Source organism: Sinohyriopsis cumingii, chromosome 8, assembly GCF_028554795.1.
Source record: "Sinohyriopsis cumingii isolate HCF-2022 chromosome 8, ASM2855479v2, whole genome shotgun sequence".
Lineage (NCBI taxonomy): Eukaryota > Metazoa > Mollusca > Bivalvia > Unionida > Unionidae > Sinohyriopsis > Sinohyriopsis cumingii.
In genome coordinates, this window is record NC_142968.1 from 68,468,759 (window position 1) to 68,612,937 (window position 144,179).

Sequence of the window (144,179 nt, forward strand, 5' to 3'; positions counted from 1 at the left end):
TGTGGGGTTTTGATTTCACTCCAGACCAAGGCAGCGACGAGGGGCATTTCCACCCTATAAAATCGGGTCAGAGTCGTGTGGAACTTCAGTTTGCAAATCCACCTCCAGATTACACAGTGAACGTCCTCCTGTATGCAGAATTTGACAATACCATAGAAATCAACAGTTTGAGAGAAGTCATTCTAGACTATTAGAAGCCATGGAAGACTGTTATCCCTCTTTGCCCAGTGGAGAAACTTTGAAGATGGAATGTGAGGAGACCGGGGAAGAAGAATCTCAAGACAAAGACGAAGAAGTTATCATGATGAAGTCAAGATGGCCAGAACAAGAAGCCCATTTAGTCTCCTGTTTTGTCAAACACTTGGTCGAAAAAATGACGGAATTGATCAAGAAAGATTGCTATGGATGTCAAAACGATCATCCCAGTCAAATTCAACACGATAAATGCCTAATGCTGAGTCAAGAAGAAAAATTGAATGAATATCTGGATGAAGCTTTGAGTCTCATCTCGGACGAAGTCGTGTTGCATCAGTGGTATAAAGACTTGCGTGAACATTCTTGTCCACCCTTAACCACTCAAGAGATCCATCGTATCGAAGCTGTCCTGAATCAGAGTGGGGAGACGAAGTGAAGAAACGGTTATTTGTCAGACATTTTCAAGCAAAAAGTCAGGATCGAATTGATGACTTATTATTACCTGTGAAGAAGAAAAAAAAAACAAACACACAAAACATGGATACCTGGGAACTTTATTACCTTTTGAACCACAGTTCGTACACTGCTTCTTGGAATCCTGTCGTCTGTGCTAAAGATGAACCCCCTCATCGCAAACCTCAAGACCATCTAGCTTATGTGATCAACACGGACGACAGTCATCTCTCAGGAACCCACTGGGTAGCCGTCTACTTTCCTCAAGAAGGATGTGTGGAATATTTCGATTCGTATGGATTGCCCCCTTTAGAAGACGATATCATTGACTTTATGAGAAGAAATGCTCAAACCACCCGATTCAATAATGTGAAATTACAAGGCACAGATTCCTTGGTGTGTGGACAATATTGTGTGTATTTTCTGCATCATCGCAGCCTGGGCTATTCCTTAGAACATTTAGTGACTCATTTTGATCCTCGTTCTTCTTTTAGAAACGATGTGAAAGTAGATCAATGGTTTTGTGACCATTATGCTTATCTTTTGTCTCAAGCTAGGAAACGTAGTGTCCATCAATGGCCTAATGACTTCCAACAGTGGAAATCACAATTTCATTCACAACGTTGTCAGCCTTGTCCAAAATAAAATGTGAGTTGGAAAAAAAAAGTTTGTCATTTGAAACAAAATATTTGATGTTATATTGTTGGATTATTGTTAAAAATGTTAGAGTTGTTTGTTAGTGTTAAGTGATTTTGAATAAAAATGTTGTGTTTTGAAAAAATGCCTTTGTGGTTTGTTTGACTATAGAAATCTTGATTCATGCTCTTTGACTTCTTACTATCCCTCTCATGGCACTCATTGAACGTTCCGGCTCGAAAACCGTGGAGGGATGTTTTCCTTCACGTCCGCGCTTTGACTTTAAAGCCGGGGTAGCCTCTAGTCTAACCATACAAACTATAAAAGATAGTCTAAATAACATAGGAAAATGGGCTGACAAATGGGGGTTCAAACTGTCACAGGATAAAACAGAAGTCATAATATTTTCACCCACACGTAAACTAAATAAACCACAACCGACTTTTACAATAAACAATCAAGTAATTAAATATGTTAAATTTAAGAAGTTAATGGGTATGTACTTCGACGAACACCTAAATTGGGGAAAACACATACAGGAAGTAGTACAAAGATGCGATAAGGACATCAGTCTAATAAGAAGCCTTAAAGGATCGAACTGGGGATCCAATCAGGAAACACTGTTAGCAATATATCCTGCACTAATAAGATCCAAACTTGATTATGGGTGCCAAGTTTACAACCTAGCACCAGCAAAACAACTAAAAAAATTAGAGCAAGTACAACGAAAAGCCCTAGTTACAATAACTGGAGCATTACCATCAACTTCACTAGCAGAACTCCAAGTACTAACAGGTGAGCTACCGCTCTATCTCAGAAGACAGGAATTAATACTGAGATATGCAGCCCGATTACGAACACAATCAAACACTCACCCCACCTTATTAGCAATAGAGAAATGCAACATCTCCTTTAGCAAGACCCAAAAGCACCACGTACCAACAGGAAAAATAGTGCACGAATTAGCAAAACTACTTCCCATAGACATAAACCAGAAAGAAAAATACAATAACTTCGACCCTGAACCTTGGTATAACGAAGATCCAAACATCAATACCTCTATCACCAAACATGGTAATAAATTAAATCAAGAACTGCAGCTGCACACTATAACATCAGAAATTTTAGAAACTAAATATGCAAACCATCTACAAATATACACAGATGGTTCAAAAACCACTAAACCCGCAAAACAGCAGCTGCATACGTAATCCCCAAACTTAAAATACAAGTTGGTCACCGACTACCGGACCACTGTTCAATCTACACAGCAGAATTCTGGGCAATACTACAAGCACTAGAATGGGTGGAGAAAAACAACCCACCCCAAACAGTAATAATAAGCGACTCGCTAAGCGTCCTAATACTATTCTAACTAACAGCACCAACAGCAGAGAAAATTTCCTAAATAAAACCAATTTAATACTAAAGAAACTAAAAAGCAATAAACAACAAGTAGAATTCCTATGGGTCCCATCCCACATAAACATACTAGGAAACAATCTAGCAGATGACTTAGCTAAACTAAAACTAAGCGAGCTAAACCATGTACCACTGGCTTACAGTGTTAGTGAAATCTACAGCCTAATCACAGTCATGATAAATCAGAAATGGCAGGAATATTGGGACAATATCAAGACAGGCAAAAAACTACATACCACACTCAAAGAAACCACTAGAAATAGGAAACCGCCTTTACTTAAAGGGAAAGATCAAAAAGTAATAAATAGAATTTATACAGGAAAAACAAAGTTGGCCAACAGCTACGGAAAACACATAGGACCAAAACCTCACAACCCAAATTGTTACTACTGTCGGGAGCCTGAAGACCTGCACCATATCTTTAACATACGTTACAAATTACGGAAAGAAAGGGAAATTTTCAAAACGGAACAGAATAAAATAGGATCGACGAGTACATATCCAGAATTCCTCAATAGCACAAACCCCAACTTAAACACCACATACAACAATATCATTACTTTCCTTAAAAAAACTGGAATTTATACAAAAATTTAAATACAATTAATTAGGAACTGGGACGGCCGGATAGGTCCTGTGGGTTCATGGACTAAAACGACCGTTCAGGGACCTGATTAACTAAAACAAACTAAGGAATTACTTTCCTTAAAAAACTGAAATTTATACAAAATTTAAATACAATTAATTAGGAACTGGGACGGCCGGATAGGTCTTGTGGGTTCACGGACCAACACGACCGTGCAGGGACCTGATTAACTAAAACAAACTAAGGCATTACTTTACTTAAACAAACAGAAGTTTATGCAAAAATTTAAATATAATTAATTAGGAATTGGGACGGCCGGATAGGTCTTGTGGGTTCACAGACTAACACGACCGTTCAGGGACCTGATAAACTAAAACAAACTAAGGAATTACTTTCATTAAAAAACCGAACTTTATACAAAAATTTAAATACAATTAAGTAGGAACTGGGACGGCTGGATAGGTCTTGTGGGTTCACAGACTAACACGACCATTCAGGGACCTGATAAACTAAAATAAACTAAGGAATTACTTTCATTAAAAAACCGAACTTTATACAAAAATTTAAATACAATTAATTAGGAACTGGGACGGCCGGATAGGTCTTGTGGGTTCACGGACTAACACGACCGTTCAGGGACCTGATAAACTAAAACAAACTAAGGATAAATCCAAACAATTATAAGCAAAACAAATCCACTGGCTGATAAAACTTTACAAATAACAAGAATAAAATAAAAAACACCAACCATAAAAAAACAACTCGTACAAAAACCAGGAAGGAATATACAGGGGGGTAGGTGGTGAAAATAAAAATCCTACTCCACTCCTCCTTACCTATCCTTCTCCTAACATCCTAACCAACAGCTACAAAAACTCTTTTCTCTATACATAGGTGACAGCTAAGATAAACCTAGATATAACTATGTAATCCCAAAAATAGAACGCATAAGGTGGTCACAAGAATAGACCATCAGGGATACCCTTATTAAGACCCCAAAACTTACACATATGAGGTAGTCGAAAAACCCAACGACTATCAGGGCCGGCGGCACAATGCTGCAAATATAACAGTAACATAGAACAATACCCCAAAACATTACAAGCATAAGGTAGTCAAAAAAACCAATGACTATCAGGGCCAGCAGCACAAGGCTGCAACCAAAACTTATAACTAGAAAAATAGGACCCTAAATAATTACTCAATAAGATGGAAAAAACACCAGTTCCATCCAGGGCCAGCAGCACAATGCTGTAAAACAAACCAATCAAATTGCTGTCACCTATTAGCTAACATCTACCTCAATAAACTCTACCTCTCTTAAAAAAAGCACAGAGTTTTTTATTCAAATTCCAAAAGACGGAAATTTAGAACAAATATCCTGGATTGGAAAAACCCTGCTAACCTGTGGCAAGACAACTCCGCCCAAGCCCGACCACTTTCACCCCTTACCACGGACAGACATCAAAACCCATACGTGCAGTGCACGCATCATAAATTAAAACGCGAACTAGATCGGGTCCAATCCCACTGGTCGCTCATCGATGCAAATGAATGACAGAGTGCGTGCTGGGTCCAATCCCACTCATACAAACAAAAATATAGGCCTTACAATCAGGTCGATATGTACACAAAAGTACTTCGACCTGACGGCCCAATCAATAAGTGTTCTGTGAACACATAAATGCCTGGAGGAAGTGGCACCATTCCTTCCCCCAGGAGCAATCAAAAAGGTGCCTGTGGCACCACAAACCAGTGGTACATGCTCATTGCGAGCGCACACCACTATAATCCAACTCAACAACAACAACAACAACAACAACAACAAAAGTCTAACCATCCATTGTCGACTCATCCTCCTACGAAGATGTGCTCCAAACTAGCTAAGCTAAACGAAGCCTACGTGAATTTGCACAGGGTCAGACACAGTCTGATACCGAAGCCAGAAGAGATAGAGAATATGAGAATGCTAAAAGTCACTGAAGACCTGATAGAAGAGCTCTTCAGAGAAGAAGTGAACAGGGAGAAAGAAGAATGGACAGAGAAGTACAGACTTCAGAAACAGCAGAGACAGCAGCAACAGCAGCAGCAACCTGAACCTGACGGAGGCTTTGTCGATTGTCGTATCGACACCAAAGAGTTCTTCTTCTCTTTCCGAAGAAGCAGACCTATTGTCAGAAAGTCTATCGTCAGAGGACATCGCATTCTTAGAAACTAAAAGATTGCCATAGCAAACAAAAAAACAGCCCTTTTCAGGGCTACCCAATACTCTAGAAAAGAAATAGTAATCCATTTGCCAATGTGTGTATGTAGAGTAGTGTGAATATAAACACTGACTCTTTTTTTATAGTGTGAGTGTATGTGTTTGTGTATATGATTGTGTGTTTGTAAGTGCTCACGTACGTTTGTGTGGATAGTAGATTATGATGATGTTTTTTTTGCTGTTTCACGTGTGGGGAGAGTAGATTTGGGGTTTGATTGGATTGCTTTGCGAATGTGGATAGTATATTATTTGTTTAATAAAATGTTTTAGATTAGTGATGGGTAGTATAAAAAGTGAGTGAGTGTTTCTTTTAGGTCCGCGCGTTGTTTGGTTATGATCTAGGTAAGATCAATTTTGTTTTAGGGGGATGTTTTCCATCACGTCCGCGCTTTCAGTATAAATTAAAAATCGTTCGGCAGTCTAGCTACCCTTGTTGATTGATCAACACCACCAGAATGAACACCAGACTAGCTAAATTGCTTGAACTTCATGTACACCTGGAATATGCCAGGCGTATAGTGAATGAGCTGGCTGCAGAGGCCATCGTAGAAGAGGGAAGGATGAAAAAGGAGGAGAGAAGAAACAAAGAAGAGGAGGAGAGAAGAAACAAAGAAGAGAAAGAAAAGGCGAGAGGAAATTTCAGAATCCCAGAGACAGAAGATTGGGGTTCTGAAGCCACTTATCCCGCCTCTGCTCTCCCCCAAAAAAGAGTGAAAAGAGACCGGGGAAGAAGATGTGTGTGTGGTGCCAGGCCTGGAAGGTGCCATCATTAACCAGGTGCCATGGAGTTCAAAAACAAACAGCCCTTTTCAGGGCTACCCAATACTCTAGAAAAGAAATAGTAATCGATTTGCCAATGTGTATATGTAGAGTAGTGTGAATATAAACACTGACTCTTTTCTTTCTTTTGCGTACGTGTGTGTGTGTGTGTGTGTGTGTGTGTTTGTTTGTAAGCGCTCACGTACGTTTGTGTGGATAGTAGATTTGGGTTTAATTTTAATGCTTTGCGTGTGTAAATAGTAGATTAGGGGTTTGTTTATTGATGCTTCACGTATGTGGATAGTAGATCATATAAAATGAGAAAAGTAGGGGATGTTTTCCTTCACGTCCGCGCTTTAACTATAAAACTAACAGTGTTTGCCATTGGAGCCCATTCCACGGAATAAGCAAACAAGAAGATGCCAGCAGCTTCAGCTTTGTATAACAACCTTATGGGAAGTTGGTACTGGATGGTGGATGGATTGAATGTAGCAGAAAGGCTTGAACAGGAATGGAGGCATGCAGTGACAAAAGACTTCGTCTCAAGACAAGTAACCAGCCTCCACTTAGCAATCGATATTGTGAAAGAAATGATAGAGGATGAGGAGAAGAGAATCAGAGGTTTCATTAACCCACCGTATGTGAAAGTGGGCAAGTTGAAAGAAGCCATAGTTTATGTGACGAGTGTAAGGTGTTTTTTTAGAAGACATTGTAGAATGGACAGATTGATCTTTTGTGAAGTGGGGCTTAGACAAGCTTAAGAAAGCGGAAGAAGTAATGAGGAAAGTGCTGACCGAAGAGGTCAAGAACATCAAAGAAAAGTGGTCAAAGGAAAGAAAAGAAGAAGAAAATAGAAAGAAAAAGGAAGAACTAGAGAAACTAAATGCTAACTGGATGAAAATCCAACAGAAGTTCCGAGCCATGGGTCACCCGGACTGGATACAGGAAACAGAAAAGAAGAAGAAGAAAGGAATGATGGAAAAAATAAGGGGATGGATAAAGAAGTTAAGGAGTTAGAAGAAGAAGAAGAAGAAACCCAAAGGCCCTTTTCAGGGCCACTCCAATTTCTCGAAAAGAGATCGACTTTTAATTGCCAACCCCCGTTTTTTATTTTATTTTTTTATATTTTTTTAAAAATCCCATGTTAATTTCCCCTTGTCCCTATACAGGCCCACGATTTATTTCCATGTTAATTTCCCATTGTCCCTATACAGTCCTGCGATTTATGTCCATGTTAATTTCCCATTGTCCCTATACAGTCCCACGATTTATTCCCCATGTTAAATTCCCCTTGTCCCCAGACAGTCCCACGAACTATTCCCCCATGTTAATTCCCATTGTCCCTATACAGTCCCACGATTTTTCTCCATGTTAAATTTACATAGTCCCTATATCGTCCCAGGGGTGTTTTTAATGATAAGTCCCATTGTCCCTGAATCGTCCCCATTCACTACTTACATCCCCCAATCATATTGCACTAAGAGAATCAGTAATAGGAGGAGGGGATGCTGAACATTCGGCCTAACCTCGGGTATTCTTGCGGAGATGAGTGGCTGGATTCCCAACATGAAAGATAACTCGTTCTTCTAATGACCTAAGCAACACAGCCCGAGATCCTTTGATCTGGGACTCTTGTGTGTATATATATATATATATATATATATATATATATATATATATATATATATATATATATATATATATATATATATATATATATATATATGGCTGAGGAGATGAAGCTGAGATGTTCTCACCAACCAAAATTTTCACTAGCTGTGTTGATTGGTCTAGCTGGGTCTTGTTGCCAACTGTGCTGTGCCACCAACTCTACCAGATCCAACGTTTGTCTCTGCGACGCTAAATCTCTGAGGTAAAAACTCGAGAAGGTTGCCTCTGCATGCCAGCCATTAATGTCTCACATTCAAAAACTGCGTTCGAAAGCGAGAATCGCAGAAATGAATCTAATCTTGCGAGCTGTAGTCGTCATGGGGCGACTCTGATCTTCATAGATCTCAGAGTACGGCGGTCTATATGACTTATATACTCACTTCTATATGAGTTATATACTCACTTCTATATGACTTATATACTCACTTCTATATGAGTTATATACTCACTTCTATATGACTTATATACTCACTTCTATATGAGTTATATACTCACTTCAACCTCGAAGCAAGGGATTGAGGGGTGGTGCCTTGTTTTCTGACATTGACCGGAAGGAAGTGATATTTGTGCATGTCAAGACTTGTCTCTGTGTGTCTCAAGTAGTGCTTGGGGGCTCAGTGGTGAGGCTACTCTGACCTGGTGAGATCTCAGAGTACACTAAGCATACGAGTCCCTTCAGCCAGGAATAAAGGGCGTGAAGCGTGATATCCCGTGTTCTTTCTTACAGAGATTGCTCGAAACTTCGGAGCAGTAAGCCATTTAAGAAGAGGCGTTGATCGTGCCACGAACTGTCTCTGTGCATCTAAAGTAGTGCTCGATAGTGCAGACATGATCTTGCATGGCTGCCTCTTTAAACTTTTCTATGGAAAAGTGGGGACGAATGACGACTACGGACAGCAACTCGTTCTGGGCAACTAGGTCTGGTTGTGCAAGGAGGACTACCGAACGATCCGAACTGAACATAAGATAGTTCGGGTCGACTGAAAGTGCATGTAGCGCACTGATCCTGTACGTGAAAGCTTAAGCTATCAGGAGACATGTCTTGTATGTGTGTGTGTGTGTGTGTGTGTGTGTGTGTGTGTGTGTGTGTGAGAGAGAGAGAGAGAGAGAGAGAGAGAGAGAGAGAGAGAGAGAGAGAGAAAAAATATTCCTGGGTGTATTATCGATGGGAAAAATAGATCGGTGAAACCGGGCATATACCCTCAAAGGGCTATCGGAGTCATCTTGCCATTCTGACTCCGTAATTATATCACCGTATGAGGGGTGACACAGGCCAACAACCCTCCCAGATGGCTGACAGTGCATCTCATGGTCCAAGCAGCTGTGTTTGAAACTGGAGGGGGGGACGAAGGTGGGTAGCTATTGATTCCACCTCGTCGCCAAGCGTTCGATCATCGAATGCCCTTGATGTGTGAATCTTTGACGACCGACTGTTACAAGGGGCATTCCGAATGAAGGATAGACCCCTTCTTGGCTGATTCTTGGAGAAGCCACTGGTGTAACCAGAAGGTGTCTGAATTTTATTTTGATATGGAGATTGTTCCACCCACTTAGAAAATGCCAAATCAGAACACCGGACAAGTGGCCTGGTACGTCCGTGTTTGAGGATATAGGTCACGACCACAGTGTTGTCTGTTCGAAATAGGAATATTTCGCCCTCATGATCAATCTTTGCAAAAATGAAATGTACTGATGGCAGCCTTCCTTTCTAGGATATTGATGCGTTGAGGCTGTTCCCCCTATGTCGCTAGGAATAGCGGAATGACATCGTCTTCTCAATCTTGAAAATGGCGAGGAGACTCCAGTTGATGATGGGCCTCCATCTTCTGTTTGCATGCTTGTCACGTTTGCCTGCCCGCGATTACGTAAGTCAGGAACAAAGGAATGGGTTAGCAGCCATGGGTATAATTAGACCTTGCGGCTATCGAAGCGATTTGTGTTTGTACAAGAGTTCTCTTCGTTAGGTGTCAAAACTAACATGTAGACGTTAGAAACTTTGTTCTAGAACAAAGGACCCTCGATGTAATTGTAAATCTCCCCGCTTTGACAGATGGCCTGAGGCTCGTCTGTTAATCTGGATCGACTGGGGTAGAATTGATATCCAATCGGAACTAAGGAAGGGTGGTGCCATCAATTCGGACCAGAATTTAACAGTCATTTGGGCTGGGAACGAATTAGTCATTGTGAAGCATCGTGCTGAGAAGTTGTAGCAATAGCTCCGAGGAAGCCACTCGTGAAATGGCGGGAAAAACCTTGGTACATTCAAGGACAGAAAGCTTCATAAAGGTCAGTGAGTTATTTGCACGATTGTTGCAGAATGTTACGGCATTGTAATTGTAATTATGTGCAGTATGTATATTTACTTACTAGAATTGTTAGTACGTAGAATTACCTTTGTATTGTTTAATTTACATGCATACTTGAGAAATGAGCTATGATTATGTAGATTGCTAGTTCGTAGTCAGAATTAATGTTGTAATTCGCTATCTGGTATCTGGTTACTTCGTGGTAAACTAGTGTATTTATTTATGTGATGTTCTAGATTTTGCAATTGTTGAATTAAATTGTAACTTTGGAAATGGTTGCAGTGTGTAAATTTAAATAATATGGATATTTGAATATTTGTGTACACTTGTGGGAGTGTAATGTACAGAAATGCATCTGATTGTTGTGATATTGTTCAGAATAATGAGATTAAGAATATATTGATGTGACGCAATTTAGTGATGTCTGTATGCTAAGTGGGATACCGCTCATTATTGCAACGTTGTTTTCTACAAGAACGTGTGTGTTTTTCGATGTGCACGAATGCGTGACCAAAGATGTAGATAGCCTTTATCTGATGATTGATTGTTGATTTAGTGTGAGCGAGATGGCTAACAAAACATGCTAACATCCTTGTGTTTTTCGCAGGAAGCTTTTGGGGACAGAACTACCCGGTAGTAAGTCCCGAGTCTCAGAGAGGGGGACAGGATACAACAAGGCAGTAGGCAGAGAACAAGCCTACTGCCTGGAGAAATAGAGAGAGAGAGAAGGAGGAGAAGAAAAGGAGACAAGAAGGGGAAGAGGATAGGAAGAATTGCACTATGGAGAACGCTGGAAGGAGGAAAGGAATTAGCAGAGTAGAGCACAGATGAGCAGAAACCAAGTACTGGGGAAAGCCATCTCTCACTATAATCACGTGATGAAATAGGTTGTTACATGGTCGAGAGGAAGAAGATTGGTTGAGAAATTAATATCGTTTAAATTGTATTAAATTGTTATTTTTTTAATTTCACCTTTGTGTTCTCAATAATTTAATTGTCGGCATTGCTGACTGGGAGCTTGGAGCATTGCCTCTCTCTATCACTAATTTCACTTCCTACAAATGAGCCAGGGTGGGAATTCCATAGAAATTCAAATAAATATTGGGAGCACCCCACCCCAACTCATAATAGTACGTTCATAGAATGCCACAATGCTAAAAGCAAGTCTTGGGTAATTGGTTGGGGAATGTGTCCTTAGCACAAGCTCCCATACCCTTGATGAGCCACCATATCCTCGGTTATTGAAAGGCATTCATCTCCTGATCTGAGAGTATATTGTGTGGAAGGGATTGTTGATGAATGAATCCCAAAGCCCCTCCAACTGAACTGGGTCAGCCCCCCCCCTTCCTAGGGAATAGGGAGGTACAGCGAGCTCAAATAGGTTTCATGCAGCAACTGTAATAGTGCATGATAGGGGTCGATGTGGGTGCACATGTTACTGTCAATAACTCATGACCCTTACTGTGCACCGGGTTCTCATTCGACAAGCTTCAAGCTCAGCATAGTTCATGCTGGATGGCCTTGACCACTTTGCTCGACCATGAGCTCCCCCTTGAGTGTAATCTATGAGTAAATACTCTAATATCTGGCATCACCGGTAGAGACAGCAGTGTCGGCAAGGCCACACTGCTGACCTTTGCAATATAGCCTGCATCTCAGTCCTTTCCTGCATTGTGGGCATCACTGCATTGGCAGCCTTTCCAGCACTGCCAGTATCTCCAGCCTTTCTCGTACTGTTGGCATTTCCACACTACTGGCCTTTCCAAAACTGTCGCTGCATATATATCAGTCCATCACACACCTCTGCTGGCTGCTCCAAAGCCATGGCTGAACAGGCAGATTTCTCATCAAAATCGCCGGTGAAATAATATGTTGCTGACTGCCTAGCTAGACGGATGGATCTATCACTAAGATCCCCATAAAAAGTGTACAGTTGGTCATTACGGCCAAGAGGACACCATGCTGTGATGGCTGGACTGCTAGTAATGTCAGGGTGACTGCTGGAGTCCGCTGGACAGCTGGTGTCGGGATGCCAGTATTATTACTATTATTATTTGGGTCCAGCTGATCAATCATAAATCTCATGTACCCCAACTTACTGGCCCATAGTCCAAGCTCTGACATGTGGACCTTACTCCATCTGGGTTGCCTAAAAATGGGGAATATTTGCCTAATGTTTTGCTCAGACTGATGAGAATGCAGATTCGACTGACTGACACATCTTATTCAACGATGGATGAACCCCTCCTTTATCCTCTCCATCCCCTGACATTGCAGTATGTGTTGGTTCAGTGTGAAGAACTTTAGTTGGGATGGATTTCAGCAGTCCCCACAAGGCTTGCCACTGAGGCTGATTTGGGGTGGAGACTATGCATGTAAGAGGTATCCTGCTGTGACCTCGACCATCTCTCTTTCTCCTTTGACACTTTCTGAAGCACAGCAGTGCATGTGTTTCCTGACCGAACACTGCATACTTAGCTCCTTTTCTTCAATGCTGAACAGGGCAATCTTTGTGCATGTGCATGTCATGCATGTAGTAAACATTCTGCTGGAAATGATATACAAGATGAGAGAAAACAAAGCATAGATTACCAAATCAGTATGTGACTAACAAGCTACTAGCATCTAACTCGGTAGCCTATACTACAACATTTAGATGTTGTATATCAGAAACTATGTATATATAACATACCAAAGCAGGAGTCCATGCAGACTTCCATGCTTTGAAATTGCATATAGATAGATTACAAAAATATTCTGAAACAATGTATACGTAACATACTAAAGCTGAAGTCATGGCAGACTTCCATGCTTTGAAATTGCATCTAGACAGATTAAATAAATAATGTGCAAAAGTGATACAAATGACACTCCCGTAACAAACAGACCCGAAAACATGTCGTATCATAAGCTAAAGCACAATGCATAGTTAATAGAGAAGGGACAATTTGGACATACTATAAAGCAAACCAGTCATGGTAGGCTACCATGCTCTGATACAAGAAACACACCTAAGTAGAAACAAAACACTTTTGTAACCACATGTTATAGGCACTGCCATGTATACATAACATAAATAAACAAGAATCATGGCAAAGTTCCATGCTCTGAAGTGGCCTGTAGAATGTTTAATTGATATATGCTAAAACGATACAGAACAAACAAACTAAAGCAGAAATTAGTAATGTGTGAAATTTTACCTGGTCGCTAAAACACTGTTGTTAACTAACAGATTGGTGAAGTGTCATATCAGAAAATGATGGCCCTGTTTAAAACTTATGCTGCATGTTTATTTAATAGTTCTTTCAAAACAGCATGAAATACAAATAAATTAAGGATAATTATAAAGTAGCACTTCAGAATTCACTACTAAGAGCTCCATAGCGAAGTTAAGTGAATAAAGTCAAATGTATGCTAACCCATAATGACCATGTGTAAGGTCAATGATAGCATGATGGGACGGTGGTCCTACAAGATGAAGTCCCCACAAGTGACAAATCTCTCAAAATACTGGCAGAAATTGTACAATAAAGCATACAACCTGCAGTTGATCCATAAATCCGATTATAAATGCACAACGAATGTCAGATGGGTCCATAGGAACACATAAATGTGCTGGATTGTCAGAGGCTTTTGCAATGCGTGCATCTCAGGACACAGTGAATCTAAATACTGGTGACACATGGTGGTATCAAGGGGAGGTAATGTGCAAGAGTTATTGTCCATTGTCTATCAAAAAATAGCTAATAAAATGATTTTCATCTTATAGTAGAGCTGGATTTGCAAGGCAGCAGGCAAAGATTCCAAATGTAAACTGATTGGTGAACATATCTGAAGGACAAACTGCAGAGCACTACCAAAGGTAAAAATGTTTTAATACAGAAAAGGAAGTTTTTGGACTTAATATTGTTGGAGAGATCTTATTAACCTAAGTTTTATTTGTACCGTATACTTTACATTGGTTTATATATATATATATATATATATATATATATATATATATATATATATATATATATATATATATATATATATATATAAACACACTCACCAATGAATTAAATCAAAAGTCATAATGAACATATTGAGAAACAGAATAAATTTATTTTGAGATCACAGCCACAGGAGAATTATATTACTGTTTATATTTATTGTATAAATAATCACAAAACTTAGCAAAACACAAATGGTAAAAAAAACTGACATAATCCAGTAATAAATCTACTCAATCGACACTGCAACAGATTCATTGACAACATTATTGGATTACCTCTATAAACTAGTGGTACAATTGAGTGCACTAAGGTGAACGGATGACAGTTTCGTGTGTGGTTTAAGTAAATGTAACATAAAAATTCACCCCAGGCATTATGGATTAGTTCTCCAAAGACAATGTACTCCTTTAAAAAGATTTTTCATAATGACATTATCAGCATTGCTCTTATTTTTACAAAACAATAAAGGTACAAATCTTTGAAATGACAATGCTTTTCCAATGACTTCCCTTTCAAGAAAAAATGGTTAATCTCATTGGGTATTCACATAACTCTGGCATTACATTTAGAGTGACATGTACTTTAGTCTGGTTTACAATCTTTAACAACTGACACTACCTACCATGAATTGCTAAATTTAGAAAACTGGTAACCAGCCTTGTTTTGTTCATTGAAGAGTATTTTTTGTGTGTGGATTTTGTCAATGTTGATGTGAATATCTTTTTCAGGTGTTTGTGTGGAATCACTTTGAATCATCATTCATTGCATCTTTTACTATTTAAGATTTTTTCTTGCATATCAATTCACATTTCATTTAAATCGCAATACATTCAATTTATCAGGTTTGTGCATATTTTTGTTAAAAATCCAATATTTGGATTTTGTTGGTGTACAAAACAGAAAATGAATAATTCATAAATAACGTTTTTTTTTAACCATCATTAGTGTTCTTCGTTATAATCCAACCCCAACCTAGTTATCTTGTTACAATATTTTTTTTTTAGCAGTTGTGGTTACAAAGGTTATAATAAATGTAAGTGATGTTTTACTGTTTTTATGAATAATCAGCACTTTGTCTGAAACCCTAAAAAGCAGTCATGTTTAAATCAAGGTCAAAGGTGTTTACATATATTTTTGCAATGCAGTCATTCACAGCAGTGTCAATGAACATATTTTGCTTAAAATCAGTGTTGCTGGTTGCATTCAGCAGGTGGTTGTTCATGACAGTGCATTAATATAACAAAATTGGTCCATATACTATGATTGTAGCAGAGGTCACTCAAGGTTATACAGTACTGTATTAACAATACTTGTTCCATAACCATTATGAGAAATGACAGTCTAACATGACCAGGCTGTTTTGGGATTTTTTGCTGTGTTAAATTTCTGATCTCTGCCATAATCAAATACTGAGATCAGTTTTTGATGGAGGACATAATTTTTCATGATTAAAATTTTTTTTAACAGTTTATCAAATATATTCACAATGAAAGATAATAAGGATACAAATATCAAAATCATGGTTCTGTGTAAGGATTCACACCATGCTATTATAAAGAATATCCTATTTTTTCACAAGACATTATTCCCAAAAACTGTTATAACTATTAAAACACACAACAATTATTATTATTTTGACTTACTTCTCTTAAACCTAAGAGAAACCTGAAAACTTAGTCTTTTTCCATCATTCTTACCATCTATACTTGCTTAAAAGTTGAGTCCAACTGCAAACTGCACAGACCCAGATCTGCTGTTGCATTATGCAAAGGCAGATTTGGGTCCGCAGTTTGCTAGGAGTTATTGGTAAAACAAACAAAACAGACCCTAATCCACCAGTGTATTATGCAACAGCAGATCAGGGTCAATGTTGTATGCCGTTGGAGTTGACTTCTAATCAAGTATGATAAAGTACATGATCCTGTTGCTCTCAGCTGTTTTCATGTGTAATTCTGTAATGTGAATTGTATTCAAATATCTAAATTGGATGAATGTTGACTGAATACATTATTCTGTTTGCTTTTACACAAATTTCTGTGAGTAATTCAACATTTAGATAAAAAATTTGGTAACTGAGCATGCAAGAATAATGGTCATAGACAGTTTTCCAAGTTTTAGCCGATTGTGAGACTGTTCAATAATGACTTTAATACATAAAAATACTTAACTATTCATCCACTGATTATAATCTCATAATCTTTCAGCTAATAATATCAAGCGAAATGAATGAAAAAAATGACCGAAATACAAGATTGCAATACTTTTTGGAATCACAGACTTGCTTTGACATTCAATACAAATTTTATCCCAGTAATACTGTACGGTACTTGGATGAATAGCATTTTTAAACCAGATGATTGAATAATTCATAAAAGCCTTGATTATTTCACAACGAGTTGTACAACTAAGGCTTCTGATGAGAACAAATGTTTTCTCACATGGTAAGCCCAGTGGGATCTGCCTGAAAATATTTTGAAAAGTTGGAGGTGGACTAATAATTGGGAATTTTTTCTGTGATAAGAAGAATTTGGCAATGTACTTCATGTTGAGCTACTCCCACCTACATTCCAAATACTGAGCAGGAGGAATAAAAAGGTACTAAAATAAAAGTAAATAGATTTGAGACTGAGGTTAATCTAGTGTGTGGATGGACAGACAAACCTACAGACATATGGACACACACACTGACGCCTAGGTGATTGCTCTGTCAATCAAATGTTACTGAGGTACAGGGGAGTTTGTTTTGACACAGTTTGGGACTTAACATCAGACATTTGATTAGTGAAGTAATGTATTAAAATTTTTTTAAGCAAATGTTGAAATGAGACAATAAACACAATTCTTATTGATATTACACAGGTAATTTGAAAAGGGTGAGTTTTATCTATGGATGACATCCTCAGCCTCCCCATTCAAATTGGTGTCCCTTAAATTATACTTCTTCATTATCTGGATCATTTAACAAAGGACATTTTGCTAGTTATTGTCTTGTCAGAAAATGTAAAATGTAAAACTATAATAAAACTATTATCTGTTCCTCATTAATCTGGTAAATTAATCCAGGTTATAATAAATCAAATGAGACTAAACTTGGAATTTACAAAAATGAGTCCAAAAATGTAATTTGGACTCCAAAATAAAACAGTTATCAACATTTTAAATTGGAATTAAGGATTAAAATTTTGTCCTCCATACATTTTGTGACTACAAAGCTTCTTCTTTTGATCCAACTCTTATGCAGATTTGGACTTGAGAAGGATTTGGATTGTGGTGGCACTCCGTGACAGCCATAACAGAGCTGACAGGAAATACACGATGAAGACGGTGTTTCCAATTGATATTCCTATGGTCCAGTCAAATTTCTTAGCAGCTGCGATCAGGTATAGGCAACACCGAACTGCTTCCATTAATGGAGCAGACCTCCTGTGAAGAACAATCATACATTAGTGTCTTGCATAAGTATATATGTGGTATAAAATTGTGAATTTCTTGAAATGAGTTCTTCACACACCTTAGCGAGGATGCAATGAAATAATTGCTAACAGTTTATAAATAAAATGCACAAAGCATTTTGCAAAAAAATGACTGCAAAGACTATTTTTTCCCCCAAGATAGAATACCAAAACAAATGCAGGTCATCATATAAGGAAGCGTGCAGTGTAATTGCATAATCTATCATAGGTCCCCAACTGGCCAAACTATAAAACCAAATGAAAGGCTCAAGTTGCAGTGAGCAAACCAAGTCAAACAAATTTAGGACCATGGTATAAAAAGCACTATTATATATATGGCCATGATATATTTAGGGGAATTATTTGTAGGACTAAGGTATATTGAGTGTCATTATAAGTAGGGCCATGGTATATTGAGCATTATTATATGCAGGGCCATAATATAGTGAGGGGCATTATTTGTAGTGCCATGGTATACTAAGGGACATTATAGGTAGGACAATTTTATATTCTGGGGCATTATGGTATACTGAGGGGCATTATCTGTAAGGCCATGGTATACTGAGGGGCATGTAGGACCATGGCATATTGTGGGGTGTTATATGTAGAACCATGGTATAATAAGGGGCATTATGTGTAAGACCATGTTATACTAAGGGGCATTATACGTAGGACAATGTTAATGTTAGGGGTATTATATAAAGATCCATGGTATATTGAGTGTCATTATATGAAGGACCATGGTATACTGAGCATCATTATATGTAGGGCATTGGTATACTGGGGGCAAAGGCTATGATATACTGAGGGGCATTATTTGCAGATCCATGGTAAACTGAAGGGCATTATTTGTAGGACCATGGTATACTAAGGGACATTATATGCAGGACCATGGTATACTAAGGGGCATTATATCTAGGACAATTTTATAGTGAGGGGCAATATATATAGGGCCATGGTATATTGAGTGTCATTATATCTAGGGACATACTGTAATAAGTGTCATTATATGCAGTGCCATGTTATACTGAGGGGCATTATATGTAGGACCATGGTATACTAAAGTGTGTTATATGTATGACCATGATATACTAAAAGAAATTATATGTAGGACCATGTTATACTAAGGGGCATTATATATAAGACAATGTTATAGAGAAGGGCATTATATCAAGGTCCATGTTATATTGAGTGTCATTATACATAGTGCCATGGTATATTGAGTGTCATTATATGTAGGACCATGGTATACTGAGTGTCATGATACGTATTACCATGATATACTTGGGGAGGGGGCATTATCTGCAGGGCCAATGTATACTGAGGGACAAGGGCCATGGTATACTAAGGGCCATTTATTTGTAGGACCATTGTATACTAAGGAGCAAAATATGTAGGACCATGATATACTAAGCAACATTGTATGCAGGACCATGATATTGTAATGACCATGGCTAGAGTCACAATGATTTGGATACTATTTTCAGTCTTTGCTTCTATTAAGTTTGTTTTTATAAATATGGTGAATATAAATATGAATTAGAATGTTCACTTACAAAGCATAGCAATTATATTTATCTCTAATGTCTATGGACTGTCAAACTAGCAGCCAATCCTGGCAACCGATCAATATATGTAACCTATTTTCGAGGTAGAGTTTCCTGCGGTAAAACGTCTTTGAAAGTCTGTCATAAAGTTTTCAGAGCGTACTGTTTAGCTTATCTGGTACACATATTATGCTCTTATGCTATTACTATGTGTAACTTATATAAAATACCTACAAAATCATGACGAGAAAAGTCCATTTATATCCTTGTATCACGATGTCCGCCATTTTGGATTAGCATGAGTGTTTCATATTGAGAGATTCTATAATTTTGCATTCACAATTATTCTCTCTAATGATAGTAGGGTACTGTAAGAAGGTAATGTGCATGATTTTGTAATAACATCATTGCAATAGTGTTGTATCGATGTATGCAATTTATGTTTTGATGTGAATCAAGTGCAGAACCCATGGCTACATGAATCGATTCATTTATTCAAGACTTAAGTTATCATCATAAAGTTTCATAAAGTTTAATTTCACATAAACTTGATCTCTTAAAATGTTCCTATTCATTTCATAGACGAGTCATACAGTATTCAAATACTTATTGTTATGTAATTTATGTATTTGTAATGTTGACATGGTATACAATGCAAAAACTGTATTGTTTACAATGCAATACACAGCACACCATAAAAGACAATGATTGGTTACATGGGTTGCCATGCATTCAGCAATTGGTTGACTTGTGTCATATGGTGTCTGGGGAAGGTTATAAATAGAGGAGCGCTGTCAATGTTGGTCAGACAACTAACGAGTACAGTTGACGCCAAAATCCAAAGTGACAAAAAGAAAAAGCAAAGTGTCAAGTTAGTACATTTTGGACTTTTAAAAATAGCACATTTTACAATATCAAATAAACAAGAATAATATATTTATTCCAACAAAAATAGATTGTAACAGTTATCTCCCACCACACCTGACAGCCCCCCCCCCTTCCAGTTTGTTATATTAGAATTACATAATCTGGTTGTACACAATAACTATAGCTCTTATTTATTATTTATTTATTTATTTATTCATTTTCACAATCCATTAAACATTGTCAAATTGTTCTCGATTTTATGTTGATGATATAACCCCAAGCTTTTGATCTTTTCTTACATAACACTATCAGTTCCTATGTACAAAAATATGTAGCACCCTTAAGGACCAAAAAGGGCTATACAATATACTCAGGGGTATTATATGTAGGACCATTGTATACAAAGGGGCTTATATGTAGGGCCATGGTATACTGTTTTTTTTTTTATAAGTATGGTCATGTTAACCTGAGGAATTATATGTAAGACCATGGTATAAAGACAGGCATTATATATTGGGCCATGGTATAGTGAAAGACATTATATTTAGAACCATGTTATTCTAAGGGGCATTATACATAGGACCATGGTATATGAAGGGTATTATATTTAGGATCATGGTATAGGGGCATTACTGCACTTAATGCTCATATTTATTTGAAAGGGTTTATGTTGCAAAATGTTTGTGCAATTTATATTTAATTTTTTTTAAGTTTACCTTAAGTTGACAACAAATGTGAACTATTGTGCTGAGGTGCTGTAAAATCACACACGTGATTCTAACAGCAGTAATGCAAAAGCACTGCTTTAAACAGCATCTCCTACATGTCTTATATTATGTTAAATTCTACTGCTTTTGAAGAGAAAAAGAGTTACTGGTACAAAAGATTATATTAAAAACATAATTTTTACATGTTTTGTCCCAACATTACAGAGAATGGTTGGAGCCAGTCCACTGAAGATCAGAAATGTTATACTGGTGCAATGATGTGTGGCTGAGTAGTTGGCATAAAAAGACAAACACTGTATTCACAACCAGCTGTTAATTGATGTAATCAGGAGAGTTTTATGGCCAGATGCAAAATGTTTTATGAGGTGTTATAAGTAACAAAGGAATCCAATCTTTACAGAAAATTATGAAATATAATCGACTTTTTTTAATTTATTGAGTAATAAGACACAACACTGACTGATATTCATTGATTATTATTGTAACACTTACCTTTAGAATCTAATTCATGTTCAAAACTTGCTGTTTTATTACATAATAAAAGAATACATATTATATAAAAAATTCTACTCTTTTTATTTTCAGCCTCTTTAAAATGCATAAGGTTTATATCAATAGAAAATCTACTGGTTTAGAAGCCAATTTACTGATCAATTTGTTTCATATCAACTGATCTGGTGTCCTGGTTCTGTCACTTGTATATCAAATACTACATCCTACATTTTTATATTTTTAGTAGCCCTGCGTACCACTATATAAAATAAATTCCAACCTATATAAGTGTATCTATGCATTGTAAGTCACCTTACCAGTGGTCATAGAGAGCTCCAAATGTTGTCAGGGAGTATATTATATAAAGTATGCAGGCAGCCATAAATAACACTGGAAATCCCTGCAAATATATAAACAGATAGAACTGGGTTTTTTTTGTCAGAGCCACCTTTGATATAGCTAAGCAAACAACTCTGTATTGAGGCTAACTAAGGGTGTGGACAGGAATGCATGAACACGCACATGGCTTCTAAAGTGATCACTAGGTCCAGCTTCCAACAAGGAAAGCTTGAAAATTAATGGAAATATTATATTTGCTCAGTACAAATTTGTAAACAGTACAGACCCAGACATCCAGTTCTATATAGTGCCATTTACAGCTCAGAGTCAAGACTTTAAACAGTATAGACATGATGCATCGATTTGATAACATGTCAGTTAAGCCTATTGTCCACTATAACAAATATAGACATAACCTATCAATTTCATAGCATGTCCGTTAAGCTTATCGTCCACTATAAAAAGTATAGACACAACCTATCAATTTTATAGCATGTCAGTTAAGCTTATTGTCCACTATAAAAAATATAGACATAACCTATCAATTTCATAGCATGCCAGTTAAGCTTATCATCCACTATAAAAAGTATAGACACAACCTATCAATTTTATAGCATGTCAGTTAAGCTTATCATCCACTATAAAAAATATAGACATAACCTATCAATTTCATAGCATGCCAGTTAAGCTTATCATCCACTATAAATAGTATAGACACAACCTATTTCATAACATGCCAGTTACAGCTCATAGTTCACTATAAAAAATATAGACACAATCTATCAATTTCATGGTATGACAGTTAAGCTTATCGTCCACTATAAAAAGTATAGACACAACCTATCAATTTTATAGCATGTCAGTCAAGCTTATCGTCCACTATAAAAAATATAGACACAAACTATCAATTTCATAACATGACAGTTACAGCTTATGGTCCACTATAAAAAGTATAGACAGAACCTATCAATTTCATAGCATGCCTTCAAAGGACAATTTCAGCTCTGAGTCTATCCTATAAACAGATAGGCCCTGCCTTCTTATCACATAGAATGCCAGTTACACCTCAGGGTCTACACTGCACACAGCATAGACCAAGCCTTCTTATCACATAGAATGCCAGTTACACTTCAGGGTCTACACTGCACACAGCATAGACCAAGCCTTTGCATCACATAGAATGCCAGTTACACCTAGACCAAGCCTTTGCATCACATAGAATGCCAGTTACACCTCAGGGTCTACACTGCACACAGCATAGACCAAGCCTTTGCATCACATAGAATGCCAGTTACGCCTCAGTGTCTACACTGCACACAGCATAGACCAAGCCTTTGCATCACATAAAATGCCAGTTACACCTCAGGGTCTACACTGCACACAGCATAGACCAAGCCTTTGCATCACATAGAATGCCAGTTACACCTCAGGGTCTACACTGCACACAGCATAGACCAAGCCTTTGCATCACATAGAATGCCAGTTACACCTCAGGGTCTATTCTGCAAACAGCAGAAATGTAGCCATCCAATCATATAGCATGTCATTTGTAGCTCAGTATCTATAATGTCTTCAATGCCAGTTAGATCCTGAAGTCAACACTGTATACAGACAGAGCCAGTATGAACAGTTCAGGCTTTACACTGTTCAAAGCTGTTTGTGTTGTGTACACTGTATATACAGCTGATTATTTTACAAAATGAACAACTGACACGTCCAGAAGATCCAAGAAACTTTCTGCTGATTCTAGATGATAAATGTTATAAAACAACTTTTGCAAATTAATTTCATCAAATATCTTACATGAATGTCACTGTAGTGAAAGCACAACAATCTATACATATCCAAATGTATGGAACTGGATGACACCATTCTCACCATCAGCCAAAATAAAATGTGTTAAAAAAACAAGAGATAATACAATAGCCTTGTAATAATGAATCATATATGTATCAAAGCACTGGAAAGGTTTTTTCATTTCTTGGATGACTAGCAAAATATAATTCATTTTGGCACTCATGAAATAAACAGCTGTATTGTGATAGTAAGTGTAAATTATTGACAAAATAATTTTCAATTATTTTATGTTCCTTATGTTTTCACATGGCTTTGTCTCTCATTAAAATATTGCAAGTACCACATGATGAAATGTAACCAGTATTAACTTAGGGAAAGAAAATATCCTCTAACTATTTTTAGAGTTGTACATTCACATTAAGGAACATGAACACTGGATTGGCTTCCACAAAGATTTATGAGACTACCTGTGTGTTCTTGGCAAGTTCCTGATAGCCAACAACAAGAACTGAAAAGTGTGTCCATACATAGATATTGGCCCATAAAGGTAGTTTTCTATCATATTTCTCCACTGGAAGATTTACCTGAAATTGAAAGAAGAAAAAAAAATTCTGTAGAGAGAGTACCAAAGTATATACATTCACTTTATTTAAATGCATACACTTGGCACATCCTCCACACAAACACTCTGTACTATTGACCATTTACACAAGCTGACAGGGGAAACAGGGCAAGAAAGCAATGATCACAAAATGATTCAAACTCAGAACCCAATTATACTGTATCAGGCATTCACAATTCTGCTTGATGTTAGAATAAGCAGTAAAGATACAATAGTGGCTTTCATCTGACACTACAATCCCTTCTGAATCTGACCTCTGACCTGAGATCATCTACCTCACAAAGACCATCTTAAATTTCAAGTCTTTGTTTATCTGAGTTCCAACAACACTGATATTTTGTTGCTGAGCCCCTCTGTCTTCCAGGAATCTCATGCAAATGTAGAGCTTTGATGTTCAAATGTAGATCCTGAATTCGAAAATGCTAAACTCAAGTAGCCCATTTGAGTCATCAAAGGAACATATATATCTGTTTATTGTGCCTCTCTACTTTCCAGACTGTCTTAAAGTCTGCCCAAATTTTTGACGGAATCATGAAAAGATAGTAGCTTGACCCTTGACCTTTAACTTAAATCCATTAATTTGGTCCATAAGGCACATTCAACTGACCTATGACCTTAAATAAATTACCTAAGGATGATCTTCTTTATTAAACAATCTGGATCTACCTTGGGATCACTCTAGCCATTGAAAGCATGTTGCTAAGTTACTTCTAGTACTAAATATGAGACCTGGAGACATTGATTTTGAACATCTGGGTACTTACCTCAGGTAAATCCTCCGTAAGCCCCAATCTGGGTTTCCCTGGAGTCCATCCAGGCCCCTTGATGAACACTGATATCTTGTTGGTCCATCCCTCTATTTTCCAAGCTGTTTTCAAAATGTAGATCAAATGATGGAACTGGAAAAAGGTATAACATAAATTTTAAGCAATGTTCAGAATAAACCCTAAAAAGAGGTCACAATGACTTACTTTTAGTGAGTGACAGACAAGTCCTTCATCCAAATTAAGATGCACCCAGACTACAGATATGATCTCAAAAAATAGTATTTAAATAAATGTAAAAAAAATTAATTCTTCATACTACTAACTTCAAATGTAGGAAAAGTATGCATGCCATTAAATTACTGTGCCAGATGTGCATAAAGTAGTTTCCAGGACTGTAATGGATGAACCAGTCCATACATTATATTACTGTATCTATGCATAAAATGGTTTCCAGGATTGTAATGGAGGAACCAGTCCATACATTATATTACTGTCCCAGTGCATAAAGTAGTTTCCTGAATGTAAAGGATGAACCAGTCCATACATTATATTACTGTACCTGTGCATAAAATGGTTCCCAGGATTGTAATAGAGGAACCAGTCCATACATTATATTACTGTACCTGTGCATAAAAGTGGTTCCCTGGAATTTAATGGATGAACCAGTCAACACATTAAATTAGTGTACCTGTGTATAAAGTATTCTCCATGACTGTAACAGAGGAACCAATCCATAGATTATATTACTGTACCTGTGCATAAAGTGGTTCCCAGGACTGTAATGGATGAACAAGTCCATACACCACCTGTTTTTCTTCTGCCTGGAAAGTTCCTGGATAATAAAAAATAAATTATAATGTAAAACCTTCTAATAATAAGTGAAACAGATGCTGCTTGGTTTTAAAAGGCAATTGTTGAAAGGATTATCTATTTTAGTAGTGTGTCAATAACTCAAGATAGATTTGTGCCATTTGTGAAAATATTGAGAGGTTTCTTGTCAAGTTTGGTCAAAATCTACCCAGCCGTTTTGCTGAAGCTGTGTCTTATTTAGAGGTCTTACTATTTTTTAGCAACAGTGGCTTCTCTAATTAAGTAACAGTAGCCAGGGGTCCACGAGTGGCCAAGTGGTCTAAAGTGCTCACTGTTACAGATCACTGCCATCTCACCTGTTTGTGTTGGTTAAAGTCTCAAGCTTGGCCAATGTGGGTACGTAAGAAAGATTGCCAGTAGCTTATCATGAGTAGGTAATTCTTTCTGGGGTTTCTCGGGTTCATCCTCCATCATGTATAGCCTGTTGTGTGCTGAAAAATGGCATTAAACAACAACAACAGTAGCCATATCTGAAGGCAGATCAGCATAATTTGTATAAATTTTAAAGATTTATTTGAGCCAGGTTACTTTTCCTCAAATGTTATTAAAACCTGTTCAGATTTTTTTCTTAATAGTCTTTTAAAGGGTTTCCACCATATTTTAGTAATGGTGGCTTTATCTGATGATGGATGGGCATAAGTTGTAATAATCGGAAAGTGCTTTACATTGCCAGGTGGCTCGTTGCCAAATCAGGTCTAAATTCATCTGGTGCTTTGTTGTTTGGACGCAAAATGCATGATGCATGACACACGAGAGATATAGGGCCTTGTCATAAGCTTATTTGTCCTTTAGCCAGGTAAGCTAAATCCACCAAATGTGTAATCATTCTGAGGGTCTAATACAATTCATTAAAGTAAATCTGTGAAGGTATAAATAAATAAATAATATACAAATAAATAAATAAATGACACATTATATCCTTTTACCAAATATTCTGTCAAATATAATGAGGGTTCCACCATAGTTTTTGTCGATGCAGTATGGGTTGCGTCCATGATGGACTCGATGATGACTAGGCGTATTCAAAATCCACTCTAGCGGTCCAAGGTTTCGCACAATCTGAAACAAAATTTTAATAAGGTTAAGCATATCAATATGCTAAGTTATGGACATCCTTGACATTTTCCTTGTTGCTCTCTGACTGATTACAATTACTGCAATTGACATTCTTTCTATTTTTATTGCATATACCCAGGATGAAAAATTGTGCATCTTGTTTAAAATCATGCAACAGGCCAACCTAACTGCCACTACTAAAGCTTCTCAATCAAGGGACAGTAAAAATAATGTTTTTAATGTAGCCTTGTGTATACAATCATGGGGTCAATATTGAAATACTGTTGTGAATGTAACGGGTAAAAAGAACCATTTTACAGCAGGTTTTACAGCTTCAATAAAATGTACCATTTTACAGTAGGTTTTAAAGCTTTAATAAAATGTACCAATTTACAGTAGGTTTTAAAGCTTCAATGAAATGTACCATTTAACAGCAAGTTTTACAGCTTCAATAAAATGTACCATTTTACAGCAGGTTTTTACAGCTTTAATAAAATGTACCATTTTACAGCAGGTTTACAGCTTTAAGAAAATGTACTATTTTACAGCAGGTTTACAGTTTTAATAGAATGTACCATTCAACATCATATTTTACATCTTCAATAAAATATATCATTTTACAGCTTCAATAAAATGTACCATTTTACAGCAGGTTGTACAGCTTCAACAAAATGTACCATTTTAAAGCAGGTTGTACAGCTTCAATAAAATGTACCATTTTACAACAGGTTTTATGACTTTAAAAAAAAACAACCATTTGACAGCAGCTTTTACGGGTTCAATAAATTATACCAATTTACAGTGGGGCTTAAGGCTTCAATAAAATGGGTGACTTTACAGTAGATATTATGGCTTCAATGAAATGAACAAGTTAACATGTTTTACTGCTTTAAATAAAATGAACCATTTTACAGAAGGTTTATGTCTTCAATAAAAGAAGTTCAAGTTGTTGACAGTAAGTAATTAAATGAGGAAAAACACATGAATATTAAGTAGCCTCTTTCAAATTAAGTTTCTGACAAACTCTCAAGTGGTCAAAGGTTGGTACAGCTTCCAGACTTGTGTCATTTTGTTACAAAACACATCTGTCACAATACAATCAAACAGGAAATTTGTAAACAAGACTTATTCACTTTCAGGACACCTTTTCTAGGCAAAATTAATTTTTTTTTACTCTGTCCTGAATTTTTATATTTCCATTACATGAGTCGGCAAATTTTTTGTACAAGATCTTGACAACACTATATATGCCCATAAACTGTACAAACAGTAAAAGGTCATGGTAAATGGTCATGGAACACTATCAATACATGGCAGTTTATAAAGCTGATTGCCATGGAGGTAATTCAAATGTAAGTTGGTCACAAATAAACAACCATCCTTGCACAGAGTACTTGACTGAGCAAGAATAGTTAGGGTCATGTTGAGTTATGAATCCATTAAGAGATCTTGACATAAAAATATATGTCATAACCTGTACAAACAGTAAACAGTCATGGAACAATATCACTACATGACAATTTATAAATCTGATTGTCATGGATGTGATCAAAATGTGTGTGTGTGTGCATGTGTGTGTGTATGTGTATGATTTATTTTTGAAATGTAGCTTTAACAATTTTTTAGTCATATTGCTACAATGTCTGCAGTGTGACAGTTTATAGTGATGTCTAGCACTGGCGCATCATGCTGCAGACATGTAGCATGATGTCCCACCAAGTCACATTATCCTGACACCAGGCTGACCAGTCCTAACACTAACCTCTTAATGCTGAACGCCAAGTGAGGCAGCTGTTAGTACCATTTTTGTAAGTCTTGATATGACTCGGCCAGAGATCGAACCCATGACCTCCCACATTTGAGGCAGACGCTCTAACCACTAGGCCACCAGGGCAGTAAAAAAAATGTAAGCAGGTCAGAAATAAACAACTATCCTTGCACAGAGAACTTAACTGAGCAACAATAGTTAGGGTCGTGTTGAGTTATGAATCCATTAAGCTCATTTGCATAGACAAAGTACACAAACCAATTCAAGTAAGAGATGTGTGTTAAAGAAACAAAATTTCTATTTTTTATTGCCTTGAATGATAAGTCATTTTTATTACAGATGTTTCGGTAGTTCCTGATCAGTGGCAATATTTTCTTGAAGCCAGAAATTACCACAGTTGGAAAGTGTGGAAGCGCAATTCATTTTTTCAAAGCAAAATGTCAAAATGCAGCTGCTATACAGAGAGGGATAAGCCATTGACAAAGCAAGCAGACCCCAGCAAAACAAAATTTTAGAACAACTGGTTGATGTAACTTGACTTTATGAAGTGTAGCAGCAAGGGAGAGTATTTTATTCTTTGCACATACCACAAACACTGTATCATGATTATCGTAGTCATTCTAGAGAGTATCTTGAGTATATGACAACAGAAACACCACCCAGCACCAGGACAATGCACTAAAGCCAAGCTTGATCCCAAAAGCAATGAACATGTTTTAACATTCGAACTCATCTGGCCATTGCATGTTTCACTTTTCCTCACAACAATGCTGATACTAATAGAATCTATGGTGGGGTTCGCACTGAGACAAGGAAATCCCAATCATGGGGTTACATTATTTGTCTCTATCATTCACTTTTATTTCTTCATATTTATCTCCAGGTCATTTGGTCTTATAATATTTTATAAAATCAGAATAATCATCTCAGTAGAATCCAATTATATTTACCGCTTATACGCCATCACCCACAAACAGCAACAACTTAATAGGTATAATTGTTAAGTATTATAAGTAATGCATGATGAGGTCAAAAGCTACATGCAAGTGTTATTTACATATGGTGCATTAATATGAATATGTTAATGAGAGCTGTGGCGTGACCTGTCGATTCGAAGTACACAAGTTTTACTCATCAGAAAAATAAGAACATATGTTTGATAGTCTTGAGGTATTATGACATTTAATACATGGATGTTATCAAATTAACAATAAACAATGAATATTTATTACAAGGAAACAATCCCATTGAGCCAAGCAGAAGGCAACAATGGTTGCATCCCTTGATAAAGTAGTTCCTAATGCGTGGACACCAATGATGACCTGATTGCAATGACTTAACTGAGCAAAGAAAAGTAAGGTTAGCAGAAATGTTAGATTTCTCTTTTGCATGGTTGCGAAAAAGATCACAATTTATGCTGAGAAAAATTCAACAAGGTCTTTGTGTAAGTATCAACAACAGTTTGTTTTCATTTTTCAACAACTGATATCATTCTAAATATCTCTGTAATGTCATTTAAAAATCTGAATGTAATAAGTTTATAAAATACCATCTCATTCAGGCAAACTCACATTGATACCTAAGTAAATAAAATCTTGTCAAGAAGATCACATTACCCATAATGCTTTTTAAGACACTGCCATTTTTAAAACCTTCAAAATAGTTAATACTACCCAATCTTCAACGTATTTCAATGTAAACAATTTCTGAATGTAAACAAGTTTGAGTAACCTTATACATTAAAGGGCTAAGTTTGGTGTACAATGATTTAAAATACAAGAATATACCTTGGTCATTAATAATTTCAAGAAGATTTAGTTGAATAGAAGATATTTAATTTAAAAGTACAAAACACAGGACCACCGGGAAAGGAAATCTGAAAACATATCATACAAACCAACACACGCAAGACATGTATGGATTAATATGGATTTCTGTGTGTCACAGATCATATGTGAGAAAGCCCTGTTGGACGTATCTATTTTATATGAGTGTAAATGATAAGTTAGATGCTAATGCATAATAAGTGTGCATCATTTCAGCCAATTTTAATGTTAAACAGACAAATGTAACCACTATACAAGCAACCTACTGTCAAGTTAAAACTATTTTTTGAAAATGTATCCAACAAGAACATTATATACTGACACACACACACACACACACACACACACATACAGACACTTTAAAATAAAACAAAAATAACTGATCATGTACTCTACTATGGGATATGGAAGTACAACATGCATATAATGGACTTTTTATGCTGGAGGACTGGGTGGAGAGATTTTGATATCAATACTCCGTCACTTTTGGAAACTGACACATAAGTCAGAATATTAGATGAACTTTGGGATTGATTGGTTGAAAATACATACTTCAGTGTGGATCCAAAATTGGTAGAGAAGGTTGAATTGCTGGTGGACCAGAAAAACCGAGGGTGGAAGCACAAGGGCCAGAGGAAGATAAAACATCTGAAAGAAAAGAAAAAAATCAGTGTAATCACTTTTGAGAATTTGATAAATTCTGTAAAATTAAATTTACATCATATGAAATGTTAGTTATGCACAGTGAAATGCTAAAAGAACTGAAATTAAATACATTCTTAATAACAGACAATTATCAATTTTTGTTTCACTCATTTTTGTGGATGGCATATGTTTGAGGTTGCTATATTTTCCAGTAGAAATACTGGTAGATGCGTCATAAAAAAGGTTTTCTATAATGTAACTAAAATTATGGTGATATATCCAATCTCTAGGATAAAAATTGACAGTAAAATACACACTTTTCAATGTAACATCTCACTAAAGAATACACTTGTTTTATTTTAATTAATCCACACTTTTACAAATAGTTTTCACATATAGATCAGTATCGCCCTGTTTCTGTTATGAAAATAAAAGTCTGTCCATCTTCACATGTATAAATATATGTAAACATGTAATTATATGATGCTTAGGCACCCTATTTTTGCATCTGGCTTAAATTCAAGACTGCAATGCTAAAGTAAATAGATATAGATACACTCTGCTCAACTTAGCATGGTCTTGATTTAAAAGTGTCTGTCATGTTTATAGGATTGTAGGATGGAAGATTGTTCATTGTTTTCTTTACTAGCTTAATTGCCTGTCCTAGGAAGGGAGTCATAAAAGAAAGTTTCAACATATAAATAAAAAAAGTAAAAAATAAATAAATAAATTGGGATGCCTGAGTTAAAAAGAAAGCTTCGACATAAAAATTACAAAAAAGTATTTTTTAAGATGAGAAATTCATAACCTCTTGTTTGGCAGCCAGAGTCATAAAACAAAGTTTCAACATTAAAGTTTTTAAAAAGTATTACAAAATTATTTAAAAATTAAGATGCATGAGTTTAAAAGAAAGTTCAAAATAAAATAAGAAAAAATGAAAAAACATTGGGATGTCTCAAGTTTCAAATGTGTGACCTCATGTTTGGCAGATGAGAGTCATAAAAGAAAGTTTCAACATAAAAATAAACAAAATTAAAAACAAATATTAAAAAAATAATTGGTATGTAGGAGTTTAAAAGACAGTTTCAACACAAAAATAAAAACAAGTATTATTTAAAAAAAAAAAAAAATCAAACTCATGATCTCTTGTTTGGTAGCCAGAAGTCAGGAAAGAAAGTTTCAACAAACAAGTTTTAAAAAATATTTTAAAAAAATACAAAATTGAGAGTCATCTGTGTGTGTGATTTGGAATTTTAATGTAGCTTTAACATTTTTTTCAGTCATATCGCTACGATGTCTACAGTGTGACAGTTTATAGTGATGTCTAGCACTGGGGCATCATGCCGCAGACATGTAGCATGATGTCCCCCCCAGTCACATTATCCTGACACCAGGCCAACTAGTCCTAACACTAACCTCTTAATGCTGAGCGCCAAATGAGGCAGCTGTAAGTACCATTTTTGTAAGTCTTTGTTATGACTCGACCGGGGATAGAACCCATGACTTCCCACATCTGAGGTGGTCGGTCTAACCAATAGGCCACTGGAGCGGTATTTGAGAGTCATGAGTTTAAAATAAGTTCAACTTAAAAAAGTGAAAAAATCCCCACTGCAATGCCCTGACTTTCAAACTCATAATCTCTTGTTTGGCAAGCATGACAAATAGAATGACAAATGGGTGTGTTTTATGTTTAACAGTCATTCATGTTTTTTCTGACACTATCATCTTCATTTTGATACAAAAAACTTGGAGTATTCATTTGATTCATTCATTTTATTTGTTTGTTATCATATCTTCTGGATACTGGACGAGATGACATGTTATGCCTAGTGATCTTATAAGGATATGATATAATCGCCAATGACAATGTTCAACACGAGCTGAGGCAGTAGTAGCAATGCCCCTCACCCATTTTATCCTCCCTGGGGGATATAGTTAAAGTTATCTGAATAATTACTTTTTGGTGAAGACATGGTGTTATGCATTAATATCATAAAACATACATTCTTGGAAAGAATGAAAATTATTTGACATCAGACTATTTTTAGCGGAAGTTTTTGCTCATAATAAATAGGCAGGATATTTAAGGATTTCTACAAACACAAAAAAAGAAAATATGAAACAAATTTGACCAAACCCAAAGAAAAAGTGGATATGAGCAACAATTGCCAAAAAGTCTGAAGAAGATACATGCCTAATAGTATTTGTAATAAGAATAGATTAAAACAACAAATTTTCCAAGAAATTTTCAACTGAACTATGATATTATCACTTTAATGATGGAACTACTGAGTTTCTCAATAAAAAATGCATGGCACCAAGACCTACATAAATATGTAAAATTTTTGTATGTCCAACTCCTATAGGTAAAAAGAACGTTTACAATTTCTACAATTGGCCAGCCTTCTTACCCTAAGGGAGGTTACATAGAGAATAGAGTAAATAATGGGAAGGAAGTCAGGCATAGAGGGTTGAAAAAGATATAAAGAAAAGCCATTAATTGATTGAATATGCAAATGTAGCTGTTGATCGGAGGTAAGTGCAATGGGAGGCTGGGCTGTATATGCACTGTAGATTCATTTTCCTGGGTACCATTTTTGTGTATTTAAAGAACTTTATATTAAATCTTTACTTGAATCTGTGGCCATGTCTCTAATAGGAGACAGAAGAGATCCTACTTGTATCCATGTCTCTGATAGCAGAAGGAAGATATTCTATTTAAATATGTGACCATGTCTCTGATAGGGGAAAGAAGGGATTCTATTTAAATATGTGGCCATGTCTCTAATAGGGGAAGGGAGGGATTCTATTTAAATATGTGGCCATGTCTCTAATGGGGAAGGGAGGGATTCTATTTAAATATGTGGTCATGTCTCTGATAGGAAAAGGAAGAGATTCTATTTAAATGTGTGGTCATGTCTCTGATAGGGGAAGGAAGGGATTCTATTTAAATATGTGGTCATGTCTCTGACAGGAAAAGGAAGAGATTCTATTTAAATGTGTGGTCATGTCTCTGATAAAAGGAAGATATTCTGTTTAATATGTGGACATGTCTCTGATATGAAAAGGAAGAGATTCTATTTAAATATGCACCATGTCTTTGATAGGAGAAGGAAGATATTCTATTTAAATATGTGATCATGTCTCTGATAGAAGGAAGAGATTCTATTTAAATATGTGGTAATATCTCTGATAGGAGAATGAAGAGATTTATTTAAATATGTGGTCATGTCTCTGATAGAAGAAGGAAGAGATTATATTTAACTATGTGGTCATGTCTCTGACAGGAGAAGGAAGAGATTATATTTAAATATGTAGTCATGTCTCTGATAGGAGAAGGAAGAAATTCATTTAAATATGTATCCATGTCTCTGATAGAAAGAAGAGATTCTATTTAACTATGTGGTCATGTCTCTGATAAGAGAAGGAAGAGATTCTATTTAAATATCTGGTCATGTCTCTGATAGGAGAAGGAAGAGATTCTATTTAAATATTTGGTCATGTCTCTGACAGAAAGATGATGGCCATGACTCTAATGAGAAAAGGATGAAATCCTACTTTTTTTAAAAAATGGGTCATTTTACATTACCTTCTGAAAACAGTAATAAAAACAACACAAAATCTGGTACTCTGGAAATTCAAATTCATAGTAATTTATTAAAATCTTAACTCTCCCCAATCAGGAAGTGCATCTTTCTAAAGCATGGGGTAACCAGCATTGCGAAACTATATGTGTGCTCCAGTTGAAAACTGTGAGCTAACACTCAAAATGTTTAATGCTAGCAAGGTATCTTTCAGTGTTGTAGAAACATCTAACAGTGCCCATACTGAAAGCAATCAGAAAGACTTTACATTTTTTGTACTGTATCTTTAACTTTTCTCTCATGTGGAGATATTGCTTTAAACTTAATGCAAGAGGTCAAAGATGCATCAAGCTTACATGTATATAATAGTGGGCTTACATGCATTGCTGGGAGAGATAACTCACCCATGACACATATCTATGTATCATTGATTGTCTGAGGGCAGTAGAGAGATTGTAATCTTCTGAGCTATGATGGGCTTGGTGGCCTGCCCACATAATATTAACCTCTGTAACACAAAGTATTATATCATAAACAAAAAATCTGAAAACGAAAATGAAAACTCATGTATTCATCCAAACTTTAGCCCATCCAACCAAAATATTTATTACCAACTTTGACAAAAATATTAGGATATGTGGCTAATTTTCTAACACAATCTCATGCCTCCATCTTGGTCCTTTCCTTAAAATGTTGCACAAAAATATCTATCTCTTCTTGAAACAAGCTCAATTGTCCAATTGAGAATAATTATCTTCCCATATAAGCCAATGGAAAATTACTGTAATCGCCAATATGATAAAAAATAGAATAACATATCCATTTTTCTTTAAAGCGTTTACTATACTTACAAACAAAAAATAACTGGTATACTTAGCACTGTCCATTATCATCACTATAGTCACGTACTCACACTCACACTTACACAACCACACTAATATTAAATATATTAGAACAAAAAGTTTCTGTCTTTAAAATCCACTGGACAATGGAGTATTTCCTTAATTTGATGTTGTCTTTGTTGATCTCATTAGCTCTCCAGGGCAGAAGAAGGTAAAATTATATTTCTGTTCATCCTTGCACTCATTAGAGATGGGATATTGTATTTCAGAATGACTATTGTTGATAGGGTGTAACCCCGCAACAACATGCTCCATTATAACGAGAATTCAGATATAACACTGTCATGGTGTGGCTCCCAAAATTTCATATACATGTATTTTTCCTGTACGTGAAAGAAATACTTTTTCTTGTTAAAGGTATGAAACAAATAATGTGGAAAAAGTTTACTATGATTTTGAGGAAGAGATTGTATATGAATTCTAATATAAAAAGATCATGTCATGGCCTTTGAAATTATGTATGCATGTATTTTTCTTGTACCCCAAAAATATTTTTTTCTTCTTAAAAGTATGTTTAAATAGTTTATTCTGGGATTGCACTGGGCTTCGTAAATGTCACAAATTGCTTTTTGTTTCCTACTGGCAACAAATTATACCATCTGGTAATTATTTTGTGACAACATTTTAAGCTGTTTAAAATCTGTATGTACAATCTTGGTTTTGGAGTGGAGAAATTCATATGCACCATAAAAGGAAGCCACTAACTTGGATCTAAAATACACTGAAATTTATCTGTTGTTACATAAACAAATTTTTTGTTCATATTGACAAACCATCTTAACAGTGCATTGTTACATCATAATCCTCTTATGCTGACATCTGGCTTGAGCACTGTATGCTGTTAATCCACTCAAACAGTCATACCACTGGACTGGCTATAAGCTATCAAACTTTGAAGGTAGCAACAGAAAGGACTACAATTGAGCAAATGATGGTTAATGTTTTTTTAATGTACCCAAACAATTTTTTTCTGCTGAAACTTCCAAGAAACTGATTACCATGACTACATCTGAAACACTGATCATCCTGTATAAATACTAAGCAAATGAAAGAACATTCAGTCAGAATCAATGTTCTACAATTATATAATTGTGCCATGTGAATAAGAAACTGGCATTTGTTTAGTCCTCCAAATTTGTTCTTTAGCAGTGGCTTCAATAACACATGCACCCTTCATATCATGCTGACTACAACTTCAATAAAGACAAAGCACCTTTTATCAAAGGAAGTCACTGCCTAACTTAAATACAATGTAATCTGATGGACTGTTGCATTTTCCAAAGTGACCGGAAGATGTTTATTTTGCCGTGACAGTTTCCTTTTTGCAGGAAAAATGTTTATGCCAATGATTGCTACTAATGGTGACATAAAATGCAAATTAAATTTCCAATCTTTTAAAACCATAAATATCTTGCCGTTATGTTTAAATTTGTTCACGTTTTCATTTCCCTATGAATAAATAGCCTCATCCCTTTGGTAGCATTGGCAAGGTGATAGCTGTCTCCAGCTGACCAAAATCTAGGCCAGTTTAAGTACATGTAAACAACTATAGCCACATGCTACCAGCGACAACCTTGTGGTGAAATGTTTAGTGGCACATATTTGTTGACAATGAGATATAGATCAAACAAGGACTACCATTCTTGATATATGTCTTATCTGTGTTTCCTAAAAAGATGTGACTTTTTCAGATATACAAAATTTATAACAATTTGATTTGTACTAGAATTTATGGATTTTTCATAAACATGTACTCACACTTAACACATTATGGACTATGCTACACAAATGTTAAGTTGACAATATACAAGTGTATTTTAGACTAGTTTTATCTTCATTTAATCAAAAGCACATACTTTTGCATCCACTTTTATACCCACCCACCCAAACATCTCCCAGCTATCTTTTTTTTGGTACATGAATCGTTTCCTGCAACTGACCTGGCTGCTTATAATATGGCTCATCTATTAGACAGGGTCAGGTTCTATGGTCCCCAACTGCCATGTTATAGCAGGGTCAGGTTCTATGGTCCCCAACCACGTTACAGCAGGGTCAGGTTCTATGGTCCTCAACTACCATGTTAGAGCTGGGTCACACTATATTCTTTTTGCAAAGGGTCCTCCTTGTTGCTGTGCTTCTCAAACTCCATTAAAAGAAGTTCTTAAATTTAGTTTTGCTGGGCTTTGCTTGCTATGTAGATGGTTCATCTTTGCCTAAATCACAGCTGCATTTCTACATTTTGCTTCATAATGAATCACACTTGTACACTATTCTAACTACCAAAATAATCATGTTTTGCAATTCATGTATGAAATTGTTGTTGTTGTTGTTGTTGTAGGGTTTAATAACATTTTTCAGCACAAGATAGGCTATACATGGCAGCTAGTATAAAATGGTGGAGAAAGAACCCGGGGAAAATTCGGAAAGAAACACCGACCCCCGAGAAGCAACTGGCAAGCTTTCTCACATACCCACATTGGTTGAACCCGAGACTCAAACCCATGCAGATAGAGGTGAGATGGCAGTGATCTGTAACAGTGAGTGCTTTAGACCACTTGGCCACTCAGGACCCGCATATATGAAGTAAAATCTGACTTTAAAGACACATTATCTCTGATCATAAACTTGCTAATAATCTTTAACAATGATAATTTAAACATTCTCATTCAAGCCAAATAACCATACATTTGTTCTTCAACATGCATCGCTATGATTTATACAACTTCAAATGAATTGGGTTCTTCCACTTAATTTCCTTTAACATGCAATTTAGCCTTTTGGGCTATCCTACAGCAGTGTTCAAAGGACTTGATATGACATCACCCTAGCTATTCTCAGCCAATTAAATAATCTGTCAAATGGTGTTTGCATATATCTGACTAACCTATCTTTTAATTGTCTCTATGACAATCATATGTACAAATTGCCCCAGGGATAGTTTACATGGCTTCTAAGCAAGACTGTTTACTGTTTACACAGACCACATCCTATAGACAAATAATGGTGGTCAAAAAATTGCCTCATTTGCTCTGTCTATATTTGTCCTCCTAAGATTACCAGTACTCAGAATCGTGTTTGCAGAATAAGTTATGGCTAGTATGATTGGTCTTTATGGTTGAATCACCACAGGATATTATATACTAGCAACAATATTAAAGTAATTGTATTGATTTTAAAGTTAAAAGACTTTTAACACTGGAAAAATACTGGTATGAGGTAGTGCTGGCCATTAAACTTCTTGTGACCATTCAATAACTCACTATGTTTTCTATGGCTGATAAACTATCATTAGAGTAAAGGCCCAGCTAAACTTAGCCCGTAACTCCAAGAGGTCTCTGATTCTCTGATGAAGTGGGGAATCCTTACAATAAGAATGGGAATAGGGATGAAATGCAGACTCAAATTTAAGTTTCATCTGGTTTATTAACAGTCACAAACTTGTATGGCATTAAAATTTCAAGACTCAAATATCAGATGCATCGCTTCCATTGTAATAACTTGTTGATTTTATATCACAGTTGTTGTGTGCAGTTGGACAAACATAAGTAATTTAAGTAACAGTTTTTATGAAAGAAGCTGATAGTAACATTTATCAATGTCAAAGTTTAATGTTCAGATGTTATATTAAATTTATTGTTTAGTGATAGACTTTTTGGAACATTGGCTAACTTTTCATTAAATTCATATAGGTTAATTTCAACAAAGCCTTGAGAAACACTCAATGGCTGTAACAAAAATAACTAACGGCATATGTACAAAGCCTTAATAAACACTCAACAGCTTTATAATATAACAAATAACTTTAGGAAAGAGCCTTGAGAAACACTCATTTGCTCTATACTAAAACCTGCACTTATTATTATTACTATTATTATTATTATATTTCCTATTTATATTGAATTGTATTATACATCATTATTTGACCAAGATCTGCAAGAAACACTTGACTGCACAGAATCATAAAAATACTGTCTGAATACTATTTAGCTGATAAATAGATATTGAAGCTGAAGTTGCTGATTTAAAACATGACAATGAATGAACAAATATCCATTAAGGTTTTAGCACAAAGATGTAGATTTCAAAACTTAGTTTGAGATTTATCCAAAATTTTCAATAAAAGAAACATTATTTTCTTTGCATTTATTTATGTACATATTGTGAAATAACTATGAATTCTGATTTGCGGAAAATAATAAATAAGAGTTACCTTTTCTTTGCACACTTCCTTATATGGTATTCGTAGTAAAATAATAGTAAATGATTTTCCCATGATCTTTCTAAACATAAGGTGCTCTTAGCATGACCTTTGGAAACCCAAACAGGTCTTAGTAGAGACACTGACAAGCCTTTTATACCTCCTGCAGAATTCTGTGATTGACAGGGAAAATTCTTCTGTTCGCTGGGTAGCAACAGCAGGGAAAAATTCTGCAAGTGTGCACTTGCAGGGGCAATCATACTCTGCTATGATAGCAACAAAACTACACCTAAATTAAAAATTGTAATTGAAAACCTATATAACCCAGAGTGTATAGCTAAGTGTGCATACAATGAATTTATTCCCAATCTGTCAAAATTTGAAGTACGAATAAATGTTTTAGCTTTAATATGAGTGATGTCGTAAGCAAACCCTAACTAGTATGCAAGATAATGACAGGAGTATTCCAAATGTGCCAAAATTGGAAATGTGGCTAATACCTAGGAATGTTATTTGTGCATTCCTGGCATAATAACATCATGAAATGAAAGAGTTAAATGGATGATTTTTATGGGAATATGAAATATACCCAAGGATCAAACTTATCGTCGTTTGGTATTGAATAACAGTAGGTATTCAAGAATAAATTAATATTGTCCATAAATGTTGACAATATGCACCCACCTAGCTGCGATGTCTTAACCCCGTCTACGAAGTAGAGGCACTGGTATTAGTACTACCACTCATGCTGCTTTACCACTAAAAGCTTTACAATGAATGAAATTGATTTGTAACTGTTTTAAACAAACATTAGAGGCTAGATTTCTGCCCATTACAATATAATGGTGATACTCTGATTGTCAAAGTCTTTATCATTTATCGTTGTTGAGACATACTTCTAGGGTGGGATGGGCTCTGTTTGGATAAATACATGGTGGTACCTCAACACTTACCCATGCAAAATATTTTTGTATCATTGACTGACGTAGAGCTGTGGAAAGGTTATAGTCCTCTGAACTGTGATGTGCTTGATGACCTGACCACATTATGTTTACTTCTGTAAGATAATCAATCAAGACTGTAATGGGTCTAATCACCTGACCACATTACGTTAACTTTTGTAAGATAATCAATCAAGACTATAATGGGTCTAATCACCTGACCACATTATGTTTACTTCTGTAAGATAATCAATCAAGACTGTAATGGGTCTAATCACCTGACCACATTATGTTAACTTTTATAAGATAATTAATCAAGACTGTAATGGGTCTAATCACCTGACCATATTATGTTAACTTTTGTAAGATAATCAATCACGATTGTAATGGGTCTAATCACCTGACCACATTGTTTACTTCTGTAAGATAATCAATCAAGACTGTAATGTGTCTAATCACCTGACCACATTACGTTAACTTTTGTAAGATAATCAATCAAGACTGTAATGGGTCTAATCACCTGACCACATTATGTTTACTTCTGTAAGATAATCAATCAAGACTGTAATGGGTCTAATCACCTGACCACATTATGCTTACTTCTGTAAGATAATTAATCAAGACTGTAATGGGTCTGTTCACCAGGCCACATTATGCTTACTTCTGTAAGATAATCAATCAAGATTGTAATGGGTCTAATCACCTGACCACATTATGCTTACTTCTGTAAGATAATCAATGAAGATTGTAATGGGTCTAATCACCAGGCCACATTATGCTTACTTCTGTAAGATAATCAATGAAGATTGTAATGAGTCTAATCACCAGGCCACATTATGATTACTTCTGTAAGATAATCAATCAAGATTGTAATGGGTCTAATCACCAGGCCACATTATGCTTACTTCTGTAAGATAATCAATCAATATTTATACAATATATTCAAATCTTGTTCAGGATAACATCTGTCAATCATGGCAATCATTGTCACTTGTTTTTTATGTTTTATCCATATAAAATGATGGAAAACTGAGAAAAATTGAAACTCCAGTATCTACCATAAATACTCGCTTACAAGATAAGACCAACTGCAAACTGCACAGACACCCAGATCTGCCCTTGCATAATACGCTAGCAGATCTGGGTCTGTGCAGTGTGTAAGGAGTAATCAGTAAAACAGACAAACTAGACCATGATCTGCTGGCACATTATGCTATGGCAGATCTTAATCTTTGTTGTTTGCAGTTTTGCTCTACTTATAAGTGAGTATATACGGTATACAATAATATTTAAAGTACAGACACTGGTTCATTTGTTTCTTAACTATTTGTCATATTTTATATACAAAACAATATACTCATGTGCTTCCCATTGTCACTGCATCTATTAAGACACCAATGTACATACAGCAGATAATAGATATTCTACTTTCATATTTACATGTACTTGAATACATCTGTCAAGAAACTATCATAATTACTGTATATACTCAGCCCTTATAAGTCAAGACCCAATTACACAGACCCAGATCTGCATTCACGTAATGCACCATCAGATCTTGGTCTATGCAATTTTCTTAGGAGTAATCAGCAGAACAAACACAGACCCCGATCTTAGAGCACATTATACAATGACATAAATGGGTCTATGTTGTTTGCAGTTGGACTGGACTCATACGTGCGTATATATGGTAGTTACATATGGTGAGATGTTGGTAAATTACATGTAAAGTTATTAATGACAGCATCACAACCGTTCCTATTCTAATACACTCTGCATTATTTGGTTTAAAATATCTGAAAATGCAATTATCTATGATACAATATCACTGGAGGAGTGATCATGTAAAACGTTTCTGATGGTAAATTTTTGGATTTTAATGCCATGAATAGAATCTGAACCAATCAAAAAGCACATTACAACTGCTGATGTCATAAAACAATATAAAGAAACAAAAACAGGTAAATAAATAAATGTGTAATTCAACTTTTTCACTATTCTAAAGTAAGCAAATGCCAAATGTAACACAGGTAACATTCTTCTTTCATCAATGACTGTATGTATAAAGTTTTACCAAATCTGTCTTATATGATCTGTCTCTCATCTATGTCTGCATGTATAAAGTTCTGCCAAATCTATCAGTTACTGTGTCTTTCATCTATGTCTGGTGTATAATGTTTTACCAAATCTGTCAGACACCATCTGTCTTTCATCTATGGCTTAATGTATAAATTTTTGCCAAATTTGTCAGTCATCATGTCTTTCGTCCATGGCTGCATGTATAAAGTTTTGCCAAATCTGTCACAGATATAATGTTTCTTCATTTATGACTGCAAGTATAGCATTTTACCACATAATATACAAAAATATCAGTGTAAAAGAAATTTGAGTGGGATCACAAGAGGTGTAGCTGAAATTTAAAAAAAAATATTACCTCTTGCACATAACTGCCATTATGAAGAAGCAGAAATATCAAATTAAGTCATGATGATACTTGACAGTTTATGACGAAAATGAGTAAAGTTCAGATAGATGAACAGATGGTTGGATGGACGAAAGAGTCCTTATAAACAATAAAGTTGTATAATGGGACAGGAGACAAAGTCTAACTGTTGTAAGCAAACTCAGTTTATCTGTCTCACAATTATTATATTGGTCTAAAAATGACCAGACCAACTAGGCAGGTTAATAAGCAGTCCCATATTCTAGACAGCTATAATTCTTCCTTCTCACTTTGAAATTCATGCTCAAATTTTACCAAGATACACCCTCACTTTGAGCACCGCTCCGGTGGCCTAATGGTTAGAGTGTCTGCCTTGGAAGCGGGAGGTCGTGGGTTCGATGCCCGGTCGAGTCATACCAAAGACTTACAAAAATGGTACTAACAGCTGCCTCGCTTGGCGCTCAGCATTAAGAGGTTAGTGTTAGGACTGGTCGGCCTGGTGTCAGGATAATGTGACTGGGTGGGACATCATGCTACATGTCTGCAGCATGATGCCCTAGTGCTAGACATCACTATAAACTGCAACACTGCAGACATCGTAGCGATATGACTGAAAAATTGTTAAAGCTACATTAAAAATCCAAATTACACACACACACACACACAATCACTTTGACATTCAAGCTCAAATATCACCCAGATACACTCTCACTTTGACATTCATGTTGAAATATCACCCAGATACACCCTCACTTTGACATTTATGCTGAAATATCATCCAGATACACTCTCACTTTGACATTCATGTTGAAGTATCACCCACATACACCCTCACTTTGACATTCATGTTGAAATATCACCTAGATACACTCTCACTTTGACATTCATGTTCAAATATCACCCACATACACTCTCACTTTGACATTTATACTCAAATATCACCCACATACACTCTCACTTTGACATTCATGTTCAAATATCACCCAGATACACTTTCACTTTGACATTCATGTTCAAATATCACCCAGATACACTCTCACTTTGACATTCATGTTCAAATATCACCCAGATACACCCTACAAAGAAGTGAAAAACCATTCGCAATCAAGGCAAGATGTCAAAACACCATTCTTAATCAGGCCACCAGCTATTTAAAGTCAGTGTCATCATGAACCCCCAAATCAGGAAAGTACAGTACTTTGTCCATCTGTCTCAGTTGGGAGACTACATATCAGAGAGGCTGGTTAATAAGTGGCCTCCTAAACCTAGACAACCATATCTGTCAGGTCTGCATGTCAAGCCTATGCTCACAGCATTGCTGTAAATTGTGTAACCATGACTTCTTTATCAAAAGGGAGTTCAGTAGGGGATACATTCCAAGTATGAACATAATCTATCAAATAGTTTAGGAACATAAGTAAATGAAAATCTGTAACCAAATCCCTAATGAAATTTTTATTACTGTCACCTTGACTTCATGGTGAAATTCATTCAGTAGGATCATAACCCCTTCATGGAGTTTAGGAAACACGTGTATAAAGCAAATTAAAAGCTTTAACCAAAACCTTAACATAATTCTTCTAATATTGTGATCATGTAAAGGTGTGTTCCTGAAGTATAAAAACGAGAAGCAAATGAACAGGTGGTCCACAAACTCAACTGTCCCACCCATATCTGTGTAAAAAAACTCTCCCCTTTTACGTTACTTAGAAAGACTTTAATGCTGATGCCATTACAAACATTGCTGCTGTGAAAAAAATATGTATATCTCACCATGCGTACATAGGCAAGATAAGTTGTTGTTGTTGTTGTGGGGTTTAACGCCATTTTTCAGCACACGATAGGCTATACATGGCGGCCAGTATTAATGGTGGAGGAAGAACCCGGGAAACCCCGGAAAGAACCACCGACCCACGAGAAGCTACTGGCAAGCTTTCTCACATATCCACATTGGCTGAATCTTAGACTCGAACCAGCGGCAAGATAAGAATTAGAACCAAACCTTGTTGCAAATCTTCTATGACTGTGACCTTGACCACAAGGTCAGTGGGAAAAGTGAATATGTCACAGGTAATAAAGTATGAACAGAATGTATTATAGGGTAATACACATAAATGAAAACCTTTAACTATATCCTTAATATAATTCTTGTATACCTGTGACATTGACCCTAATATTATGGAGTGAGGAAGTGTGCTGAAAAATGAAAATTCATTGCTCTATTTTCAAAAACCAAATTAGACCCATAATGGGGGAACAAACATGAGCAAATGAATAACTTTGATCATAAAAGTGCTGACACTACTGTCAATAGAAAATGACTACTATGTTCTACTCTTCCATTAACATGAGGGCTACAAATATGAAAAAGCAGGAAAAGACAAAATTGCTTACCATGCCCAGCTCTGTGTACCCAGTAGTAACCAAAGTCAACACCTATCATGCCCAGTAACCATGTCCAGGGGCTGTCCCATGGCAGCTGGATAATGTTAAACTTCGAATATGCCCACATGAAGGTTGCCAACTCCACAGAACGGAAGAGCAGTCTGAAGAATGTTGTAAGGTTACAGGTCATTGTTGACAACAAACTGAGGTGGAATTATGAACCAAAGAATCCAATTTCTTGATTGTCCAGGACCATTGTTGTACAACACTCCTCATTGGTCAATCATGTTTAGGTAATGAATTTGAACAAAATATAAACTAACACAAAATCACCAAGCCTTGGCTGTTACTGTCAGACAGTAAGCAGAAACAAATTTCACATTAAAAGAAAAACAATATGTTGTTACGAAAGGTTCCTGCATTGCATTAAGTATATTACTGAGTAAACTTGTATTTACACTGGTATCTAGACTGGCATTTACATTGGCATCTAGTCTGGTATTTACACTGGTATCTAGACTGGTATTTACACTGGTATCTAGAACCTAAACTGATATTTATACTGGTATCTTGATTGATATTTATACTGGTATATTGAATCAGGACTGGTATTTACATTGGTAATTAGACTGATATTTGCATTGATATCTAGACTGGTATTCACACTAATATCTAGAATGGAATTTAAATTGGTATGCAAACAGGTATTTAAACGGTATCTAGACTGGTATTTACAATGGTATCTAGACTGGTATTGGCACTGTTATATAGACTGGTATTTTGCTCAACTCCTTATACTCTTGATCAATGGTCTATTAAAATATAAAAATACAGACAAATTCAAAATAATCTGCCAATGATATATTTGTTTCTGTTAACTTTCCACACACAGATATACAGCTGTAGTGATAAAACATTTTTAAATCTCAGGAACCATAATTCCAAATTTCAAACATTTGGTAAGTGAATGGTGACAACCTATTTATATGCACTAGCATTGGATTCAGACAGTCATGATAATGCAGAAGACACAATGGCTCAGAAATTAAACTTTTACAATATACGTGTACCTGTTAAATAAAAATGTATTATTAACTTTTTCTGTTATTTTGAAGGCTATTGGAAAATTCAGTATAAACTCAGTGAAATTTAACACTTCTCTCTGAAAACTTCCTTAACTATATTTTATAACTTCTGGCACGAGGATCACATGTACAAGATTCAAAGAACTGTTGTGAATTAAAAAATATTTGATGTGAACATTTAGAGGATTAAGAGGTTTTGTCATTCAAAGTCATGCCAAAGGAAACAACTAAATTTACATACTGTGAAAGGGTCTACAAACTTACCCATGTAGAAGAGACAGGAGTCCATTTGCAACAGAGCTAAAACTGTCATTGAAACGAGGAAGTTCTCTCTTCTGTACAACAAGCACAATCAATTCTGTCATAGCAAGGACAAAAAAGTATGGGATGGCCTGCAGTAAAATTAGAGTGAATTTAAAAGAGATTAGTTAATTTTTATGAACAACAGGAATTGGTAAGACAGAACAAATTTATGTCTGGTCTCTGAAACATGCTATGTTATACTCAGGTCCCTGTAGTGCTGTAGCCTGTGACACAGTAAAATCTTTCTTGAAAGACCACTGCTGTGTGAGACCACCTGTCTTGAGAGACCATATTCTCAGTGTACAAATTTATTGATTATACAACATTGTGATCTGTTATGAGAGACCACTTGTATCCAGAGACCATAATCTTTTGGTACATGAGGAGTCTTTCAAGACAGGTGCTGCTGTATGTGTGTATGTGTTGTTGTATACCATCCCTGTAGCACTGTAGAACATGCTGTAATATACTCAGGTCCCTGTGTGTGTGTATATATATATATATATATATATATATATATATATATATATATATATATATATATACTCTCTCTGTAGAACTGTAGCCTGTGCAATGTACTGTGATGTACCCAGGTCCCTTTAAAACTGTAGCATGTAAAAAGTAATGTGGTGTACCAAGGTCCCTGTAGAACTGTAGCCTGTGATACATGCTATGATATACCCTCCATGAAATTCTGTTACCTGTGATATGTGCTGTGACATATCAAGGCCCTATACTGTTATCTGTGATATGTGCTGTGACATACCAAGACCCTGTTGCTGTTATGTGTCACATGTTGTGATATTCTTAGGTTCATGAAGTACTGTTGCCTGTGGTACATGCTGTGATATACCCCCCCCCCAAAAGTTATGTTCCTAAGCAGGTCCATTGAGCTGTTATAGTTAGGTCAGTGTAGTGCTGTAGCATGTGATATACCCTTACTGTACTGCTGTAGCATTGTGAAATATACTATGATTTACCCAGGTACCTGTAGTGATGTAGCATGTGAAACGTGATATACCCAGGTCCCTATAGGACACATGGTACTAATGATATGGAAAAATGGGAACCAGCCTGGAATTGGGTGAACATAAAATAGAACATATATGGGTTTGGCTTTCCAGGATTGGTTAAAAATGTATGTTATGTCTTAGGAAAAAGAATCTTTTGAGAGCTTATCCTAGTTGTAAGTTAAAAAAAATAGAGACATTGTTTTATTAATGGAATTTCAGTCCTTTAACAGTCTTGAGTTTGGAACACTCGTTAAAAAAATTAGCACCTGACTCTTTGGTGCGGAATTGAAAGCACATGTTTCAAACATATGCAGGTCCAGAAAATGCCTCATTATATAGTATTTCCTTTCCTAAACTGGCCAGTCTTCTGAGAAAGATAGATGCATATCTGATCTGATATCAGGGCCAAGCTATATTTAAATTTAGGAAGAAGTGATTTTTTTCCTCTGGATGTAAATGGGGAAAATGCAAGCAAAGAATGAAATACATTATATATACACGCATACATATATATACATGCATGTGATTTGAGTTCTAATATTTTAACTGTGTCCTCTCTGTCTCATTATGCAAATCTGTATTTAATGTCAGTTAAAAGCAATAGTTTATCTTCAAGTAAAAACTTATCTGTGTTGTATGCATAGTATAAGCACATTTTCTGGGTTTGTTTTCATATTCAGATGCAGTTAATACAAACTTTAAACTGCATGTTTTGATGGAGAGATATTATACATTGATGGATGGATGGAGGAAGGATGCAACAATGTAAATAAAACAAACTTTATTACAATCATCATAATGTCATTACACAATTTCATCAATCAATAATGAATGTTAGGTTTTAAATATTTAAAGGTTTATAACTCACAGAGATCATAAATGTGCTAGACACAGAGATCATAAATGTGCTAGACACAGAGATCATAAATGTGCTAGACCTGATGCATGCTACCAAAGAAGGACGTTTCTCACCTTTCAGTCTTTTCACTCTCTCAAGCCTTTGGTAAAGTCAAACTCATTCCTAATTGCTATTTGCATTATCATAATTTCCAGTTCTATGGTTTTGTGTAGTACTTGGCTTTAATTATATTCTGATTGGAAACATTCACTGTAAGACAGCTTTTATGAATTATGTGCCCTTCTTGGCCATTGTCGCATATATTTTGGCAACACTAATGCAAATAAGCAGTCAGCTGAAACTATACACTGGAATTCATTTTATCTGAAAGGAGTGACTATAATATATTGCAATTACAACTATGAAAACTTAATCAGCTTCCATTTAAACAAATAATTTAATAACATTCGAAAATATTAACAAACTAATCTGAAACAACCCTGACAAATCTACATCAGCACAGACAACAACAAAAAAAATCGAAACACATTAGTGTTCATCTATACAAACGAGTGGCAACTGATGTTACAATTTAGTAACCTCGACATTGCAACTATGTTTAGGGAGTCAATTCAAACATTTATTCTATTTTTGGACTTTTGAGAGGACAGCAGGAATTTGGCAATTACGTATACTAGAATACACCCCGATTCCTGAGTCACTGCCAATGCATTATGTCAGGAGACAGAAAACCTATATAAAAAAAATGAATATATTGAAAGCAAAAGGTTTTGGAACAAGTCAGACTTTCATCTTATTTTATACCATGAATGGTATTTAAAACCCTTTTTGCGTATCAATCATACGTTAAAATATGAGAAAGTTCCGTGTCAAAAATGATAACGATGAGCAAACAACTTAAGTTATCTTGCGGATCAACGTATTACCTCGTCGACATACTTTGGTACTGATTCTATCGTTGAAAAAGACGTTTCATTTGGTGTAACAGCATAGAAAAGCTGTCTAAATCCAAATAAAACACGATTTTCCAGTAAACTTGTCATTATCTGACTTGGTCTTCAATTTTAACGTCAAAATAGCTGAACACAGAACTTTGATCTGTTGAGATACTTTAACGATCATAACAGAAGCATCCCAACAATGGCCCCAAAAACATCCAGACCGCAGCAGCAGAATGCGGAGTACTTCTGGATCTAGAATATTAGTCATGTGTGACTGTGTGTGTGAATAGGATTTTTAACGTAGCTTTAACAATTTTTCAGTCTTATCGCTACGGTAGAGCGCAAACCATTAGAGCTTATCACACTAGAGCGCAAAAAATAGTTTTGTCTTACTAGAGCTAATCTTATTAGGGCGCATCCCATTGGAGCGCGAAGAATTACTATCACTAGAGCGCGAACAATGAAAAACACATTTGTTAACTGTAACTTTATATTTATTTTAAATGGGTTGATTCAGAATGAAAAAACACATTTTTAACTGTAACTTTATATTTATTTTAAATGGGTTGATTCAGAATATGGCTAATACCAGTTATCAGTTCAATAGCATCAATGCTCCCATCGTTGTACATTACCGTCAGTCTCTGAATGCGTTTTTCAATGTCCAAATATGTCTTGTTTGGACGTACCACTTCTTGTCCTGCAGTGATTTGCAGTCGTGTAACGGCAGAACTTGCCTGCTCGTCACGAATGCTGTAAGTAGACGCCAGATGTTCGGATGATGTTTGTTGACCAGACGATTAAAGCGGTTATGCCATTCCTCACAATGATTATTCATTCGTAGGTTGACCTGGTAGACATTCCACATTTGTGTTATATATGTATCTGTATTGTTTTATTCATGTCATATCGTGTTTGTACTATGAATGACCACTTTATATATTTTAATTTGCATTACATTTTTTATCTACTTGTTTATTTGCGTACAAAAAAGAATAAACCGGTGTAAGGTATAATAAGCAGCAGAGGGGGCGAATCCGACATTTTGTCCAATCGTCATTTGGCTTAATTATTACTTTCTGCACTCAACGATCTAGTGTCGTCAGCGCCTGGTAAAAAAAAAACGACGTCGTCGTCGAGGGGATCGTCCGGACGTCATTTGGTTTAATTAATACCTTCTGCGCGCCGATCCCAGCGTCGTCAGCGTCCGGTAAGCACATCGACGACCGCGTCGATGTCATCGCCCCCTCTGCTGCTAAGTGGTTATTTACAATGAAAATTATTTACAACTAACCGAATATTTGGTCAAGTCCGATACGATATCGTGTCCGAGGATCATGTAAATTTATCGTTACGAATCCATGTGGGGTCGACTGAGCATGACTAAAAAAGTTTCGAAAAACATTAAAGTCCATGTCACCGCCGCACCATGTCTGCCAAATATTTCGTAGCGTGTGTGTATCAACGCCGTTGAACACAGCAAGAATATTACAGTTGTCTCTAATTACTTTTGGAATCTGAGTGTATCGTTGAGTGACATATATCACGTCAGTGTTTTTATGCCTGCCTCTGGAAAATATCCTAGCTGGGTTTTTTTGATTGTCTAACATAACATCATCGTACACGACTAGATTGTTAACGTCGCCATCAATATCATCAATACCCGGTGCATCATTGATATCTGTAATAAACTCGATGACATTTTTTTTAGCGATCGCTGATGCATTCTCGTTGAAATCTTTCAACACCTCGTAGCATCGTTGATCATCTACGCTAGGAGCAACCAAATACAACTTATCCCACTTCATCCATCTCATTATTAAATTGAGTAACAATTGCGTCTTGCCGGATCCAGATGGTCCGATGATAATCATCCGGATCGAGTTTGGTAACGCTGCAACATGCTTAACTGGTTCTCTTGTTTTAGTCGCCGAAAAATCAATTATATTCATATTTCTATACATAAATTATGGATCTATATTGTGTGAAGTGTAGAGTGCGTACTGGCACAAATGATATGACAACCGCTACAACAAGAAATAACAGATCGGCGCTTACTGGTAAGTGTGTACAATGCGGTACAAAGAAATTTAGATTTATTTCTATTAAACCCGGGGATGTTTTAAAAAAAAGCGAGGAGGTGATATTGCAGCCAAATTGGCAAAACTCCCCGGAACACCGTGGGCAAAGTATCCAGGAGAAAAACACCTCCCAGGATATAGCTACTGTGGCCCCGGAACACGATTAGATATTAGACTCGATGATCAAAATCAGCCGCGACCCGGTGAGTATCCAATAAACGCTATCGATAAGGCGTGTCATGCTCATGATGTTGCTTACAAAAGTAGCGATCTGCAACAGCGTCATATCGCGGATGTAAAATTAATTCACGCGCTAAATGCTATTCCTGATAAATCCGTGAAAGAAAAATTGGCCTCATGGTTGGTAAAATCGGCTATGAAAGGTAAATTAATGATTGGCGCTGGTAATTAATAACAATCATCCAAGAAATACGATGGATTCCATCTATTATTCTCCGAGAGGATACTGGAAGGGGAAGGCCGCAATTGGTAAGCTTGCAAGCGCTGCAAAGGTAACAAAGACCACTGCGGCTAATTGGTTATCCAAACAGGCTATATGGCAAATTTATCTACCACCGCCTAAACAAATCAACTTCTCGCGCTTTGATGTCAGCGTACCTAATGAAGTTCATCAGGCTGATATACTATTTCTGCCGCATGACAACGGTTACAAATACGCGCTAACCGTAGTTGATGTTGCGAGTCGATACAAACAAGCGGAGCCGTTAAAAACAAAGTCGGCAACTGAAGTAGCCGCTGCGTTTGAAAGAATTTATCGAAGAGGCCCTCTGCGCTGGCCAAATCTATTACAAGTTGATCCCGGTAGTGAATTTCGCGGCGCTGTTTTATCAACGCTGAAACATCATAGCGTCGCGATACGACGAGGTCATACTGCGCTACATCGTGATCAGGCAATTGTTGAACGATTCAATCGGACTCTCGCTGAACGGTTATTTGGATATCAATACGCGAAGGAATTCATCCAAGAAAAACGATCTCGTGAATGGGTTAAAAGGTTGCCAGGCGTAATTGCAGCGTTAAATAACGAGATTACCCGAGCAATCAACATGAAGCCCAGCGACGCGATTAAATACGAGTATATACCCGGAAAATCAAAAATAAATAGCGTTTCCAAGCCGATTCTTGGCGATGTCACTGTTAGATATCTATATGAACCAGGAGAGCTTGAAGGCGGTAAAAAAAGAGCTACTGATCCTATTTGGAGTGTTACCACGCATAACATATCAACGATAACACGATCAACTGGTAGACCACCGATCTACAGACTGGATTCAACTGCTCCTCAGCGCGGATTTACACGCGAGCAACTACAAGTGATACCTGACGATACTCAATTACCCCCGCGTGGTCTTAACTAGCGCCGTTGCGTCTATTGCACTCAAGACAGGTCAACCTCACATTGTTTTTGACATGACCGAGACTGTTATCGATCCTGTCCACGGTAAATTGGCGAGCGTCTTTATCCGAATAACGCCAACTCATTATACAATTGCAACTCGCGCAGTGATTATTCTGTTGTTGTCGTAACGCAATTATTAATTCGGCATCAATATCAAAACGCCGCTGTTTTTTTTATCCTGTTGGCGGTAACCCGAGAGTTTTCTATCAATGACGCTTGCATCGATGGTGACTTTGTCGCCGGCTTCGTCACTGGCTTCGTCAATAACAATTCTTCGAAGCTGATTTATCCTTCGTACTCGGGACACTGCAAGATAGACTAGATTCGACCATTCGATGCGATTATCAACCATCCAAACAATTGTGTCCGTGATGGTTAGTCCCTGCGAGGAATGTATTGTTGTTGCGTATCCTAGCGTCCACGGGGATTTATCAGCACGTAGCGCGTCCTCGACGACGCTGATATCAACGAGCACGATATCATTCAGCACGAGAATTTGTTTTTTTGTCCCTGACGCTGTCGGGGCCGGGATTTCAACTTCAATGTTTTGCCGCCGTGTGTCCGCGGGTCTATAACATAACGGCACTGGGCGCGTTGGAAACTTTTCCTTATGCAACGTAAACAACCTCCGCTGAAGTGTGTCCCTGACTATCTTTCTACTCGCTACAATCAAATCGTTTGGTTTCCATGTTTCCCAGAATTCATTTAACGGCGTTTCCGGAATCACCTCGCGGATTATTTCACACTGAATTCTATCCGGCTGTAATCTGATTAATTTTTTAACCTCGCGCAGTTGTTCATCAAGTGCTCGGTAATCAGTATCGGTTTCTTCATAATAGTCCACAAAACCCCTTAACCAATCATGTGGACCCTCGCCGACAAATGGTGGTGGTTGGCCATGGTCGCCACACATGATCACCGCTGTATTCGCGCGCAGCAACCAATCAAGAAACATTTGTAAAGTATCTAACGAAACAGTACATATCTCATCCCAGATGATAATGTCGGGAATAAATTTTTCACCCATTCGATCAGGAGTCCACTCACCGCCGCTGTATCGAAAAAAGCCGTGATAAGTAACGGCGTCAACATTTCGTTGTTTTATCTCTCGCGCTAGTCTATGGGTCGGTGTAAGCACGATTATACTTGCCCGCGTTCGAAATAATTCAATTGCCCGAGTCGTCTTTCCTGACCCGCCACAGCCGCTTAAATAAACCGTCTTGTGTCTACAAATTGGATCAGAACACGATGGTGCATTAGACCATTCTGACAATTTATCACCGCGTAAGTAGTTGTTCTCAACGGTGACATCTGCTGACGGGGAATAATCGCGTCGTATTTCATTTTTAATTCTCCATGTACCCCAACTCTCGTCCGGACTAGTAAACTCGGCTACGTTTCCCTTATACGCTACGTCAACATAAAATGAATCAACGGCTACTCTAACCGCGGTATCGGGGAATCTATTTATCATCGAGAATAAATTGATAGCGGCATAACCCAGCATAGACGCCCTCAAATGTGGATACGCCGGGCTGTCTCCATCGCTGTAGGTAACAACTGTACCCAACCTCGTTCCATTGGACAAGAAAGCTGTTTTGCAGTTCACGTATCTATTTTTTGCCACTGCGTCCTTGATTACGAAATCATATTCTGCGTCATCTATAATCAGCCGTGAGCAATATCGTTTGTAGTCGTGGTTTTTTCCACCTTGTGTGAACTTACCAATTATTCTTCTACCGAGATCTTTTGCCTCGCGGTTTCGTTGGTTAAATATCCTCCTGGACCATTCGATGATATATTCCTCGTCGGCATCAATGTTTTTTCTGGACTCGTCAATTATGCTATCTAGACGCTCCGGTTCTGGTAACCAGACTTCAGTCTGTGCCCGGTATGATATAATCGCGTCACTGACAATCAACGAAACTAGCATGCTACAATCAATCATATACCGTAGCAGCGCTATTGGCAGCCACTTCTTTTCAGCCATGTGTCTACCGATCCAAATATAGCAACAGCGATGGAGTCCTGCCGCGAATTCAAATGATACTATGCGAGCGAATCCGGTTAAATCAAAATCAGGCAGTGGTCCATTAATAGCAACACGAGTCATTTCATGACTGGGGTGTCCAAATCGTCTAAAGTACTCAGCGGCGGATCCATACCCGAGAAAACTCGCTGGATAACAGGCAACCATATCAACCGAGATCATAGCGTCGCGGTTGTATTCAGTGTTCCATAGTCCACCGTGATAGTATTCCAAACAACTGGATTGTACATCCGGTAGAAATTCCCTGCGCGTTGGTCTCCACGCATTTTTCCTTGCTGCAACACGAGCTACAACCGATGGAATTGTAAAACAATTTGTTAGCAGTTGTTCATCATGCTCTTCAAATTCCATGGCGGTTTTTTTCATCCTGTTGTGAAATGCTTCAGTGCGATATAATTCGCCGTTTGGTCTTACAAACTGATCAAAGGTATCCGCATCGTTTTCAGCGCTGCGAAGTAACCACACTGATACAGGGTCGTTTTTACACAAGTAGGCAATAGCATCAAATAGTTTCCTCTCCGCGAGAAAACCGTCCTTGGAGAATTGTTCTCCCAGGAATTCTTCGGGTATATACCTTACTGTTCTATCCCGTGGAAACACTGTGATCGCGGGCGTCCATGCGTGTTCGTTATGATCAATAATTTTGATTGGGGTCCCATTTGATTTGTACTTTGATTCGTATAATACTTCACCGGTTATTGTTGTAACGGTTATTGGAAATCTCAACGACGTTTCTAATCTCGCTATGTCGCTGATGGTTGCTCCACGCTCTTTTACGGTTAGTTCCCACTGGTTGATTTTGCTACGTCGTAAATCAGTCAATTTGTTTCCTCGACATGCATTTGTAAAATGCTCTATTATTCGTTCTGCTACACAATTTATCCCAGTTGACTGTTTCATCGGTTTCAGTTTTCCGATATCAGGTTTCTTATTTAACGGGTATATTCCATAAACAACTGCTGTTTCAGGATACGCTCGTTCATAGTATGGTCTGTCAATTCCGGTTAACAACCCCGGCTTGGAGTCGCGGCTGACAGTGACTGTTTTCTTGTCGCTGAGAACTGGTTCAAATTTATCACGCATGATCCAATCGCCTGATTCCACCCGGACAATGAATTTTACTCTGAAGAAATACCTTTTACCGTCAAGTTGTGATATTATCGTTGCTGCGCGGTTGTCGTTCATGGTAGCATCAACAACACCATCAATTCGAAATGTTGACCAACTATGAGATGCACCATCACGCTTGAATTCATTGATACAATCGCGTATTTTACTCAACAGGGTTTTATCGTTTATTAACGCTTTTGGTGTGTCCTTGAGGACTCTATCGAGATTGAACTTAATATTTTTCCAGGGCTTAATTACTGCTAATCTCTCAAACTCATCCATATAATTAAAACAAGTATTTAAATAAAAGAATATAGTATAATGAATAAATGCAAATGGTTGATGATTGGGTCGACAAACCCGTGCAATAAATCATGCAGAGGTGAATTCTGCGGGTATCATTTACAAAGCGTTCGTAATGGTTCTCTTGGCCCCCTCCCGTGCTTGGTTTGTCACGTCGGTGTAAGAGGAAAATCGCAGTTGTGTATCAATTGTGGCGGAAAGCGATACAGGGAACTAAAACGCTATTACGATAAACGAATAAAAAACGCCGTCATCGACCCCACCGCCGACAAAATCATCAAAACTCCTCAAGACTACATTGAAAGGTTTATAATTAAACCAAATAATGAATTAGACAAGTAGTATTATTATACAAATGGACCAAGAGTTCAGACCTCACCCTGTGTTTGTTAATTACGAGGCATCTCGCGACGGCGTTGTTAGAAATTGTAGACTGAAGAAGCCGGTTGGATGGAAAAATAATCAGGGATATTTGATGTTTGGTGCCGGAAAAATGAAATATTTTGTTCATAGGGCGGTATTTGAAGCATTTAACGGATTAATCGAGAATGGGTTTGTTATTGATCATATTAATAATAATAAGACTGATAATTCTCTTACAAACTTGCAAGCTATCTCGCAAAGTCAAAATACCAAAAAAGGGGAAACTGGTAAATACTCAAAGAAAGCAATACCCGTAAAGTCATTTGATACAACAACTCACGAGGAAAAAATATTTCAGTCGATGAATGAGGCAGGAAAATATTTTGACATTTGTATCGCCTCAATACGAAGAGTAGCAGAACGAGTATATCAAACAGCGATCTCAAAAAAGACGAGTCACAGAATTCGATTTTCATATATAACATCAAAGGGAGATAACTCGTTTTGTGATAGCGTCGCATGACAAGAGTTACGTCCCTTGAAGTCCAATTAATGTTGCGATTAATTAATCATTTTACGATGAAAACTAATGAAATACACGCTGTTATCTAACAGCTGTATTCTTTTTTTTAATGTTTTATTTGAGTATTTGGTTTCATTTAAATGCCGTGAAACACCATTAATAAGTATTTAAGGATTCAACGATTCAAGGGAATTCAAATTAACACACACCTTGTGACTGACGCCGCTGTATTAGTCACTTTATATATAAGTTGACTCGTTATAAGCCTGGGGCTTTCGAAAGCCAATTCAACTAATCAAAACTAACCCACGCTCTTGACCCGGGCGTGTGGTTGTCTTTTGTTCACAATCATGCAACCGGGTTAATTTAATTGGGTTGCTTTTGATTGGTTGAATTGGCCGTAGAGTTCCGCCCCGCCGTTTTATGTTTGTGCTGTCTTGTGTCGTCCCATCATCCATCAATCATTTCATTGTAAATATATTCATCCTTAATTAAGTATATGTATATGCCTGCAATCTGCCACAACACTCGAGTGGAGATCTACGGCATTGTACTGTCCATGTATGCCTGCAATCTGCCACAACACTCGAGTGGAGATCTACGGCATTGTACTGTCCATACAAAAAACGGGGTCAAAAATGACCCCAATAATTTTATTAAACTTTAAACTTAAATTTTATTAAAATTTTTGATATTAGAAATAAGATGTTTATAAGAATATGGATTCCCAAGACATCAATAATATATTAACTGAGATTTCAAAATTAAAAAATCAAGGAATTGAATTATCTGATGGTCTCGACAGTGAAAAAATATTATCCGATTATGAGATTATTAACGAACAGTCGAAACGGGGGCGTTTTACCCTGGCCCGCGAGTATTTTTTTATAAAACGATTACAACATACGATTAATGAGAACCTGTACCACAATGACGCAAATGCATTCATTGGACTATTCACTGCCGTTGAAATAATACGAAAAAAACTCGGACGTGTTTATGAACGACGCCGGGAGATTTCTAGTAAGATCAAAAACATTAGAAGGATTATAGACGAAAACTCCGTGGAGCCCCCGATGGTACACTCGGCGGAAAATTAGAAAATTGCGGATCAATTTACAATAATGGTAGGTGAATCACTTACTACTCGGCTAGCCAGAGAGCGGCTAGCAGCGCTTAAAAAGTTCATACCGTTACGAGACAGAGTGAGAGAGAAACTTCAAACGCGACAACAAATGCAAACCGATTTTACTGTTGGAAGCGAACAACTCTTTGCCCCGGTAACTAAAGCGACTAAGGATGTTACAGCTGCAACAGAACGAGCAATATACGGGGATATTCCTAAGGAGGGCGAACGGAAAGAGGCGCCTCTTCTTCCTGTACTTGAAAAGATAGCAGCAGAGACAGAACAAACACAGCAACGGATAAAACAACTTTCCAGTGATATAAAAACCCAACGAGAGTATGAACGATTAGCTGATATTGATGATTCTGAACAGGGTGATGTTGGTGAACTTCAAAAAATTTCCACTCAAAAAGGAGTCCCCTTTATAGATAAACTCACTGAAGGGGCTATAGCACAAATAAAACGACCTCAATTACTGAAATCCGACGAGTATAGGGTTTTTGGTAATTTTGCCGCTCAAAGCTATCATTCAAGAAAAAACTTTTTAAAAGACGAGTATAAAAACAGTAATATAAAACGAGATGACTGGGTTAATTGGTTGTATAAAACGAATAAAGAGATTGATCGCTTGGATACAAAAGAATTGGGATATAAAGAATTTAAAAAAGGAATTGATGATTATGATATACGACAACAACAAGAAATACTACAACAGCAAAAAGAAGAAGTCCGAGAAAAACGTCAAAAAAAAGCTGGTTCTAAAAAAACAAGCGGAGAGGGGTATCCAAGTGGTAGTGGTCTAGTTGAAAACGCTAGTGTTACCTGCCCTAATAGTGTTCTCAGTGATATATCACGGCTAGAGGTATTAATTGGAGGAAAACGAGCCGGAAATAACTCTACGGAAATAATCAATGAGGCTGCTGATATTTGCAAGCGGTTATTTGCAGGCGGTATCATAGACATTAATACATATCGAACGCTCATAGACGAACTCGTGGATGATTAATTGGAAAACTGGTGTTTTTAATAAGGATGATCATACACTACAACCATGATAAACCAGTAATCGTCTACGTGGTAAACTCGCGATTGCCTATTTACCGCGCGTACTATGGAGATGGTCTCGGTAGCACCATTGCGGGGTTATTTACAAGAATGGCTCCAAAAGTAGCGCCGTTAGCCAAACAATTAGGAATGAAGGCTATTGATGTTATTCGTGATAAGGGTATTAGTGCCATTGGAGATGTTGCCGGAAGGGCGTTTTCAGCCGCGCGGGACAAACTAATGTCATTGGTGAAATTCAGGAGAAAAAAACAGAAACCACCGGTAATGCCATCAACGACAGTGATGCCTGCAAATGTCAGTAAAGTAATAAATAACGCCGTGGAAGAAAAATTAGAGTCGTTGGCGACGACTTCGCCATCCGCCGATGCGGCAACCAACGCGCTCATGAACGCGATAGCGGGGAGTGGTTTAAATTCAAAGAATTTACGACGAAAAAATCGCAATTGAAAACATCAACATGATAAATAATAGAATGTTTGCGCGTACCGCTGACCCCGCGTTTGATATGGACGCCCCAGTACGCAGGGATGATTCTGTCCGTGATTATCAATATTATTCTTATTATGCAGCGCAACCTGACCTACGATCGCGAATTGAACTTCAAGTCCAAGATACCAGTAAATATTTTTTGCCGTGTGAAGCGTTTATCGAAATCGAGGGAGAACTCGTGACAAATTCCGCCGATAATGCACCATACGCAGATGACCATCGTGTTCGAGTTGGCTTCGTCAACAACGGTATCATGGCGTTATTTGAGAGCGCCAGATATCTTATTGACGGGCGAGAAATTGAATCAATAGAACGCGAGGTTGATGTTGCAACGACGATAATTGGGTTGGCGAGATACTCGGATGATTATACAAGATCGGCGGGCCCATCTATGATGTTCGCAAAGGACTCCACCGATAACGCTGATCACATTCAGTACATCAACGTGCTGACACCACGAAATACCGCAGCTGACCAGGATGAAGCAGCTAACCCAGACCGCAGAGCAAAACCAGGTGACAATTTCACTGTTATAAAAAGCACCAACAATGATTTCAATCTAGGATTCGCAACACGAGTAGGAATGTTGCAAGGACCACGCCGAAAGTTTTCATGCGCGATTCCACTCCATCACATATTTGGATTCTGCAGAAATGTCAGGAAGGTTATCTATGGGGCTAAGCATACAATCGCGCTGACGCGAAGGGGTGATGATAACAATGCAATATGGCGTGCTGCTGGCGTCGCTGCCGGTAAAGTCATTTTAACTAAAATGGCATTGTGGATGCCGGTGCTGACTCCATCAGTTACCACGGAAGCACAACTGTTAGCATTTATGGAACAGGGAGGGAAATCGTTGTTGAGTTGGCTAGCGGTAACAACTGATGCTAAAGAGGATAACGTCGCCGATACGTTTACATGGCACCTAGCATCAAAACAGGGTGTTTCAGCCCCGCGTCATATATTCATAGCGCTACAGAATAGGGAACGATTGGGTAATCAAGAACGCAGCCATATGATATTTGATCGATTAGGAGTCATGGAGGTTTCGCTGAGAATAAACGGACAACAGGAACCATCCGAGGATATACAGCTTAATTACGGTGATAACCATGTCGCACGTGTGTATCATCGATTGCTGTCATATATGGGTCGTGATCAAAACGTCGACACCGGTTTGCAAATATCACAACTTGATTTTAAAAACCTGTATCCGATTTATTATTTTTCGCTGGAACATCTTGATTTAACGAGACAATCCGTCGTTGATATACACTTCCGAGCTCGTATAGCCCCGGCTGGTGTTAATTATAGAGCGGTTGCTGTCATTCTCAGCGATAAATCAATGCTGTTGGAAGGCGTTGGTGGACGAATGAGAATCGTTGATGCGCCAGTGGAAAACATGTAATTGAAAGCATAAACGCGTTTACAATAAAATGTCGTATAGTGTCGTCAGTGTAGAGTTGACTGATGGTCAAGTCAAGAAATTACGATCAAAGTCGGCTAAACAATGCGGAACCACAATAACGCTGAAGCCGTCACAGATGGCAGGTGGTAATCATAAGATATCGTTGACGGCGCGTCAAATAAAACATTTCAATGATGCGATGAAGAATAAAAAGGGTGTTCAAATAGATTTTTCAGCCGCAGCAATTAAAAACATGGAAAAGACCGGTGGGATATTTCCGCTGTTAGCCGCGATTCCAGCGTTGATTGCCGCGGCCGCACCAGCAGTGGCTAAGGCGGCGGCGTTAGGAGCCGTTGGTACCGCGGCGGGAATGGCATTGAAGAAGGCAACCGGGAAAGGCTACAAAAAAAAACGACCCGTGGCCGGAAAGGGTCTAAGACTACCGGGAACCCCGTATTCATGGTACTCGGGAAAGGGTCTAAGACTACCGGGAACCGTTTATTGACTCGGGAGTCTATGACTCCCATGTCTAATTTTGATTTAATAGACGCCGCAAACGCGCTAGCGATAAAAAACTTCAGAGGTGTTTTTATGAGGGATCAATTACCGGCGGCACCAAGAAATATTGAAACCGGCATAATTAACCTCGATGGGTCCTCCGGAGCGGGAACTCATTGGGTTGCGTACGCGATTGATCCGCGCGCGATCGTCTATTTTGATTCATACGGGTTAGCCCCGCCGAACGAGTTTATGCGGTATATCCGGACGTGTTCAGCCCGGGTTTTTTATTCCACGCTGCCAACGCAGCAGTTAAGTGACCCACCGATATGCGGCCGTGAGGTATTGAACGTACTCGCGGCGATTTCATCATCGCGGAAACCACCTCATGTGGTTGTAAACGAATACACTAGTGGGGTCGTAGAGGCCCGGCGGGTTAATTAGAAACGCTGTTTTTTTTACAATAATAATGATTGATATCTGGGGGCGACCGGTTTCGGCGCTGAAAGGATCCACGGAAACGCCCGCCACCGATGACATAAAAAAACTAATCGAGGATGAAATCGCTGATACGTTGAATTTAACCAGTGTTGACCCAGGCGAAATAGTTGTATTTCAAGACCGCCAGGGTAAATTGAAATCCGGTAATGTGTCGCTGAATGACGTTTTAACACGAAAGCGTGACGCCGCCGAGGGCACTATCGCGCTGTATACCGGCGACGGACGACTCAAACCGGGTGAACATATATCGGCGGTAACATTAGTCAAAGACGGTTTTATAAGGTTGGATAGATCGGTGACCGAACTTGACGCGCAGGTGAAAAAATCTGCCACCGAGGTGAAAAAATCTATCACCGACATACAACTCACTACCGCTAGTTTTTTCGGGACCCCGGCGGTAACCGAACCGAATCTTGCAACAATAAAAAATACTATTTCGGAGTTTACAACGCTGTCGGGCCAATTTACCTCGTTACGGAAAAATGTTAACAGGATCGATGACAACTTTGATAAATTTTTTGGTAAAAAAAATACCAGACCGGATGAGATTACAACAACTATAAATGATATCACTGCGTATGGACATGAAATAAAAACAATCAAACTTGATGTTGCAGAGAACAGAAATGGTGTAGTAGTACATGAGCGGGAAATAGAAATAATCGGCGCTAATGTTGCAACGATCATAAATAATGTAGACTCGCATGGACGGAAAATAGAAACAATCAAAACTGATGTTACAACGATCATAAATAATATGGACACGCATACACAAGAAATAGGAATAATCAAAACTGATATTGAAGCGAACAAAAAGAGTGTAGACGCGCATACACAGGAAATAGGAACAATCAAAACTGATGTTGAAGCGAACAAAAAGGGTGTGGACGCGCATACACAGGAAATAGGAACAATCAAAACCGATATTGAAGCGAACAAAAAAAATGTAGACACGTATTGGCGGGGAATAGGATTAATCAAAACTGATGTTGCAGCGAACAAAAAAGGTATAGACGTGCATACATATGAAATAGGAACAATCAAACTTGATGTTGCAGCGAACAAAAAAAGTATGACCGAGAATACACGGGAAATAGAAACAATCAAAACTAATGTTGCAACGAACAAGAATAATATAGACGCGAATTTGCGGAGAATAGAAATAATCAAAACTGATGTTGAAGCGATTAAAGACGGACTACCGAGAATAACAGAGCAACTCGAAACTAATATTGAAGCGAACAAAAAAAATGTAGACGCGTATGGAGGGGAAATAAAAACAATCAAAACTGATGTTGAAGCGATTAAGGACAGACTACCTAGAATGACAGAGCAACTCGAAAAAATGAAAACACCTCATGGGATCATCGGCAGTGGCATATACACGGTTCAATACGGATCATTCGATTGGACTCCTACGCGTAATGCAATAGATGTCACCGCAATTGTTAAGGGTATTTATCGATTGACATTGATTTCGGCGATGCAGTTCAGTATATCATCGCCGAGTTCATCCGGGTTTAACAATACAATATCAACAATCATCGACAAGGATACAATCGAACGGTTTATAATTAAAGCCGTTGATAGCAGTCTATTTAGGGCAAACATCACATGGTATGCGGAATTTGTAGTGGATCTAAGTAATTAAAAACACTAGCTCTTTTAAAATAAAAATGACCACCAAGGTAATTGAATCAGAGGTATCACCGACGTCACATCAATATCGATTCGATACCGCAAAAGAATTCTCCGCGAACTTAAAAACGCTTTCCGAACAATACCGTGCAAAAATAAAAAAATACCGTCGTAAAATAACCGCCATCGACGCGGTCGTGTACTCGGTGTCGGGTATAGTAGCTGGCACCGGTGTTATTTTATCCACGGTAACCACGATAGCCCCGATCGCTGTTCCAATCGCTATCTCCGCGATGACAACAATTGCTGGAGTCGCCAACGCAATCACTAAAAAGATATCATCGTGTTTTCAGAAAAAACTCAACGAGTATACAGTAAAACATCAAATAGTATCCGACGCGTACTCGAAATTATCCGGGTTGATCTCATTATCGATTGATAATTTGTTCGTATCCGATGTTGAATTCTCCGCGATGGTCCAGTTATATAGCTCCGCGATGTCAAAAATCGAGGATTTTTAACTGGAAGCCGGAACCACCTGGTTGCTGAAATTAGACACTAAAGACAACGAATAATAATAATGTCGCTGAACCCCGAAGGGTTTCAGTTGCTTCAGCGGATCGCGGAGAACACCACTCCGGTACAAACAAGTATGATATCAGTGACATCAACGAAACCCGAATTCAGTGTGAACTTTCCATCACCGGTTCCAGTGAAGGAAATAGCGCTGGCAAAATTGCGAATATATCACAGTTGGCCTAATATCCGAGCGGACGCATTTAACGGACAACAACCTAATAACTCGCTGGTTTTTGCATGGACAAATAAACCCGATGGAACCCCAGACTGGAAGGAGGTTACAATACCAACTGGGTCATACCAAATAGAACAAATCAATGGAGAATTTCAGCGCAGGATAAAATCGATCACAGGAAAAGAATCAAAAATCGCTATTACGGTTCATGAACCGACGTTATCGTCGACGATTGAAATAAGCACACCGGGGTATATGGTTGATATTTATAACAGTTCAATAAGAACCATACTAGGATGGCCTAAGAATCCACCTCATGAAATCCCTGCGGGCAAGCAATCGTATCATGAGATTAATCCCACTTATCGAATTGATTTGTCTATCATAAAAGGCGCGTTATTACCCAGCAGGTTTGTATTTCAAGACAGGAATAACATGCAATGGCATTTTTCGTATAAGCAAACTCCTAAATTATCCGCCGCGGCCAGAGTTAGTTTAAATGATATCACTGGTATGTTTGCCGAGATTAATCATTATTACCAATTACAACTAGAACAGCTACGGGAAACAAAACGAAAACACGTTGAGGTGTTAAATCAACTTATATCAGACATGGAATATATCAATGAACGAATCGTTAAAACAATATCCGATAGCAGCGATGATAATAAACAAAAATTCCTAACCGAGTATAATATCGCAGAAGCCGATTTACCCGATTTCAAGTTTCCAGGATACAACGCGCCAGAACTAAGAAAGTCTCTTAATGATTTTCTCGGTCCATCAACTCATATCCTCAGACACGATAATGGAGATGGTGGTAGGCATATTGCTCCATACAACGTAAATATCGCATCGGTGATAGCAATTAATCTAGTGTGTGATGTTATCGAAGGGAGTTACCAGGTGGATACCAAGCAATCAAATCAGGCTCAACAGGGGTACATCCTTTATTCATTTTCACCAACAGCCCCTCCGGGATTTTTAATCGTTGAGAGTCCAATTAATTCGGTCTATATGCGATGCCATAATCGGTTTTTAACAAGAATTAATTTCAGACTTACCGATCAGTCAAATAACCTAATTGATCTGCAAGAGGAGGAGTTAGTGATCACTCTGTTTGTAAGATCATAGCAGCAGAGGGGGCGATGACATCGACGCGGTCGTCGATGTGCTTACCGGACGCTGACGACGCTGGGATCGGCGCGCAGAAGGTATTAATTAAACCAAATGACGTCCGGACGATCCCCTCGACGACGACGTCGTTTTTTTTTTACCAGGCGCTGACGACACTAGATCGTTGAGTGCAGAAAGTAATAATTAAGCCAAATGACGATTGGACAAAATGTCGGATTCGCCCCCTCTGCTGCTTAATAGTTGTATAAAATTATGTGTATTGATGGTTCTCTGGTTTCTGTCGAGTAATTATTTTCTAATAGTGACGAGACCGCCGTTTTTGTACATATTATATATATAACATCAAACATGATGGCAATTCAATCTTGTTGAACTTAATTTTTTTTTCTCCGCGCCCTATTGTGAATGCGCTCTATTGAGATTTTTTGCGCCCTAATGGGATTAGCCCTAATGAGAAAGAAAAAAACAAACAAAACATTTCAGCGGCTCTCAAATGGGATGCGCTCTACTGAGACCAAACCATCGCTTCGATGTCTGCATTGTGGCAGTTTATAGTGATGCTAGCATGGGGGATCATGCCGCAGACATATAGCATGATGTCCCACCAAGTCACATTATTCTTACACCAGGCCGACCAGTTCTAACTTAACCTCTTCATGCTGAGTGCCAAGTGAGACAGCTGTTAGTACCATTGTTATGCCTTTGGTATGACTCGGCCGGGCTTCGAAACCGCGATCTCATTGCATATGAGGTACAGGCTCTAACCACTTAGGCAACCGGAGCGGTCTAGAGAATATTTGTGTAAAGTATAATACAATTCATTTTGAGAATACTTGTGTACAGTATAATGCAATTCATTTTGAGGATATTTATGTACAGTAAAATAGAATTAATTTTGAGAATACTTGTGTACAGCACAATACAATTAATTTTGAGGTTATTTGTGTACTGTCAATAAAATTAATTTTGAGATTATTTGTGTACAGTACGATACAATTCATTCTGAGGTTATTTGCGTACAGTCAATACAAATAATTTTGAGGTTATTTGTGTACAATACAATACAACTAATTTTGATACAATTGTTATTTCTTTTAACAAAAAGGACATACATGGGTCGGATTAATTTCATGACTTTCACAAGAGGGTGAATTACTAATGTGACAGCTAATAGAATGACGCTGGCAATAGTTTCTTGGTAATATAAGCCTTATTTCGGTAATACTACAGGTACGTAACAATATTGCAACGATGTTGAGCACCTTATTGCAAATCAATTTTTCAGAGTGAAGTGAAAAAGGAAAAACAAAATATCCAACACCCATAACCGAAATAGGTAGGAAGATGAAAATAAAATAAAATAGCATTACATGGATGATATATTGCATAAGTACAATAAATGCATAACTTAATAAATAAATAATATAATATAATATAATATAATATAATATAATATAATATAATATAATATAATATATGTCCATTTGCTCTCTTCTATCAAATGCTGAAACGACATTGTAAAATTTGAGATGTTATGACATGTTCATACTGCAAAACAAAAGCGATGCTCATCTTCTGTTTCGATTTTAAATTACATAACATACGTTGATTTGGAGGGATGCCATGATGATGCCCTTCCTCAAAATTATGAGCGACACATCCGAGTAATTTATTTTGTAGATGGGTAGGTTATATAAAAAAAAATAAATGGAAATAAGTTTCGTAAAATTTATTATAATGATATGTTTTATGTCATTTATTTACATTGATTAGGTGGTAATATTGTCCTGATTGGTGGTGTATTTGTTTAAGTGGTAATAACTGCCTCAGATTTGGTGCACTTGATATTTTCGCTCTCCTTTATGTTTCAAATATAATTTGCGTTGACTTAGGGATAGTGTTGATAAAAAAGAAATAAAGCTAGAACTGAAAAGAATAGGGTAAAATGTATCAAGCCTATTTTTTAAATTCTGGCTTTGCTTTCTTTGGCTTAGATTTTATAAATAGAAATGTTTTTATTCCCCTTAGGTCAACTGGCACTAATTTTTTAAAACTCTATTTCCTTGCTTATTTTAAGCATATTTTTATTGTCGCATTATGACAACAGTGACTAATAATGAAAAAAATATAACTGGGGGGGGGGGGCTGGAGAAGGAGCACAGTGACAGCTTCACTATTTGTGTAAGTTACTGAAATTGTCCAGTGGTTATATATTTGCATACATGTTGTAAGATTATATATTTTCCATTTGCTTCGCCCTTTCGCCAAAGCAGTAAATCTAAGCTAACAGTTGGATATGGCACTGAGAGTAAGTTTCTCCACAACCAGTTCGCTGTCTATTATATTTGGGACAGATCATGAAGAAATGCATCGTGGTTTAAATTCCGCAACAAAACAGGGTGTCAACAAGTTGTATACGGTAAAGATAAGCTTTTAATGAGCTTACATTATTTCTTAATCTAGCATGGATACTATCTTGGGTTCGATGACTAAAACTAGGCATTTTACTACATATGATACTTGGACATAGATAGCTTTTCAAAGCACTGTAAGACATGGTAAACTGAGTATCTTGTTAACGATTGTTCCACAAGGACGCTGTTGAAGGATTAACCTAAAGTTTAGTAGAATTTAGCCTGAAATTAAATGATTATATTATTTGATCGTCGAAGGATATAATTTGTTGGGTTTTTTTCGGACACAGGAGGAGGGAGTAGTTCAATGAGATAGTCCAGAGTTTGGCTCATTTTAATGTTGTAGAGTATTAATAAGTATTGTCTCTTTCGTCTAGACTGCATGCTTTCCCACCCGTTTCAAAATAGAGAGATTGCCTACTAGTGTATTTTGGAAGTCCTGTAGCTTGCCACTCCAAGTTTTAATTTTTCCAGTTTTTCTAAACCGATCAACGAACATCCATCCCAGACTATACCAGCATATTCCATGACGGGCCTGGTATGAGTTATATATATATATATATATATATATATATATATATATATATATATATATATATATATATATATATATATATATATATATATATATATATATATATATATATATATATATAGTTTTGATAACACTTGCCTGCTAAGTTTGTATATTAGTTTTCAAAGATTGGCAATTCGAGATGATGCTGTTTTTAACATGCTATAAATTGGAAAAGACAATCTGATATTTGATGAAAGTAGTAATTCAAGATAGTGATGAGATCCCAACTACTTAAAATCACTATTTTTAAAAACAAGTTCAGGAATATTTACTACGGTTGTATTCGTGAAAAATATAGTCACTGGTTCTTTTCTGTGTTAAACTTTAAGAACCATTGAAAGGAACAATTTATGCAGCTTTACGAGAGCATTATTCATGACAATCTCTATTTCGGAACAATAAGGGGATGACTAATACAGAGATTGCTCATCGGGTGAGAGAGTTCATACCATCGTCAATATCGCTTACATCGTCAATATCACTTACATAAATTGAATACAAGAGAGGCCCACTTACGGATCATTGTGATTCACAAACATTTATAATTCGTGAATAAGTCTCGCGCAAAAAGACCTTTTGTTTTCTATTACTAGGATAATTTTCAAACTATTTTATAAGACGGCCTGAAACACCATAATCGTTAAATTTTAACTAATATCATTCTGTGTCAGACCAGATCGAAAGCTTTTGTTAGATCCTAATTGATACTTATAAAGAAAACTGTTTTTATGAAAGTAATTATACACTTGTTTAAAAATGTATCTTTTAAAAATGTTGCGACACAGGTAAGTAGAGAGACTGGTCTATAACTGGCAACCTCGTGTAAATCACCATTTTTAGGCACCGGATGAATGTGCGCTAGTTCGTACTGAACTGTAAATTTGTTTTCTTTCAGCGATCGATTAAAAAGAATCATTAGTGATAGTACTATGGTCTCACTGACGCATTTAAGCATTCCATGACTTACATCATCAAAACCCGTGGCTTTATTGACAGAAATGGAATTTATAAAATATTTAGTTTATTTTTCAGCGACATACATTTCGTTTAGGGTATCGAAACATCTCTTTTGAAAATACGTAGAGAAACAGTACTGTCATTTATTGTTCAAACTGAAGTAAAATAATAATTAAATAAGTTAGGCAATTCTTTTTCATTATCAAGCAGATCAAAACATTTTATTTCATGCAACTTTGAGTGGTGGAATACAATTTGAAGGATTTATCTCTTTCTAAAGTGATTTTGTAATTTTTCAAAATGCCTTACGAGCGTTGTTGTCACAGTCTGAAAGATGGGCATCAATATTGTCGATATATATTGATCATTGGCATACTTGTTCATGTTGCTTTTTTATTCCTGATTTGTCCAAATGTATTCCAATCTAGTTGCCTACCACATTAAGGGCAAATTTGCATACTCTGTCTCTTGACCATATCGTTTTTTCTTAATAAGGAATCAAACCGCGGTTTATCGTTTGCAACAATTGTTACAGTTTCAGATGGAATACACAAAGTTTAGAATTCTGATAATTTGGTTGTGAATATATCAGTTGCAATATAAAATATTTATTGGTGTTAGCAAAAGATCTGCCCAGTTAGTTACCGTTAACTTAACGTTTAATTTGTTTAAATCACCTTTGCTGTAAACCCAGAGAACGTCGCTTGGTGGTGTACGTTAACACTGACTGTTACATCTGGCATATAACTATATTCACTAACTTCTCTATCTATTTACAACGGTTGGACAAAGCAATGTTTTGGTAGCAGAAGAAATTCATGTCGGGTTTGTAATCACATTTCGTAGACAATGTTATCACATTTCGCAGATAATGTCTTGACATCAAATCGAATAAATCTGCAGAAATACAGAAACATAAGGTTCGAGTAAATCAGTGTTTTAATCCTCCATAATAATGTTTATACGTGTCACTAACGATAGTAATGGAAGTCTCAAAACTCTCCCAGAAATTGGTAGGAGAGTATTTTGATCCATACCCGACCCCTACGGCAAATTTATGCGAGGGCAACGTAATCTTAGTCAACATTACTTAGTGTCACGACAGCCGAAAATTTGAATCGTTTGCAAAGTAGCTTATCAGAAAGGTATACCATGATGCCACCTCCCTGACAGTTTCTGTGTTTTTCTAAAATGTTCTTTGAAACCATCGAGTTGAAAACTATCCATTTGGATGCTAGAATTTAAATTTGTTTCACTAAAACAAAAATACTGAAAAATCCCCAGCTATACTTTCCATGTAATCATGTTTTCGTTGGATGTACCTAATAAAGTCAAGATATTTCATTACACTAGTCAGATCCCGGGGTTGTTTCAATATCTCCACAGAGTTAGTAAGAAGGAAATCATTAAAACGAATGGTATTCTTGATAACTGAGAATACAGCACATGTAGTTAATTACCTATAAAACATATTTCGAGACGTGCCCGTGACATTCATTTTCATGGCAATACACTGAACGATTGTTGAATACCCTGATAGAAATTCTGTGCTGTATTATGGAGTCATCCATTATTATTAGGAATTTTCTTATTGTGTGGCTGTTCTCTGTTGGGTGGGTGTGGGGTATATATTCTCTGTGAAAACGTGATGTGAAAAATCGTATATTAGAGTCTGATTGTACTACACCGTATAACTGACATTCTGCCAAGAGGAAGAGAAAAGAATAATAGTGCAAAAGAGATTGGAAAACCACCACAACCACCCCACCCACCCCAAAAATAGATAAGATCATGCTTACAAGTTTCCCCACATTGATCTAATTTTCTGGTCAGTTATGTATACAACTGGGTGTGTGTGTGTGATTTGGATTTTTAACGTAGCTTTAACAATTTTTCAGTCGTATCACTACGATGTATGCAGTGTGGCAGTTTATAGTGATGTCTAGCACTGGGGCATCATGCCCCTGATGTCCCTCCCAGTCACATGATCCTGACACCAGGCCGACCAGTCCTAACAGTAACCTCTTAACGCTGAGCGCCAAGCGAGGCAGCTGTTAGTACCATTTTTGTAAGTCTTTGGTATGACGCGGCTGGAGAACGAACCCACGACCTCCCGCATCTGAGGCGGACGCTTTAACCACTAGGCCACCGGAGCGGTTCATAAAACTGGGGAAACGATGTACTGAAAAAATTCAAGTTGAAACATAGACTTGATACAGTGTTAAAGTTGTATACTAAATAATATCAATATGGATCGGCAAAATACGAAGTTCTGCTTCGAGATGAAATCATAATGTAAACTCCGTGAGACTGGACATCCCATTACATTCCAATGATCGCAAGAGTAGGGAGTTGTAGAGACATACACATGCACACACATGCATGTACACACACAAATATCCATATGAACATGTATTCATACACATACACATATAATTGTAGTTCTTAAATGTATATATACCAGTAGATGAGTTGAATTACACTTTTTTTTTTCTCAGTTGGATATACAACATTCCTCAGTTTGGGATAACACGTGTCGGCGATGCTACTTCCACTGTGAACAAAGCTTAGAGCTGAACAAAACGAGTGATACGAGTTAAACTAAACTAGCTGCACGTGCAGATTCGGTACGGCGACGGTGAAGTGTGAATAAGCAGTTCACAAAGTTTGCAAAGCAGACATAATTATTGAAAATATTTCACGTGTATGCTCAAATTACGATCTGGAGATAACAGTCTTAAGTTAATCAATATGAATTATGTAGGTAATTGGATATCTGTTTCTGACCTTACATGAAATGTCTCACCTGCTTCTGCTTCCCTGAATGAAATATTCACGTCCCGTGTCCAAAAAGAATAGATTATGTTCTATATCTTAAGATATCGATTTTTTTTTACATTTACGTTATACCTAGACTTGGTTAAATCATCAGTAATGAAGGTTTCGTTATCATTGTTTCTTTTTCTGCTGTAAAATATTAGCTCGTAAACGAAATGATACAAACTTCACAATTATTTGTGTTCTCCGAAGAAGGGAGTTACCACAGTATATGTGTTAAACTCCGCTGGGGACCGCTTCGGTGGCCTACGTGGTTAGAGCGTCCGCCTTGGATGCGGGAGGTCACGGGTTCGAACCCCGGCCGAGTCATATAAAGACTTACAAAAATGGTACTAACAGCTGTCTCGCTAGGCTCTAGCAGTAAAAGGTTATTGTTATGACTGATGTCAGGATAATGTGACTGGTGCATGTCTGCAGCATAATACTCCAGTACTAGACATCACTATAAACTATCACACCGCAGATGTCGTAGCGATATGACTGAACAATTGTTATAGCTACGTTAAAAATCCCCCCCACCACCACCACCACAAAGTCCGCTGAGTCAGCAGAGGGAACTGGAATATTTATGATAAGGACACTGATCCGCTTTACTTAATAAATACCAATTTGATCTGGAGGTATCCCTTGTGGTATTAAACCATCTATCAGAAACTGAGATCATGAAATAAGAATAATCAACAACTAATGGCAACAAAAACCAGGGCAGCAAAGGGAACAAAGTTCTAGTTGAAAATTAGTCAACACCATCAGTAAACACGTCTTTTGTCCAACTTATTTTATGAACGCTGTAGAATTTCAACAGTAACAAATTCATTTACAATTTCAATAGTACCGATTCATTTATAATTACAACAGTAACAAATTCATTTACAATTTCAATAGTAAAAAGATCATTCACAATTTCAATAGTATCGATTCATTTACAATTTCAATAGCAACAATATCATTTACTATTTCAATAGCAAAATAATAATTTACAATTTCAATTGCACCGATTCATTTACAATTTCAATAGTACAAATTCGATGTATGGATCGACTGATTGACCGATTATAGTTTTACGGCGCACCAGCACTGTAAGGCTATTAAGCGCTATAAAAAATGTTTATTTCTAGGCTTATTTACGTTTGGTAAAAGGTTTATTATCAACGAGCGATAATAAAATCGAGCAGTTAAAAAGCTAAACGGTTAGAATGGTCAAGGTGATATATAAAGTTTCCCGAACAACGCGAAATGTAAATGCTCTGTGTCTGTGAATATTTAGATGAAAATGTACTTAGAATGCACTATGGTATGTACATCACATATAAATACTCAATGTGATAGGATAAAACTTATATCTTCAAAAGAATGTTTATTTCTTTCAGGAATTTTAAAATGCGAGAGACATGTGATGAACATTTTAGCAACGATCGCGTAGGCTGGATACAGAAACAATCTATCACAAAGTGCTTAACAGTGAATGGTTCATTGCAAGAAACGCACTTTGGTGGGTCTTCGCCTTTTAGCATTTAGGAGTGGTTTATATAAGTATGACCAATTCTTTTTTTTGAAATAGCAACCTCATCCCTACAGGATGATTCTGTAGGAAGGACTCCAATCTCCTAGGGTTGGCTTGCTCACATGCAGCATTTCACGATGCCTGCCACTTAAAACGTAAATACTTTTTTTATACTAGGTTTAAATTCAGTGTATGATATTTTAAAGTCAGATGCATCCAGGGAATGGGTCATTTAAGCAGCACAATCTGCTTTTTCACTACCTTTAAGACCAATATGGCTGGGTAACAAATATTAATTATATTTGGGGAGGTACACAGCTCTGTATGTTTGATGAGAATATTGGTTAGTAATGGGTTTTTAAATTTTATATTGTATAGTGACTGAAGTACAAATAGTGAGTCGGAGAAAATGATGACGTTTAAAATATATTTGCTTTCGTTGTATTGCACATAAGGTCTATTGCTGTGGTTTCGGCTGGAAAAAATCAATGTATCATTTGGTAAGCGAACGTCTGTTGCGTGTTTTCCCCTAACGAAGGCTACATCAGCCTTCTTCTCATCCTTTGATACTTCAGTGCAAATTCTTCTGTAGTTTTTAAAGTCGGTGAGGAGTTCCTAATAACAGCTGTGGAAAATGGAAGGGTTTGTCACAGATTTTTTCCATCGTAAACTGTACTTTTGGTTGGTTAAGTAGCCAGGAAGGTGTTTCGGAGATAGACGTCTCCTGATTTTAGAAAGATCAATTTTTATATTGGCAAGGTTGGGTAATAGTCTCATGCCAAAGGAATGTATGGCATTTGGTTTATTTTGGTATAACGATTTGTATTTGGGTTGAAATACAGACAAAAAGCAGGGTTCAGAGGGTTTGATCTTAATTTCGGAGCATATTATATGGAAAGATTATTCTTAGAGGTGATAAAGATGATTCGATCGCTTCTGCGACAAGGCATTTATTGGTATGTCCTAAATGACGAGCAAGTCTTATTCCTTGATGGTGAACTGGATCAAACATTTTTAAGATGACTTTCTTGCTGAACCATAAACAACGCAACCATGGTCCAGTCTGGAGCGAATAAAAATTTATATAAACTGAGGACGACTTTTGTTTCAGCACCCAGTCAGTGTTCGCTACTACATTAAGTATTAAGTAAATCTAGAGATGTTAGCTTTCAAATTCTTAAATATCAGTTTTCTGTCGAAGATAATACCTGAAACTTTCGTTTCCTCAAAAGCTGATATACGTTTTCCGTCCAGGGCTAGTTTACGTTCATTAAGATGTCTTCGTAACTGACTGAAATGCACGCATATTGTTTTTGATTTTGAGAATTTGAAACCGTTGACACTTGCCCAATTTTGAATCTTGTTTATATTTTGTTGTAGTTGTCTTTCGACGGTATGTATGTGCTTTGATCGATATCATATTACGAAATCATCAACGGATGGGGAAGAATCTACACCAGGAGCCAAAACACTTGGTAATGCTATTAATTTTAATATTGAAAGGCGTTACAAATAAAATGCTGCCATGGGGCACACTCATCTCTTTCTCGTACATATCAGTGAGGGTAGAACACACTCGCACATTGAATTCCCTGTTGGAGAGTAAGTTCGATATGAAAGAGGGCAGACGGCCTTTTAGACCCAGATCGTGCAGGTCATTCATTATTCCGTACTTCCATTAGAATCATAGGCCTAAAGAAAACCGCTACTAAATGTTCCTTCTTGATAAAACCATTGCGAATAAATGTTTCCAGTCGAACCAGATCAGGTACGGCCATATCGAAAACCACTTTGAAGAGGAGATATTAAATCATCAGTTTCCAAGTACCAAATAAGCCGAGAATTGATCATTCGTTCCATTGTTTTTACACACACATAACTCGTCAGAACAATGGGACGACAGTTGGTAGGATCTGTGCAATCTTCACCTGGTCTAGGAACTGTTGCTTCTTTACAAATATTTGGTACATTACCAGTAATCCATAAATCATTGAAGATTTCCACAAGAAATATCAATTACGGTTCTGGTAAATTTTTCAAAAACTGGTAGTGTATTTCGTCAGGTCCAGCGGATGTATCATGGGTCTTTTTCAAATCCTGCAGAAGCTCCAATAGTATATACGGTTTATTATAACTCAACCGTGAATTTCAACAGTGTCTTTTCTTTTTGATTTTATAATCTGCGGAAGGCTTCTTAATAATTACACGATGAGGAGTTTTTAAAGAAACCATCAGTAAGCTTATTTGCTATGTAATGTTTGTAACTGAATTGTTATTTTGTTTAATTTCAGATGTCTGAACGTATTGTGTTTTCCCTTTCCCTTTATTTTGCGGATCGAGTTCCATACTTTCTTTATAGAGGAACGAGAGTTTAAAGCAGAAACATATATTTCTACATTCTTTAGTGAACCAAGGCTTTTAGAGGTCGGTGATGACTTGAAAATGGACTATTCTGCAATCTTGATTAAAATAGAAGTAAAATGTTGAATAGGGTCATTAACGTTTAAAATGGTATCCTTGTCAAGCCTAGTTTGACAAAGGGTTTCAAATTTGGCCCAGTCAGCCTTTTTAAAATTCCATTGTGGAATTGCTTCATCAAGTGCAGAATAAATATTTGTAAGAGAGGTTGTAAAGTGTTTATCAGCGACCTTCTAATCATAATCCAAATGCAGCGAAGGAGAAAAAATTGTCAGATCCATACACGTGTATGTACCCGTTCATGGGTGTAAATATGTCGGTGATTTGGTGTTATATAGACACAAATTGTGTCTAGAAATTAAATCCTCTATCTTCTAGCCTCTGTGACTCATTCAATTTGATACCCATAAAATGTTATGGACATTAAAATCCCCGAGCAGGATAAATGGACGGACAGTTGTTGAACAAGGTTGTCTGATTCGTCTGGCAATAAGCTGGTGTTTGGTGGTATATAAATGGAACAAAGGGTAATCACTCGATGTAGACTGGCGCTTACAGCAATGGCTCGCAAATTTGTATTTAAAGGAATGACGCTATGACACTATTGTTCACAACAACGGAATCTCCTCCTGAGGCCCTGTCAACAATTTTAGAGTAGGTGTTAAAAAGAGAGTAGTTTTTAAGCAAGATATTGTCCGCATCTTTAGAAATGTTTCCTGAAGACACAGTACTACAGGATCATGTTCGTATAAAAGCAGAAGAATGTCATTGATGGTTTTAAGTCCTCGACAATTCCATTGTATGATGGCGTTCTTCATTATGAACTTAAAGCAGAGATGATTTAATTATGTTAGACCTTTCGCGGAGGAATTCTATGTGCTTATTTATCTGGAGGAAGTACGGGGTTACATTAATGAAAGGTAACACAATTACAGAAAACACAAAACATCCACTTAGCAAGATTTAAAATTTTAAAAGCAAAGGAACAGAACATCAAATCGGATGCAATGTTAATTATTCTTCGTGTTTCATCAATCGAATTGTACCTGAACTGGCTAAATTCTACAAAGCCTGGAGGTGTTGATATAAGCGGTCGTGTTATTCCTTGAATTTTCTGTTCCAAAATAGCAGAAGGAAAAGAATGTTATAACTGGTGTAACACAATATACACGAGAGTTATCGAAGATTTAAAAATTATAACTTGTTTTGGCATCCAAATTAAAAAAGTTTAAATAATTTTATATCACAGTCACGGTGTCGAAGTTGAATTTTTGATTATCTAAAACAGTCGATATCTCATACATAAAAAACCTTTTGTGTTGCATATTTTGATCTTTTTATATGTTTGCAATCTCGTTTTAAGTGAATCGTTAAAGTGAGTTGCTTTGCAAAGGTAAGGTGCACGACTGGTCATTTTATTTTAATTTATAAAGCAAATATCCCTTATTTATTTCTATAATATTTTTAAAATGCCGCCAGCCTTTAAGTCTACATCTATCGATATCCTTTTAGTGGGGTCAGAAGACTGTCTTCAAAACTATTGGGCCCAAGGCGTAACGTAGACTCATATAATAAGACACTGTCGGCGTAACGAAGCCTTAGATGATAAAAGTTGAGCGATATCGATTACGTGACGACTGTTTGTGCTTCTAATTGTCAATTTTTACTTGGATGGACATAGTCCGATATATCAATTCCTCTCAACTCTGTACAGTTGGACAGTTTTGGAGTCAGGTGTCACCCATTCATTAGATAGCGCAAATGATGCAAAGATGTCAGCAATACATCGGTCATCGGTATACATTTTAGACACCGGTATCCTTTCGGCGATATTTGCACAATATCTATGGGTTGAACACTATGTTTGGTAAGTTTTAAATCCACACGGAAACCTATCTCATGTCACCATTTTCAAGCTGATGGCTAAAGACCGCTGTTCCTTCAGACGGAATCTAGTCACAATTATTACTTCCGGTTCAGTATCCCACGAATGAAATCCCGGTATATTTTTGAGCAGTTTTTATTCTGTCAATTTTGTGGTGATACAATAATTAGATGTTAGCATTCTTGGTATTGATTTAGAGGTATTTGCGTATTCTTTAGAATTTGATAATTATGGTGTGGTTGTCTATATGTATTTCGGTAACAGTGTATAGTGAATAATGGTGTATTGATACTGATCCGAAAGTGAAATGGCTCCTGTTGCACTGTGCTTTGTTCACAGTCCAGCCTTTTAAGAAATGCAGGATAACCTTGATAAAAATAAACTTCACCATGAGTTCAACTGAAGGTAATTTTTTTTTATTAACATATGATTTATTAGGATTAGGACGTAGTGGAAAGTTCGGTATGAAGAGACCAGATTGGAAAAGCAATTGTGATCCGAGTCCAAATACAGCAACCAATCTGGCACAACTTGTTTGAAAGTTTCTGTTGACAAAATCCAGGGACGCTGAATTGAGTCACCTGATCAAAGTAGCGGAAACGTATAGTTGAAAGAATGAGCGGAAGTCGCATAAAACGTACAATTTAATCAGTCTGTGATACCAGACTCTAAAACCGTCCAACGGAATCGGCGCAGGTTTGTGTGTGTGTGTGTGTGTGTGTGTGAGTGCGCTCGCGCTCGCGAGATGATTAACTGTTGATATTTAGTTGTTGAGTGTACGAGCCGTAAAGGAAGGGAACATTATAATTATCGATTCTATGCAATCAATTTTATTTTGGCTTTGTAAGACATGCTGCGCTCAAAAAAACAGTGTTAAAAATTAAAATAATGGAACTTATTCCTTGGCGCTGCGTATTTTGGGAAAACCGAAAATAAGGTATTTTGTGTCTGAGCCAGGAATAGTTCTGTTTGTTTTTTTTTTTTTTTTCATATCAGACTTCCTGAATTTATCCCGAGTGTCATTTGCATTTAAACATACATGAAGGAAATATATTAATCTACAGTTTATAACATATATTCATGAACAAACATGATTCGACCCTTCTGTAAGTCTCATCAGGTGGTTGCAAGGAACAATGTGATTATCCCTTCAGATTCACAACTGATTTCCCCACGCAGATTTTTTCCTTTCTTGTGTTATCTTTTTGCTGAACAAACCGTATTTACATTCATCGATCTTATTTTGCCACATTTGCAATACGGTAAATCCACTTGCGTGATAGCCTGTGGGACGCACAATGCATTTCAACTAAATAGGTGCAAGTTTCTTCAAGTAACAGTGCCATTCCAAGCATCACGGGCGCAGCATCAGATCCCATGCCGCAGATCCTTGTTAAATCTAATCCATTAGGGAGAGCTCGTCGATTGATTTCAGTAGAAAAGACTCCATTTTTGTTACGTATTATGCAGTTCTGCATGTGTTGTACATTGCTTAATCACCTTTCTCCAATGCTTTATCTAACAATGTCATCAGTTATCATCTTTATTTTCTGCTTTCACCGATGGTAAGTGGGCATTGCATATTGCGTGCTCCACTATACTTTTTGGCAGGGTTCACAAAACATAGTATCGAGTCTGCCTTCATGTTTCATGTGATTTTCACTCGCACTTAGTCGATTGGCTAGCCGCTATCAGAAAGTATTTACATATACCATTTAAGTCTGTTAACAAAATTGATGGTGGCAATTTTTGTACTTGCATTAAAACAAATTAATCGCATGCACAAATATCATTTACACTCATACATGCATATATAAACTTACATATTATATATGTATATACACATACCACCCACACACATACATACACGCACAACGGGTGGATAAAAGTCCTAAGTGAGGTACCCCCTCCCCCAGCTGCTTGTTTACAATCCGTTAATGTGTGACCTGCAAAACACACCAGAACATGTTTTCAATCGTATCCGTGCGCTTAAATACAAACTTTTGCGGCCCCGAGTGGCCGAGTGGTCTAAAGCGCTCACCGTTACGGATCACTGCCATCTCACCTCTGTCTGCGTGAGTTCGAGTCTCAAGCTCGGCTAACGTGGTTTAGTGAGAAAGCCTGCCAGTAGCTTCTCGTGGGTCGGTGGTACTTCCCGGGGTTTTCTAGGGTTCTTCCTCCACCAATTATACTGGCCGCCATGTATAGCCTTCTTGTGCTGAAAAATGGCGTTAAACCTTACAACAACAACAACAAACTTTTGCGGAAGACGACGCAAAAGGTGACATCAGTCTATAAGCAGTATCCCAAACACTCGTCTTAATAGCATTATATGACCGTTACACATGAAATATAAAAATGCAATGAATAATGAAATCGAGATGAGATAAAAAATAAAAGAAAACTTAATAATAATAATAATAATAATAATTATTATTATTATAATAATAATGTAAACAATAAATAAATAACGAATTAATTAAATCATGCCTCGATGGAATAGCTGTCACCTTTCTGTTTAGAATCGTAGCTTTCTATGTCGATTTGCAGTTTTCATCAGTATATATTTTTTCAGACAGAAAAGCTAAGGCTTATTCTTACTATTACCTCGCGCGCGCGCACACACAAACACACATGCGCGTTTCGAGCTATAAAAGCAGCTCTTCGTCAGGGGAAATATAACTTACACATAAAAAATAAACGCTTAATACAAAATCTACGAAAATTCTGGACTCCGACATGTTAGTATCACTGGTGGCAATTTACAACAAGAGATATAACACTACAAAGATGTGCAAACATAATAAATTATTGTTCTTTTGTCTATCCCATAGCGAACCAGTACGTTTTGTCCTAATTCTAAGTTACGAACAAAGGACGAGAACACAACGTGGCGAGAGATCAACAACGGTTGACATGACCTGCTAAAGAAATGTTATCCTGGTAGAATTATGCAAGGAGGTTCTGAACTAAAAATGTTAAGATAATTGCATCGGGATAACAGACAAACACTATAATAATAATAATAATAATGAAAATGGAATTACTTGGGTAGATATTAGTGTAGAATTTGCGTCGGGTGAAAAACTGATGAGTGGCTGTAAGTTTGTTAAGACTGCAACGGGACCGTCAGATTTTTATTCATTTAGGCCAAACTTCCAATGAGTTCTCAATTTTAGTATCCTTCATAACGTTCTATGTCTCTCCACCCTAGGTTTGATTCAATCGGTACCATATCGAGGGGCTAGACTGAATGTCCATTCGACTTTTAGTGGTTAGCGACCTTCGCGTTTTGTTGCAATGTGGTTTTTGTGATCATTCATTCGTATTATTATCGACACATACACACACACACACACACACACACACACACACATTTTTGAAACCCAATTAACTAAAGCATTAACATTCCTTTGTCTAACCCCACTGATCAGCTTAACTCTGTGCGCTATTGCCTTCTTGCGGTTGGGCTGTAACCAGGTTAATCACCTTCTCTTCGTTTGATTTTTGCACTAAACAAGACCTAGTGACACCTAAGTGATTATCCGACAAAGTAACAATTCGTAAATTGGACATAGTACCTTTTTCAAATTTATTTTGCTAAGGGGTATAGTTAGCAGTGTATTGAACAATCAAGTAAGGACAGTTTGATATGCTGATATCTGAGACCTGCGGCTGATCTGAGTATGTGCCGATGAAAACCTTTGAACTCGCGGTCATGTCGTACAAGATAGTGGCCAATCTAGTGGACATACCCGCGCACAAATACTTGACCATAGCGTATAGCTAAAGTAGTGCAACCCACAAAAAAAATTCCCACTGAAGTCAGCATGAACAATTTGTTTCAAGTTCAGCTTCTTACACGTACAATGGGGACTTCGAACAAATTAACATCTATAATTGCAGAAGCTCCTGAGTTGGTACCTCACAAGCAGGACCTTTTCTAAAGCACATTCTAATTAACTAATCAGCTACATGTAAGACCTATTGATTTTCAGAGCTATGCCGGTTTAGGTTCATCTATCTGATTGCCGCCAATGTAGCTGGATTGGTCTGAGTACCAAGGGACGAAAACGTAGACTAACACTCCTTTACTTACTTCTGCCTCGTCTAGCATTACTCTTCTGTCTATCCTATCGTTACCTTCCTTCCTTTTTTCTTGACCACGCACCACCTGGTGCTTAATAGTCAGGCGTGACTGCATCAAAGGATAGATAGATAGATAGATAGATAGGTAGATAGGTAGGTAGGTATATATCCAACATATTATATATATATATATATATATATATATATATATATATATATATATATATATATATATATATATATATATATATATATATATATATATATATATATATGCGTGTGTGTGTGTGTACGTGGCCTGACCAACGACATTTGGCAAAGATTTTGACAGTAATTGCCACACATATTTCCAGGTATAACAAGCAATTTCTTCATAATGAAAATAACATTCTTCGTTTTCGTGTAAACTTTTGTTCTTGAAAAACAACTTTACAATTTAATTAAATAAGACGCGAACAACATTTATACCAGTATCACTAGGCTTTATATTTGAACTTCTGTCTCGTTTTAATCAATGTGCAGGGTTCGAATTATGCATACTGTATGTTCTAATAAAAGTGGGCAGCAATAAGAGGAAGAAAATAGTGATTTAGATAACTTATAAATACATACGAAACAATCGGCGTGAGTAAAGTTGACACTGTTTCCCGCGAAATGATGTCAACAAATACGTAGCAACCTGCGAGAAAACAACCGAATTTGATTGGTTGAAGCTCGACGCCATTTTCATTCGCTTGCGCCTCCATACAGCTCGTCTTAAGGAACTCTCTATCCTCGCACACTCAGTGCAAAATTAGACACGTTTCAGCAATTCAGGTATGTTTTTGTGTATCAACATAAAGCAAAATACCCGTTTCATATTTCATAGCTATTTAAATTGAGTAATATTTTTCTGATGATGTAAAGAATCCAGCGTTCATTATCGTCGATTCCTGGTTTCGTCTTCTTGCTTTGTTGCGCGAAATTCTGATAGTCACAAAAAAACAACTACTGGATGAATTTAAAAGAAAATCAAAATCACAGCCTTCTATATTTGTGACTCAAATAGTATTTTCTCTTTTTTTCTTCTTCAGGTGCCAGAAGTGTTTAGAATTTTCTCTATTTATCCGACAACAAATTCTACAATCGAAAGCGAGGCAGGGATATCCCCCAGTCTCGTTTTTCTCAAGGCCAGTGGGTTCTTTCTTATGTTCTTTTTACAATTTAACGTTGTTGGACAATATGAGGGAAGAAATAGCAGCAGCGGTGGTGTTTTTGGCCCGTTTGATCCGTCAGAACGATAGCATACCCAAGGAAAAGGCAGAGGAATTTTCTGACCACTTGTCAGAACTGCTTGTAGAAAAATTCAAGAATCATTGGTATGCAGAAAATCCTCACAAAGGACAGGGTTATCGCTGCATCCGTGTCAACCCAGCAGAGCCTATAGATCCAGTGCTAAAAAAAGCTGCTACTTTATGTGGTCTGAAATACAGTGATCTCGGTTTACCCACGGAATTAACAGTTTGGGTAGATCCTCAGGAAGTGTGTTGCAGGTGAATATTTCATTGCATGCATATCAACATTCTGGACAGTGGTGGGTTTTTAAAAAATATTTCTTTCTATTTAATCTGTGGGGTTGTGTGCTCAAAATGTCAGTCGATGTTCAATGCCAAAGTACATGGGAAATTTGTACTAAATAAGAAGTTTTGTTTGAAATGGGTTTTTGGATCTAATAGCCACTTTATTTTGTGCAGAAATTGTGAATTTAAATACCAGATAAAACCATATTGATTACTGCTAAAAGAATATAGAACAGAGTGGTAAAAGCTCCAGCAAAAGCACTGCTGCATTTATTTCCAAAGTAGGATAGTAGAAGAAAATGTAGACCAACAAATTAATCTTTGCCTTTTTTTTCGGACATAATTGGTTGCAGAGAATAACTATAAAGTAGTAGTTCATGCTGGAACGTCAGCTTTGTAATTCAGTTGGATCTGGCCGTTTGCTTCTAGTAAATTTATCTAGACTATCCTTTGTATCCAGACATAAGTATGATCATTCTTTTATTGATCCATCCTGTTCAGTCTTTTAGAGCACTTACTTTCTTAATATTAATCCCTGTCAGAACAAAATACCTGTGTATTTGTTGGTGTTTCATTTGGCTGATGCTGCTTTCCACGCATGCATTGACAGTTAAAATCAGAGGTCATCAGTCACTGAATACATGTGCTCTGTTCTGACAATGATAATGCTAAAAAAGTGAGTATTCTGCAGGATTTAACAGAGTTGATCAATATAAGAATTATCCTTGCCACCTGGATACAAATGTTAGTAAGAAAAAACTAGTTTTGTACAATGCACGTTGTGTTGAGTTATTCACTCAAATATTTACAACATTGTTTACAGCACATGACATATATCAAAATGGTGGAACATGTAAGCATATCAGTATCTGTGAAAGGCGTCTGCCTTGAAATCTGGGACAAAAATTGAGAAGTTTGATCAGAAAACATCTGGAAATCCTTGTTTTGAACAATAAGATGGGGAGACGACTCAACGGGAAGCTATTTAATGAGCATGACAGCATGCAAGAGCAATTACGCTCCTCAAAACACAAGCCCTTTAATAGCAGGTGGCCAGATAACCTGACTATTACAAAGTTGATGCTACAGCATGAATCATAGCTTAATATAGCTGTTCTCTGCTAATGGTCATGTCAGTAAAAGAAATTTAACAAGAACAACCTGTTGGTTTAGACAAAATGAAGACTCAACGGTACAAAATAAATTCTAGAGGGGAATGTGTACTCAACCATGAGGAATTGCAATCCGGATATGAAAGGTTTGTGGTTGGAGAGACTCGTGATGATCACAGTGCACGACACTCAATCCGGATTTTACTGGGTCAACCCTTTAGGTTCATTTCATTCAAAAATGTCTATGTACTTTGACATTGATTTTGCCTTATGCACCTCTCTGGGCATCTAAATAATGACATACCAAAGGAATATGGATGTATGTGAATTCAAATGAAGTGAATACTTCCCTGTTAAAGGTATGTGCAGTCAAATCCTAAATATTGTCACCCATTACTGAAATAGTCCGTTGAATGCATACATGATCCTTCTGAATTTTACTATAACTGAAATTGAGATCTACTTATAATAAATATTAATTAGACCCGAGAGTTGTCACGAGGAAGGGGAGATGCCAACAGATATTTATATAAGTATGTAATTTCTTTTCACCAGAAAAATGCTACCGGCTTGCATTCAGAATGAATATTTAATGTGTCATCTGATTCCCATAAACATTCGCACAATGCAAGTTTTTGTAATCTATATTTAATGCAGGTAATGTCTATACAGTTGTTTGGCTGAAATCTAGTTATGGTAATATTTTTATGCAGTATTTTTATTGTAGCTGGGTGTAAATTTGTAGGAAGGAGGTTTGACAAACGTCAATCTTTAATACCCAAATTATGTGTTGTAATTACTAGTCGAAAACAAATATCTGTAACATGCATTTTGAAAGGAACTCCTACCACCTTAAATGTCATGCCTAAAGTTGAGGTGGTTGGAATTCCTTTCGGAATGCATGTTACACATATTGTTTTTTTGACAAGTAATTACAAGTGATATCTATTGGTGTGTTTACAGTGATGTGGTAATGTGTAAATAAAGCTGTCTTGAAAATACCTGTGACTGGGGCCAGTGTAACAATATATGACAAGGAAAAATTCCACAATAAACATGAATACTGCTAACAAATCAAGGGCTATCTGTACCCTGTTTGTTACCTTCTCTTCTTAATATATGTTTATTTAATGAGTTACATATTAGAACATGCTATTTTAATGGTTTTAATCCATTTTAGTATCATTGTTGCTTATTAGTAAAAGCACAGGTAGTATTGTGAAGTGTGCTTTGTTGAGAATGTATTTTTGTAAGTATTAAGTGTTAGTCTGTCAAAGTTTATATCATTGTGTATCATCAGTCTTTCATTCTTACCACCCATCTAAAGATACTGAATATACTTGCCATGAACGATATCTTAAACCATTTATTTATACATTAATGGGATGTATATTGAATTTCATTGCAAGAATGAGAACTATTCTATTTGTGGTATGTGTTTCCACTAGTGTCTGAGAGGGCACTTACCACAAAAAATGTACGAATGAAATTAAGAAAAAGATGAATTTAAACAAACTTATAATCTGATCAGGCAAAGTATATGAGCATACTTTGCAAGATGGGACTTCATACAGTTCTGGCGTTATTGTCTTCATCATAAGATGCTGCTTATGGAATTTTGTTTGGAATTATTGTCATGGTTGTTGAGGACAGACTAGAATTGATTTTATTTGCAAATACCATGTGAGTTAACGTTCAGTTTCCTTGCCAGTAAATGGATTGTTCATAAGCATCAGTGGCATTTCATTTTCACCACAGACTCCATATTGCTCTAGACTGCTTCAAAGTCTGTTATGTTATTCTTTGACACACTCACTGCTAAGTGGTGCATGATAACCTAACTGAAAGAAAAGGGACATCACTGTTTCTGTAATTTGTAGCAATTTCTTCAGTGTCATCTCCCACCCGGACATACTTTAAGAGATTACTAGTTTTTAGAGTATAAAGAAACTGTTGAGCCTATCATGTCAACAATTACAGTATGTACAAAGGCTGTGCCAAACAAAACAAAAGACCAATGATTGCAGATATTGTAACCTACTGAATGTCAGCACACTGTATAAGGTAATAATGTTAGGTGTACTTTCAATATGGCATAAATAAGATTAGTCTGTTTGAAGGTCAGGCTAATCTTTATGGAGTTATCAAAAACCTTGCAACTGAGTGGCCATTCAAAGAAGACAAAAATAAATATTATTTACTCTGGAGTATTTGTGATAACACTTCTTGATTTAAAAAAATGAATTTAATTCTTCTTTGCAGGTTTGGTGAAACCCATGGCTCGTTCTGCATGTTGACATCTTTAAAAGATGGTAACCTTGAGAATCAAGCACACAAAGTAGACATTGGAGAACTAGTGGAGGAGCAGCAAAAGCGCAACAATAAACATATCAACATTGTCACCACACGAATCAACATTAACATGCCACGCCCACAGTATCACAAGAACCTTCCCTTTCATCTCCCTCCATTTCCAACTCCAGGAAATCATTATGATGACCAAATAAACAAGTATCAACAAAATTTCATTCAAAATAGTCAGCATTATACAGGGTTTAATCCACATCCTTTCCATAATAACAGACATAAAAATCACAACAAAGGCAGTTTCCATGGTAACTATGGTGGTTACAATGGTAACAAGGCATACAGTTTTAATCAAAACTATGGCAGCGATAATCAGATAAATTTAGCGACCAATCCAAATGTGCAGGGTAAGGATAAATTTCATTGGGTTCGTGGCAAACAGCATAGAGCTGATCATATGAAAGTCGGTTCTCATTAAAGTCATGGAGTAGACGTAGGACTTTGCTGACCAAAATTTGGAATATATAAATCAGATAGTGAGGGTAGATTATCTTAATTTGTTTACCGAGTCAACATCTGTGAAATATTCTGAGGTTTGGCATGGAAAATTTACTAATTTTATCAAAGTTATCATAAACTAAATTATCGAACACTTAAGATCCAATGTTGGTTTTAATATAACCTGGAAGGGTTGATCAACAGAAGCGTAGATTCGATGGATATTTGATAAAGTGAGTGAAAGAAGTAATTTATCTGAAGACAAACTTGGATATAATTGGCATATGTTTTTTTTTTTTAAACCCGAGTTTTAATCAACTTAAAAAGTTGTCTAGTTTGATCTGTAATGGTATCTTGGAGGAAGCATTCATCTATTTCATTTCAATCTAATCCTTAATAAACAGTGCCTGATAACACTGCACATGGAATACACATTGTTACTGAAGGATGTTGTTGCATTCTTTTGAGAGATTTTATCTTGGAGAAAAGCAATGTGTAGACTTGATCTCCAGTTTTTCTTATACCATGCTTGTGCTCTAATATGTTTATTTTTAAAACAAATGAGATATTTTGTTCAGCTACATTCAATTAAATTTGTAAATGGAAAAATGTGGAAAAGGCACAACCATATAGCTTTTTAAAAAACTTGCTGTTTTTGAATCTCGGTGTTGTTTGTCCACTTTAGTAATTTATTTCTTCTTTTAAGCATCATAAATATGAGAATTGCATGATTATCTGAAATTTTATTTACCCAGGTAATACCTGACTGCTAAATATAAAGACATGTGCTTTCTATTTTGTTAGTTTTTGATTTTTTTAGGTAATCATTTTAAGTTACGGTCAATATTTTATATTTTCGTTTTGTCCAGTAGATGTTATGTAGATATTGAAGTCGAAGTTAATTCATTTGTATATAAGAGTTCCTGTATGTAGAGAAATTAAGAACCATGTTTTGTTGATTTAAAGCTTCAATGTACAGTGTCTACTATAATCAAGGTATTTTAAAATCTATTTATTAATAGGCATTAATATTTTTTGCAGAAATGTCAAATCATGTCCCATTGTAAAAGTATTTTTATTGATGTAAAAATATTACCGAATGCAATATGTGCCACCTTTTCTACATACAGTAATCAAGTTGTATGTGGCAGGTTTTTAAAAAAACAATTTTGATCTCTGACATTGTCATTTCTCCATTTTGATATGTGAATACTCAGAAAATCGTTGGTCATCCTATTTTTGTGACATTGTATACCATTGTACTTCATTTTCTTAATGAAAAAAAATGCCAGGAGGATCTTTTATTTAAAAGCATGAAAATTATCTGTTTTTCACCAAACTGTACACAATATTTCCTCTGACAATTAACTCATTTTCATCAGGTTTGTCTTGTAATGGCATAAAGTTGTCACACTTCTAATTTTGTGATTTTAACGTTGTTACACATGGTCAGGTTTTGTAATGCAAAAAAATGTGATGCTTAGAAATAAGGTGATCATATGTTGAGAGTATGCCATAAATTAAACTGCTGATAAATGTTAATACCAATTGACTATATTGGTTGGGTAGGGGTGGGGCATCTGTTGATCAAGAGTTACATGTACAAAACATCTTTAACGTATTCAGTTGTACAGCTAACAGATCCATTTCCAGCTAGACATGAATCTGTTTGCACCTAATCTCAATTGGACTGAAGTCGAGCGTTCCTCACTATAACACTGCAGGGAAGTGTACCTTGATATAGACATGGTCACCTTATACTGGGGTATATCACACATGGTACTGGGATCCATGACATTTACATTTAAGGGAAGCAGTAAGAGTGTAACATGAGATGGGCAAGGTCACTTTGTACCATGGTGCATTACACAGTCCAGGATCCCAGATTTTAATCCTGTGCAGGAAAGCTTTAGAAGTATGCTGTTTGCTGGGTTATATAATGTAGAAAAAATTAATTGCAACCTGCATCATATGATTTTCATCCATGCCAGTATTTTATCACAAGTCTTATATTGAGGGATCACTTTACTTGGGTGGTTGGATAAGAGCCTATTCAATTAAGTTGCTGCCAGGATAGTTTTCACTTCATAACTTAATATACATTTTAAAAACTTAAAAGCTTTGAAAATTGTTGTCAAGCAAGACATGGCAAGGTCTTAAATATTGGTTTGTATCGTGTTTATATCATATATTGCTGCTTATTGTTAAAAGTCTTTTGCTTTTATTTTGGTACGATTTTATTATGCCCACTTCTGATTTTGAATATAGCTTGGGCACTGGCTTGACTTATAGACCATGGTCATCCTAAGTGTTTTAAAAAATGTTTCATGATGACAGTGTGACTTTATCTCTATCACAGTACACTTTCATGGCTTCAAGATTCATGTTGTGTTTATGAGAAATTCTTTCTAAAAGAAAACTTGATTTTAAAGACATAGTTTTGCACATGATGCAGATAATTCTTCATTATTCTGAGGGGTCAATTGGTAATACTTGAACAGGAGATAGAGGGATTAAATTAGTTTGACAATGATTGAAAGCAACCACAACTTTGTACATAGTGATGGAAAAATGGTTTATAGTATATTTTCGTTAATAAATATATTGTAGACCATAAGTCCATGCTGGTAAGTCCGTTCTAAATGCAAACAATTTATACCCTAATCTTTTGTTGTATAATGTGCTGGCCAATCAGACACGTGTTAGATATTTTACTGTTTAGTCCTAACATACTGTATAGACCCATGTCTTCTGGCACATGATGTGGCAGATTTGGGTTGATGCAGTTGCAGTTGAATTTGACTTGAGCAAGTATGTACAGTAGTTGCATTTGGTGTGCATCATTTTATAATTAAAGTGGATACAAATTGGTCCTAAACATTGGTTTTACTTTTTTAAAAATCTTTCCAGTTGAAACAACTAAATCAAAGGATTTGACATGATTAGGCATTATAGGATTATTGCCTTCTTGTGTGACAACACTTGGAGTTTTAAAAAAACCCAGACATTTAATATTCTTGCCATAAGAATTTGCACATAATTGCTTTCTTAGAAGCTTGGGTATGTCAGATGTAAAGAACCTATAGTAATGGTATGCAAGCTTGGTCTATATTTTGTTTATTATATGCAAATCATAGGTGAGAACACTGATTTTTTTAAAAGAAATTATTGGCTTTTCTGTTTTCCCAAAAAAAATTTATATAAAAAGAAGGGGTTACACCTGTACATGTGTTTCTCGCAAGTAGCTTTCAACAACTTAGATCTGTATCCATAACTTAAAGTGTTCAAGACCTGCCAATGCTTATGATTTGACCTTTTTTGAGTCTTTTTGAACTGACCATTAAATTACAAATTTGTGGAGTAGTTGTTAAAATTAAGAAAATACAATCATTAATGTCAATTCTGGATACTTTCTTGTTTGTGTTTGATCTGAATCTGGGTTTAATATTAGATTCAGCGGAGTTCACCAGGGAACCAGTTGAACTTTGCACGAGTACTTCAGATGCTTGAAACAGCCAATATTGTTTCATGCAGAATGCATGCATTATCAAGCTGTTGCTTATCACCTCATCTAGGATAACATCCAGTAAATGAAATCTCTTTGAAGATGAAAAATAAAATGAGCCTTTTAAAAAGTTTTAAATGGCATATGAATATAGAAAAGAATATTGGGTAATAAAATGCAGTGAAGGCAACAGTTTGATTTATTGGAAATGTGGCATGAGTATGTCTCTTGGTGTCAGGTTGGAAGAAGCAAGAAGCTTCATGGATATTGGAACTCTAGTTTCTGAAACTGTACTGGTTTTAATTAAGGTTTAAATGTTAAGTGTACTTTGGAAGCTTTTTAGGTGGAATTTAATGTTTGCCTTCGCTGCATCTAGCTTGGATCACACTACTGTTGAAATGCATGTCTTCGAAGTTGACAATATCAGTATATAATGTGCTACACATTACTTAAAATTGGTTTAGTTGTGGAAAAAATGTGGATTGCCTTGCTTCGTCATTAGGGTTGGCAGGTTTGGTTGGTTGACTACATTTATTTAGATATCTAGAATTATAAAAATATATTTACATGATCATCTGTTGCCACTATTACTTTTGGTCTGAAACATCATAAGTATGATAAGCAAAAGAATTCCCAGAATGTGGAAAATTAGCATTTAAATTTGAACTTTTCATTATGCGTGCAAATTGTACCTATTGAGAAAGATATTGATTTTTTATATATTTTATTTAGATGGCATCTTTTGGACAAACATGTCATCTAACAGATTACGGCTTTACTATATAAAAGTACTAGTGAGTGTCCCTGTTTTAAGTCTTTAATTCAGAATGTTCTCAAAAGTAAAGTAGCATTAGCATTGTTGGAACTTTTCAGTATCAACATACAGTAATTTTTGGGGATTTTTTCAGTATATATATATTTCTATTCTCTTAAGAATTTTTCTTGTGCCTGATTGTTGCTTCTTTTCTAAAGTCAATTTGGAAGTGTTATAATAAGCTTTTTTTTGTTATTCTTGGGTTGGCATAAGTTTTGTCTTGCCTTTGATACAAAGGTAGACAAAGATAGAACTTGGACAGTGGTGGTGACATTGTCAGTGTTCATTTGATGACAGTGGTGATGGCATTGTTGATGTTACTTTCATGACAGTGGCGGTGGCATTATCCATGATAAAATTGATACTAAAGTTTTAGAAGTTCTATAAAGGGAGAGGTGAATCTTGACATAGTTGATGGCAAAGCACAGTATTCTTTGGATCATGTCTTCTAAGCCAATTTGTATCTAAAATTCACAGTAAAGTCGGGCCCATTGGGACATTTTGAGGTGATTTACATTTCATTGTTCTGTCTTGTTTAATTAAGCAAGTGGGGACTTTTATTATCACATTGTAAGCCATTGGTGGGGATATAGAAATTAGTTCTATCCATTATATTTTTTTATGCCAGAGAATAACTCCCAAAATGTGCCATGATACATCTTTGAAATTTGTATACACATATTAGACTAGTGGTGTCTTTTGCAATTCGTAGTTCTTTGGTTTCAGTATCTGGAATCTTTTTGTCATTTTGTCTCACCGTCCATCGATCCCTTATCTGCATATGATAATCTTGCCCCACCATCACCACCACCAGATGAGATTGCCAAACCTTGATAATTTGTTTTGAAAATGAACTTTGGAAACAGAGTTCCATTAAAAAATAGTAGTAGTGAAGTCGTTAAGCACAGAAAGCATTCACATTAACCAGTTTGGCTTTGGAATAGACTATGAATAGTTCATGATGGCAGTTTTATTTCAAGTACAGTTGTATGCAGTTCAGCAGACATCTGTTAGCTAAGCTCATGACTTTGGTGTGGTTTTACTTATTTTCAGTGGTTTATCCTTTTAAATAACATGTTCTTAGCAAGGTTTTCATGTTCACGTGGTCAGTATGTAGTCTCAGTTCTTCTCATAGATTTTTTTTATTCTGCTTGTATGGAATATTATCCTGCTTGAAATGGGTGTCAAGCCACTGTATGTTTTATTATGCTGAAAATAATTACAAAGAATCCAGTTTATTCAGTAAACTTTGAGGGTAACAGAAAATTGGTATGCTTTTTTAACTTCATGTTGCTACACACTGGACCAAGTCATAAATTTATCTCAGGTTTTTTTGAAAGCATTATAAAACTGACATGAGTGTTAAGTATTTTATTCACCCAGAAGTGCCATCAGAATGATGTTATAGCCCTCGAGCAAGTATATATCATAAACTCGAGTCATAAAATATATATTATTTCATTTTCAGTCACACATTATTCATCAGGAAATTACTGATGGTCACAAAGTGGTATTATAATTGAATTTTTTGTCTTGAATGTATATTGGAATTATTGAATTATGAGTTGTTCATCAGATATAGAATCAAAATACATCATGCATTATGATTCATTGTAGTGTGTTCCCTATATATTGGTTCCATGCAGACTTTATTTTCTGCTGAGATTTTACGAGCGTGTGTGTTCTGGCCAGTGTGCGAGTGAAAATCTTTGCTATTGAGTTGTTATTTAAATGTTGTCCAGCATTCATAGGGTTGCAAAAGATGGACATATGGAAGGACGAATGAATGTTCATTAGTCACGGGTATATATTATACGGCACATTCAGTGACCAAATAGTGCAATCCTTATAAGGACTAGCGTCTGTGATATAATGTCAGTAACATGATATGCATGTATACTATAAATATCCCAAGCCATAGAAGTGTGCAGTGGCTCTTTTCATTGTCTAAGTTTTTCATGTTTTTTATTATTATTATTTTTATTTTGGTTTTTGTGTTCTGTTTTCATCAAATCAAGTTTTAACATGATATGTAAATAAGTCTTATATTTGAGTGCTAATCGGTTAATACTTAGGGAAGGAAAAGAGCACTGCTTAACCTTTGACTTTATCATTGCTAAAATTGTACATTTTCAGACTCTCTGGAATAGGTATTACAGAGTGTTCTGGATCAAACAATATGGTGCAATATATATATGCAGGATTATTGTAGTTCTTGCAGAATTGTAAATTGTATTACATAAGATGAAATACACCAAAGACTTGCCCTCTCATATGAAAATTCCAAAACATCCCTTTATGTTGCTTGTCGCAGCAGAATTATAGTGTTTGACATACTAAATTGCTTGATTTCTTTTCTTGAATCAGGCCATAGATCAGAAGAGCTTATGTGATATTCTTTTGTCTGTCCAACCAATTAGCACAAGTTTGTAATCACAATTACTACTAAACTGCTTGAAGATTGTCATGAAACTTAATACACACATTCATCCCATTGTCTAGTTGGTTCTTAAGAAAACTGTGGCAGTCTTGAGGTCCAACAAGAACACCACATCAACTATCTTGGAAATGTTGTGTTACTGCTACTCCTAAATGGAAAGTTGTATTGACATAGGTCTCTAAATGAAAATAGTGCACTCTGATGCCAGTTAAATATAACCAGTACAGTGGCCATCTTGAAAACTTTATCGCTATTCCTGTTAAATGGATGGTCATATCACCGTGTTTTTTTAAAAATACTTGAAATACTTTTTAAGATCTGTAATTGAGCACAAATGAAAATGATGCCTCTCTGAGGATCATTTTGGCCACCACAGCAGTCATCTTAAAAATCTAATCATTATTGCTTTGACTGGATGGGGGTTTCTACAAAGCAATTTCTTATAGTGTCTGGTTGAGCTCAGTCATCCAAAATGCCCACTACAGTGGCATTCTTGCAAACCTTGTCATCACAATTGCTGAATGAACAGTTATATCAACATTGGCTTTTCACTAAGACTTTTTATGATGTCAAGTTGTTTGTAAGGAAAATGTTTCTGATTTGACTTCCAACATGGCTGCCACAGTGACCATTCTGAAAATCTTACATGCTCCTTCATCCAGATGTCTGGTCACAAGGAAAATGTTCTTGATTTGACTTCCAACATGGCTGGTCATAATGATACTGTGCTTTCACTAAAAAGACATTATGATGTCTAGTTGATACTAAATGGAAATGGTGCTAGAACAGACAATCCAATCAACATTGGTTGTCCACCAAGAGACATGTCTTGTTGGTCCAAAATGAAAATGGTGCCAACCTGATAGCCAATATGTCCACCACAGCAACTAATTTGAAAATATTTTTATTGCTGAAGAATATCGAGTATGGTTTCAACACTCCACACATAACAGGAAGAAATGGTGGTGTGTTGAATCCCTGAAAAAAAAATTGTTGGCCAGTAGAACATCAATCATGTCCATTGACTCTTATTTTTGTTTTCTTTCTCTTTACAAGGTTTCTAGCAGCTATAGTTTCTAAAGTTGGAAATTATTCTGTTATTATGTTTTTAAATATTCCTGCCTGCTAATCTGCTTTTTCTTAGAAAGGATGGTAAGAAACCATATCACTCTTCACATACTCTTTAGGTCAGCAGCTTCACAGGATCCACATTTCACATTTTATGTCCTGTGAGGCATTTCATTGTGTAAATTCGGTGTATATTTGCGTTTTGTCTTGATAAAGTTCCAGCAGTGACAAACACTTTTTAGTTTTGGAAATTCCATTGAGGGAAGGAAAGAAATAATTAAATGTATTGAGTCTTTTATATGGAAACCATTTCCAATCTCAGTTTGACGTTATAACAGACCTGTGTTCTGCATACATCTGTGCAGCTGTCTATCATACATTTAATACTAAATCAAATGTCTGAAGATTAAATATTTTATAGCATCTTTCCTGTGTTGTTTCTCTGTTAATATACCTCTGTATTATGTTCAGAGATGTGAACTCGGGGATCCATATTTCCCCATTTCCATTTATGGACACTTAATTTGTTCTGCTTGTCCAGAAATGTTCCCCGGTACATTTAATTTCTTTTGACATTCACTAATCGCTCATGACATGGCTTAATAATAATAATAATAATAATTACTTTTTTCAGAGGGTAACTGAATTAGTTGCAAATGAGAAACTAATATAGCTTGAGGCCCTCTAATATATACATATAAGATACAAGCTAATAATAATGTTCACACACACAAATACACAGTATATAAAACAACCACAAATGGCATTGTAGAAATGCAAATGAAACAATAGAGGTGGGTGGTATAAGATGTACTTTAATAAGTACAGAATCTTGAATGATCTGATGCACCTAATACACCATTGTGGAAGGAAGAGATGCTTGGGGCTGATTTAATATCATGTGGAATGTTAATCCAAATAAACTCGCATGAAAATTGAAAGGTAGTTTTAAATAGCTCATTTTTAGGCTTGGGTACTTTGAAAATGTACCCTTTTAATGATCTTAGATTTGGGCACCAGTAAATTCCCTTTCCAGGAAAATTTGCTGATTAAGAATTATTTTACATGCCTTTTCCTGGAGTCTGGGATTTATTTTAAACATGTGTGACATTGTTTTTGGGGCTTTTGTGTATTCTACAGTGTAATATCAATCGGGGGAACTATATCTTTCCTGCATTCACCATGTTTAGCAATTGACCATTCAGTTTCATGGGTGAAGAGGGGTCCAGCAGAAATAAATGATTTGAATTATCACTAAGAAAAGATTCTTGTACAATTAAGATATATGTAATAACTTTGGCTTTTTTTTTTGTGAAAAGCAAAATGGTAGCTTGCTAGACTAACAGAAAACTTCAACCTCTACAAATAAAATCATTCTGTTCTGAAGTTCTGTCCAAGTAATTAGCTAGCCTGTGTACTTATGAGACATATGAAGCTGCCATCTACATTGGTCACTACATTTAAAAATGGAAAAGGATTCGGATTTAAAGAAGATTGGCATTTCCAGAACTATGTAATAACTTGAATAAAAGACCAAATGTGGAAATCTGTTGGATTTAAGTTTCCAAGGTAAATTGATGAGGGCGGCATGTTGGGTTACTGGGGATCTGGTACTTGCATTTAACAGGTATCGGACAGATTGAATTCAGTTATTATTGAGGTACTGCAACATAATTCACTCACCAAGATTCTGAAGCATTGTACAGTTGTTAATTCATAATCTGTACAACCACACATACATAGCAAAACATTTCCTAATCATTTTTTGCCTGAGAAATATTCCTGAATTTGGAATTACAACTTGTTGTATGTGCATAGATGTACATGTAAATGAAAACTTCACTGTAAAAGTATGATGTCCACTATCTTGGCTGGCTGAGTGGTCTAAAGTGTTCACCATTACAGATCACTGCCATCTCATTTCTGTCTGAGTCGTAGGCTCAGCCAATGTGGGTATGTAAGAAAACAAGCTTGCCAGCAGCTTCTCGTGGGTTGGTAGTTCTTTCCTGGGTTCTTCCTCCATCATTTATACTGCCTGCCATGTATAGCCTATATTGTGCTGAAAAATGGCATTAAACCTGACAACACCAACAACAACATTATCTTCCCAGCGTGAAATGTGACATGTACAGCTTAACAAATTCACAAAATATGCATTCATTAACTCTTTTCACTCCCAGAGCTAACTGTAAAGGGATTTTTTTAAAAATGTGGTCACATGAGATTTTTTTAAAGCTGTTTCCAACTTTAATACAAGGTGCTGTTAAAATACGGTGGTAGTAGCATTTCCATGTCGGGTGGTTATACTGGATCTGCTATAGGTAAGTCATTTCCTGGGATGTAATCTGACTGGTGTGAGACATAGTATTATGATATTGTGCATGTCCTAGGAAATATGTGGAAATAAAAAGTCAAATGCAGTTAATGTAGCTAATGTGAAATGTAGTCATCAGTATGTGCATATATACAAATCCATTAAAATGTTTAGAACAATGTTGGCGTCATTTTGAGCAAGTTGTGAAGGTTAAAAGCCATTAAATTTTAACACTCCAGCTAATTCATTATCACAGTAAATTGTATTGATAGGAACTTTATTGTTTTTGTGTAAGGCCATTCACCCATGTACAAAATTATACAATGAACAAAATGTATGATCGGGAGTGGACATGTTCACATACATGTGACAGAATATACATAATTACACAATTTGTAAAGTATTTTAATGAAGCTTGAAGACAAAATATATAACTGCTCCAGTTGCCTAGTGGTTAGAGCATCTGCCTCGGATGCAGGATGTCATGCGTTTGAACCCTGGCCAAGTCCTACCAAAGACTTACAAAAATGGTACTAACAGCTGCCTTGCTAGGCGCTTAGCATTAAGAGGTTTGTGTTGGGACTGGTTGGCCTGGTGTCAGGATAATGTGACTAGGTGGGACATCATGCTACATGTCTGCGTCATGATGCCCCAGTGCGACATCACTATAAACTGCTACAATGCAGATATTGTAGCGATATGACTGAAAAATTGTTAAAGCTATGTTAAAAATCTCAATCACACACACATGCACAAAATAAAAAAAAGATCTTTTCTGATTACCCCTTACAAAGTAAATTGTGAATAATTTATTTAGACAAATATTTGTACAAGAGCTTTGGAAGAAACTTGACTTCTGAAGTCGACCATCATTTTTTAAAACAGTAAGATAAGTTTTATCCAGGTTTACAGAAGACCCCATCTTACACAAAAGAGTGCCAGTGTGTTTTGCTGTGTAATTCTAAAATAATATCCAATGTACACTAGTTATCTGCATAAAGTAACATAAACATATTTAGTAATTTATTGTCAACTTAGATTACAATTCCGCCATGTTCATCCATTATTGGTAACAAATCATTTAAAAATAAGGAAAAAAGGAGAGTACTTAAAATACAACCTTGTCTCACTCCAAGCTTTCATTCAAAATATTTACTTAGTTGATCTTTACAGTTGATTTAACACACATACATCCAAATAATCAAATGCCTTTTTATAAAATAAGCTTATAAGCAATATAATCTTCCCTTTTTAATATGTTTGAAATAAAAATAAGTTGGTTTACTGGCTTGAGATTTTACTCAAAAAACAATTCACCGATAGCATTAGAAATAAAATCTGCTGATAATGGCAAAGTATCATTTTACTCATGAATAATTCTATGCAAATATTTTGGGGTAAATATAATAATAAGAAGCACTATATGCATGAGAAATCAATAAATAAATTGGGTTAATTTATATGGATTACTATTTGATATCATTGCTACTTGTCTGACTACACTATGTTACTAGGCACGCGAAAACAGTAATAACTGCTGAAAAATTTCAGGTAGTGTGTACCACTGTTTGTCTTGTAATATTTCACATGGTCCTAGTCAAGTCAGGCTTTTGGTGCGAATGAGACACGATCAGAATGAGTCTGATATTTGGGTCGAATCAATCCGTAATTTAAGGCCGAGCCAGCCACGATCCGTAATCATCCAGCATTCTTGTTTTAGTACAAATCACTCTTCACAAAGAAGGTATTAATTGGTGGCTAATAAAATCAGCTCAACGTTAACATAGTGGAGTGAAAAAGTAAGTAGGCATATTGCACTCATTTAAAATTCTTGATTGTTCATGTCTTTGTAAATTTTTCTGTTTTAAGTAAAGTCGGTGATCGTGAGATATACAATTATTGTTGACAGTAATGTTCGTCACCGTTCAAGTACGTCGATTTAGGCGCAGGCTGAGTCGGACCATTTGAAATATCAAATTTCGTCTTAGTCCTACAAAAGACGCATTGTCCCTATATTTTTGTTTTGGTGGGTACGATCCCCTAAAACAAAAATATCGGGAGAGACGTCTTACGTTGTAGGAATAGTTTCGTCCACAAGGGTTCCTTACGAAGAAAATTGGGACTATCCATCCATGAATCAAGGGATGGGGGGGTGGGGAGGGCTAACCTGTGACAATATAACACAAGGGAAGACACCAGTCCGTACCACCCGGTAGTTCCAATCCTGCTAGTTTGTCCTTATTGCGTCTGTTAATTTCCAGCTTAAGCCAGTCGTAATCACAGTGGTTCGTTACAAAGAAAATTAGGAGTCTAACCTGTAATAATATAACACAAGGGAAGACACGAGTCCGCACCCCTGGGTAGTTCCAACCCTGCTAGTTTATCCCTACTGCGTCAAATTAGAACAACATCGAGTCTGTAGTTCAATGCTAAATACAAACAGACAATATCAAGGAAATAAATGGATTATGTTAAAATATGCATAGTAGCATAGATCATGCTAATTATCAATATCAAAATGTTAAAATATGTTCAGTATCCAAATTTACCAAAATCAATATTAGTTTTTGCCACCAAAATTAAAATGCATCACAATGTACATTAACAATATCTGCTTCGGACTCAAGGTTGTTTTGCTCTAACCTTTCGGTCAGTGGTGAAATCCAAGACTATCCAAATGCAAATGGTACTGCCATACATACCAATTCTTGATCAGACATAAAAATCGGAGAACATTTGTTGCATTTTCTCCAATATGTCACAAACTGCACAAAGTGTGTCAAGCTGTTTTGAAACTGGAACTATTCTTGATTACGGCTGGCATAAGTTGAAAATTAGCAGACACCATTAGGATAAACTAGCAGGGTTGGAACTACCGAGGGGTGCAGACTTGTGTTTTATTGTTACAGGTTAGACTCCTAATTTTCTTTGTAATGAACCCCTGTGGTTCTAATCAAGAATAGTTCAATTTTCAATGCAGTTTGACACACAATAATTGTTTGCTGATTTTGATGTCTGGACAAATAATGGCCCTGGCAGTGCACTTTGCATTCAGATGGTGAAATCCACACACACACACACAAAATTGTTGTTTGTCTAGGCAACATAAACCCTTGGGCCAGAGAGAGAGAGAGAGTTACAAAATGAGATAGTTGAGTATGGGTAACTATTTGCAGGTGGCTTTTATGGTATATTTACAGTACTGACAAAGGGCTGCCACATTGGTAATAGAAATTGCTCAGTTATTATTCCATTTATAACATCATGCTGATTGGAAAGAACATGAGTTTGATCCTTAGGTACACATTTATTATGACATTGGACTGTGTTGATTTGGGTGTACAGGCACAATTTTTGTAAATAACTAGGACATCCACCCTCACAAAGTGAGGAATTCCAAGGGGAAATTTAGGTGTAATATATGTTGTGATGTCCATTAGTGAAATCTCTTTGGTCATATCAACAACAAGCAAAATAGTAACAAACACTATGTTTTAATTTATGATCTTCTGTAATATCAATCATATTAAAGTGGAGTTCTTGATACATCTTTATATTAGTGTTATGATACAATTATACATATGCACAAACACACACACACACACAAAGTTAAAAGGACATAATTTACCTGCTATATTTAATTTTCCTAAGTGTAATAAAATATGAAAAGAAAAGTATTTGTATGAGCTTGCATTCAAGACCAAGCTTTGTTCCATCATTAGAAATTTCAGCATTTATAATCAGATGACTGGATGCTGAAAAGTGATGAAAAATTGTGTAAAGTGAAAAGCAACTTGCAGTACTGAAACTCTGTAATACTATTAGTTTTTGTAAAATTTGAAGGAGTAGTTGCTCAGACTTGTCAAGTGAATTTAGCAGAATCTCTGTGGTCTTATCAACAGCGATATCAATTGAGCACTGATATATCAATTGAACTTGTCCACATAATATTTTTATTTGGTAACATAACTTTATATAGATGAAATAATGTAACCTGCAGATCACTGCACTAGTCCATATCATTGGACAGTCCAGAGAAGACGCATTTTTATAATCAACTTTTAACTTGAGAGAAAAATGGTATGAATACAGTAGATACAGTATCCAATAAATTTACATTTATATATTTTTCTCATGTTTATGCAAGTCAGTATTTAATCTCATTGAAAAAGACAAAGAGCAAACTTATGTCTATTGACACATTTAAAGTGTCTATTGGTAAGTATTAAGTGTGTATTGCTATTAAGTGGCTGTTAGTAGGTATTAAGTGTCTTTTAGTATGTATTAAGTGTCTTTTAGTAAGTATTAAGTGTCTATTGGTAAGGATTAAATGTATTGGTAAGGATTAAGTGTCTGTTGGTAATTATTGTCTATTGGTATAAAGTGTCTATTGGTAAGTATTATGTTTTTATTGGTAAGTATTAAGTATGCAGTTCTGTATTAAGTTTTAGTAAAGTGGATTCATTTTGAATGATTTTGAATTACTTATGTTTTTTTTGAACCTTTTTTCCCCAAGAGAAATGGCTTCTAAAATAGATCCAGAAACTGCAAAGGTGTTGTTTAAGGAAGGAGCAACCCTGCTATTCTTTGATGTCCCAGAAGGCACAGAATTTGGAATTGACTATAACTCTTGGACAGTTGGACCTAATTTTCGAGGAGTTAAGATGATTCCACCAGGGATCCATTTTGTGTATTACAGGTAGTGGAGGGTTATTGGTATTTTATTTATTGATTTACATTTCAGAAAGAATCATAAAACATGATTGAAATTCAATATAACAAAAATTATGCAGTCTTTTTTATTCTAAAAAGTTTTGGGGCAAGTAGCATCAAGATTTTACTTGACAAGAAGAATGTTCAGCTTGTCATGGGTTTCCAGACAATTTATTATTTCATCTCTGATTTGCTTGAATCTTTAGATTAAAAGTATTATCTATTTCTCTGCAAAAACAAAATGTAATCATTTTATTTCTGTGTTTGCATATATATGCTTGTATATCAGTCATTTAGTGTACTGATCGTAAAACCATAGAAGTTTTTTGCAGCTTTTTGTGGTTTGTTAATATTTTGTATTCAAGGACATATTATTGCATGAATCCTCCCAAAATTTAATGAAGGAACCCTTTTAAAAATGAACCAAAATTGTGCACAGTTGATTTACAGTGATGAACGTAATGAAACCTGTAAATTTCATGAATGTTATCAGAGCTCAGTCTGATTATATTGCAGTCCTAGATTTTGTACATCAGCTGACATAAACTTGGTTCTTTTCAAGTACAGTGGGACACTTAAATTTGATTCTCAGGTTATTAAAAATATTTACAAGTCACTCTTAAAAAGGTTGTAGAATGGTGGATATGCAGATTTTAATATTTGGTAGTAACATCTCTGGTACAGTGTAGTGCCATTTTTATAACAACATGTAGATAGCCATTGTGCAGATAATGGAGATAAACAACTAAGTGTTGGATTTATTCATCAAAAGGTTATTTCTCACACCCCTGTCATGAAATATATTTGCAGTGGTCTATTCAGAGAATCTGTTGTAATATAAAACTGTCCCTCTGGACAACCCTTAATAATATGAGTCGTCCCTCTTTGTGAAAATTCTGGAGAAGTCGTACCTTATAACAATATAATTCTAATTTGAAAATCTTGCATCTAAAAGCATTGTAATGGTTGAATGTTGAATAGACATCTAAAAGCATTGTAAAGGGGAAATTTTGCATCGACATCTAACTTGGAAATATGTTCATGATGTGGTACAACTACTTACATATGCCTTGGTGGCACGACTTTGTGACATTGGCATCGATATTCATATTGTCAAAGAGTATCCCCTTTCATGTCATAAAAACTTGAAATGGAGCTAGTTTGATGAACAGGTCTAACCATAAGTATGCAACTTTTGGTTATCAATTCAATAATGAAGGTGGCTGGCATATTAATTTTCAGGATTTCCTTTATGAAAAGAAAATTGGGTCAGTTAAATTTAAAATTAATATGGAAGAATTTGTTTTCGTTTTTGGCATTGATGCACATTCTTTGAAAACATGCTACAAGTTTTATATAATAATTTTTAATGTTATTTATATTGTACTTGTATGTTGTTTTTTTTACTAAGAAGACCCAGTAAAGTTAGAGAATTGGTTTCTATTCATTTTGCCTTTTATGATGCTGCCATTTTTTTGTCTTGCCTATTTAAAAAAAAGGGGAGATATAGCAAGTATGATGTGCTTGTCAGCACAGTGGTAAAGCTGTTTTGCCTAAAATTACTCAGATAGACAAATTGTACTGCAGAATGCTTTTTCTTTATGATATCTTCTCATTTTTAGCTCTACTGGTTGTAGACCACAGGCTGCCCTATTGTCCATCAGCTGTCATCCATCCAACATCTTTCTGTTAGCACAAGTTAGTTGTCGCTACTTCTGTTTTAACTAATTGGAAGTTTGCCATGAATCTTTACACACACACACACACACATTCATCCCACTGGCCAGTTGGTCCCTTTGAAAGTGTAGTTATTCAGACATCCAGTATAGCTGCTACAGTGGCCATTATGACATTTTTTTATTGCTGCTCCTCAATGAACATGTTAACAACATCTTTTTACCAGAAGATTTCTTATGATGTCTATTTGGTCCCAAATTAAATGAGTGCTGAACTCGCATCCAGTATGGCAACCATGACAGCCATTTTGAAAATAATGTTATTGTTACTCCTCCTGAAAGGGAATTCATATCAGCATCTGGTTTTCACTGGGACACTTTTTGTGTTGTCTAGTCAGTCTCAAATGAAAATGATGCTGATCTGACTTCTAGTATCACTGCCACAGTGGCCATCTTGAAAAATCTTAAAATTGCTTTTCCTTGATGGATGGTCATATTGGTGTTGGGTTTTCACCAGAATACTTATGATACCTAGTTGGTTATAAACGAAAATGATGTTGATTTGACCCCTATCATGGATGCCATGGGGGAATTTAAAAAAGTTTGGTTAGCTACTCTTTCTAGATGGATAGTCATATATTTAGTTGGTCCGAAATGAAAATGGTGCTGATCTGATGGCCACTATGCACCATGGGAATTATCTTAAAAATCTGACTGGATGGTCATATTCAGATGGCATTTTCACCAAAAGACTTGTAATGCTGTTAAGTTGGTCCAGAATGAAAATGGTGATGATCTGACATCCAATATGGCCACCATGCACAATGGGAGTCATCTTAATCTTGTTATTCAGATAGCGTTCACATAAAAAGACTTATAATGCTGTTAAATTGGTCGAGAATGAAAACAGTACCAATCTTTCATCCAATATGGCTGTCACAGTAACTACTTTGAACTCTATTAATGCTAAACAGTCTCATTTAATTTCAACACTAGTCTCCCTGAATAAAATTAAGAAATGGTTTGTCATGAATTGTTGCAGATTTTTTTCTGACTAGTGCAATGTCTGTCCCATTGAGCTACTCTTGTTCTGTATTTTGATTGGTTGAAACACCAGGTGCTGCCTTCTTATGCGCACATCTGAGGGTGATAAACAATTTCAGAGACTAACCTGACACAGTTAGTCCAAATGTTTGTGGTCATTTGATCTGCCCATGATGTCAGTGACAGGGTGGGGTCAGAGATTGTCTATGCAGTCATACATGAGTATACTTTACACAGCACCCGTAAATGATGAGGTGTTTATTTTCAGGTGTAGTTTTGTTTGCCTATTTATCATTCATTCAGTCTGCTTCTCAAATGAAAATTTTTTTTGGAAAATTTGGATGAGAGGGAAAAGAACAAAATTATTTGTGAACATTTATTTTTTAATTTCTTTCTTATTCATTTATACATCTATTTTTCAGATTACATTAATAACACTGGACAACAAATTTTTACAAAAGTCATGTTACTGAAATAAAATTAGTCAATTTTTATCAATTTTTATGTGCTGAACACGAATATGACAGTCAAATTGCAAAATTGGCTCTAGTTTTTTTGTAATCTGCAAGAAATTAATGTTTGCATAACGAAATGCATTCCAATAGTAAAAGGTCAACTGTAATAGCCTACCTATAAAAAATCAAGTCATTGACTACATCTTAGATTTCTTCGCCTGTCTCTTGTACAGCTGTTCGGGAGCATCTCTGAGGAGTGTCCAGCAGTAGTCAGCCAGCATTGTAGTGGACCATTTTCCCTGGTATCTTTGTTCCATTGTTGCGATATCTTGATGAAAACGTTCGCCGTGTTCATCACTAACAATACCACAGTTGCTAGGAAAGAAATCCAAATGGGAATGAAGGAAGTGAATCTTTAGAGACATATTGCAGCCAAGTTTCTTATACTTCATCAACATGTCTTCTACTAGTTCCTTGTAGTTTTCTGCCCTAACATTTCCGAGGAAGTTTGTAGAAACTAGGCAAAAAGCATTCCATGCTTGTTTCGCGTCACCTTCCAGCAAGTTGTTGAACCGGTCATCTTTGAAAAGCTCTTGAATCTGAGGACCCACAAAAACTCCCTCTTTAATCTTTGCTTCGCTGAGTCGAGGGAATTTTTCATGCAGGTATCGGAATGCTGGCAAAGTCCGGTCAATGGCTTTCACGAAGTTCTTCATCAAACCTAGTTTGATGTGAAGGGGTGGTAGCAAGATTTTCTGAGCCTCAACCAGAGCTGGGTGTTGGATATTCTTCTCTCCAATGGCTACATTCTGCCTGTGAGTCCATTCCTTCCTCATGTAGTGCATTTCCCTTGCTCGGCTATCCCACTCGCATAAGAAACACATGTATTTTGTATATCCTTGCTGCAGTCCCATTAAAAGGGCAACTACCTTCAAATCACCACAGAGGTGCCAGCTGTACTTGTTATACTCAATGGAATTCAGTAGCTGCCTTAAGTTATCGTATGTCTCTTTCATGTGGACAGCATACGCTACTGGAATAGATGGAAGAATGTTTCCATTGTGCAAAAGCACAGCCTTGAGACTCAGTTTCGAAGAGTCCACAAATAGTCTCCATTCTTGTGGGTCATGAGTGATTTTTAAAGCATTCATGAGGCCCTCAATATCGGAACAGAATATCAGATTACTTTCCTTTCTGAAGAAAGGCTCCAATTGCTGGTGGCGCTTTCGATATGCAGTAATTGTGACATCTTCTTCTAGAAGATTCCATTGTTGGAGTCTTGATCCTAGCAATTCTGCCTTGTTCTTTGATAAGTCCAAATCACGAATCAGGTCATTTAGTTCTTCCTGTGTTATTCTGTGTGGGGTTGATGATGCACCACAGTGAAAATCTGGATCACTGCATGCTGATGGACCAGGAGAAGAACAGGTCGACTCACCTTTGTCTTCGTCAGATGAATCAAGAGAATATTCTGCTGGAGGTTCTGGAATAGGAAGTCCCTCACCATGTGGAACTGGTCTCAATGCAGACGGAATGTTTGGGTAGACTATTCTCGACTTCTTTCGCTTCGTTATTCCGCCGGAAAGAGGAGGAACCAAGCAGAAGTAACAGTCATTTAGGTGGTTGCTTGGCTCTCTCCACACCATTGGGACTGCAAACGGCATTGATGACCTTTTGCAATTCAACCACTGTGAAAGCTGTGTTGTACATGTAGCACAGCATATATGCGGAGCCCAAGGCTTGTCTTGGTCACCAACCTTGCATCCGAAGTAAAGATGATATGCCTTCTTCACTTGAGAATTTCTTCTGGTTGGCAAATGTCACTTCCCCACAAATATAGCAAAAATTGTCCGCGGTATTAACACACTTTCGAGGCATTACTGTTCTTTATTGTACGTAAATGGATAAAATAATAAGTTTTATGTAACAGTAGCTTGAACTGTCTCGCACAACGTCTAAAATATTTTAAATGCTGTACCTATCTGATTGGGCTTTATATAGTACACTGCTTACGTCAGCTTCAGCAGCCACCTGGCATTAGTATAATAGGCCTACACATGTATAGTACACTGCTGACGTCAACTTACTTCAGCAGCCGCATGGCATTAGTATTGCATTGCATCAGAAAATGATGCAATCAACTGTGGATGATGTGAGCATGATGGTATTATGCAATGTTACATCATTATTCCGGATGTTGCTGCAGTCCTACTGGAGAAATTTACACAGTGAAACATAGAAAATGAGGTATATGAATATCTTCAAAACGAGAGCCAATACAAATTTTTCACGGTTATATTCGTGTTCGGCACACCAAAATACTACAGATTAGGGCCTTTTCAAGTCAGTAATGATTTCACTGTTGACCAGTGTAATTGTTGTATAATATACCAGTGATCTATTTTTTGTTGTATATATTATTATTATTAAGCTGATGCTGTTTTATTTACTTCAGACTTTATCAAGTGTGGACCTAATATTACAAAATACTTGATATTTTTAATATCACAAAAACAAAAGTTCTGTTGGAAATCAGAAGTTATATTAAATAAATCTGTCTTATGATTCTTTTAGCAGCAGGGGGGGCGAATCCGACATTTTGTCCAATCGTCATTTGGCTTAATTAATACTTTCTGCAACTCAACGATCCGGTGTCGTCAGCGCCTGGTAAAAAAAAAACGACGTCGTCGTCGAGGGGATCGTCCGGACGTCATTTGGTTTAATTAATACCTTCTGCGCGCCGATCCCAGCGTCGTCAGCGTCCGGTAAACACATCGACGACCGCGTCGATGTCATCGCCCCCCCTGCTGCTATGATCTTACAAACAGAGTGATCACTAACTCCTCCTCTTGCAGATCAATTAGGTTATTTGACTGATCGGTAATTCTAAAATTAATTCTCGTTAAAAACCGATTATGGCATCGCATATAGACCGGATTAATCGGACTCTCAATGATCAAAAATCCCGGAGGGGCTGTTGGTGAAAACGAATAAAGGATATACCCCTGTTGAGCTTGATTTGATTGCTTGGTATCCACCTGGTAACTCCCTTCGATAACATCACACACCAGATTGATTGCTATCACCGATGCAATATTTACGTTGTATGGAGCAATATGCCTACCACCATCTCCGTTATCGTATCTGAGGATAGTTGATGGGGGGGGGGGGCGTCCGCGGGTGGATTCTTAGGCCATCCTAGTATGGTTCTTATTGAACTGTTATAAATATCAACCATATACCCCGGTGTGCTTATTTCAATCGTCGACGATAACGTCGGTTCATGAACCGTAATAGCGATTTTTGATTCTTTTCCTGTGATCGATTTTATCCTGCGTTGAAATTCCTTATTGATTTGTTCTATTTGGTATGACCCAGTTGGTATTGTAACCTCATTCCAGTCTGGGGTCCCATCGGGCTTATTTGTCCATGCAAAAACCAGCGAGTTATTAGGTTGTTGTCCGTTAAATGCGTCCGCTCGGATATTAGGCCAACTGTGATATACTCGCAATTTTGCCAGCGCTATTTCCTTCACTGGAACCGGCGACGGGAAGTTCACACTGAATTCTGGCTTCGTTGACGTTATCGATATCATATTTGTTTGTACCGGAGTGGTGTTCTCCGCGATCCGTTGAAGCAACTGAAACCCTTCGGGGTTCAGCGACATTATTATTATTCGTTGTTTTTAGTGTCTAATTTCAACAACCAGGTGGTTCCGGCTTCCAGTTGAAAATCCTCGATTTTTGACATCGCGGAGCTATACAACTGGACCATCGTGGAGAATTCAACATCGGATACGAACAAATTATCAATCGATAACGAGATCAACCCGGATAATTTCGAGTACGCGTCGGATACTATTTGATGTTTTACTGTATACTCGTTGAGTTTTTTCTGAAAACACGATGATATCTTTTTAGTGATTGCGTTGGCGACTCCAGCAATTGTTGTCATCGCGGAGACAGCGATTGGAACAGCGATCGGGGCTATCGTGGTCACCGTGGATAAAATAACACCGGCGCCAGCTACTATACCCGACACCGAGTACACGACCGCGTCGATGGTGGTTATTTTTCTGCGGTATTTTTTTATTTTTGCGCGGTATTGTTCGGAAAGCGTTTTCAAATTCGCGGAGAATTCTTTTGCGGTATCGAATCGATATTGATGTGACGTCGGTGATACCTCTGATTCAATTACCCTGGTGGTCATTTTATTCTAAAAGAGCTAGTGTTTTTAATTACTTAGATTCGCTACAAATTCCATATACCATGTGATGTTTGCCCGGGCTAAATTTCCATCAACGGCATAAATTGTAAACTGTTCAGTTGCGTTCTTGTCTATAATTGTTGATATTGTATTGTTAAACCCGGATGAACTCGACGATAATATATTAAACTGCATCATTGAAACCAGTGTCAATCGATAAATGCCCTTAACAGTTGCGGTAGTATTTACTGTATTCTGTGTAGGAGTCCAATCGAATGATCCATGCCGAATTGTGTATACTGTGTTGATGATGTTCTCATGAGGGATTTTTATTTTTTCGAATTGCTCTGCTACTCTCGGTAGTCCGTCTTTAATCGCTTCAACATCAGTTCCGATTATTTCTATTCTCCGCAAATTCGCGTCTATATTATTCTTGTTCGCTGCAACCCTAGTAATGAGTATATCTATTTCCTGTATATGCGCGTCCACATTTTTTTTGTTCGCTGCAACCTTAGTAATGAGTGTATCTATTTCCCGTGTATGCGCGTCCACATCTTTTTTGTTCGCTGCAACCTTAGTAATGAGTGTATCTATTTCCCGTGTATGCGCGTCCACATCTTTTTTGTTCGCTGCAACCTTAGTAATGAGTGTATCTATTTCCCGTGTATGCGCGTCCACATCTTTTTTGTTCGCTGCAACATCAGTTTTGACTGTTTCTATTCTCCATTCATGCGCGTCTATATTATTCTTGTTCGCCACAATATCAGTTTTGATCGTTCCTATTCTCTGTTCATGCACGTCTATACCTTTTTTATTCGCTACAATATCAGTTTTGATCGTTTCTATTTCCCCTGTATGCGCGTCTATATTTCTTTTGTTCGCTGCAACATCAAGTTCGATTGTTTCTATTTCCCCTGTATGCGCGTCTATATTCCTTTTGTTCGCTGCAACATCAGTTTTGATTGTTTTTATTTCCTGTCCATACACGTCTATATTTCTTTTGCTCGTTGCAACATCAGTTTTGATCGTTCCTATTTCCCCTCTATACACGTCTACACCCCTTTTGTTCGCTTCAATATCAGCTCTGATTGTCATTATGTCCTGTGTATGCGCGTCTATATTCCTTTTGTTCGCTACAATATCAGTTTTGATCGTTCCTATTTCCCCTGTATGCGAGTCTACATTATTTATGATCGTTGCAACATTAGCGCCGATTATTTCTATTTCCCGTTCATGCACGTCTACACTCCCTTTGTTCGCTGCAACATCAGTTTTGATTGTTTTTATTTCCTGTCCATACGCAGTGATATCATTTATAGTTGTTGTGATTTCATCCAGCTTGGTATTTTTTTTACCAAAGAATTTATCAAAGTTGTCATCGATCCTGTTAACATTTTTTCGTAACGTGTAAAATTGGCCCGACAGCGTTGTAAACTCCGAAATAGTATTTTTTATTGTTGCAAGATTCGGTTCGGTTACCGTCGGGGTCCCGAAAAAACTAGCGGTAGTGAGTTGTATATCGGTGACAGATTTTTTCACCTCGGTGACAGATTTTTTCACCTGCGCGTCAAGTTCGGTCACCGATCTATTCAACCTTATAAAACCGTCTTTGACTAATGTTATCGTCGACAGATGTTCACCCGGCTTGAGTCGTCCGTCGCTGGTATACAGCGCGATAGTGTCCTCGGCGGCATCACGCCGTCGTGTTAAAACGTCATCCAGCGACACATTACTGGATTTCAATTTACCCTGGCGGTCTTGAAATACAACTATTTCACCTGGGTCAACACTTGTTAAATTCAACGTATCAGCGATTTCATCCTCGATTAGTTTTTTTATGTCATCGGTGGCGGGCGTTTCCGTGGATCCTTTCAGCGCCGAAATAGGTCGTCCCCAAATATCAATCATCGTTATTGTAAAAAAAAAACAGCGTTTCTAATTAACCCGCCGGGCCTCTACGACCCCACTAGTGTATTCGTTTACAACCACATGAGGTGGTTTTCGCGATGATGAAATCGCCGCGAGTACGTTCAGTACCTCACGGCCACATATCGGTGGGTCACTTAATCGCTGTGTTGGCAGCGTGGAATAAAAAACCCGGGCTGAACACGTCCGGATATACCGCATAAACTCGTTCGGCGGGGCTAACCCGTATGAATCAAAATAGACGATCGCACGCGGATCAATCGCGTATGCAACCCAATGAGTTCCCGCTCCGGAGGACCCATCGAGGTTAATTATGCCGGTTTCAGTATTCCTTGGTGCCGCCGGTAATTGATCCCTCATAAAAACACCCCTGAAGTTTTTTTATCGCTAGCGCGTTTGCGGCGTCTATTAAATCAAAATTAGACATGGGGGTCATTGACCCCCGGGTCAATAAACGGTTCCCGGTAGTCTTAGACCCTTTCCCGAGTACCATGAATACGGGGTTCCCGGTAGTCTTAGACCCTTTCCGGCTACGGGTCGTTTTTTTTTATAGCCTTTCCCGGTTACCTTCTTCAATGCCATCCCCGCCGCGGTACCAACGGCTCCTAACGCAGCCGCCTTAGCCACTGCTGGTGCGGCCGCGGCAATCAATGCCGGAATCGCAGCTAACAGCGGAAATATCCCACCGGTCTTTTCCATGTTTTTAATCGCTGCGGCCGAGAAATCTACCTGAACACCCTTTTTATTTTTCATCGCATTATTGAAATGTTTTATTTGACGCGCCGTCAACGATATCTTATGATTACCACCTGCCATCTGCGACGGCTTCAGCGTTATTGTGGTCCCGCATTGTTTAGCCGACTTTGATCGTAATTTTTTGACTTGACCATCAGTCAACTCTACACTGACGACACTATACGACATTTTATTGTAAACGCGTTTGTGCTTTCAATTACATGTTTTCCACTGGTGCATCAACGATTCTCATTCGTCCACCAACACCTTCCAACAGCATTGATTTATGGCTGAGAATGACAGCAACCGCTCTATAATTAACACCAGCCGGGGCTATACGAGCTCGGAAGTGTATATCAACGACGGATTGCCTCGTTAAATCAAGATGTTCCAACGAAAAATAATAAATCGGATACAGCTTTTTAAAATCAAATTGTGATATTTGCAAACCAGTGTCGACGTTTTGATCACGACCCATATATGACAGCAATCGATGATACACACGTGCGATATGGTTGTCGCCGTAATTAAGCTGTATATCCTCGGATGGTTCCTGTTGTCCGTTTATTCTCAGCGAAACATCCCTGACTCCTAATTGATCAAATATCATATGGCTGCGTTCTTGACTGCCCAATCGTTCCCTATTCTGTAGCGCAACAAATATATGACGCGGGGCTAAAACACCCTGTTTTGATGCCAGGTGCCATGTAAACGTATCGGCGACGTTATCCTCTTTAGCATCAGTTGTTACCGCTAGCCAACTCAACAACGATTTCCCTCCCTGTTCCATAAATGCTAACAATCGTGCTTCCGTGGTAAATGATGGAGTCAGCACCGGCATCCACAATGCCATTTTAGTTAAAACGACTTTACCGGCAGCGACGCCAGCAGCATGCCATATTGCATTGTTATCATCGCCCCTTCGCGTTAGCGCAATTGTATGCTTGGCCCCATAGATAACCCTCCTGACATTTCTGCAGAATCCAAATATGTGATGGAGTGGAATCGCGCATGAAAACTGCCGGCGTGGTCTTTTTAGCATTAACATTCGTGCTGCGAATCCCATATTGTAATTATCGTTAAGACTTTTTATAACAGTGAAATTAGCGCCTGGTTTTGCTCTGCGATCTGGATTGGTTGCTTCATCCTGGTCAACTGTGGTATTTTCTTTTATTAGCACGTTAACGTACTGAAAATGATCAGCGTTATCGGCGGAGTCCTTCGCAAACATCATAGATGGGCCCGCCGATCTCGCATAATCGTCCGAGTATCTCGCTAACCCAATTATCGTCGTTGCAACATCAACCTCGCGTTCTATTGATTCAATTTCTCGCCCGTCAATAAGATATCTGGCGCTCTCAAATAACGCCATGATACCGTTGTTGACGAAACCAACTCGAACATGATCGTCATCTGCGTATGGTGCATTATCGGCGGCATTTGTCACGAGTTCTCCCTCAATTTCGATAAACGCTTCACACGGCAGAAAATATTTACTGGTATCTTGGACTTGAAGTTCAATTCGCGATCGTAGGTCGGGTTGCGCTGCATAATAAGAATAATATTGATAATCACGGACAGAATCATCCCTGCGCACTGGGGCATCCATATCAAACGCGGGATCAGCGGTTCGCGCAAACATTTTATTATTTATCATGTTGATGTTTTCAATTGCGATTTTTTCGTCGTAAATTCTTTGAATTCTGTTTAAGACCACTCCCCCGCTATTGTGTTTATGGGCGCGTTGGTGGATGACTGAGCCGCCAACGACGCTAGTTTTTCTTCCACGGCGTTATTTATTACTTTACTGACATTTGCAGGCATCACCGTCGTTGATGGCATCACCGGTGGTTTCTGTTTTTTTCTCCTCACCAACGACATTAGTTTGTCCTTTGCTGCAGAAAGCGCCTTTCCGGCAACATCTCCAATAGCGCTGATTCCCTTATCACGAATAACATCAATAGCCTTCATTCCTAATTGTTTGGCTAACGGCGCTACTTTTGGAGCCATTCTTGTAAATAACCCCGCAATGGTGCTACCGAGACCGTCTCCATAGTACGCGCGGTAAACAGGCAATCGCGAGTTTACCACGTAGACGAGTACTGGTTTATCGTGGTTGTAGTGTATGATCATCTTTATTATAAAAACACCGGTTTTTCAATTAGTGATTGTGATCACCAGTGATTGATCCCCCCCCCCACCGCCGTGTGGAAAACCGGAATAAATTTTATCAAAATTTCCTTGGGTTTTTACCCTCGATAAAAATCCGGTTTTTTTCCGGTTTTTTCTTGATTTCTAGTCATTTTTGGTCATTTTTTGTTGCCTATAGTCGTTTTTTTTCGATTTTTCAGCAAAAACATCGATTTTCTCTAAATGATTTCCTGGGGTTTTTGCCCTCAAAAAATGGCAAAAAACAGTCAAAAAATGGCAAAAAACAGTCAAAAAATGGCAAAAAATGGCAAAAAACGGTCAGAATTAACAAAACGATAATTTTTTTAATCATCCACGAGTTCGTCTATGAGCGTTCGATACGCACTAATGTCCATGATACCGCCCGTAAATAACCGCTTGCAAATATCAGCGGCCTCATTGATTATTTCCGGAGAGTTATTTCCGGCTCGTTTTCCTCCGATTAGTACCTCTAGCCGTGATATATCACTGAGAACACTGTTAGGACAGGTAACGCCGTAGGATTCTTTACCAACAGAGTATCCTTTTCCTTTTTTTGGTATTCTACTTTTTACTTTATTGTGGAATATTATATATTTATTATCACTGCGTGGTAATACTTTTTCATATATACTCACTAAATACACCATTCTTGTCCAATCCCTTAACGACTTTATATTTTTCTCGTAGCCGCTATTGATATGCTTATCTCGTGAATTCTTAGCAAAATTGTTGGCGGCAAAATCAATTAATTCTTCATCTTCATCGCTGAAGGCCCTGATTTGATCTATTGTGCTCTTCTTGAGTATATTCCTCTCCTCTTTTTCTTCCGATGTTTCTTCCGATGTTTCTTCCGGTATTTCTTCTTCTGGTTCTCTTGCGGTGGCGCCTAGTTCTTCCTCGTCGGCCATTGTAACATAAGGTTCTTGTGGTTCGGTTATAGCGAGTGGTGGTGACCTCCGTGTTGTGCAGCCGCTAGTGTTTCTAAAGACCTTTTTGTTTGTTCGGTCTGAGCCGCTATCTTTTCAAGCGCATCGAGGACGGGTACAGTTGCCGCCGTAACATCTTTGGTCGCTTTAGTTACCGGGGCAAAGAGTTGTTCGCTTCCAACAGTAAAATCGGTTTGTAGTTGCTGCCGCGTTTGAAGTTGCTCTCGGACCCTGTCTCGTAACGGTATGAACTTTTTAAGCGCTGCTAGCCGCTCTCTGGCTAGCCGAGTAGTAAGTGATTCGCCTACCATTATTGCAATTGCGAAGCAATTTCTAATTTCTCGCCGGAGTTTTCGTCTATAATCCTTCTAATGTTTTTGATCTTACTAGAAATCTCCCGGCGTCGTTCATAAACACGTCCGAGTTTTTTTCGTATTATTTCAACGGCAGTAAATAGTCCAATGAATGCATTTGCGTCATTGTGGTACAAGTTTTCATTAATCGTATGTTGTAATTGTTTTATAAAAAAGTACTCGCGGGCTAGGGTAAAACGCCCCCGTTTCGACTGTTCGTTAATAATCTCATAATCGGATAATATTTTTTCACTGTCGAGACCATCAGATAATTCAATTCCTTGATTTTTTAATTTTGAAATCTCGGCTAATATATTATTGATGTCTTCGATATTCATTATTCTTATAGAACATCTTGTTTTTAAATAAAAAAAAATGAAACCCCCGTGTATCAATTCCGAAGGTGTTTAATAATTCGTTTTCTTCCGGAATGGACAATTTATTGTCATGGCGACTTCGTCAGCGCCATAGGCGCCGGTGACTTCGTCACTCGCTGATATTTACATATGAAAATCGAATTCTATGCCCGGTCTTTTTTGAGATTGCTGTTTGATATACTCGTTCTGCTACTTTTCGTATTGAGGCGATACAAATGTCAAAGTATCTACTGGCTTCATTCATCGACTGAAATATTTTTTCCTCGTGAGTTGTTGTATCAAATGACTTTACGGGTTTTGCTTTCTTTGGGTATTTACCGGTTTGGCCTTTTTTGGTATTTTGACTCTGCGAGACAGCTTGCAAGTTTGTAAGAGAATTATCAGTCTTATTATTATTAATATGATCAATCACAAGTCCATTTTCGATTAATCCGTTGAATACCTCAAATACCGCCCTATGAACATGGTACTTCTTCTTTCCGGCACCAAACATCAGATACCCCTGATTACTTACGGTACCAACCGGCTTCTTCAGTTTGCGGTTTCTAACAATGCCGTCGCGAGATGCCTCGTAATTGACGAGCACAGGATGCGGCTGAAATTCTTGGTCCATTTATATAATAATACTATTTGTCTAATTTATTATTTGGTTTAATTATAAATCTTTCAACGTAGTCTTGGGGGGTTTTGATGACGAAGTCAGCGGTGGGGTCAATGACGGCGTTTTTTATTCGTTTGTCATAATAGCGTTTTAGTTCCCTGTATCGCTTTTCGCCACAATTGATACACAACTGCGATTTTCCTCTTACACCGACGTGGCAAACCAAGCACGGGAGGGGGCCAAGAGAACCATTACGAACGCTTTGTAAATGATACCCGCAGAATTCGCCTCTACATGATTTATTGCACGGGGTTGTCGACCCAATCATCAACCATTTGCAGTGATTCATTATACTATATTCTTTCATTTAAATACTTGTTTTAATTATATGGATGAGTTCGAGAGATTAGCAGCAATTAAGCCCTGGAAAAATATTAAGTTCAATCTCGATAGAGTCCTCAAGGACGCACCAAAAGCGTTAATAAACGATAGAACCCTGTTGAGTAAAATACGCGATTGTATCGATGAATTCAAGCGTGATGGTGCATCTCATAGTTGGTCAACATTTCGAATTGATGGCGTTGTTGATGCTACCATGAACGACAACCGCGCAGCAACGATAATATCACAACTTGACGGTAAAAAGTATTTCTTCAGAGTAAAATTCATTGTCCGGGTGGAATCAGGTAATTGGATCATACGTGATAAATTTGAACCGGTTCTCAGCGACAAGAAAACAGTCACTGTTAGCCGCGACTCCAAGCCGGGGCTGTTAACCGGAGTTGACAGACCATACTATGAACGAGCGTATCCTGAAACAGCAGTTGTTTATGGAATATACCCGTTAAATAAGAAACCTAATATCGGAAAACTAGCGCCGATGAAACAGTCAACGGGGATAAATTGTGTAGCAGAATGAGTAATAGAGCATTTTACGAATGCATGTCGAGGAAACAAATTGACTGATTTACGACGTAGCAAAATCAACCAGTGGGAACTAACCGTAAAAGAGCGTGGAGCAACCATCAGCGACATAGCGAGATTAGAAACGTCGTTGAGATTTCCAATAACCGTTACAACGATAACCGGTGAAGTATTATACGAATCGAAGTACAAATCAAATGGAGCCCCAATCAAAATTATTGATCATAACGAACACGCATGGACGCCCGCGATTACAGTGTTTCCACGGGATAGAACAGTAAAGTATATACCCGAAGAATTTTTAGGAGAAGAATTCTCCCGGGATGGTTTTCTCGCGGAGAGGAAACTATTTGATGCTATCGCTTATTTGTGTAAAAACGACCCTGTATCAGTGTGGTTACTTCGCAGCGCTGATACCTTTGATCAGTTTGTAAGACCAAACGGTGAATTATATCGCACTGAAGCATTTCACAACAGGATGAAAAAAACCGCCATGGAATTTGAAGAGCATGATGAACAACTGCTAACAAATTGTTTTACGATTCCATCGGTTGCGGCTCATGTTGCAGCGAGGAAAAATGCGTGGAGTCCAACACGCAAGGAATTTCTACCGGATGTACAATCCAGTTGTTTGGAATACTATCACGGTGGACTATGGAACACTGAATACAACCGCGACGCTATGATTTCCGTTGATATGGTTGCCTGTTATCCAGCGAGTTTTCTCGGGTATGGATCCGCCGCTGAGTATTTCAAACGATTTGGACACCCCAGTCATGAAATGACTCGTGTTGCTATTAATGGACCACTGCCTGATTTTGATTTAACCGGATTCGCTCGCGTAGTATCATTTGAGTTCGCGGCAGGACTCCATCGCTGTTGCTATATTTGGATCGGTAGACACATGGCTGAAAAGAAGTGGTTGCCAATAGCGCTGCTACGGTATATGATTGATTGTAAAATGCTAGTTTCGTTGATTGTCAGTGACGCGATTATATCATATCGGGCGCAGACTGAAGTCTGGTTACCAGAACCAGAGCGTCTAGATAGCATAATTGACGAATCCAGAAAACACATCGATGCCGACGAGGAATATATCGTCGAATGGTCCAGGAGGATATTCAACCAACGAAACCACGAGGCAAAAGATCTCGGTAGAAGAATAATCGGTAAGTTCACACAAGGTGGAAAAAACTGCGACTACAAACGATATTGCTCACGGCTGATTATAGATGACGCAGAATATGATTTCGTAATCAAGGACGCAGTGGCGAAAAATAGATACGTGAACTGCGAAACAGCTTTCTTGTCCAATGGAACAAGGTTGGGTACAGTTGTTACCTACAGCGATGGAGACAGCCTGGCATACCCGCATTTGAGGGCGTCTATGCTGGGTTATGCCGCTATCAATTTATTCTCGATGATAAATAGATTCCCCGACACCGCGGTTAGAGTAGCCGTTGATTCATTTTATGTTGACGTAGCGTATAAGGAAAACGTAGCCGGGTTTACTAGTCCGGACGAGAGTTGGGGTACATGGAGAATTAAAAATGAAATACGACGCGATTATTCCCCGTCAGCAGATGTCACCGTTGAGAACAATTACCTACGCGGCGATAAATTATCGGAATGGTCTAATGCACCACCGTGTTCTGATCCAATTTGTAGACACAAGACGGTTTATTTAAGCGGCTGTGGCGGGTCAGGAAAGACGACTCGGGCAATTGAATTATTTCGAACGCGGGCAAGTATAATCGTGCTTACACCGACCCATAGACTAGCGCGAGAGATAAAACAACGAAATGTTGACGCCATTACTTATCACAGCTTTTTTCGATACAGCGGCGGCGAGTGGACTCCTGATCGAATGGGGGAAAAATTTATTCCTGGGGTTATCATTTGGGATGAGATATGTACTGTTTCGTTAGATACTTTACGAATGTTTCTTGATTGGTTGCTGCTCGCGAATACAGCGGTAATCATGTGTGGGGATCATGGCCAACCACCACCATTTGTCGGCGAGGGTCCACATGATTGGTTAAAGGGTTTTGTGGACTATTATGAAGAAACCGATACTGATTACCGAGCACTTGATGAACAACTGCGCGGGGTTAAAAAATTAATCAGATTACAGCCGGATAGAATTCAGTGTGAAATAATCCGCGAGGTGATTCCGGAAACGCCGTTAAATGAATTCTGGGAAACATGGAGACCAAACGATTTAATTGTGGCGAGTAGAAAGATAGTCAGGGACACACTTCAGCGGAAGTTGTTTACGTTGCATAAGGAAAAGTTTCCAACGCGTCCAGTGCCGTTATGTTATAGACCCGCGGATACACGGCGGCAGAACATTGAAGTTGAAATTCCAGGCCGGACAGAAAAACAAATTCTCGTGCTGAATGATATCGTGCTCATTGATATCAGCGTCGTCGAGGATGCGCTACGTGCTGATAAATCCCCGTGGACGCTAGGATACGCAACAACAATACATTCCTCGCAGGGACTAACCATCACGGACACAATTGTTTGGATAGTTGATAATCGCATCGAATGGTCCAATCTAGTCTATCTTGCGGTGTCCCGAGTACGGAGGATAAATCAGCTTCGAAGAATTGTTATTGACGGAGTCAGTGACGGAGTCACCATCGATGCAAGCGTCATTGATAGAAAACTCTCGGGTTACCGCCAACAGGATAAAAAAAAACAGCGGCGTTTTGATATTGATGCCGAATTAATAATTGCGTTACGACAACAACAGAATAATCACTGCGCGAGTTGTAATTGTATAATGAGTTGGCGTTATTCGGATAAAGACGCCCGCCAATTTACCGTGGACAGGATCGATAATAGTCTCGGTCATGTCAAAAACAATGTGAGGTTGACCTGTCTCGAGTGCAATAGACGCAACGGCGCTAGTTAAGACCACGCGGGGGTAATTGAGTATCGTCAGGTATCACTTGTAGTTGCTCGCGTGTAAACCCCCGCTGTGGGGCAGTTGAATCCAGTCTATAGATCGGTGGTCTATCAGTTGATCGTGTTATCGTTGATATGTTATGTGTGGTAACACTCCAGATAGGATCAGTAGCTCTTTTTTTACCGCCTTCAAGCTCTCCTGGTTCATATAGATATCTCACGGTGACATCGCCGAGAATCGGCTTGGAAACGCTATCTATTTTTGATCTTCCGGGTATATACTCGTATTTAATCGCGTCGCTGGGCTTCATGTTGATTGCTCGGGTAATCTCATTATTTAACGCGGCAATTACGCCTGGCAACCTTTTGACCCATTCACGAGATCGTTTTTCTTGGATGAATTCCTTCGCGTATTGATATCCAAATAACCGTTCAGCAAGAGTCCGGTTGAATCGTTCAACAATTGCCTGATCACGATGTAGCACAGTATGACCTCGTCGTACCGCGACGCTATGATGTTTCAGTGTTGATAAAACAGCGCCGCGAAATTCACTACCAGGATCAACTTGTAATAGATTTGGCCAGCGCAGAGGACCTCTTCGATAAATCCGCTCAAACGCATCGGCTACTTCAGTTGCCGACTTTGTTTTCAACGGCTCCGCTTGTTTATATCGACCCGCAACATCAACTACGGTTAGCGCGTATTTGTAACCGTTGTCATGCGGCAGAAATAGTATATCAGTCTGATGAACTTCATTAGGTACGCTGACATCAAAGCGCGAGAAGTTGATTTGTTTAGGCGGTGGTAGATAGATTTGCCATATAGCCTGTTTGGATAACCAATTAGCCGCAGTGGCCCTCGTTACTTTTGCAGCGCTTGCAAGCTTACCAATTGCGGCCTTCCCCTTCCAGTATCCTCTCGGAGAATAATAGATGGATTCCATGTTGTTATTATAAACGCTAGCGTTTTCAATTACCAGCGCGAGAAGCTCCGCTTCCAATCATTAATTTACCTTTCATAGCCGATTTTACCAACCATGAGGCCAATTTTTCTTTGAAGGATTTATCAGGAATAGCATTTAGCGCGTGAATTAATTTTACGTCCGCGATATGACGCTGTTGCAGATCGCTACTTTTGTAGTAAGCAACATCATGAGCATGACACGCCTTATCGATAGCGTTTATTGGATACTCACCGGGTTTGGGCTGATTTTGATCATCGAGTCTGATATCTAATCGTGTTCCGGGGCCACAGTAGCTATATCCTGGGAGGTGTTTTTCTCCTGGATACTTTGCCCACGGGGTTCCGGGGAGTTTTGATAACTTGGCTGCAATATCACCTCCTTGCTTTTTTTTTAAAACATCTCCGGGTCTAATAGAAATAAATCTAAATTTCTTTATACCGCATTGTACACACTTGCCAGTAAGCGCCGATCTGTTATTTCTTGTTGTAACTGTTGTCATATCATTTGTGCCAGTACGCACTCTACACTTTACACAATATAGATCCATAATTTATGTATAGAGACATGAATATAATTGACTTTTCAGCGACTAAAACAAGAGAACCAGTTAAGCATGTTGCAGCGTTACCAAACTCGATCCGGATGATTATCATCGGACCATCTGGATCCGGCAAGACGCAATTGTTACTCAATTTAATAATGAGATGGATGAAATGGGATAAGTTGTATTTGGTTGCTCCTAGCGTAGATGATCAACGATGCTATGAGGTGTTGAAAGATTTCAACGAGAATGCATCAGCGATCGCTAAAAAAAATGTTATTGAGTTTATTACAGATATCAATGATGCACCAGGTATCGATGATATTGATGGCGACGTTAACAATCTAGTCGTGTACGATGATGTTATGTTAGACAATCAAAAAAACCCAGCTAGGATATTTTCCAGAGGCAGGCATAAAAACACTGACGTGATATATGTCACTCAACGATACACTCAAATTCCAAAAGTAATCAGAGACAACTGTAATATTCTTGCTGTATTCAACGGCGTTGATACACACACGCTACGAAATATTTGGCAGACATGGTGCGGCGGTGACATGGACTTTAATGGTTTTCGAAACTTTTTTAGTCCTGCTCAGTCGACCCCACATGGATTTGTAACGATAAATTTACATGATCCTCGGACACGATATCGTATCGGACTTGACCAAATATTCGGTTAAATCATAGCAGCAGGGGGGGCGATGACATCGACGCGGTCGTCGATGTGTTTACCGGACGCTGACGACGCTGGGATCGGCGCGCAGAAGGTATTAATTAAACCAAATGACGTCCGGACGATCCCCTCGATGACGACGTCATTTTTTTTTTACCAGGCGCTGACGACACCGGATCCGCTGAGTGCAGAAAGTACTAATTAAGCCAAATGACGTTTGGACAAAATGTCGGATTCGCCCCCCCTGCTGCTCTTTTTGATTATTATATCCCCATCATTGTACAAGTCATGATAAAACCTACTTTTCCACAAAGCTGATCTAAAATCAGGTGTACACCTAACACCAGTTGTGTGAAGGAAACACTTTGATGGAATCAAAGTAAAAGAACAAAATCTACATAAAAAGTAGTCTTTTTATTTGATATAATTTGTTTACGGTATATAGTAAACTCATCAGAAGCACATGATCTTGGTGCTTGTATCAAACTAGCTATGGGAAAAATACCAGGACTGATAACCTTTTTTTATCAATTTTAGAAACAAAATTATATTCACATCGGCCTGTGGTTTTATTGAAAATCGATTTTATGGGGTCAATAAATCCTTTATCCACCTTATCAAAAGTGACCATTTAATAATAATATTACTGCATATATTTACTTTTAGATTTATTGAGCTGTAAACTGCACAGTGCCACATCTGCTGTGGCATAATGCAGACAGATCTAGGTTTGTGCAGTTTTTTAGGCATCATCAGTCAAACATAGACACTGCTCTGCAGGCACTTTATGTAATGGTACCGTAGATTAGGATCTGTGTTGTTCACAGTTGGACTTGACTTAGAAGTGAGTATAGATGGTACCTGGTAAAATATTTTCAAACATTTATTTACTTTATCAATTTTGGTATTCATTTTTTATATTTTTTTCTCCATTGCTCACTTTGTCAAACACAACTAGATGCTTCTCTGGTTCTTATAACACAGCATTTTTGTTTCACAGTTCAAGAAGTAAAAAAGGTGACACAGGGCCAAGAACTGGTTTCTTCTACAACTTTCAGCGACGGGAAATTGTTGTTAGAAAATGGGACAAGTATAATGAAGGTATGGTAACATGGATCGAATCTTACTATAACATTAGAACTTAAAGTCGGTATGTGTTTTATGAACATTAATGTGGTTTGTCTTAAAATTTATTCAATTCTTATGTGGCTGATGCATTAAAATTTACTATAACTGAAAGCTTTCCACATGATTCCATGAATTCATTGGCATTAGTGCTGATGTGGAATGTAAAATTGTTAAAACTCATGCTGCAGGTGGCTGAATAAAAGGCAACACCTACCATTGTACTTACATATCAGTTATTAAAATATTCGCTTTTGGATAGTAAACCAAGAATTGTTTAAGAATAGCCTTAAAAAGTAACTTCTTGTGTTTTTTTATTAAAAAAAGTGGATTTTCAGAATTTTCTTTATTGTCTGCTCATTGTATAAATGTATAGGAAAAAATGCAATACAAATAGTTAATAATTCATTAAGGCCAGTTGTTAGGTCTCCCTCCCCAAAGGACATATTGGTTTTGTGCTGTTTGTTCATCATGGATATTATTATTATTATTATTATTAAGTCAAGGATTTGGGACCTGTTGTAATTTTCCTGAAGTCACTTATTTTTTAAACTTAGTTCAGGCTTTTTCTGGTAAGGAAGTCCAATGGCAAACCAGGCCAATCGTCAACATCAATTCATACTTCCACCAAAACTCAAAATGGAGATTGCATGACCTGTCTACCTCTCCATCTGTCAGAACAAATTTTCCATCTGTCATGATTAGGGCTGAAATGTTACACATGGTCCGTGAATCAATATGATTCATGATACGCAGCCTGCGGTACGATATATATCGATAGACATATGAACATGATGATCTTTCCATCAAAATAGAAGCATACATGCCAACCATTATGCTTTTGGCATAATCATTATACTTTTTTTCACTAAATTATGCCTTACGCATAAATGTATATGGATTACATGATTTCATTGTATCCCCCTTCCAATAAAAATATTTTCTTGTTTTTATTAACCATCCAATTCATCCCACAGACTATATTCTAGAAAAGACGACTCCTTCATAACTACAATATAAGAGTATGCTTGTCTGTAAACTTGCATGCACTTTCCTAACAGTATTATGTTCTGTTAATAGTGGCTGTTCTATTTCCAAGAAACATGCTGGTTTCTACTTTCAGTCTTTTGACCTCGGATTCTATGTGTATCATCTGTCTGGCTTAGGAGAGAACAGACTGGTTTTTAATCTTTACTTGCAGATTCTTTGTTCTACTTCATGTTTGGTACAGAACCAGTCTGTAGGATATTTGCTGCTAAATGTCAGTCAGATTTATTCAAGTTGATTTTCTAGGAGAGATTCACGCCCATTGCAGGCTGTGGCAATGATTTTAATATTATTCATGGTGGTAAATTTGGTGTGGAGCAATACCTGAAAACTAAAGAAATCTTGAATTATACTAACTCTGATACTAAGGTAACTTCTCTTTTACAGCCAAAATCAAATGTTATAAATGCAGAGGTGTTATTTACCAAGTTCTTAATAGAACACGGACTACCCCTAGTGGTAGAAGACTACGTTGGTCCTGTGATCAATTGCAGAATACATGCATGTCCAAGAGCAAAATCATCTATTATTGTTCGGTGTTTAGCTGAAGATACTTCACTTAAAACAGTAGAAGCCATGAAAATTGGGTTGTTTAGTATTGCCACACCTGGAAGTAGTAATTATGATGATAAAAAAGTTGTACTCGGTCTGTGTAAGAGACTTTCACAATGAAAAGGGCAGAGTCAGAGTGCTCTTATTTTATTACCAGAATTAACAGTAAATTCCACTGTAGAAAACATTTTTGATTTGCATAATGTTTTTGAATAAACGTGATATAAATTGGCAGAACTGTATGGTTTTCAGCTGATAATGCAGCAGTGATAACTGGAATTCATAAAGGAGTTGCATTCTATATTTTGAAAAATGTCCCAGGTTGTCATTTGATGCACCTTGCTGCATGAAAGGCTGCCAATAAATGGCTGCCAATTAATTGAATGCCTGAAGTATCAAGTTACCATTCTACCTGACAATGTACTTCATCTTATTTCCCAGCTAAACAATCCAATAAAGATATAAATTTCCTCTTCTTTGTCAGATTACAAAAGGAATGTTGTTTTTTTACCTTTCGATTGCTGGCAGTGAGAGATTGTTTTGTATTGTAAAAAAAAAATAAAACTGAATTCATATCCAGGCTCAATAATCTAGTACTTAGTGCTCTGCTGGTGTGCAAAACGTTCATGGTCTCAGCTGGTACAAAGTGTTTTGAAATGTAACATGAAAGTCTGTTGCTGATCTAAAAGTGCTACATATGAAAACTTGAAGCAGTAGTTGATTTTTAAAGACAGTAGGAGTTTTTAAAAAAAATCATTTTATACATACACTCATTGAATTTGTATCATGTTGTATGTGGTTTACTCTTTTTGTTCTTAGATTACTCTTTTTCTTCTCAGATTACTCTTTTTGTCCACTTGGATTACACTTTTTCCTTGCCAGGGGTTGGCATGTATGCAGAAGAAATAATGCAATTTCCTCATGCAAAGAAAATCTTATCTGGATCAAATCTGGGCATTGGAATAAAGTTGAATACCAACAAAATCTATCACATTTTATATTCTGCTCATGCAGAAGACTGCTGCAGCCACAGGTACTTGTATTTGTTAGTGAAGAAGGAAACACAGTTGATTGCACCCAGTCCTATTCTTCATTTTTTTAAAACTTACAAAAGATGATAAACTTGAGCAGTTTGAAATCTGCCCCATTGCTCATTCTATGCTAACATTTATTTTATCAATCCCTTCATTCACTGGCTAAATATCTCGGCATAAAAAAGAGAAATTACACATTTGTTCCCCATGTACAGTGACAGGATTTTATCGTAATGGAGACCCCCTCCCCTGTTATAAAAGAAGAAAGAAGGGGGAGGAAGAAATGGTCATAGGTCAATATTTATCTAAACTTCAATATCTGTCTTTCTTCCTGCTCCACTTTCTTAGAGCTCTACTGACAGATGTCATCTCTAAGCATTAATCTGTTAATTACATCTGAGCATACTTTGCTCCTTTTCTTTTTATTAATATCGTTCTTTGCTTATGTTGGGAAACTGATCTTTGTGACTGATATTTATAATTTTCCAGAGCTCACAGATACATGTGCTTCAAAACAGGATTTTTCACTAACATAAATTTCCTTTGTTAGATCTGTAGTTTACTGACTACTATGCCAAATTTCTTATCTGTTCCATAATGCTGTTTACGGGTATTTAGTCCATCAGTGCTTGTGCAGACAGAGGTATTACAATAAATATCTTTGCCTATTAATTTCATTTTTTACCATTATTTTATTCAGTTTACCTGAACCCTGATATGAATACATCTATATGGTTTTGTAGCATATGATTCTCAAGGCAAAAAATTGATTAATTAAAATAAATGAAAATTGCATTATACTTTTAAATTGTCTATTTTAGTTTAATTAAATGCCCTTTGTACCTTTAATTTCGAAACACCATTGAAAGGGTTATGCCATCTGTTTTTTGTCCATCCAGCCTGTACATCTGACTTGTATTTAACACCATTTTGCGCTCAAAATCACTCACTGGTATTTCCATTAACGCTTTCCCAGCTCCAAAATAATCTGATACGCTTCATAACTTTAAAAATTATTGTCATCATCACTATCATCAGCAAGTATTTGCCAAACAAAATCATAATGAACCACGCCGGGAATCAGACATTTTGGGTTTTGTAAATAGCCCATATTTTAAACATGCATTTGTAAAACTTTCTTCATGAATGGTTTCAAACTATGCCATAATGCTTATTCCTGGGCATGTTGTGCTAATCAGATTTAGTTTCACAACCATTCATGTCGTGCTTGAAGTTGATGAATCCAGATGTGGAATAGTTGCTGTTCAAAAAACATGACAAGAATGGTTAAATAAAAATGTATACTTCAAGCACATTTTCATATGTGGGACTTTCAACAAATTTGTGGGAGTTCTCACCTTTCACTGTTCTCCAAACATGCAAATTCGTTAAAATTTTTTGCACGATTTGCGCACTGGCACACCTTGACAGCATCTGCACTTAAGTACTGGACATATCTAATGACTTTCCTGTGAAGTCTGTCAATTGCCCTGCCAATATTTCCTGTTTGTCATGCAGAGAATAAGGTACATTGATTTCTGATTGGTAGTTATTGTTTAACCTGGGCTGGAAAAATAATAACCACAAATGAGAATTCAATTTAACATATTTCACTGTGCAACACGCTAGTAGCATAGCTTTAAAATCAACCAAAGGTGTCAAGATACAATTTAAAGTAGAAACTTCATGTGAAAGTGGTTATTAAATGATGAATAATGTATACTTCATTATACACGTGGAACACATTTGGAATGTATAGTATATGCTGAACATACTTCTGTGTTAAGATAATTAGTATGGAAGGGCGGTGGGTGGGAGACAGATTACAAACCATGTCATTGTGTCAACTGGTAGAGAGCAAATGGGTATTCTCAAATAGTCTTTTTCATTTTTACTAATAAACATGAGTACTTGTGACTGCAAATGCTGTTTCAGATGGATTATAATTTTACTCAATAACAAGGTAACTAATAATGATCACTACTGAAGAATAAACTAACAGGCATATGGTAAGTATCATTTTGTATTGACTCTCCGTCTCTTGTATTGATATTTGTATCATTTCAGCAAAAGCACCGATGCATCACTATATCGATGAATCTTTTCACACCTAGTCTTGATGTAACCAATGCATTTTTTCACATTGCTATCCATCTGTCCTCAGTAATTCATGTGGTTTACATAGTGAATTGTTATTAGTTTCATACTCTTCTTTTTGTAAGCTTGATCTTGACATCCTTAGGACTCTGAAACTCATCAAGAAGCAAGAAGGCTGTCCACTCCAAAGGCTTATGAGGGAATGAGGCCTGTCTTCAGGGATTGTTAGCCCCAATTACTATTAAGGGCTACCACACTATCGTATCAGACACTTTCTGTCATCTTGGCAGAGAGGATCTTGACCGTGACGAAGATATTTAAGACATGTTGGCTGACTGACTTTCATAGGCCTCACACTCAAACTCTTTCCTAAATTTTGACTTGGTTGAATTCAAACAAAGTAAAGCATTTTGCTGAAGTTCCTCTCATACAAAATTTATTTTCTGATAGTGTTAACTTCAGCATGCAGAGTTGGTGACTTACATGCCCTCTCTGTTGACCAAGCCTATTATCAGTTTCAACACAGCAGTCCTTGTTATGCAATCTAGTTTTGTTACCAGGAATAGGTTGCTGTTAGTGGGCAATCAGAAAGTCATCATGCAACCTATCCCCTGTATCGGCACAAGATTCATTACATGCTCTGAAACTTTATCTGAAGCAAACAGAACCAATTCATGGAGCTTGAAGGAATCATTTTCTTCCAGTTAAACCTGGGAAATGGCCATAACCTCTCATGCCCTCTCATCATGATTGAAGTGGGTAATATGCATGGCATACCAGTACTCCGATATTTCATTAGAACAGAGTGGCCACAAGAAAATCTATGCTTATGAGATCTCCGTGAGCCTTGCCTTTGACCGTAATGTTTTTAGTAGAGACTGTTCGCTGGCATGCACAGTCGACCTTCTCAGGTTTTAATCTGAGACCTAGCTCGACAGTGACACACACTGGATCTGGTAGGCCTAGTCTCAGTTGCACAGGTGGTTATCAGACACAATTGACATCAGCAGAACCTCTGGACATACACCCTAATATGCAGCTTTCACCTGTAAATGTTATATTTGTAAGAAGATTTCATTTGTAATTTCTTCTTCCTAAATGTAAACCATGTCACATCAAGATGTGCTGCCTGTAAGTTAGGAGAATGAATTATCCTTCTTCTGGGGAATTGAACTGTCTTGCTTTGAAGCTTACCCAAGGTATAGGTATCCACCTATTACTTATTGCCCCGTTGTTACTGAGATTGGGGAAAGTATTTAACACATTAACCCCTGGAGCTTTTTGCTATTTTTGCCTGAAAATCGAGTAGGAAACACATTTTGAAAGCTATTTCTGAATAGACTCGAAAATACCAAATCCCCGGTCATCTTTCAATAACACTGTCTAGTTGTGTTAGAAACATCATTTTTCGTTGGCTATTTGACTTGCGCATGAGCAGAAGGGTAAAAGTTGGACTTTTTTGTGTGTGTGCAAAACGGAGCCTTATTTTTGTATGGAGACCACTCTTTATTCCAAAAGCCCATCTTATCCTACTTTTTGCAAAGGCTCATCTGTCTGTTTGCTGTTCATACTGGTTTGCCTTAGATCTGAGACCAAAAAGTATAAAATCCATACACAAAATCGGATTACGATCACGTGCAAATTTTGGGCAAAAAAAAGTTGGGTCCAAAATATTAGGTTTTTCTATCTGTATTTTGTAGTGCAACTAGAACTTCCAGATTATTTGGTATCATTGTAGAGCTTCACCTGTCTACCTTTCTATAATACCACACACTTTAGTGTATCTTGCATGACCATGACGCTACAGAGCTCGGCAGTAGGCTACTACTTCCTGCCCCGTAAAGTCGTCGCATGGGGTTAATGTGTTAAAGGAGAAAGCAAATGTTTCAGTAAATTGTTTCATAGAATACTTACTCAACTGTATTTCTTTAAAACCCTCCCAACTTCCCACAATGTGAGCATCCTGTTCATGATGTTCTGTTCAGCTTAAAACTTGCACTGCTTGTTGTTGGTTAGGGGAGATGATGGTAAGAGCTATGTCCCATTACATATTATAGATAGGAAAGACAAAGTGTTATGATTTGGGAGGGCCGGATTCTGGAGGTAGTAGGGCTTTTATTCCTAAAGTTAACATGGTCAGGTAAATATTTTAGAAGAAAAATAATTTACTGATAAATTTGCTTTTCTCTAGGTGCAAGATGGAGAGTCAAATATCCCCTTGGTGTCAGAACTGAGGGTCAGATTGAATAAAAAACAAATCATGATATCACAACTGGGTTTCAGATTAAAATATTGTGGGTTCTCTGATGTACAAAAGAGGGTAAAGAGAACACTGGAGTACTTTGCAAGTTATTAAAATTTGTGTAAAATCTGACTTGCATTGAAGTGAGATGCAGTCAGAAACACCATACGGTTGTTATTTTAACTCTTTCATTTTAGAAGAGATTACAGATGTGGTTGCTAATTCAAAGATTAATGACATGTGGTTTAATAGTTTTATTGTCTTTTCATTAGCCTAAGAACTGGATAATCGTACCCAAAATTGGTATTGATTATTGGTTTCATAATGTTGATAAATTGTTGTTGGGTGTTTTGTCATTTGTTTTGACAAGTGTAGATAAATGGCTCCAAGTAAAGTAATTTGACTGGTAGGCCCACGATGTTCACTACACCTTCCTATGCTGCTCTATATGATCCATTCACATGGCACCACAGGAATTTGGCTAGTTGGCCCATGCTGTGCTCTACACCATCCTACATTATTATACACTGTCATTTCACATAACACCACAGGAATTTGGCTGGGTGGCCCATGCTGTGCACTACACTATCCTACATTGTTATACACTGTCATTTCACATGGCACCACAGGAATTTGGCTGGTTGGCCCATGCTGTGCACTACACCATCCTACATTGTTATACACTGTTATTTCACATGGCACCACAGGAATTTGGCTGGGTGGCCCATGCTGTGCACTACACCATCCTACATTGTTATACACTGTCATTTCACATGGCACCACATGAATTTGGCTGGTTGGCCCATGTTGTGCACTACACCATCCTACATTGCTATACACTGTCATTTCACATGGCACCACAGGAATTTGGCTGGTTGGCCCATGCTGTGCACTACACCATCCTACATTGTTATACACTGTCATTTCACATGGCACCACAGGAATTTGGCTGGGTAGCCCATGCCATGCACTACACCATCCTGTATTGTTATACACTGTCATTTCACATGGCACCACAGGAATTTGGCTGGGTGGCCCATGCTGTGCACTACACCATCCTACATTGTTATACACTGTCATTTCACATGGGACCACAGGAATTTGGCTGGTTGGCCCATGCTGTGCACTACAACATCCTACATTGTTATACACTGTTATTTCACATGGTACCACAATAATTTACTTGGTGGGCCCATGCTGTGCACTAGACCATCCTACATTGTTATACACTGTCATTTCACATGGCACCACAATAATTTGCTTGGTGGGCCCATGCTGTGCACTACACCATCCTATATTGCTCAACATGATCCATTCAGATGACACCACAGGAATTCGACTTAAGATAATCATTATAATATTTTCCATACAGTTATTTATTATGATTTATTGTATTTTTATTGAATGGTAAGAAAAACAAGGACAGTCAGTTAGCATAAGGTAGAGTAAAAAAGGATGATGCTAAATTGTTTACATCCAGCTTTCATAATATTCTGAGATAGACTGAACTTGTCAACTTCTTAGTACTTTATGGTAGTCATTAGATAATTTGTGAAATTTTACAATCAGTATCCAACAAGATTATAATGTGAAGTCTGTGAAAGAGATAGCACATAAGTAGCTTACAGCATGTCAGCGCCAGTGAGAATTGAATCTAATGTTCTTGCCCTCATTGGTTAAGAAGAGTCAGATTTGTTTGAGTGTGTGATTTAAATTTTTAACATAGCTTTCACATTTATTCAGTCATATCATTACGATGCCTGCAGTGTGGCAGTTTATAGTGAAGTCTAGCACTGGGGCATCATGTCACAGGCATTTGACATCATGTCCCACCCAGTCACATTTTTCTGACAACAGGCCAACCAGTCCTAATACCAATCTCTTAATGCTGAGCACCAAGCGAGGTAGCTGCTAGTACCATTTTTATAATTCTTTGATATGACTTGTCTGGGGTTTGAACCTGTGACCTCCTGCATCTGAGGGAGATGCTCTAGCCACTTAGGCCACTGGAGTGGTTGATTCAGATTTGTCAGTTTTTGTTATGTCAAGCTGTCAATTGTTTTTGTTATGTCAAGCTGTCAGTTGTTTTTGTTATGTCAGGCATTGAACTGTCTTCCTGAAACCTTGATTACCAAACTTTTGCATCAGTATTTATAATTAGGTCACCTTACTATAAAGTCAGGTGAGCTTATAATACATTGCTGCAGCTGGCATGGGTCTTCCAGTGTCTGTTATGGGTCATTCATCAAGACTTTCTAATTTAAACTTCTTTTCAAATACCACTGAACTGGCTGCTATTACTGAAAACAGAAACACCTTTAAATGTCCTCTTTAGAAACCATTCAACAGAATGTGACCTGATTTGACAGAAAGCATTGTAGCACTTAGTTCCAATTTCCTCTGCACGATATAACCAATAATGTGTTGAAAGGGCAGATAAAACCAAGCAAGCAACCAGCCAACTGTATGCTTATAGAGAGATATCAGTTTGAGTTAGATTTACTCCCCTTGAAGAAAGGTGTTTCTTATCATTTGGGTTAACCTTTATTAAACATTATTGGCAGTAACAGTAACTTTTTAGCACTGCAAGTGGAGTTTCTAAGTATACTTGATATGATTTCAGTACCCACAAATTAAAAAATAAAAAAGGAACAAAAAGTAACAAGTAAAAAGTAAATAAAAAGGGACTTTTAAAAAATAGAATCGATCCACTTATGAGATTTCTCATCCATTGTATTTAATCAGATTCTGGGCAGATGAAACTAACATTTATTTCCAAAGCCAATTTATGTTTTCTTCAAATTAAGATGTGAAGACTGACCCTGTATCAGAAGACGAAATGGAGAGATACCGAAGCAATATGGAAAATATGGATAGGTTCCTTGGACCATACCCGTATGAAAAGTAAGTACACACTCATATCTTTATGAAAAGTAAGTACACACTCATATCTGTATGAAAAGTAAGTACACACTCATATCTTTATGAAAAGTAAGTACACACTCATATCTTTATGAAAAGTAAGTACACACTCATATCTGTATGAAAAGTAAGTACACACTCATATCTTTATGAAAAGTAAGTACACACTCGTATCTTTATAAAAAGTACACACTCATATCTTTATGAAAAGTAAGTACACACTCATATCTTTATGGAAAAGTAAGTACACACTCATATCTTTATGAAAAGTAAGTACACACTCATATCTTTATGAAAAGTAAGTACACACTCATATCTTTATAAAAAGTACACACTCATATCTTTATGAAAAGTAAGTACACACTCATATCTTTATGGAAAAGTAAGTACACACTCATATCTTTATGAAAAGTAAGTACACACTCATATCTTTATGAAAAGTAAGTACACACTCATATCTATATGAAAAGTAAGCACACACTGGTATCCATATGACAAGTAAGTTAACACTAGTACCCATATAATAAGTAAGTACCCATATAACGAGTAAGTACACACTGATACCCTTATGACAAGTAAGTACACACTAGTACCCATATGACAAGCACACACTGGTGCTGATATGACAGCTGCTTCAAAGGGGAATAACTTATAAATATATCAACATCCTATGCATTTGGAGATCCATTGATTGCAGGAAAAAGTGAGAAACTATGCATTTTATGGGCACTAACAAGCAAGACTTCGCTTGAAATTTTGTTCACGTTATATATAATAAAACTTGTTTCTCACAAGAAGTTCATTTTACCCATTAAATGTTGTCAAAGATAATAATACAATTCTGAAGCACAAATATATAAATTGAAAAGGTCCAAGAGTAGAAACTTGCAGTACTAAAGGCAGGGACTGTTACTAAGGACAGCACTGTTGTAATATAGTTTCAGGAAAACAATTAAGCACTTTTTATATTGTATTCATATATAGGTTATTAAATGAGTACTGACAAAGATTGGACCCAAGGTCATGTGACACATTATGTGTGAGCTTGTAAAGGCATTCTGTACCATATGAACGAGGGCCAAATATTTTTCAATACTCCATCCATAACCTTTTTATTATATACTTAAATATAAGAGTATTATTCTTTCTGTTATAGGAATAACACAATTGAGGCAAAATATTATTTCACCTTTTTGTTGAATATTTTACACATTGTTGATTCTGTGAATGAAATCTGAGCGCAGTAATGCATAATACTGATGTGCTGTGGAAGTTTGTACAAACATGGGGTGATTCTTATTCAACAGTGAATTAAATTAAGCATGTTAAGGAAAATGAAATGTTATGTAGCCCAACAAACACGTTGAAATATTGGTATCAGAAAGAAAAAAAAGAGACAAAACATTAATGAAATTTGAAGCTGCAGTTACGAAAAATGGGCCAGAATAATTCTGTCAACGGTTTAGCCATTGTGATTGTCCTTATTCGTTGTTGCCGTCATGTTGGCTTGTAAGTTTGAAATGTATTGTGTGCATCATGATTATTGTGAATGTATTGTGGCCCATTGGACTTAGATAATGCCAGAAATAATGGAGATACATTTATTTTGGAGGTGTTTGTGTTTCATTAAATACCTAGTACAGGATAAAACCATGTTATTCAGAGTGGATTAAAGAGCTTGGTCATTGATATCTCGTATCCAAGGTCAGTTAGACTTAGTTATTACTAGCAGTCCATTTTCAGCATTTTTATAAATCATATTTTCACTTTTATTTTTTTCTCATTAAAAACTGAAGTCTTGTGGGTGTATTTTGATTCTCTTGTTCTATTTAGATTGAATGATATTTTCTAATCTGTTTTATGTAATGAATAATATTAAATAGTGATGGGAATCGGTAATTGGTTGCACTTAACTAACTGATAATCGATTATAATTGGTTACTAAGAGCAAATTTTTATTTTTGTTTGTTATTCAGTTATATCTTTGATCAATAGTTCAAGATGTTTGTAAATGTACTGGAGTAATCTCTTTTAATAACATGTATACTTTAACCTGATAATAATATTACATTTTCGTCTGTTGTGTTGTGTGCTATTTTTGTTCTACATTTTTGTTAAATGAACGCAACTTTTTATGGCTGATAAGTCATATGCAGCTGAAATATTGGTACAATCCTCCAAAATCCTTTAATTCATATGTGATGTGTCTATAATTTTAAGTGTAGAAGGACATGGTTTTCTTGTTTGTCATTGTTTACAAATACTACAAATAATGTTGCATTTAAACTGAAACAAATCATCAAAATGTCTTTAAATTTATAAACTCAACAATTTATCAACTTGATCATGTAATAATGGCTATATGTTCCTAATTATGAAATTTTGCACCTATGAAATATCATATGGTTTTATATTTTTAGTTGTGAAGGGAATTATGAAATTTCAGGTCAACTTTAGTGGCTATGAGTTTTACTAACCTTTGTGCTTTGCATACAACTAAAAAGTAGTCTCCCTTTACACATAATCGATTATGGAGTTTCACAATCGATTACTTATTGGTTCGCTCAGCCAACTGATGATCAATTATAATTGATAATCGGAACAACACTAATATTAAATATCATTATTCTTAGACAATCAGTTCTCAAACATTGGTGTCATGTAGAAAGGGTTGCTGTCATTGTTGGTGGGCATCAGATTTATGACATGCTCAGTGTTTGATATTTCTGTCGACATTTTTATTTAGCAATAGCCAGGAGTAGTTCATTGAATGTGGGCATTTGTTTACCACATAAGGAAGCAATACTGCATTCATTACAGCTGGGTGTTAGACAATAGCAACTATATGAAGCTAATAGGGTTGTTTCTAAAGTATATAATAAGACACTCTTTAATATTTGTTGTTGTTATTGTTGTTATAGGGTTTCAAGCCATCTTTCAGCACACGATAGGCTATGCATGGTGGCCAGTATAAATGGTGGAGGAAGAACCTGGGTTAGAACCAGAAAGAACCACCGACCCACGAGAAGCTACCATCAAGCTTTCTCACGTACCCCCATTGGCCGAACCCGAGACTCGAACACAGACAGATGTGAGATGGCAGTGATCCATAATGGTGAGTGCTTTGGACCAATCTGCCACTCGGGGCCCCTTTAAAATTCAAGCATGTTCAAAACCGAAAATGGAATCAGTCTTGAGAGTTAAGAATATACATACTGTATGTATTCATTTATAAGCTGAGTCCAACTGCAAACTGCACAAACCCAGATCCATAATTGCAAAATGCACTAGCAGATCTGGGTCTGTGTAGTTTGGTAGGAGTAATCAGTAGAACAAACAACTAAGACCATGAACTGCCAGTGTGTTGTGCAAGGGCAGGTCAGAGTCTGTGTTGTTTGCAATTGGACTTGACTAATAAGTGAGTGAGTATATAGAATGATAATAATTTTGAAAATATTGGACAGGGTTTTTTTTTGCTCGAAGATTTAATATCATCTTTGGTTTAAGAGTATGTTCTTGTTTTGTTTATTACAGCTACAAAAAATGGGTATCCATGTCCAGCTATGTGACTGCAGATTTGTTGAACAGATTGCAGCCAGAAAACAGACGCATATCTTCTGTCACAGAGTTCATGTCTGAGGCCAGTGACAGCAAAAGCCGTCTGGCTGCCATCCAGTCAAAAATGGAGACTGAATCAGATTCAAGAGATAAGTTACCTGAGCTGACAACAAAACCAGAAACAGTGGTTCATTTTACCAAACTTCACGATCAAAAGTATCCTCAAGGCTCCAGTCCGGATGAGATTACTAAGCACAGTCTGGATTCTAGTTATGTTTTAGAACAGACAATAAAATCATCATACCAGTCTAAGGAAATGGACTTGCTTGGAGAAATCCAGTTCTCCTTTATCTGTTTTTTGATTGGTCAGGTTTATGATGCATTTGACCAATGGAAGAAACTGGTACATTTGATGTGCAACAGCAAAGAGGCCTTAGGAAAGCATAATGAGTTGTACATGAACTTGATCAGTGTATTGCACTACCAAATTCGAGAGATCCCTGAGGACTTTTTCGTAGATATCGTATCACAGTATAATTTTCTTACAAATACTTTGCATGAATTTTTCTGTAATATAGAAGATGGGAACCCTGATGGAGCTTTGAAGAGAAGAGCATTAAAGTTCCGTGATCATTTGACAGAGAAATTTAAATGGGACTTCACCTCTGAACCTGATGATTTCGCACCAGTTGTTGTTGAGTAAATTTGTGTTTTGGTGAAATAAAATTATTATGGCAATTTCTACAACCGTTTTCAATGTTGGAAAGAATTTCATACACTGGCCTTAAGGCGAGGGTATAATGTTCTGGTAATGTCTGTCCATCTGCCTATCCATTTGCTTTCCACATGATAACAAAGTTTCTTCACATATCTTCACAATGCAAGAACCTTTTGATTTCACTGTCTGAAGGGCAAGGTCACTAGGACAGTCCAAGTTAAATATGTTTCCATGCAGTTTGTGGGTTCTGCTTCATGTGCTTTCTCCAGGCATTGTAGATGGGTAGCTCAGTAAAATGCAAAGAATCCTGTTGATTTTGGTTGGGGGGTCAGTGTTCAAGGTCACTGTGATTGACCAGTGTAAAATGGTTTCCATGTTTTAACATGAGTTATGCTTCATATACCTTCATCAAACTTTGCATATGGAAGAATGATTTGATGGTTTAAAGGTAATAGAGCAAAGCCACCATAATTTAGTTGTGAACATGACAATTCCATGATGTAGATGTGAACATGACAATTCCATGATGTAGTTGTGAGCATTGACAGTTCCATTATGTAGTTATGAGCATGACAATTCCGTGATGTAGTTGTGAGCATGAAAATTCCATGATGTAGTTGTGAGCATGACAGTTCCATGATGTAGTTGTGAGCAGTGAGCATGACAATTCCATGATGTAGTTGTGAGCATGACAGTTGCATGATGTAGTTGCACTTAATGATAATTATCATGATATTCAGCGAAAACCCTCTGAACAAATAACCCTTGTGACCCAAAAATTGTTTCAGTTATGAGATGTTTTCATTTTTCTGAGGTTTTTGCAGATGTGAAAAAGTCTCATTTGAGTGCTTATGTGACTTATGTGAGATAGAATATAGTTATGAGAGCATCAGTGTCTGTGTGTGTAAAAGTGCACAAAATTAAGAAAGCTGTTCATTTTTGTTTTAATTTATTTTAAATACATGCATTCAATGAAGAATTAGTTGAGGGCTGTTCCAGTAAAACATACCTGGGACCCAGGGAAGGCACTTTTGATGTGGGGTACTCACCTATAGTTTGCAATTTAGAATTTTCTTTATCATTTTAATATGAATTCAATGAAATTAAAATATCTTCGCATATATTTTTTTAAAAACTGCGTTCTCTGGGTACCGTATATGTTTAAATGGAACAGCCCTGAACAATATACATTCCTACTGAAAATCGTATCTAGACACATGAATAAAGTTGCTCCACATATAAATACAGTCCTCCTCACAAGAAACATCTGAGGTTTGAGATAGCATTACTTTTATAACTTTTCAATAAGTCTATTGGCATTTCGATTGATACACCACAATGTTTAAATACTCCATATAATTTATAATGTTCATAGTTCAAGAACATGGATTGAAGAAGGCATGAAGTGTTGTCTATTTTTATACTTCTTTTTACAACTAATGTGGCTTGTGTTAATGACTCATTTTCTTGTGCCATATCCAAATAATGCTCATCCTTGGCAGTTATAATATTTTAAAAAATCTCTGTATAAGCTCAGTTTCAGGGTATGTCATATCACTGGCAGGTGGCCTAGAACATACATTCTCATCATCATATTCATCGCTTTCACAAAACTGAGCACATTTTCACTCTTCAAGTTGTCAAAATTATCCTCAACAGGAACATCATTGTCAAAATTATATTGGCACTCGGGGTCAGTGTCCAGTCATAATTCATGTGCCAGTCAAACCAAGGGAATATCATCTTCTTTGTCATCCACTGGTGTCATTGTCCACATTAATAGGGAAGCCGGCAATTTCAAAGCACGTCTTGATTTTACCAGGCATTGTCACAGACCAAGCATTAAGAATCCAGTGCATAACATCCAACAGATTAATTTGGTCACAAAGTTCACTAACCTTGTTCTCACAATCAGTCTTAGCCACAAGACCATGCAGCACATGTTTCCGATATCTAACCTGCAGAAATTATGACCTGGTCAGGAAGCTGTAAACATGATATCGTGTTAGCATGTAGTCATGTGACTCAGGTGAAGATCCAGGTCTGTGTGATGTAGCTTTATCCAAGAACATAATGACATGTCTCATCTGCTGACTTGTATGTTTGGTTACATTATCCATTTAGTGAATACCTGCGTAGTCATCCATGATTTCCTGTTAGCTGCTTATGGCAAATTTGTAACATTATTATTGACCTTGAAGCAGTGGGGCTTCTGAGCTTCTGCTGCTTAGTTGGTCTCCATTGTCAAAGCATTAAAATCAGGCCACTTGTCTGATTAATAAAGTGCTATTTTAAATAATACAACAAGGAAAAATGCCCTGTTGATGATGTATGCAAATGAATAGCATTAATCATAATTAGAGAATTAGCAGATAAACATAGACTTTCTTAAATGGCTTACAGATCAGACCTACTACAGTACCTGTAAACTGTAATTAATCTGTTCTAGCATGTGTCAGGAAATTTACAGCTCAAAAATATTAACAAGTTTCAATTGAGTTTCAGTTTTATGGGGTATTTTGAAGCATAAAATAGAAATTTGGGATCAGAATTTGTGTCTGTTTTTTAGGTTAATGAGGTTTCCTGTTTGTTGAGGAAAAATGATGATATTAAAGAAGGAAAAATTCAGTACTACAAAAAAAACCGGTCTTGAGTGGGTTCTGGTATACTGAGGTTTCAGTTTTGAGGGGTTTCACTGCACAAGAAATCAGTTTGAGAAAGAAACTCTATGTCTCTGCACCTAAAGTATTACAGATTTTGGCACAGTACTTTTGTATATTAGTATCCATTTGTTATACATAACTTACCAGACAAATTCCCTTACCAGACAAGTTCCCTTACTCTGCAAGAGAAAGCACAATGCTGAGTGATAAACACACAAACTATTCTTAGATATGGTTAGAATCATGTTGGAAGGTTATATTTGTCGTTAAAAATTCAGGTGTAAAATATAGTTTATTAATTTAATGTGAATACAGAAAAACTTTCAATCCCATAATGCTTTGCCAAAACCAAAATGGCAGACAAAACCTTAAATCGAAACCACACAACTGTATTTAAGTCTCTTGTCTGGAAATATTTCGGATTTCAAGGGTAAAATAATTGCAAATACAGTATTAACAAAACAACATGAATTATTATAATACCTGTTTAGTATCATGATTTGTATTGTTTCACAACCTAGCGGGCAATGCACAGCTCCATTAATCACATTTGTATCCATTGGTTGCCAGAGCTTTTTAGAATGGGACTGACACCTAGGTAGGTTTTAATATAAAGTCAATTTTTTACCACCAGTTTTTGGGCTCAAGTTTTGCAAACTTTACCCAATGGTTCTGTTGAAATTTGTGTACAGATTCTTAGAAAAAGCATTTGATTTTAAAAATATTAATATAATAATTACTAACTGAATAGGTATGACATGTTTAGGAAAATCTCTATCAATTTATCTGCAAGACTGTCTGTTTGGCTGTATATAAATCTATTAAGCAGACTGTGTACTTTTGTGATGTACAGTAAACAGATTTTTACACTTTATGATGTGCATGTTACATGGCTACAGAGAATAAAACAATGTAAATCCTAATGAAATGGCTTGCTCTGTAATAAGATTACTGTATGTACTCACATATAAGTCAAGTCCAAATGCAATCTGCACAAACCTTAATCTGTCATTGTATAATGAGCCAGCAGATATGGGTCAGTGCAGTTTGTTAGGATTTCTCAGTAGCACAAAAATCATAGAGCCTGATCTTCAAGCACATTATGTGATGGCAGATCAGGGTCTGTGTTGTTTGCAGTTGGACTTGCATGTGAGAGTGTACATGGTAATTGACAGTATGCATGCATGGATAAGATACATGTATAGGGCTTGTTGCAAATGGTATGACATTTGGGCTGATAATATGGGTAGATAAGGCTTGCTGTATATGGTGTTAAGTTTGGGCTGATAATATGGGTAGATAAGGCTTGCTGTATATGGTATTAAGTTTGGGCTGATAATATGGGTAGATAAGGCCATTTGATGTTTATGGTATTAAGTTTGGGCCAAGTGGTTAGAGCATCTGCCTCCCATGCGAGAAGTTGTGGGTTTGAATCCCATCCGAGTCATTTCAAAGACTTACAAAAGTGGTAGTTGTAGCTGCCTCGCTTGGCACTCAGCATTCAGAGGTTAGTAATAGGACTGGTCAGCCTGTTGTCAGGATAATGTGACTGGGTGGGACATCATGCTACATGTTTGCGGCATGATGCCCCAGTTCCAGGCATCACTTTAATCTGCCATACTGCAGACATCATAGTAATATGACTGGAAAATTGTTCAAGCTAAAATCCAAATCACACACACACAGACACACACACACACAGGTACGTTTGGGCCAGTAATATGGGTAGATAAGGCTTGCTGTATATGGCATTACATTTTTGATGATAATATGGGTAGATAACCTGTTTGAATCAGTTAATGAGCTTACTAGAAAAGGATCAATATCCCAAGTAATGCATAGGCTGAATATAACCATGATGGTCATTGTCACGGAATGGTGTAAATGTTATTCATTAAATACATGTACTTGGGTTTCGTTTTTTTTCGATGTACAATGATACCGGAGGGTGATTATATATATGGACTGTTGTATTTCGAAATCGTGAGTACGATTCGTCCTATGCCACACGTGCAAGGTGCTTTCGATATGGCAAAACGAAAAGTCTAAACGTATAAATACTTTACTGCATGTAAAGTGTCTTTACAATACTAATGGTTTTGTCAGCAAGCGGCCTGCTTAAAGGATTTGCACAACTCCAGCTGTAGGGGTAGGTAATTTTTTGGTCTTAAGTGATAACTAGTGTATTACCATTGCATGTTTGTTATATAGTTTTCTTTATACAGCATAATGCGTGCATTTTTTTATTCTTGTTGCAACGTAGTATAGGATTTATATTGGTAATGTAAAGCTACATTTTTTTTAAAGAATTGTTTACTATAGTCTTATTGAGCAGGGTTAGGTTTACTATTGAACCTGCCATCTTGTAATTGCCATAATAATATAATCTTTATAACTTACCATGTATGACGTACTTACGTTATTATGTCTGTATCAAGTTTAGTACACTGTATCAGGTATATTTTCAGCTGTCTGAGGGTAGGAATATCCGGGGTGTCCGGTGTTGTCTGAGGATAGGAATATCCGGGGTGTCC

General features: G+C 37.1%; 3 protein-coding genes across 4 annotated transcripts; 2 read left to right on the forward strand and 1 right to left on the reverse strand.

Moving 5' to 3' along the window:
* Window positions 1–14,375: 14,375 nt before the first annotated feature.
* On the reverse strand, window positions 14,376–49,898 carry LOC149793759 (alkylglycerol monooxygenase-like). 2 transcript variants are annotated; one of them, XM_089967743.1, is made up of 11 exons: window positions 49,702–49,898; window positions 46,865–46,992; window positions 45,525–45,676; window positions 35,051–35,154; window positions 30,970–31,065; window positions 26,694–26,826; window positions 25,650–25,729; window positions 24,895–25,029; window positions 23,976–24,092; window positions 21,690–21,772; window positions 14,376–17,709 (listed from the first exon to the last, which is right to left on the reverse strand). In XM_089967743.1, the coding sequence occupies exons 1-11, from the start codon at window positions 49,816–49,818 to the stop codon at window positions 17,520–17,522; spliced, it is 1,335 nt and encodes a 444-aa protein (XP_089823869.1). In that variant the 5' UTR covers window positions 49,819–49,898; the 3' UTR covers window positions 14,376–17,519. The 2 variants fall into 2 exon arrangements, with proteins under 2 accessions (XP_089823869.1, XP_089823870.1); XM_089967744.1 differs by lacking the exon at window positions 35,051–35,154 and adding an exon at window positions 40,700–40,803.
* A 33,691-nt stretch (window positions 49,899–83,589) lies between these two features.
* Window positions 83,590–96,592, forward strand: LOC149793760 (uncharacterized). The gene is made up of 3 exons (XM_089967745.1): window positions 83,590–83,680; window positions 83,938–84,396; window positions 87,798–96,592. Exons 2-3 carry the CDS (start codon window positions 84,086–84,088, stop codon window positions 88,318–88,320), a joined length of 834 nt encoding a protein of 277 aa, XP_089823871.1. The 5' UTR covers window positions 83,590–83,680; window positions 83,938–84,085; the 3' UTR covers window positions 88,321–96,592.
* Window positions 96,593–100,199: 3,607 nt separating this feature from the next.
* LOC149793761 (protein AAR2 homolog) lies at window positions 100,200–139,016 on the forward strand. The gene is made up of 5 exons (XM_089967747.1): window positions 100,200–100,280; window positions 103,000–103,180; window positions 124,688–124,788; window positions 134,592–134,688; window positions 138,241–139,016. Exons 2-5 carry the CDS (start codon window positions 103,002–103,004, stop codon window positions 138,965–138,967), a joined length of 1,104 nt encoding a protein of 367 aa, XP_089823873.1. The 5' UTR covers window positions 100,200–100,280; window positions 103,000–103,001; the 3' UTR covers window positions 138,968–139,016.
* Window positions 139,017–144,179: the final 5,163 nt, after the last annotated feature.

What these genes read in the sequence shown, in the direction of transcription:
- LOC149793759 (XM_089967743.1), bottom strand. Translation starts at nt 49,818, where the DNA reads ATGACAAGTTTACTGGAAAATCGTGTTTTATTTGGATTTAGACAGCTT. An exon ending in TACCAAAGTATGTCGACGAG is followed by an intron (nt 46,993 to 49,701) that starts GTAATACGTTGA and finishes ATTTTACTGCAG; the next exon opens with GCCATCCCATACTTTTTTGT. An exon ending in TATATTTGACAGAATATTTG is followed by an intron (nt 25,730 to 26,693) that starts GTAAAAGGATAT and finishes TTTATTATCCAG; the next exon opens with GAACTTTCCAGGCAGAAGAA.
- LOC149793760 (XM_089967745.1), top strand. Translation starts at nt 84,086, where the DNA reads ATGAGGGAAGAAATAGCAGCAGCGGTGGTGTTTTTGGCCCGTTTGATC. An exon ending in CCTCAGGAAGTGTGTTGCAG is followed by an intron (nt 84,397 to 87,797) that starts GTGAATATTTCA and finishes TCTTCTTTGCAG; the next exon opens with GTTTGGTGAAACCCATGGCT.
- LOC149793761 (XM_089967747.1), top strand. Translation starts at nt 103,002, where the DNA reads ATGGCTTCTAAAATAGATCCAGAAACTGCAAAGGTGTTGTTTAAGGAA. An exon ending in ATCCATTTTGTGTATTACAG is followed by an intron (nt 103,181 to 124,687) that starts GTAGTGGAGGGT and finishes TTTGTTTCACAG; the next exon opens with TTCAAGAAGTAAAAAAGGTG. An exon ending in GGACCATACCCGTATGAAAA is followed by an intron (nt 134,689 to 138,240) that starts GTAAGTACACAC and finishes TGTTTATTACAG; the next exon opens with CTACAAAAAATGGGTATCCA.